The sequence below is a fragment of the Acomys russatus genome, chromosome 30 (assembly GCF_903995435.1).
Source record: "Acomys russatus chromosome 30, mAcoRus1.1, whole genome shotgun sequence".
Lineage (NCBI taxonomy): Eukaryota > Metazoa > Chordata > Mammalia > Rodentia > Muridae > Acomys > Acomys russatus.
The window spans coordinates 31,863,078-32,007,256 of NC_067166.1; the positions used below are offsets into that span (position 1 = coordinate 31,863,078).

At 39.4% G+C, this 144,179-nt stretch overlaps 1 protein-coding gene and 1 pseudogene across 6 annotated transcripts; both read right to left on the reverse strand.

Moving 5' to 3' along the window:
• Positions 1-33,166: 33,166 nt before the first annotated feature.
• On the reverse strand, positions 33,167-114,219 carry Tmem161b (transmembrane protein 161B). 6 transcript variants are annotated; one of them, XM_051172586.1, is made up of 12 exons: positions 114,061-114,219; positions 82,291-82,394; positions 67,726-67,809; positions 65,356-65,453; positions 56,875-57,031; positions 45,234-45,385; positions 44,770-44,830; positions 44,088-44,228; positions 41,337-41,450; positions 36,436-36,610; positions 35,428-35,524; positions 33,170-34,343 (listed from the first exon to the last, which is right to left on the reverse strand). In XM_051172586.1, the coding sequence occupies exons 1-12, from the start codon at positions 114,061-114,063 to the stop codon at positions 34,066-34,068; spliced, it is 1,464 nt and encodes a 487-aa protein (XP_051028543.1). In that variant the 5' UTR covers positions 114,064-114,219; the 3' UTR covers positions 33,170-34,065. The 6 variants fall into 6 exon arrangements, with proteins under 6 accessions (XP_051028544.1, XP_051028549.1, XP_051028545.1 ...); XM_051172587.1 differs by lacking the exon at positions 41,337-41,450 and having other exon boundaries at positions 33,167-34,343; XM_051172590.1 differs by lacking the exon at positions 82,291-82,394 and having other exon boundaries at positions 33,169-34,343; positions 114,061-114,216.
• Positions 114,220-127,145: 12,926 nt separating this feature from the next.
• On the reverse strand, positions 127,146-127,673 carry LOC127212400 (40S ribosomal protein S11-like; annotated as a pseudogene).
• Positions 127,674-144,179: the final 16,506 nt, after the last annotated feature.

Here is a 144,179-nt window from a genome sequence, read left to right on the forward strand (position 1 = left end):
GTTGTCCATCTCTTCCCCTTCAAGAGAGGAGTAGGGGGAACAAGTGCACAAGAAAGGGTCTTCCAAAGACTAGGAATTCTGTCAGTATGTGGTGACCTACCAAGGCCAAGGGCAAGGCTCATGTCTGTTGCTGGGACCAATTTGGGACCACAACACAGAATTTTTTTCCCCTGCCCTAAATCTTCCTGTATGGGTCAAATAAAGCATTCTAAGTGGAGAGCAAAATGCCAAGGTATGTAAGGTATGTAGTGGAGGACCTTTATTGGAGCGTTAGCTTTCAAAGACATCCAAGGTGTATGTCCTTTGTTGATGGGTCCAGCCTGGACACAGAGGAGTGCTGCGAAGCTGGTCCTCCATCTCTCAGGCCGCCTGCGCCCAGCTTTGCAGTCAGCTGCCCAGGAGAGGGATTCCCTTTGATTGACCCACAGACACATCCCCCCACCCCCAGAGGGCTACTGCTTCACCTAAGACTCTCTCCTGTGACACCATTTGAAGTAGCCTGAAGGTGCTTGTCCGTGCCATCGAGGAGAGAAAAGAATTGCAAGAATGCCCCCGTGCCCGTAAAGTTGACACACACGAAGAGATTGACCCTACCTTAAAAATAAAAGCTTCATATATAATCTGTTGCCTGCTTTATTTCAGAGAAGGTGGACAATCAAAGTGTAGTTTGGCCAGACAGTAAGATGAGAGTTTCCACGCCCTTTGCTCGATGGTTGGTGTATACCAGCTTCCAATAACTTCCCAGGTCCCTCAGTCTGCAAGGTGATCCAGCTCGCAACTGGCAGAAGCATCTTACAGACAAACACCTCTCATTGATGCTTGTCCTCAGCAAACTCAAATTGGGATCACACCTGTCAGTGATCCAAGAAACTCTTGGCCCCAGAACCCTCCCCCCTCACAGGCAACTAGCTTGACTTACTGAAAAGCCCCCTTCTGTGTGGCATTGAACTTTGCTCGAGCTAACATGCCCTACACACCCCGGCAACAACAGCTTTCAGGGCTACTGAAGCCTTGAGCAAAGGCATAACGCATATATTTTGAAGTGGTTTACAAAAAAAAAAAAAAAAAAAAGAAAGAAAGAAAGAAAGAAAAGAAAAGAAAAGAAAAGAAAAGAAAACACACACACACACACACACACATTTAAGCTTGCTGAAGAAGATGCAAAGCTGTTTCAGAACCAACCATAACATTAAGTATGTTTCCTTTGTGTGTCTGCCACGTTAGAGGTGGGAGAACACTGCAAGACCATAGGTACAACCTCTAAAATGTGGGGCTTTCCAATACTGTACGATTGATTGTCCACCTACTGCTGAAGGCCCTAAGAAAACCGCCACAGCTACTGGTGTTCTGGTTTCTCCTTATCAGAAAAGATATTCATTTGTACACATTATCTAAATCTGCGTAAGAATGAAGGCTGCTTGTCATGCGCCCTTCGTTTTCAGTAATGTGTGCCACCCAATTAGAAGCAATTTAGGCAATCAAGACCGTAGGAGAGAAGAAGGTGTTAAAAATAGGGTTTCTAAAGCCTCCGAACTCTAATTTGGAGGAAAATCTAAAATTACATACGTAACCTTTCTTTACATAAAATAAAATACATAATCTGGGAGTCTCTTGTTCTTTTTTTTTCCCCCTCAGGGTCGCTCTCTCCTTGCCTGCCTGGTTTTTAGGTATTTTTGTAATAGAAAGGAAGCATAAAGCTCAGATGAAAAAAGTCTGGGGTCTCTAAAAGACCAAAAAGATCTGGGGGCAGGGGTGGGGGACGGTTGATTGGGACAGTTTTTCTCTGGCATCTCCCTCTGGCTGTGTCCCAGACCTTGGTTTCCTTGGTTTCCTGCCTCAGGCTGCCCTGGGAAGGAAAACCCTGCTGAGCAGTGCAGGGAGACCGAGGGAGACCCTTTTTGGATCTGGAGTTTAGAGCCCCAGGCCCCTAGTGGACCAGGGGATACGGGCCAGGGAGGTGTGCTCTAGTTATTGGAGCAGCCAGCACCCGGAACCCTCTGAGGGCCTAGAAGTCCAGAAAAAGGTAAAGGCGCATAGAGAGAGAGAGAGAGAGAGAGAGAGAGAGAGAGAGAGAGAGAGAGAGAGAGATCTCAACAGTTGCAGGTGCACTCGTCCCACACAGAAGGGAGAAAGCAAAAAGAGTAAAAAAAAGAAATTAATCCAAGTGATGTCCTTGATCAAGAGGACCAGAGAAAGTAGAACTTGGATGTGTCACTTGGCACCTATCCACCCCCCACCGATCTCACAATTACGGTGTCCTTTGAACTGAAAGCAGAAACGGAGGGAACTGCGGCCCCCCGCTGGTGGATTTAGGCACCCTCGTCTTCGCACCTAACTTGTGTGCTCAGTACACAGGCAACTTTTATTTTTCCACCGGGGCCTCTCATAAGAGAGCTGGTCCAGAAAACGACTGGAGTGAAGTTGGCAGAACCTCTAGGAAGTGGTTCAGAGGCGGCTCAGCCCGGGGGTGGGGTAATGGTGGTGGGGGTGGTGGTGGTGGTGGGTGGAGGAGGAGGAGGAGGAGGGGGAGGAGTGTGTGTGTGTGTGTGTGTGTGTGTGTGTGTGTGTGTGTGGTGGTGTGTATGTATGTGTGTGTGTGGTGGGGTGCTGTGTGTGTGGTGGGAGGTGGGGTGTTGTGGGGGTGGCGGGGAGTGGGAGTGGGGGGAGGGGAGGCGGGACTACAAAATGTTAATCCCTTTGCCTCAGGATTCTGACCCTCTGGAACTGAGTGAGTAACTCTGGAAAGTTAACCTCCTAGAAGCTGAACCTTGAGGGTTCTGGATGAGCTTGGAGGATATGAAGGAAGTTATACGGAGTAGAACCCTGGGCCCAGAGAGCTAGGCAGCCAGGCAGCCAGGTAGGAAGGCCCCAGCCTTACAGCCCTCCAGCGGGGGCTGACACCTGCTAGAACAAAAATTCTAAGGCTTCCAGAAGCCAGCCATGCAGACAGAATTTAAAGTCAAAGCAACACCTATTCCCTTCTAAGTAGTGAGGGAGGAGTGCAGAAGTGGGGACATTTCTTGCCAGCTCCTTACCTATGCCACTGTCTCAAAACAAGTCTCCAGAGGAAGTAGGCATGTCTCCACAGGACAGGCTAAGGACCCAGTCTTTTCCGAGCAAGTCACAGATGAGCTGCTTCCAAGTACAGGCAGATACCAAGAGCCCCGCACCAGGCAGCTTGCTGCAGAAGTGTCTCAGATGGCAATTTTAAAAACCCTTTCTCGTAGCACCTAGTTTATTAGCCATTTGTTCTGCTTGCTTGTGTCTGACACATGAATCGAAACCACTTGATTGTTAGCAAATTTATAAATACAAAAATATGTCTACTGTCAAAATTTTTTTACCTCAAAATAATAAAATTTCTTCTTGAAAAGTTCTTTTAAAAAGTAAATTGATTGCATTTTTTCACATATTATTTTTTACAAAATTGAATCAGAATTAAGGGTTATTAAATATGTAGATATAATATTATGGTAATGAAGTATTCTGATTCAGCAGAGATAAGCAGTTCTAAGTATAATTTAATCCCCTTTCCTTTGTAATGGCCATGGTGTTGGTGGAAATCAGAATGGATATTACTGTTGAGCTACACAACCTTTAGTCTTCCAGAGACCCCAGTTTTGTTCATTTAAGAGCTTGAACTAAATAAAATTCACACTTTGAAAGTCATGACATTTTAAAAAGTTTACTTCAGTGAATTTCACAAGTGCATAAAATAATAAGGTATTATACTAAAAAGTTAATATTTTCTTATAATTTTATGTAATTAGCACCAATGGTTCTCTATGTGTTAGCTCTCCTCAAGGACTTTCTAACAGCAACCATCACCCCGTCACTCGGAGTCTATGAACACGCAGTATAGATAAGGAAGGCAACCCTAAGTACATCTTCCTGTATATAAAGGGAATGTTTAAGAATCATTCCAGGGTACTCTGGACACCCCTAAACCAAAACTCAGCGGTGGCCACAGCCCTCTTACATTCACTCTTCAGGTACAAGTAATCACTTTTCTAGACTCGTTGGAAAGTACAGGTCACTAAGTTGAACATTAGAAAATTCAAATCCGGAATCCCACATTCCCCTCTAAATATCTAGCGACCCCGAGAGACACCCTATCCCCATGAGCCCTATTCCACAAACTGAATCAGACAAGCTCCACATGGCATCTAGTTCAAACAGTCTGTAGGTTGTGCATTCTGTGAGGAGCCCATAGTTCGGCGGCCATTTAGTTGTTTTCAGAGCCAATTATCAGAAGCCCCTAATTTAGGCAGGAAGTCCATGCTGCAGGCATCACTGCTTTACAGTTGCTGTTGCTCCTCACTGTAGCTTTTCCTTTTGCACAGATAAACAGGTTGGCCCTTAAAGCAATTTAAGGGCACCAAATGCTATGTGAACTTCTCCAAAAGCGCCACTTTTAGTTGGGCGAAAATGAAGATCTCAGGAACGGTGTTATCTTTACGAATTCCGTGTGTCTGAAAAGAGCTTGAATTTTCCCTTCAGCTGTTGAAGTTGGTGAATTGGTCCCTTTGGTAATTTTATAACTTTTCTTTAGGAGACTGCTGGCTCACCTCGACAATTATAAGAATCAAGAATTATATTGAAAATATGCCCTCTGATAATGTCCTTGAGGTTGTCTTTTTTTTTCTCCAGGAACAGAATCTTTTCTCATTTCCTGGTCTCTAGCCATCTCTGTTCCCCAGGCCCAGCCCCCACCAAGGCCCATGCTTGTAGGCCAAGCTTATTTACCTTAAGTAACACATTTAGGAATCCGCAGCAGATTCCAATGAATTCTTTTTTTCCCAGTTCAGTCCCAAGTCTATGAAATTAATTTCCATGTCGATAATCAAAAGGCTTCCCTTGGAAATATCACACAGATCAAGTGTAAGGTAGGTGCTCCGTCAAGTGAATGCAGTCTGCTTATGGTTTCAATAGGAACACGGTCTTAAGTGATTAAACTGTGCCAGCATACAGGGCACTTTTTTCAAGCCTCCATCCCCTGCCCCCTAACACCCCCTCTTTTTTTAATACAAGCAGGCACAAGGACAGGCAATCCCTGGCTCTGAACCTCTCCAAAGAGAACACGGAATGCTGCCGAAAATCACATTTGCAAGGAACATACTGACTCTTCCCATCCCATTACAGAGTAAACGCAGAACAGGAACAGTGGTTTTGAACCTTTACCACCAGCACCATCCCTCCATTTACAAGTGCCTATTTGCTTTCCTTCAGTAAATTGCTAAAGACCCTTTTCCATTTATGGAGGACTTCCGGCTCATTCTGTTATGCCCATCCATGACCTTACTTGTTAAATGTCAGCATGTGACAAGTGACTTAGTCTGCATGGACAGGATTCCAGGCAGGGTCTTACCCCCACCTAGTACTCGCACAAGGTAGAAGCTCCAACAGCAATTTGGGCACCTTGCTTTGCCTGCCTTGGACCAGATACAGTTAGAACAGTAGCCTAGCAATATTTCACTCCTCCCAGCACACTGGACACATGACTGAGGGAAGAAGCTAATTAACAAATGACGGAAAATATGCAGGACACCAATGTCTGTATGTCTGTCTGGCTAATTAAAAGGGGTGGAAGTCGGGGAGGGGCACCAACAACCTTTCCATGATTACTGGCATGGTTCTCTTAGAAGCGGTCTTCAATTTGAAACTATACATTGAATTCAATAAAGCACTAAAGACAGCTAACAAATCTGAACTTAGATTGTTAAGCAGTTTATTATCATAAAGTTCCCTTAATTCTTTCAGTTCACCAATGGGAAGGACCATCAGCTTCTTCCAGGAGAGAGATGCAGCAACATCAAATGAGGTGATGCTGGCACTGAGTACGTTGTGGAGTCCACTGGTTCTTCAGCACCATGGAGAAGGCCAGGGCCCACTTGAAGAGTGGACCCCAAAGTGCCATCATCTCTGCCCCTTTTGCTGATGCCTCCATGCTTATGATGGGTGTGACACATCAGAAGTATGACAAACTCACTCAAAGTCATCAGCAACGTTCTACATTAACCAGCTGCTTAGCCCTCTGGCTAAGGTCATCCATGATAAATTTGGCATCTTGGAAGGATTCATGACCACAGTCCATGCCGTCACTGCCACCTAGAAGATTGTGGATACTTCCTCCAGGAAGCTGTGGCACGATGGATGTTGGGCTGCCCAGAGCATCATCCCTGCATCCACGGTGCTGTCAAGGCTGTAGTCAAGGTCATGCCAGAGCTGCATGGGAAGCTCATGGCCTTCTGTGTTCCTACCCCAAATGTGTCCATCTTGGATCTGACATGCCACCTGAAGAAACCTGCCATGCATGATGACATCAAGAAGGTGGTGAAGCAGGCATCCGAGTGCCCATTAAAGGGCATCCTGGGCTACACTGGACTCTCAATGATAACTTCCGGAAGTTCATTTCCTGGTATGACAAGGAATACAGCTACAGCAACAGGGTTCTCTTCAGAAAAGGGCCAGCCTCCCATGGATGTCAACCAAACATGGCCTATCAAGTTTCAGTAAGACCAGACATCTAGCCAGGTGTGGTGGCGCATGCCTTTAATCCCAGCACTTGGGAGGCAGAGACAGGCAGATTGCTGTGAGTTCGAGGCCAACCTGGTCTACATAGTGAGTCCAGGACAGGCAAGGCTACACAGAACACCTTGTCTCAACAAACAAACAAACAAAAAAGACTAGACACCTTCCCACTTATTAAGTCTGGACAAGGCATCCCAATAGGAGGGTGAAAGGGACCCCCAAAGCTTGCAAAATAGTCAGAGACAGCCCCTGCTCCCACTGTTAGGAGTCCCACAAAAAGAGTAAGATACACAGCTGTAACATATGTGCAGAGGCCCAGGTCAGACCTATGCAGGCTCCCTGGCTGTCAGTTCAGTCTCTGTGAGCCCCTGTGAGGCCAGGTTAGTTGCTTCTGTGGGTTTTCCTGTGGTTTGACAGACTTTCTAACCAAGTCACCTGCTTTGCTGTGGGAGGAGATTTCCCTGTTCATCATGTGTTATACGTTAAACATTTTAATAAAGTAAATACATAGCTTTAAAATATGGAAGAGTGATTTATAATGAAAATATCCTCCTTTCTCTCCTCTCTCTCTCTCTCTCTCTCTCTCTCTCTCTCTCTCTCTCTCTCTCTCTCTCTCTCTCTCTCTTTTCAAGACAAGGTTATTCTGTGTAGCTTTGGCTGTCCTGGACTCTCCTTGAAGACCAGACTGGTCTTGAACTCACAGCAATCTGTCTCTGCGACCCTGAATGCTGAGACTAAAAGCACGTACAGCCAAACCTGGTTTGTTTCTTTCATTTTTTTTTTTTTCTTATGAATTTTTTCCTTGGCCTTTCTCATTCACAATGCACATTTTCCTCAACTTACTAGAAATACTTTGTTTCTTTCTATAATTAAGAAATAATGAAAAAAAAGTTGAAGTGTGGTAGCCCACACCTTTAATCTCAGCACTGACGAGGAAGAGGCAGGTGAATTTCTCTGAGGTCAGCCAGACTACACAATGAGACACTGTTATAATAAAGCAATTAAAAATTTGTAACAACAATAACAATAACAACAATGATAATGATAATCCCCAGTGGTAGCTCACCGATATGAGTGAAAGTATGGTGGAAGCTCACATAGTGAAAGTTGGCTTTGAGCGAACCCCCGCACATGTCATAAGTTGGAAGTGTTTGTTCTGGAGTTGTCACACAGCACAAGTTTCCCTGAACTCCCTTTGCCAACTTACAGAAGACATTCCTGTTTGCCCAGCAGTCTGTCTGGTTGCCCATATCATACACAGCAGGGACCACCAGATCTCATAAAATCAACTCCACAACTCTCACCCTAGTACTTCCTCGTCACTGATCCCCCCGGGCTGTGCACCTTTCAGTGTTCTACAGAGCGAGCGGGTCCCTCCACTCCACAGTGTCTGTGTGTGTTCTAAAGAGCTTCAGCCTTAGCTCATCAGTTGCCACTTTTTCATAGGTTTTAAAAGAAGACTTACGTTTGGTTTGTTTTACTTAGGTGTGTGGGGAGGGTAGTTAGTGAAGGTGCCCTTGGAAGCTAAGAAAGGCTATCAAGATCCCTGGAGCTGGACTGGCAGGTGTTGGTAAGTGGGCTCCTGTGGATGTGAATGCTGGAGCTGAATTCTAGCCCTCAGCAAGTGCACCGCTTAGCTGCTGAGCTCTATCTCAAGCCCCCTTATACGTTTTGCCCCTCATAATTTTTGTTTTTAATTTTGAGAACTTTTCAAAGTCCCTCTCTTGCTTTTATCATTTTCAGTGTTGAGTGTTTTATGAATTTTTATATGGTTTCTGATAATTTATTCATGTTTTAGAAAGGTCATATTGAATCATACTGAAGCAGAAATTTGTTTCAAAGTTTTAAAAATATTAAATATATTTTTCTTTTATTTAATACAATACCTCTAATTGATTTCTATTGGAAATGGTAACCAGTTGTGAGCCTGAGATTAATTTCCTGTGCAATTTGCGTTGTTCATTTTGTTCTAAGATGGTCTTTGATTGTTTTAGTGATCTCACACAACTTTCAAATTTATGCTTTACAACATGAAATAAATGTGAAACATTTTATTTCCTAGGGCTCTCCCCATTTAGTGTTCAAAGCCTAGAGGAAAAAAATTTCAAGTTTATTTTATTTATACCCTGCATCTTTTCAAGAGCAACTTAATGAAGTCCCACCTGTGGCACAACCATTCAGACCAACAGTTGGGATCTAACAGTAGAAGTAAGTTTGCTTACAAGAAAAAAAAAAAAAAAAAGGTGGGGGGGGGATCTTTAATTCTTCCTCAAAAGTATCATCCATGCTACACAGTGCTCAGTGTGTCCTATGTGATACTGAACATGGCATACAATCTATGACTAACTTGTATGTTCACCTGTGGGTCGCCCTCACAGGCCTATCTCTGCTTCTCACAATCACACCTCCAGAATGTGGCAAAACTGCCGTGGGCAGTGGGAAACCGAGGCCTAGTAAATGTTGAATGAATTCACACCCTGGTAAGGTCCTGAGACTGACATATATGAGTTAAAAATTCAGGTGACGTGAGAGAGTTTGTAGCAAATAAGTGTCACATCGGTCGCTTGGCGCAATAATAGGCATTCAAAAGCCGGAAGGGTGCATTGAACCGAAATGACTGAATGCCCAGTAGAAAAATAAGAGATCAAATTTGGATAAGTAGGAAGGAGCAGGGAACGGCTTTACGTGTGCAAAAGACTTAAGTCAAATAGGATCCGGCTTGTGTAGTGTCTGTGTTCATTCCCTGTATGTAAGTCAAAACAACAACAACAACAAAAACAAACAACCGAACAAACAAAAGAAACACGAACCCAAAATAACAAGCTTTAAAGATCACTGACAATTGAGGATCACCCTGCCCCTAGATCTATTATATGTAAAAGTAACTTTAATTCCCCAGGCCCTGTTGTTGTTGTCTGGAAGGCTTACTGTCTGGGAGGCTAGCCTAGGCTTAGTCCTGGAAGCTTCTAGCTTCCGTATAATCTAACCTAGGCCTAGACTTTTTTCAGCCTCTGAGACTTACAACTGAAAAAAGCTCACCCTTACTTGTTCTTTCTGAGCTCTGGGCTGGCTGGGTGGTTCAACTCAGCTGTTCTGGCTCAAAAACTCTTCTCCTAGGTGACTTATTTAATCTGAGTTCTCTCTCAGCACAGAATTGCTCTGCTTGGTCTCAAACTAACTCAGTGATCTGCTCTAATCTTCTGGCTTCTCATTTTCTGGTTCATTCCATATTCACCTGAGTTCTTTCTCTCTGTAACCCATCTCTCTGTTACTGTCCTAGTAAACCTGCTTCTTCTCTCTGAAAAACTGCCTCTTAAGTAGCTATCCTTTCCACTCTCTTTTAGTGAGAGTTGGGTGTATCCTATTCTGTCAAATCTTCCCTGATTTGTCACCTTTTATGCCACTCAATTCGACATCATTTTCAAACATGGGTGCTTCCTTCTACAAACTAACTTTACTTTTGTTTGGGATTAAAGGCATGTTCCACCACACCTGGATCTAAGCTTTTCTTTACCTGATTCTTGTTCTAAATCCAGGTTGCCCTTGAACTCAGATCTGTTTGCCTCTGTCTCCTGGATTACAGGCATGATTGTATGCCAGCTGATCACACAGACCTAGAAGGTCTTTGGATGTGATCTCTTGCCAGAACAGCTGTGCTCTGAATGAACAGTCTTCTAAATTAGGTGAAGATGTACTCACCCTTTCATATAAAACCATCTTCTTATGGCACAGTGGAAGAGTCTCATACTGCAACTGCTTGGTTTGGGTCATAGGTTAAAATATATAATTAAAATATAAAAATTTAAAATTAGCTTAATATGAAAACTCCCTATTTGTGGTTGATTGCTCAGAAAGCAATGGAACATTCAGTTCCCGATTAGTTTGTACAGTTTTCACAATTTCAGCTCATGGCTCTAGACTTTCCTTACTTAAACAAAATACCTAGATATTTTAGAAACATCCAGGTGCTTGCACCTTAATCAAATGAACCAGGTCCATTTGGCAGAGGCAAATGAACCTGGCTGAAACTCAACAACTGAGCTGACTTTGACAGATCGTGAACCTGGGTTTGGCTCCCCCCCCACACACACTTGCAGTGGGACCTCCTCCTGAACAGGGATGGGAGTCACCATCAATTCCAGTGTTCCTGGCAAGGGAAAACAGCATCTCAACAAGCACAGAGACATCCATGACTGAAGAAAAAAAATGTAGCAGGCGAACAAAGGGAGAAAGTTATGATAGAAATAAAGTTCAATTGCCCTCAGTTCTTCACCGGCATTAGTTCATCTGAGAAGACAATAAAAAAATAAAAAAAAAAATAAAAAGGAAGAAGAAGAAGAAGAAGAAGAAGAAGAAGAAGAAGAAGAAGAAGAAGAAGAAGAAGAAGAAGAAGAAGAAGGAAACAGTATTCGGAGGGTTGGAGGTAGTAGTGAATTTATTTTCCTAGAGAGTTGTGTTTTCTTTAAATGACGTATGACCTTCCCTTTGTTGCCTCTGAGGAAGCATGATGAGTGGTGTCTCTACCCTGTCTAGTGTGGCTCTTAAATCTTAGATCTGTGAAACGCCATCCAACTTTACAGTTTAGGATACAGAAAAAGTTATAGAAATGCAACCAACACAACTAAATGGATGAAATGCTTTGCTTTAAACATTTGGCTTGTGGGCACTTGGATTAATTATGTTAATCTTAATGCAAACATTTTCTCCATAATGAATAAAGTCTAGAGTGACATTAGACGTGCAGTCATGACACAAGTCTGGTTTTATTGAGATGCGTCCTGAACTTAGGTGGCTATAAGAGGCATATAATGGTCATACAAAGCACACAGATAAGGGTTGGAACATGAGGATTCCAGTCTCAACTCAGAAAAGAGTTATCGACGAAGTGACTACACACAGCAAAGTTTCCAAGCCACCTGTGTCGTGGCCAAATACTGGAATCTAGCAGACCCCTCCAGATAGTCTTTGTATGTGACCTTCTATGTCTTCAGCTTTGTTCTGATAGAAGGTGTCTCTTTTTCTTAACTAGCTGAGCCCCACAACTGCCATTCCACAGAGTAAAACATACTGTTTACATGCAGTTATTACAGCGATGGGTCACATACCACTCAGGCCATGTCTCAGCTTTGTAAAACCATACAAAGAAGCTAAATGATCACAGCACTAAAGCTGGACTCCACACTACAAGCAAATACTTAAAATCAACCGTTCATTCTGAATGTCAAAGATTAGGTCTGACTTTCCCAGTTTTGTAATAACAGACCTCTTTGTGGCTTAAACGTTTTAATCAAAGGCCAGCAAAGTAATGGTAACTAATGGCAAAGCAGAAAGAAATTGTTAAAGCCTACTTTTTAGAAAGTTCCTCAAAAGCATCAGCTTTTACAATGCAAGCTTCTAACGTATTGCTCACCTAACTACACTCCTTCAGGCACCAGACAGGGCACCGTCAGACAAATCATTCTTTCTTCTGTTCTTAGTAAATCAATTACTACTTCTCTTGAAAAAAAAAATAGAGGGTTACATTGCAGTTTACAGCATTAGCCCAAACTACATCTGTGTGCGAGCGAGAGGGACTCTGAGAGCAGGCACTCCGCCACTGATACTGTTGGGAGTCTTTGTGCATGTCCATTCTTTTTATTTTATTTTATTTTATTTTATTTTATTTTATTTTATTTTATTAATTTACTCAGATTACAACTCAATCCTCCCATTCCTCCCTCCCTCCCACTTTCACCCTATTCCCCTGCCCTGGATAAAGACTGAGTGGGACCTCCTCCCCCACTATATGGCCATAGGCTATCAAGTCTCATCTTGGTAGCCTGCTTATTCTTTCTTTGCGTGCCATCAGGCTTCCCCACCAAGGGGAGGTGGTCAAATATGGGGCACCAGAGTTCATGTCAGAGTCATAACTGTGGAGAATGTCCTGTCCATTGGGTAGATCAGAGTAGGGGTTCGATGTTTACAACTTGTATTGTCCTTGGTTCGTGCAATAGTTTGAGCAGACGCCCCTGGGCCCCGATCTACCCATCAAGATGTTCTTCTTGTAGGTTTCTAGGACCTTCTGGGTCCTTCTATTTCCCCATCTCCTATATTTGGAGATTGGGATAATTGTGAGGACATCCTACTGAGATTCTAGGTAAGAGAAATATAGATGCATGTCCATTCTAAGTCCCCATTTGTAAAGGTAGAGGTGCTTGGGAAGATTATGAGAGCGACTGCAGGTTGTGCATAGACCTAAAAGCTCCGTTGAGTCTTTCTGCTACTGCTCCAGTCTGTCACAAATTGAAGCACTTTATAAAATTTTTGGCTCTTCGATAACTTTGAATCACTTTAAAGTGCTCATCCTCCAAATTATAAACCACTGCAAATGTATAAAAGACATAGCATCAAAATGATAGTAATCGACTTCTTCAATTTTAGGTATGAATTTTTTTCTAGTGTTCTCTCCTGGTTTTTGTTGTTTACCAAGTGAAAAACAAAACAAAACAAAACAAAACAAAACAAAAAACCAAAAGCTGGTCATATATATATATATATATATATATATTCTCAGCAATATTAAGTAATCAAATTACAGAACGTTCTTACATGAACAAATGTATTTCTTCTGAATATCTTAAAGCAAGTTGTATCTCTCTGTCTGTGTCTTTCTGCTTCTCTGTCTCACCCTTCTCTCTGTGCATGTACACACGTGTGCGCATCTGTCAGGGTCCTACATGATCTGAAAGAAGCCATCTAACGGTGTAAAGACTGTTAATGTAAGTCTTTAAGAATATTCTTGAAATAAGAATCCCACTGTCAGAAAGAGTGAAATCAGTGTTAGAGATGGAAGTGGGGCATGCAGTAGGAGGGGTTTCCTTTCCACGTGGTCACAGCTGCAGCACTCCCCGACTGCACCCCCTGGCCCACCCTGTCCCCAGCTCCCAACCCCCTCACCTGCTCCCCCCCCCCTATTTTCCTTTGTCTTTAAGCCATCAGTGGATTCTGCTCAGCTTGGATTCCTTTGGTTAATACATCTTATCACAATCAAGAATTAAGTACATAAAGCCAACAAAAGGATCTTTAGTAAAAGTGTCACAGGCAACTTGTTTGATATCGCCGGGATATTCTAATAAAAGCATTCTGTATCCATTTTGAGCACAATTTAAATATACTATGGAGGGCTGGAGAGATGGCTCAGCATTTAAGAGCACTAGATGCTCCTGCAGGGAGCCCAAGTTTGCTTTCCTGCTCCCAGGTGCTGGCTCACACCTGTCCTTAAAGCCAGTACCCATCTATGTCTTTTTCTGGTCTCCATGGGCACCAGGCATACATGTGATGTGCAGACAAAACACTTATACACATAAATTCTTTTTAAAATTAAATATACTTTAAACGTGTATAAAACATGTCTTTAAATTTTTACAAGAAATTTCTTTATTATGTATACAGTGTTCTGATTGCATATACACCAGAAAAGGGAGCCAGATCTCATTATGGGTGGTTGGGAGCCACCATGTAGTTGCTGGGAATTGAACTCAGAACCTTTGGAAGAGCTAGCAGTGCTCTTAACCTCTGAGCCATCTCTCCAGCCCAACTCTTCAAATTTGAGGCTGTAGGGACACACATCCTCTAGCTCTCAGTGGGTGGCACATCAGTCACGTTGTTCCCCATATTCATGACAAGATGGAAAATGCCATCAGCATTTTAAAAAGTGCAGCAGGGGACACTGAGTGCTGCCAAGGCTTGTTTCATAAAAGAAAATACTGAGTATACAAAGTGTGAAATTTTGCTGTGACATTTGTACACATGCAAATGTGCTGTGACCATAATTACCTTGTTGCCCTTTCTTATCTCCCTTCCCCCATTTCTTTCTTTTTTAAATTAAGATAGTATTTTTGATTGAGAATTTCATGCCTGTATATGTATTGTATTTTGTTAGTGTTCATTACCTACTACCCTAACTCCTCAGACATCTACTTTCTACTTTTTCCTCTCCCAAACTACATATTCCCCCTTTGAAAATTATTTTGTCCTTCCACATTCTTGATAATCCTTTTCAGTCTGCTCTGCCCACATTAGCTTTGGCAATAGCCTGAGTTGTTTGAGGGTTTCCATAGGGCCCCTTTGGCCAACAATGCAAATAAAATAGAACTCATTTCCAGCATTAGAAGTTTCATGTGGTGGCAAAAGATGTTTAGACAGGGCATTGTCTCTCCCACTATTTTAGTTCAGACTCTTAAAACCAGAATTTGGTTTGCTTAGGCAGAGGTAATCTTAAATTTCTATGAAAATACATATAGTAAAAAGGCATGAGAACTCCCATTTCATATATGGCACTAGCATCTCCACCTAAACATGTTCCTTATGGTAGCTTCAGATAATAATGTATCTGCAAGTTTTATGCTTCAATTCTTTCAAGGAACATTTCAGTAGCAGTGAAACTCCATTAAAAAGCAGCACCTGGTTTGGGGCCTCTGAATCCCAAAGAAGAGTATTAGGAAACATTTACCAGGGCAATGGGGGTGTGACATTTCTTTTTTATTTTTTAATGTATTTTAAATATTCATTATAATTTATTCAGATTGCATCCCGATTTTTATCTCATCGCATGTACCTTCCCGTTCCCTTCCTCCCTCTTTTGCCCTATTCCCCTCCCCTAGACCTCTGACAGAAGGGGACCTCCTCCTCCACTATATGACCACAGCCTGTCAGGTCTCATCCTCATAGCCTGCTTCCCTTTCCTCTGTGTGCCTCCAGGCCTCCCCACCAAGGGGGAAGGAATCAAATCCAGAACACGAGAGTTCATGTCAGAGGCAGTCCCTGCTCCCCGCCCCAAATGTGTAGAATGAGCTGTCCATTGGCTAGGTCTGAACAGGTTGTCTAGGTTTACTGCATGCATTGTCCTTTGTTGGCACAACAGTTTATGCAGGGCCCCCACTGGGCCCAGATCTGCAGGTCTTGATGGTCTCCTTGTGGGACTTGTGAACCCTCTGGATCCTTCCATCCCCGCCATTCTTCCATACCACTCTCAGTGCTCCACTTGGAGTCCAGAAGTGAGTCTCAGCATCTGTCTCAATCCTCCCCCCACTCCCAGGTGGAGTTTCTCAGAGACATCTATGTTGGGCTAATATACACTTATTAGTGAGAAATACCATGCCTGTCTTTCTGGGTTTGGGTTACCTCACTCAGGATGACTGTTTCTAGTTCCACTCATTTGCCTAAAAATTCCAAGATTTCCTTGTTTTTAATAGCTTAGTAGTATTCCATTGTACAAATGTGCACACACACACACACACACACACACACACACACACACACACACACACAACACACACACACACACACAAGCATGCATGCATTGTGCAGTGCCAGCTGAGTTCAGAAGAGGGCATCAGATCACCTAGACCTGAAATTGCGGGCAACTTCAAGCCAGACACCCTGCAAAAGCAGTGAATGCTCTTAAGCAGGGAGCCATCTCTTCTGCATATCTTTAAAATATGCACAGGCTGTGCCTGTCAGTGGATAGTGGAAGCAGGAGACACTGCCTCAAGCTGACTTTTTTTTTTAGAGACCTCTCCTCAAGTAAATGTGGGCTCTTGGACTGTTGTGCTAATGGATTTCAGGACAAGTCAGTATTACCCTGCATTAACTTACTTAGTGTTACATTTTTAAAAACAGATTTCTGCACAGGATTAGCAGGAATAGACTCCTGGAAAGGGCAACATGCATTCAAAAGTCACATTTGTGGGCCTTGCAATGCCCACATGTACTATCTGGGTGGCTTCGGGAGTTACATCTTGTAGCACAGGTAGGGGACAGGCCACACTTTCCTGAGGCACCTTCAAGAGGATTACACTCTGATAATGTAACAGCATGGGTCTCAAAGTGTGCACATAGGGTTCAGGCACATCCTCTACTGTAAATGGAGTTTATAGTCTTGCTGACGAAGTTCCTATAAAATTCAAGACTACAGCTGGAGAAAAGAGAAAGGTCATGCTTGGTCCTTTAACTCAGGCCTCACTGTGATTTTACTTTTTAAAAAAAATCTCTAAAAGGAATATTGTCTCTATATGATCAAGTATCTCTAATATAAAAGGAATATTTGCTCTATATAATCAGCCTAAACAGCAAATTTTAATTGTGTAGAATTCTTGACTTTTATATGGCGACTTAACCACTAGTTTTTCAGTTTTTCTTATCCTTAGTCATTTTTTTTTTTCTTGAGCAAGGATTCATCTTACAGAATTCCTCACAAACTATTTTAGTGAGGTCCTGTTGACCACAGACCGCCTTTGCAAAAGCAACTCAAAGTGCTTTCCCTATCTAAACGGCACAAGGTTTTACATCAGCAGTTATTTTCTTTCACCACAGTGAAGGTGTCATTCTAAAATGCAGAGTGCCAGCCACAAGCCAGCAGTGTGTCAAGTCCCAAACCCTTCGTCCCCAAACCACAGATACACCAGGTCATCTGTATACAGCCAACTTGCTTTGTGAGAACCAGAACTCAGTTGCTCTCTTGCCATCCTGGTGAGCAGGGAGACTGCACACTGAAGCCAGGATGGACTTCTGTAACATGCACTTACCAGCCTCTCCATAGCCAGCGGATTGCTTAGGAGGAAACCAGCTCACAGATTCTCCTTGGGGAGACAGAGAACAAAAGGCATACCCCATATGAGACTTTTGGGGTCACAGGCAGCAGTCCCAACCTTGTGTCTTTGCCAAGTACTTGTCTTTTGAGTTATGCTTCACTTATTCAAAAAATAAAATGTGAAATCAAAACACCAAACCTTAGCATTGAAATTGGCATAGGGAGAGCTCATATTCACTTAATTTTAAGTCTCTGAATACACATTGGGTATACTATCATTTTAAGGAACATGTACGAACATGTGGTGGGTGTGTGTGTGTGTGTGTGTGTGTGTGTGTGTGTGTGTGCCATCAGCTTCCTATATATAGGGAACCTAGGACTAGTCCATGCTCTTTGGTTGGTGGTTCAGTCTCTATGAACCATGGGCCCAGGTTAGTTGGCTATGTAGGTCTTCTTGTGGTCTTTTCCATAAGACTCTCTGAGCTCCACCCAATGTTTGGATCTTGGCATCCAGTTCCATTATCTGATAGATGAAGCCTCTCAGAAGACAGTTATGCTAAATTTCTGTCTGAAAGAATAGCAAAGTGTCAGGGGTTGGCTCTCTCCCATGGGATGGGTCTCAAATTGAGCCAGTCATTGGTTGGTCATTCCCTCAATCTCTGTTGCATCTCTCATCCCTGCACATCTTGTAGGCAAGACAAATTTTGGGTTAAGGGTTTTGTGGGTGGGGTTGTGTCCCCGTCCTTCCACTGGAAGTCCTGCCTGGCTACAGGATGTTGTCACTTCCACCTCAGAGTCTCATCTAGAGTCACCCCTATATCTTCCCAAGAGCCTCCCCCAATCCCAGGTCTCCAGCTGGTCCCAGAGATACCCCAACACCAGTTTCCCTTATCTCCCCCAGACCTCTCACTCCCATCCCTGATCTACCCATACTTGATTCTCCCCAGCCCGGTCCCCTCTCCCCCCACCCCCCCACTCAGTTAGTTCCCTCTCTCCTTCCACTTCCAATATCTATTTTATTTCCCCTTGTTAGTGGGATTCAAGCGTCCTTCCCTGAACCCTCCTTGCTATATTACAGAGCTGTTAGTATTCTTGTAAGGAAACAAGTGTGAGTGACGAAGGATGAATTCCGGAGATCAGACATTACTTATTGACTTATGGGGCCTTTTCCTACTCTTTTCTGGGTGGTCTTTCACTGAACTGACCAGTAGAGTCCAGTACTCAAAGTGGTCTCACCTCTAAAAAGAAACAGACTTTTTTTTTTTTTTTTTTTTTTTTTTTTTTTGCCTCTAGGAAACCAAGTGATTACACCAAATACAGTGACCATAGAAAGTGCATCGGGAAAAGAGGCCAAACCCAGCTCCTGAGCCATCACAGTACATCAGGAACATACATGAACCACCTCAGACCCTCCCGGCCAGCTGAATACCACAAAGTAACCTCAGTCTGGGGTATGTTGTGGAGAGGAAGCATTGGATGGCTTCAAACTGACCCACAGATCAGGAAGAGAAAGTAGCTGTTTGAAGCCACAAGTTTGTTGTCATAGTTTTGGAGAAATAGATAACTAGACATCAACAGCAGCCCTTAAGATTCTCTTTGGTCCATCAGATGTCTCAGCTACATCATGAGCTACAGAAGTCCAAACTTTTCCTTTATCTTTACCCAGGCCTTAGAGACCTGATACGACTTTACCTTTCCAACCCAGCTTCCCATAAACCTGCTAAAGTTAGAGCACTGGTATACACTTAAGGTGACCAAATAATGTAATTTTTTAATGTTTTATTTAATTTGATTAATACCATATCATGAAGTGAGTAGCTCGGACATATCAAATACGTGACTGAGAAAAACATTTGTTGCATTTGCATCCATTCTACTAATGGCTGGCTAGAAATTTAATTTAAAAGTATCTGTTTCTAAGAAAAGCATAAAAGCAAATCTATGCCATAATTTATGAGCATTCTATTAACAGTATCTTATAGCAAAAATGTATAAAATAGCATTGCATTGCATAATCACTGAACAAACTGGGGAGAAATGTTCCCTTGGGACAGAAGCTAAAGTTACTTGTTATACCTAACCAGGATATCATAGACTCTTCTCAAAGCTTGGAAACCCCCATTTCTTACTACTGATACCAAGGAATTTACATTTACATTACATTTTTACTTGAAAAAATAATTAACTTAAGACTCTATATTCTAAAAATGCCACGTGGAATGCTTTTCACTTGATCTTTGAAATGTAGCTGGGAAAACAGGAACAAGGCGTTGTTTGCCAAGGACTGGACTGGCTGAGCACCCCCAGAGGACAAACTGCTGAAAACCTTTTCAGCAACACTGGGCCCCAAACTTGTGCTCTATCAAGTGATTATGAAATACAGCACCCTGCTTCCTTCAGATTTACAGATAACATTTGGCTTTTCCCCTGACAATATCCTCCATGAGACTTCAGACTAAATTTTCCTCATGTGCTTTATGTACTAAAATTCCACAAGGTTATGATGTTCAAATAAGTACCATTTTGAAAACTAGAAATTCAGTAAACAGCACTGCTGGTCCTAGTACATACCCAAACTCTTCTCCCATGGTTCAGAGATCACTGAGGAGGAGGGGGTGAAAAGATTCTAAGAGCCAGAGGTGGTGTGAGACTCCAAGGAAACTGGTTCCCAACCACAGCAGAGCAGTTATGAACTAATGGCTACGGGACAGAAAGCACGGGGCCTGCTCACACACAGCAGGAAAGACTGGCATGTCATCCTACTCACAGCCAAGGAGCCACTAATGGCTGATGGAAGGAAGAGTAGGTGGCTTTTACAGGTTTGGCTCCTGAACGGCCACCTATGCTCTAGCAGAAGGATACACGGGCAACACTAACTGGACTTTATGGATTTAACAGAAAAGAGGATACAATGTTACATGGGGTGGGGGTGGAGCTTGAGAAATGAAGGAGGTGGTAAAGGTGATCAAAATACATTGTATAAAATTCTCAAAGAACTAACAAGTTTAAAAAAAGATATTAGAAGAAAACGTTTAAGATTATTATCTAAGCCCTGGATGGTGGCACAGGAGGCAGAGGCAGGCAGATCTCTGTATCTTCGAGACCAGCTTGGCCTACAAAGCTAGTCCAGGACAGCCAGGCCTACACAGAAGACACTGTCTTGAACAACACTCCCACCCCCATGCCCCAAAAAGAATATTACCCAGCTTTATACTGGACAGTACTGATACAATTAAGAGGAGTTTGATCAGTACTAATAAAATGACTTTTAATCATGCAATTCAATCTAAACCACAAGAAAGTCTACTCATGTTCTAAGAATTAGTTTAAAAGTTACAAACTCCAAAGGTCCAAGTAAAACCAAAAGCATGTATAGCATAGCTGTCACATTTATTTACTCTGGAACAGATGCACAGCTCCTCAGTCAGTTTCTTCAATGAAGGAGAAGCAAGGACTCTGTCCTTGCAGAAAGTCTGAGACCCAGACTCTGATTCTGTAGGACTCAAAGTGTCGACCAGTTTGTGGAAGCACTGTGGAGGTTGCGCCGACCAGTTTGTGGAAGCACTGTGGAGGTTGCGCTGACCAGTGTGTGGAAGCTCTGTGGAGGTTGTGCTTGCTCGCTTGTTTCCCACAGTCTCTCTTGAGTGCAGCCTCTCTCTCACCCTCCCTCCGTTTTCTTGGAGACAGGCTTTTCGTAGAGGCAGGGTTGGGCTTGAATTCAGTTTGCAGCTGAGGATGACCTTGAACTCCCAATTCCACCTCCCCAGTGCTGGAACCTCAGGAAAGTGCTAGCATGTCAGTTAGAGATCAAGTTTTCCATGGAATTTTAGCTCAGATCTGTCAGACACTGGACTCAATGAGAGTCACTGAATCCATTTTGTCCGTCTGACTTTTTTTCCCACTCCGTTCTGGAACACATAATTGAGATATGTATGTATGTACATACGTATGTATGCATGTATATATATGTATTTAGCAGCTAGCACAATCCTCAATTTGGGGATTCAAATAATTTAAGAATATGAATAAAGAAAAAGTTAACTGTTCAATTTCCCTTTTCCCTTTCCTCCGGTAACAATGATACTCTTCATATTTTATGACTGAGCTTTTAAAACTAACAATTAAGATTGTAAGATATGCCTTTTTCTGGGTCTGGGTTAACTCACTCTGGATGGCCATTTCCAGTTCCATCCATTTGCCTGCAATTTTCAGGATTTCCTTGTTTTTAATAGCTGAGAGTATTCCATAGTCTAAATATACCACAGTTTCTTTATCCATTCTTCTACTGAGGAACATCTAGGTTGTTTCCAGGTTCTGGCTATTACAAATAAGGCTGTTATGAACATGGTTGAGCATATGTCCTAGTTGTATGGTGGAGTATTTTTTGGGTATATTCCAAAGAGTGGAATAGCTGAGTCTTGAGACAGCCCTATTCACATTTTTCTGAGAAAGCGCCAGATTGATTTCCAAAATGGTTGTACAAGTTTGCACTCCCACCAGCAATGAAAGAGTGCTCCCTTTTCTCCACATCCTCTCCAGGATATGCTGTCACTTGAGTTTTTGATCTTAGCCAATCTGATGGGTGAAAGATGGAATCTCAGGGTCGTTTTGATTTGCATTTCTCTGATGACCAAGGATGCTGAGCATTTCAACTCAGACCCAGAAAGAGCCACATGGCATATACTCACTTACGATTGGACACTAGACCAACAGAGATATCCCATTAAAGTCTTCACTTAGCTGGATGGATAGTGAGACTTCCTATTGGGACTCTAGGTGAGAGAGGCAAGAAAGAATGGGGAAATAGAAGGATCCAGAGGGTCCTAGAAACCTACAAGAAGACCATTAAGGCTGGGAGATCTGGACCCAGGCGGTTCAGCTCAAACTATTGCACCAATCAAGGACAATGCATGCAGTAAACCTAGAACCGCTATCCAGATCTAGCCAATCGGCAGCACACTCTCCACAGTTGTGCGGAGAGTAGGGACTGACTTGGCAATGATCTCCAGTGGCCCCTATTTGACCACTTCCTCTTGGTGGGGAGGCCTGGTGGCCCTCAGAAAAAGAGTAAGCAGGCTACCAGGAAGAGACCTGATAGGCTGTGATCTTGTAGTGGGGGACAAGGTCACCTTCTGTCACAGAACTAGGGGAGGGGAATAGGATGAAAGAGGGAGGGAGAGGGAAGGGGAAGGTACAAGTGAAGGGATAACAAATAAGATGTAATCTGAATAAATTACTTTTAAAAAGATTATAGGATAACTCTATTCTTTTTATACCCTAGCGCTCTGATGTCCAGCCATAATAGAACCTCATCTTTAAGTCACTTATTCAAAATAGGTATAAGGACTGCCTTATCCTAACAATAGAAATTTGAACATTTGGCAAAAATTTTATCTCCTGCTTGAAGAAATTATTAAAAGTAGGAAGAGTAACTACAAACATAGCCATGTAATAGTAATTGTAATAATTTTAGTATCTTTTCACTGCTAATTTGTTGTTTTATATTTTTAATATTAGAAATTACTTCATTGTGCAATTGGAAAATAAAAATTTTATTACAAATAAAAATATGTGCTAACGCTAATTTTGGTAGAAAAAGTTAAAACCAACAGAACATCTTTTTCCTAAAAAAAAAAAAAAATACTGTGTTGGGGCTCCAATTTGCACATGCTTTCAATCAGAGCTATCTACAACCCAAACTTTATAGTACTTAATACAGTCTGTATGCATTATACATTGTTTTGTGTATAAATTAAAATGGTAAAATGTATACATATGTATTTCTTTCGTGGCCTCACGGGAAGCAAAGTCCCAGCAATCAGGTTGTCTGTCCTCTAGTGAATAAGCCGCAGTTGGAGAGTGCTGACAATCTACATTCCTCTATGCACTCCTGTCCTTCACATCCTGAGACCCAATCTCAACTATGCTCTCTGAACTTATACACTTTATCTCCCACTCCACATTGCCCCTTCCATGACTTATCCTCCTGCCCGAAAGTCGCCAGATAGTATTCCTATATAACACACCCTATAAGAGACACACATATGTTTAGTTTCTGCATCCCTCACTAAATTCCGTCCAAGACAATTTATCTGTATTTAATTAGTAGGAATTGAGTGCCCAGTGCATAGGGGGAAAAGGCTAGTAATAGACAGAAATGGAATAAGGTGTTTTTATTATTAGATTAGTATTTCTGCAAAATCATGTTAGTTCATTTAGGAAAATAGACTGTCTTGTGCTAAATAGAAAAGGCATTACATGCAAGAAATGCAAAATGGGAAAAATGGAAAATTAGAGACTATATGCTATATAAAGAATAGGGAGGGGGATTGAGATATGGCTCAGTGGTTAAGAGCACTGCCTGCTCTTCCAAAGGACCTGGGTTCAATTTCCAGCACCCACATGGCAGCTCACAACTGTCTGCAACTCCAAGATCTGACAACCCCACACCAATGCACATAAACTAAAATTAAATAAAATATTAAAACAAAAGAATAGAGAAACAGAAGACAGACATAAAGGGCATGCCTTGTCTTTCTTCTGTAGGAAGAAAATACAAACGGGTGAGGAAATTTACTTCTCTCATGAAGGGAAACATTGGCATCAGCTCTCTAAGCATCCGTCAGTGTCTATGCTGCTTGTAGGATAAACAGCATAATGCATGGTGGGAAGAGTGTGGCTGAGAGACTATTGTGAGCTACAGGTCGTTAAATCTGATTTTTCAAGCTTCTTGAAGTTCTGTGAAGATGCAGAATGAAGCACAGTTAAAAAAAAAAATCACTTCGTTTTATTTTGCTGAATAAAGTCATATACCACAAGAGTATTTTCAATTATGTGATGGCTCAGAAAAAGTGTACAAATTCAGAGAATGTTGAGATCTTATGCTCCACATTACTGAGAATCTAAAGTTTTCATTGAAAAGAAAATCTATCTAGTTATATCACAATTATACATTTTATAATGAATTTGATTCACTGCTTCCTGGACCTAATAGTCCCATCAATACACAATTATGTCTCTTGAGTCATGACTCTAGGAGAAACCACAGCATTTTTGCCAATGATATTTATCTAAACAATAAGACAATGGGCCCATGATCACTCTAAGAACAACTGGAACCTGGAGGAAAGATAATACAACGCATATAAATATTAAAAGAAAATTATATGCTTTCATTTCCAAAATGTGGGAATAGGAAGGAGCACACAGTCATGCATTTTATAGTGCAATGGTTGGAAAAGGCCAAAAAAGACCAAATGAAATTCTACAAATCTCCCAAGAGAGTGATGTAAGGGCTCCTCCTTAATGTGTCAAACACAGATTTATAAAAATTATATTGCATTTGAAGCATATTCTAGCCACTAGAGCCTAATACAAAAGGCACAGAGAACTGTTCTGGTCTAATAGGCGATATGAACACTATTTGGTGGACGGGCATGGTGGTGCATGTCTTTAAATCCAGTACTTGAGAGCTCAACATCACCTCAGTCCACAAAGTGAGTTCCAGGACAGCCAGAGCTATGCTGCAAAACCCTGTGTTGAAACAAACAAACAAACAAACAAAAAAAAAAAACAAAAAACAAAACAAAACAAAAACAAAACAAAAACCCAAAAAGGGAAAAGAAAAATGACTTAAAGTACAAAAAAGTTTCAGTTAAAGCAGATTATTTTTGGCACAACGATGAAGTTGTTAAACATACTAGTTCAAGTAAGACTAAACTGGATAACTTACTGAAAAAGCAAACAAACCAAAAATAGCAACAACAACAACAACAACAGCATCCTGTGCCCTTTGCCTAAGTCCACAGAATACTTAGGGAGAGTTCTATAAATAAATAAATGAATGAGCAAAGTACTAACTACACATCATTCCATACAGGGCCAGAGCCCATGCCTTCCATCTGATATGCCACCGTGCAATCTGTCACACACAAGACAGCAACTTTTACAGCTGCTGTCCTTCAGTAGGGATGATGACAAACATTGGGTGCCATTCTCTCCAAGATTAGCGTCTCAGAACATAAAATCACACTCTGGTGTCATCTTGCTATAGGGTATATGCTTACTTCAGTGGTGCTGGCACAGCTGAAGATGCACTTCAAGGGTTACTTTTAGAAATACACAAGATGTCTCATTACACTATAGTCAAAATTCATTTCTATCAGTTTTATAGACTTAAGGAAGCACCCATTCGTCTTAAAATAGCAACTACTTCCAAAATGTTTAGATTTATAGTAAAGATAAGAATTTCCTGCCCAGAGATTATTCAAATGAATGTGAGCCATAAGCCATGAAGATAACTCTAAAAAGTACTTCAGATTTGCTTTCAATAGTGTTAACTGTTGAAATTTAGATCATAACGTACAGTCTCCCAAGGCAGCTGTACGAACATCTACTTATTAAAAACAACAATAACAAAACAAACAAAACTCAAGCCTAATCATTTCTTATAGTCACTCTCTTTATAAATTTACCCCTTCATTTTGAATTTTACTTCATTTTTAAAAAATCCAGATTATCTCATTTTTAGGCTTATCAAGTAAAATGAATGTTTAAGTTCCAGACACTAGAAATTTGGAAGAAGTACTATTTAACAAAGCTTAAACACTACATGTAAACTTGATCAGAAAAAGATTATGACTTGAGAATGAAAGAAAAATAAGCTTACAAGCCACACCTGCCAGAAAACCAGGCAGGCTGACTGCACATCTTTTCTCCCTGTTCATCCCCAGCTCTGCAGCCTTCCCTGCTCACCCTCATCTCCTGTGCATCCCACAGATCTTCTCCTTCTAACCTCCCTCCTGCCACTCATTGCAGCAGACACCCCTGCTAAGCCAAGAGCCCCTCCAGTTTAGGAAGGCAGCTCCACCCTTTTCTTGTTCCTTCAGATCCAAGCCCCCCCCCCCACCCCGCCCCGTCTCATCCCCAGCTCTGCAGCAGAAAACCTGCTGAGGTCTCACTTTCTTCCCTGAGCCCATCCCAAATGGGTCCCAAAGATCTTCTCCAATCTTCCTTCCCCCAACTCATCCCAGTAGCTCATCCTCTATAAAAAAACTTCTACCAGAGCACACAGCCACCACACTCTCCTACCAGGTATCACCACGCAGACCTAAAGTCGTCCCAATCCCAGATGCCTAGATAGCAGCACAAAACAATTAAGAACAGCTGGGGCAGTATGTCTCCACTAGAGGCCAACAACCCCACCACAGCAGGAACTGAATATAGCAACATAGCTGAAGTGCAAAAAAAAGACCTTAAAACAGCCTATATAAAGATGGAGAGGGCCTGGTTAACTAAGCCTAACTAGCTCCACGACAGGCTTCATTCATTTTCTCACTGAGCTAGCCTAGGCCTCAGTTTGTTTCTCAGAAATAGAGACTTCGGTTACAGGAAAAAAAAAAAAAAAAAAAAAAATCAACCAATCCAAACTGTCCAAGACATCTTAAGCTTGCTCAACTGCTGGTTTAAGTGGCTCCTAACTCATGAATAACTCCTGACTTGGTGCCAGCCAATCCCCAATGCTCTCGGACCTGTGCTTCTTGCTTACACCAATGGAAATAAAGACCTAACTGTATCTGGAATTCTCCAAATTGGCTTTAAAAAGAGCCCAAGAGCTCACCTTGTGGTCACCATTCTTCCTGAGAGGTGATCCCTGCATGCTGGGCTTCTGCAGAAATAAACGTTCTTTGCTGTTTGCATACTATCTGAGTCTGAGGTCTTTCCTTCAGTGAGTTTTAGACTCTAACAAGATTATAGGGACCATTAAAAAGAAAGTGATTAAAACCCTTAAAGAAATATAGAAAAACAATTGAAGAAAATGAACAAAATAGCTCAAGACTAGAAAATGAAAATAGATTCAATAAAGAAAAAACAAACAGAGAATTCTGGAAATGGGAAATTTGGGAATTTAAACAGGAACTATAGAAGCCAGTTTCACTAACAGAATATAAGAGATGGTAGAAAGAACTTCAGGCATTGAATATATGACAGAAAAAATGGACACATCTAAAAATCTCCCAATACAAAACATACCAGAAATCTGGAACAATATGAAAAGACCAAAGCTAAGAATAATAGCAATTTCAACACACACACACACACACACACACACACACACACACACACACACACACATATACACACACACAAACATTTTCCTCTCTCTCTCCTCTCTCTCTCTCTCTCTCTCTCTCTCTCTCTCTCTCTCTCTCTCTCTTTCTCTTTCTCTCACACACACAGCACTACTACCACCACCACTAAAAGGAATAAAAAACCATTGGTCATTTCTTAACATCTTTGCCCCAAACCTAAGGGTAAAAGAAACACCACAGCTTAAATCACTTACTGACCCCCAGACAGTGATAGTGGGAGGCTCCAATACCCCACCAATAATAGACAGGTCCTCTAGACAAAAGCTAAAAAGAGAAATACTGCAGCTAAATGATGTTAACACCAAATGAACCTAACAGACATGTGAGATAACAGAACATTTCACCCAAACACAAAGGAATAAATCTAGACCTCATGAAAAATTTTCAAAAATTGACCACATACTGGGACGCAAAGCAAGTCTCAACAGATACAAGAAAGTTAAAATAAACCCCTGCATCCCATCAGACCACCACGGATTAAAGCTGGATTTCGACAACAACAGAAGCTTACAAACTCATGGGAACTAAAAGACTCTCTACTGAATAAAGACTGGGTCACACAGAAATTAAGAAAATAAAAGCTTTCTAGAATTCAATGAAAATAAATACATAGCATACCCAAACTTACTGGATGCAATAAAAGTGGTTCTAAGAGGCAGGTCCAAAGCACTAAGTGCATACACTAAGAACACAAGAGAGATTTCATACTAGCAACTTAATAGTACACATGAAAGCTCTAGGGGAAAAAAAAAATCACACTCAAAAATAGATGGCAAGAAGTGAACTCAGGGCTAAAATCAATAAATAGAAACAAAGAGAACACTATAAAGAATCAGTGAAACAAAAAATTTGTTCTTTTAGAAAAATCAATAAGAGCAATAAACCCTTATCCAAATTAAGTAAAAGGCAGAGAATATCCAAATTAATAAAATCAGGAATGAAAAGGGGGACACAGCAACAGACACAAGCCGGAGAGTCATAAGAACATAGTTTAAAAACCTGTACTCCACTAAGTTGGAAAATCTAAAAAGAAATTATTTTCTATAGAAACCACTTACCAAAGTTAAATAAAGACCAAATAAGCCTATAACCCCTAGTGAAATAGAAGCAGTGATCAAAAGTCTCCCAATTCAAACAAACAAACAAAAAAGCTCCAGGTCAGATGGCATTAGAAAGGACAGATAGTTTTATCTCAGAATTCTACAAGATTTTCAAAGAACTAAAGCCAATACTCCTCAAATTATTCCACAAAATAGATATAAAAACTAAACAAAGAACATTACAAATCAATTTCCCTTATGAACTGATGCCAAAAAAAAAAAAAAAAAAAAAAAAAAAAAAAAAAAAAAAAACTCAATAAAGTAACTGCAAACAAAATCCAGGAACAGACCAAAAAGATCTTTTACCATGATCAAGTAGGCTTTTTCCAAGAGCTGCAAGGATGGTTCGATAAAAATCAGGTATCCATAGGTGTATGGATTTATGTCTGGGTCTTCTGTTCTATTCAGTTGACCAATGTGTCTATTAATTTTACATACAGATTGCAGTTCCACCCTCCCACCCTCTCACCCTCTTCCCCCATTCCTTCCCCTTCTTCCCAGAGAAGGGAGCCCAGAGGCGTCCCCTGCCCCCATACCACCTCATGTTGAATCAACACTAGGCTTGACCTCTTCCACTAAGGCTAGACAAAGAGAAGGCTGCCCAACTAGAGAAAAGTGATCCAATAGCAGACAACTGTGTCTATGTCAATGACAGCCTCCACTCCAGTTGTTCTTAACCCCCCACATGAAGCCCAAGCTGTCCATCAGTTCCATAAGTGTAGGAGGCCTAGGTACAGTCATGCACCTAGGTTAGTAGTTCAGTTTCTGTGATCCCCCACAGACCTAGTTTAGTTGACTTTGTTGGTCTTCTTGTAGAGTTCTTACTCCCTTCAGCTCTCTCTATCCTTCCTCCGACTCCCTGACATGATTCCCAGATATCCATCTAATGTATGTCTGTGGGTCTAAGCATCTGTTTCAGTCCACCACTGGAGTGGACCTTTCAGGGGTCAGCTAGTTTGGATCATGTCTGCAAGCTTAGCAGAGGTTGGCTCCCCAATCCATTGTATGGGGTCGGTCTCAAGTCGGGCCAGTCATTGGTTGGCCATCTCCACAAACTAGGCTACATGTTTATTCTACCCATCTTGTAGGCAGGGTAAATTTTGGGTCAAAAGTTTTGTGCAAGGTTTGGTATGCCCCTACCTCCATTGGAAGCCCCGCCTGCCATACTGTCTTTATTATTATAGGTTTGTAGTATGACTTGAGATCAGGAATGGTGAGACCTCCCACAGTTTTTTGTTCAGTATTGTTTTAGCTAATCTGGATTAGATTTTTGGTGTTTTTTTTTTTTTTTTTTTTTTTTTTTTTCCCCTTTCAAGATCTGTTAAGAATTGTATGGAAGTTTTGGTGAGGATTGCATTTAATCTGTAGATTGCTTTTGGTACAATGACCATTTTTATTATGTTAAACCTACTGATCCATGAGCATGGGAGTTCTATCTTCTGGTATTTTCTTCCATTCTGTCTTTATAGATTTGAAATTCATGTCATACAGTTATTTCACTGGCTTGCTTAGAGTTACCCCAACATATTTTATATTATTTGAGGCCATTGTGAAAGGTATGGTTTGTTTTCTTTCACAAACAGCCCATTTGTCATTTGTGTATAGTTGGGCTACTAGTTTTTATGGGTTTTGTGTCCAGTTATTTTACTGAAAGTGGTTATCAGCTGTAGGAGTTCCCCAGTGGAATTTATAGGGTCACTTATGTATACTATCTTATCATCTGCAAATAAAGATATATTGACTTCTTGCTTTCCCTCAGCCACCTTATTGTTCTAGCTAAGCTTCCAGTACTATGCTGAATAGGTATAGAGAGGTGGACAACCTTGTCTTGTTCCTTATTTTAGTGGAACTGCTTTGAGTTTCTATTTATTTGATGCTGGCTACAGGTTTGCTATAAATCACCTTTATTATGATTAGGTCTATCCCTTGTATCTCTGATCTCTCCAGAACTTTTATCATGAAAGGTATTGAATTTTGTCAAAGGCTTTTTCTGCATCTAATGAGATGATCATGTGGGCTTTTTTCTTATACTTTTATATGATGGATTACATTGACTTTTGGTAAAGAAGCCAGAAACACACACAGATTAAAAGATAACATCTTCAACAAATGGTGGTGTAAACTGGGTATTTCTACATATAAAAATGCAAATTGATCCATACTTGTCACCCTCAACACTCAAATGGGACCTCATGAACTGAAAAGCTTCTTTAAGGAAAGGTTGGTGTGTGTGTATGTATATATGTATATATATATATATATATATATAAAATCTTTTTACTAACTCCACATTTGACAGTGGGCTAATAAGCAAAATATATAAAGACCTCAAGAAACATGATATCAAGACCCAGCTATCCTACTTCTGGGTATATACCCAAAAGATGCTCCACCATACAACAAGGGCATCTGCTCAACTATGTTCATAGCAGCTTTATTCATAATAGCCTGAATCTGGAAACAACCTAGATGTCCCTCAACTGAAGAATGGATAAAGAAATCGTGGTACATTTACACTATGGAATACTACTCAGCTATTAAAAACTAGGAAATCTTGAAATTGGAAGGCAAATGGATGGAACTAGAAATGATCACCCTGAGTGAGTTAACTCAGACTCAGAAAAACACACATGGTATATACTCACTTATAAGCAGATATTAGCTACATAATCCAGGATAACCACACTTCAATATACAGACATAAAGAAGCTAAATAACAAGGAGGACCCTATGAACACCACTTAATTCTTATTCAGAAGGAGAAATAGAATAGACCCCGGAAGGAGCTGAAGAGAGGGAACAAGACAGGGACTACCACAGAGGTCTTTGAAAGACTGCACCCAGCAGAGGATTGCAGCAGATGCTGAGACTCACAGCCAAACTTTGGAGTGGCACACAGGGAGATTTATGGAAGAGTTGGGGGATAGAAGGTTCTGGAGGGGACAGGAGCTCCACAAGGAGACCAACAGAGCCAACAAACATGGGCAAGGGAAGGGAGAATGGGATTGGAAGCAGATAAGGGAGTGGGCTACATTTTGGATGTAAAGTGAACAAAGTAAAATTAAAAAATAAAGAAACATGAAAAAAAAAAAAAAACCCAAATAACCTAAATTCAAAGATGGGGTATAAATCTAAACAAAGAATTCTCAATAGAGGAAACTCAAAAGGCTGAGAAACACTTAAGAGGAATGTTCAACATCCTTAGCCAGCAGCATAATGCAAAGAAAACTACTTTGGCTTCAAGGACTGAAAATGAAAATAAAAGGAATAAAACACAAACTGAGGGAATTCTGGACATGGAGAATCTAGGTAAGGGAACAGGAACTACAGATACAAACATCAGCAACAGAATACAAGAGCTGGAAGAGAGAATCACAGGTACTGAAGATATGATAGAAATAGATATACCAGTCAAAGAAAATGTTAAATCTAAAAACTCACTGACATAAAACATCCAGAAAATATGAGATACTATAAAAAAGACCAAATGTAAGTGTAATAGGAATAGAAGAATCCCAGCTCAAAAATATTTTCAACAAAATCATAGAAAACATTTTCCTAATCTATTGAGATGCCTATACAAGAAGCATACAGAACAAAAAACAAAGTTCCCTTGTAATCTTATCAAAACACTAAGCATAAAGAAGAAAGAAAGACCATTAAAAGCTTCAAGGGAAAAAGAGCAAGTAACATATAAGGGCAGACTGAACTACACCAGACTTCTCAATGGGTACTATAAAAGCTAAACAAAACAAAACAAAACCCACAAAAAAACAAAACAAAAAAACCTGGGCAGATGCAGGTTCTTGCAGACTCTAAGAGGCCACAGATGCCAGCCCAGACTACTATACCTGCAAAACTTTCAATCACCATGGATGGAGAAAACAGACATTCTATGATAAGGCCAAATTTAGCAAATTATCTATCTACAAATCTAGCCCTAGGAAGTACTAGAAAGAAAACCCCACACAAGGAAGTTAACTATACCCATGAAAACACAGGAAATCATCGCACACCAGCAAAATCAAAAGGGGAACACACACACACACACACACACACACACACACACACACACACACACCCTTGGAATACACAGCCCTAAATGGACCATCTCCATCAAATTTCTTCACTCAAGAGCTCACGTAACTCTGTTGAAATGGAAGCAGAAGGTGTCAGGGGGACAAAGGTAATTGGAAGAGAAAACAAGGCCCACTGAAACATCTGAACAAAGCTCTTATGAACTCAGAGACTGAAGCTGTAGTCACGTGGCCTACACACGTCTCCGTCTCCACCAGGTCCTCTGAACATACCACAGCTTTCAGTTAAGCACTTTTATGGGACTCCTGAATATATGAAGGAGTGGATCTCTGATTCTTGTGCCTATTCTTGGCATTCTTATTTTTCTGTTAACTTGGTTGTCCAACTTTGATATGATGGTTTTGTTTTATCTTAATATATTTTATTTTGTTATGTTTTGTTGTTATCTCTTAGAAGCCTGCTCTTTTCTAATGAGAGACAGAAAGGGAGGGGATCTAGATGTGAAAAGAGGTGTGAAGGAACTTGAAGAAATAGAGAGGGGAAATTGTATTTACATTATATTGTATGAGAAGAATTTATGTTTAATAAAGTGCAAAAACTGAAAAAAATTAAATTTTGGAGAAATCATCTAATCAGTCATAAAATGTTAAATACTATTATCTCATATATACAAGTAAATTGCACTCTATTGAGTTTTTAGAAATGTATTTTAATCTCATTCCAAACAAAAATTTCTAAATACAAATACATCTCATTCAAATATTGTTTAACATACATTCTGCAACTTAAAATATTATAAGGATTCAATATTTTCATCTTTTATAACCTCAATATATTATATATTTAATATATAATATATACATAATACATACACATAGTCAGCAGGATTACAAAGTAATTCTCAAATTTGATCAGTATAGATAAATATTTTTAGATTAAACATAACTATTTAGGATCAAAGAATAAAATAAAATACAGCAGGCCCAAAAGTAACAGTGAGGCTGCAAATGTTCTTATGGCCAATCATCTGAAAAGAACGTTCAAGCTGGTGGCATACACTTTAAAATAAGACTCTTGCTACTCTCAAGTAGCAGTCCTTGTAGACATTAGGCCTTTATATCTCCATTCAATTTAAAATGACTATGCAGCTTTTCTTACTGTAATATACAGTAGCTTTCTCTTCCTTCCTGTTGGATTTTTTTTTTTTTTTTTTTGAAGACCAACAGAAGTGACTTTAATTCCTTTCCTTTCCCTAGAGCATGGCTCAGTTTGAAGATTGTTTTATAGGCAGCAACTACGAATAATAACAGTACCACAACACCATGAAGAACAATCAGTCACGGGAGTCCTAGGAGAAGTCTAAAGACTGTTGGAGGTTTGCACTGTAAACCAAGGCAATCAGAATGATCACCCCTGCGGATAGCCCTCTAACATTAGGTATCACAATGAGTTACAGTTCCAATGCCACAGTGTAACAGTGTAACAACCGATCCTGGGATCTTTAAATATTACAACATTAATTCACCCTGAGAGTACAGAGGAAGCATTCAAAACAAGACACTCCAATATAATATGTTTTTTCTCCTTTGTATTTGCATTCTTCTTTTGTCAACCTTTCAAGGGCACAGATACTTGAATTTAAAGTGTGACTTGGAGATCCGTTTTTGACTGAAATTCATGCCACTGTCAGATATTGATGATAGAAAAGTCCAAAAAGGCTTGTAGAAAAGAGGCAAGCAGCAATCCACCATGTCAAAAATGACAGAAGTCCTCGAAAAAGGAGAGGCGTGAAAATGTTTTTCAAGCTGCTCAGTGCCACCGTGATCTGCGTAACAGTCACCTTCATCTTCCCATCTGGGGATGGTAGCTCGGGGTAAACAGTGTTGGAAGGGAGATTCTTATCCAGTGGCCAGGGAGAGACAGCTTCAGGATAAATCCCCCAGGAGTGATTACCTACAATAGTCAAGACACAAAACTTGGTAGGTAAAGGATTTTAAAGACAAAACAAACAAATAAACAACAAAAGCCAGAAGATCACCTTAAATCCCATTCATATTAGAAATTAAAAACTTTAGTGATACAGTAAATCATTTTATGTTGAAATAAAAGTAATAATTTTGCTGTTAAAAGTCTACAATTAATAGAACCATATGATAGAATGATTTTTAAGTAAAGGTATTTTTAAGAACCAAGTCTGACAGGCTCTTAATTCAGTGCAGTCAAGTCTGGCAATGTGTAAGCTATGAATTGGCTGCCTTCACTGGGAGAGCAGATTCAGTTCCTGGAATCCCTTTCTACCTCTACAGCACCATAGCAAATGTCTTTCTGAGAAACTACTATGAATGACGTCAATTGAGAAACTGATAAAGGCTTTCAGAACTGGTTTCACCGTAAGCTTTTCTACCTTGCACAGGATGTGAGTCAGATACTGTAACTGAGCTACTTGCCCCTTATGGTACACAGGTTTGAAGGCACACGGCACCCTGTATGAGTGAGCCTAGTCAGATCATACTGAGAGTTTCTTGGGACTTCTAAACCTATAGGCTGTGGCAGGCTGTCCAATCTAATAAAACAGGGCAACCATGGATAGTCCTGGACACTACCACACAAGATCTTACAGTCCAGACACCTATCCCCTGAAAATCCTTTACCCTTTCAACATAAGTCAAACTCTCTATAGAATCCTGCAGTTTAGCCAAGTTTGTAAAGACTTGGTAATTATCTAAGTGTTAGGAACTAGCAAACCTTTAATTCATCTGCTTATACACTCATGCTTAACACCAGCGCTTACCCACATTACTTGAGAACTCTGGAATTAACCTTAAATGAAAACCCTTATAATCATAAGATAATAAAACCATATCCACCTGGGCTTCTAAAGTCAAGACTAGTCAACTTCTACAGTAGAGACTTTCCCCACTCCCTCCGAAAGCTACAACAGGCAGCAGCAATGTCATGAGGTGCACATCCACACTAGCCACAGAAGGAGATTAACTACAGGGAAAAGGCAGAAGGCGCTTCCCGATGCCATGCCTACCTAGTGTCTTCAAAAGCAGGGTTGTGTGAAGCAGCATCACCAGAGGGGCCACATACTGCAGGGCAATTACACACAGGTAATAAAAGACTCGGGCCACCTGCAACCAACAACAGTCTTACATATCTATTACAGCTGACACCTTATGAGTGAATTAAACTTTCATAAGACTATCTAACTGAAATGCTCATGATATAAGCAATGCTTTATGAGAATAAAGCTAACTATTATTAACTTTACATTTCACTATACATGTACCCCAACTTCAGAAAGGCTTAACCTAAAGATAAAGATTCTGGAATCTGAAAGTACTACAAAACATAAAAAACAAGCAAACAAAACCCACACACACATTTCAAAGATAAAACAAAGTAATAACATCTCTATGGAGAGCTATTTAAGCATCAAAGTAAATAACTAAAGCAGGCAGACATGGATGAACATGAACTCCTTATAAAGAAAAAGAGTAAGTCTTCATTCTATATGAATATATTTAAGGCTATGTTTTAAATAACATGAAACTTAGACAAAAAGCAGGGGCCCAACCGTATAGTAAACCTAAAAAGGAAGATCAGACCATAGGCCCACAATAATGGCAAAATATTACTTAGATTTTTCTTCTCTAAAATTTCCTCTAAAAACTTACAATTCACACAAAAGCACACGAGGAAGTGACAGGGAATAATCCGAGGCACTGAATTTGCCACCCTCCTAGTCATAAGGTGTGGACAACATACTGTGATGCTTTCAGAACGTTAGCTGGCTCCCCGCTCAGCAACAGGGGCATGCCACAGCTCTGCAGCACCGACAGCACTGACACTTAAAGCACCAAAGGCAGGATGACAGGCCCAGACCATTCCTCAGTCTCTGACAAATAGCAGCCTAAGACCACCCCACTTGTTTACAGAAAGATATTAGGAAATGGCAGGTTTTCAACTAGAGGTCCAAGTTATTCTCCTCAAAACGGCTTCTGCCGTATAATGTTTCAGTTCTGACCGTTATAAAACTTACCATTTTCTGTAGCTCGACTGTACTTATTCGGCCTGCTTCTTTCTTCATTTGATCCACGCATTTCTGAGCCAAGTTTAAGTATGCTTGCAGGTGACTTCTCATCATGGCCAACCGCAATGCACACAGCAGGATTATTAACCAGAGTCGCAGAGTATCAAACGTGGCTTCTGTCATTCTATAGATCAAAGAGTTGATATGATGCTTTCAGGGATCCCAATGCATGAGCCTAGTTGTGTCATGCACTGTTCACCATGTAGGACATAGGTAATCTATACTCACCTAGAGCGAACTGGGACACCCAGAACAAAAGAGTCCCACTTTGCCAATAATGTATCTAATGGCTTCACTTGTACAAATAGTTAAGCAGACAGTTCAGCCAAATCAATGAACCTCAATGACACTTTGTCCCAGAAACTAATAGACTGTGATCTAGGAGAGAAACCTGATGTTTACACTGGCCCTCCATATGCGTGCACATGAGTACACACACACACACACACACACACACACACACACACACGTATATACACATATGCACATTGCCTCACTCACTGTGGTGGTTTGAATAGGAATGGCCCCCATACACTCATGTGTCTGAATGCTTGGCCCATAGGGAGTGGCCCTACTAAGAGGTGTGGCCTTGTTGGAGAAAGTGTGTCACTGTGGGGCCAGGCTTTGAATTCTCCTATGCTCAAGCTATAACCAATGTGGCATGTAGTCAACTTCTGCTGCCTGTGCATCAAGACAGTACTCTTGGCTCCTCCCGCACCATGTCTGCCTATATGCTCGCTCCATGATGACAGTGGACTGAACCTCTCAAACTGTAAGCTAGCTGCAACTAAATGGTTTTTAAATAAGAGTTGACTTGGTAGGCAGGTTGATATCCATGGGAGGTCTCACCTTCTCTGAGAAGAAGGGGGGTTATAAGGAGAAGGGTGGGTGAAAGGCTAATGCCCCCTCACATCTGTTTGTGGATTTTCGCTTTACATGAGACCTTCCCCCTTCAAGGTCGCAGTGTCAGCTCCCCAAAGAAGTTGCTTCTGGACTTCTGACTTTGGTGGTCTTGTTTTCATTTGAGTAATCCCAAACCCCAACAGAGGGGAGGGAAGAGGAGGGACAGGGAGGCAAGGAGGGAGGGAGAATTCTGATAGAGATGTAAAGTAAATTAATTAATTAATAAATGAAAAAAAAAATAGAGTTGCCATGATCATGTTGTCTCTTCGCAACAACAACATCCCCTCCATCTTCCCCCCACCCCCCAATTCCATTCTACCATTTACTTCAGGGAGCATCTCCTTAGTTCAAGCTCTTACTTGGGAAATCAGTGTGTGCATTTCAACAGTCATGGGAAGCACCTTGGCGCACGTGTTATAGACCAGGTCAGCACCACGCATCAGCCAGTTACTACGCCAAATTACTCATATGGTAGTCCTTTTCAAGCAAAAATCACAGTTCTTACAACAACAACAATACGTCTGTAAAAGCCTTAAAAGTCCACAACAATGTCTACCTTCAATAATAAAACACGTAAAGCGTTTCCTAGCCGCCCAGTTTCTGAAAAGATGCCATAAGAGTATATGTGTTGTCATGCCTGGCTTTTTATGCAAGTTCTGAGGACTTGAACTTAGGTCTTTGTGTTTGTACAGCTGCCAATTTTACCAACTGAACGAGCCATCTCCCCAACCTAAAACGATTTAAAAAATTAACAAACAAGCAAACAAACAAACCCACCTAAAACTCTTCACAGTGGTTCTTCCCTAAACATGTTCTATTACTACATCGTCCATCTGTTCAGCAGCAAGTGCCTAGGACGTGAGCTGAAGCTCAGCATGCCGCTACGGAAGGGACATCATGCTATTGGACAGGTAAGGCAGAGAAGACATCAGAGTGTGATTTTTAAAAAAAGTGTTTTCTGAACTCAAGGTCAGAAATGGGATTGAGGCAATAATTTTGTAATCTACAGTGTTTTGTTTCCTTTTTCAACATTATGAATGCACACAGCTATAAAAGTCCAACGCAAAGGCACTGCTGGCTAGAAACACACACACACAATATTTTAACAACACATTTCCACTCCAATAAGAAGAGACAAATGAGCCAGTCACAGGAGACTAAGAGTAGACAGGATGTAAGGGTATCTGCAGCCTGATGCTTCCTTTTCAGAAACCTGCTCCCTGTAGGGTGCAACAAGGAATGACTGGCAGCACAAGCATTGCACAGCCATCAGGGAGGACAGTCAAAGTCACCAGGATAGACTAGAAAAGGACTGACTCATTCCAAGTTCAAGATTTGGTACAACAGCTACTAAGTATCTTCTAACACATACCACGTTAATACAAATATCTGATAATGTGATCAGATGGAGTCTTAGGAAGGAATCTTAGCTGGGGTAGAACTCTAGGTAAAGAACAGGCAGAAGCCATGGTGCTAGTCCACATCTGACACAGCAGTTTCAGGCAAGAGGAGCTAGTCTGAGACTTGGTACTAAAAAGTGAAAAAGAAGCCCAGGTACACCCATGTGGGGAAGCGGAGTCAGGTGATCACTGTGAGGTCAAAGTGAGCTGGGGCTGCAGTTAGACCTGCTCTCAATCAATCGACCAATCAATCAATCAATCAGCCAGAAAGAATGGGGATAAGGAATTCTTCCCAGGTTAAGGTAATAAGGGTCTTTACTATACCTCTCAGTTTTCCTTTCAGGCTAGAAACACATAAAGGCTTCATTTAGGCACATTTTACTCTGTCAATATTCTATGAGAATATATGCATGAGTTCAAGCACATTTCCAAACAGAGCAGTGGCATATCCACTCTGCTTCTGACAGTCACTCTTCCATATACTAACTGACGTGGCAGAAAAACCCATTGTTTTCTTTTTGACCAACACAGTCATTATTTCATCATCTACTACATTGGTGCTGGGCTTTTTTTTTTTTTTCTCCGTTCTTTCTTTTTTAGTTTTTTGTTTGTGTGTTTGTTTGTTTTAAGACACAGTTTCTCCGCGTATCTTGGCTATCCTGGAACTTGTTCTATAGACTACGCTAGCCTTGAACTCATGAGATATACTTACCTCTGCCTCTGGAGTACTGGAATTAAAGGCATGTGTCACCACTGTCCAGTATAAATAGAAATCTTAAACTAAATTATTAACTTACACACAGAAAAACCAAAACAGATGGAGCATATTTAGGTTTTGACTGACTTTATGAAATAGGGCAGAAGCAAAGATGGGACAAAGGAGGAAAAAGTTTCAAGAAAAGCCCAGGCTGTGGTATATAAACAAAGTGAAAACTGACATTTGGTATTGCTACATTTGGGGGAGGCTGGAGCAGGGAGAGATGAGAATCTCACTAGGCAGCCCAGCATGGCCCTAAGCAGCATCTTCCAGCCTATGCACCCATGACTGGGATTATTAAGTGTGCAGTGCCGTGTCTGTCTCCCCCAAAATAGCTGAACAATGATTAGCCAAACTAACTTTTGAGTCTGCTATCTCATCTAATTGGTAAGAACAGTAACTACAGACAATTACTATGCAAAAATAAAAAGCTGAGAATTACTGACACACAGCACAATTGATTTATGACAATTAGTTTCCTTGTTTTTCCCAATTTTACTTGTAATCTGTCAAGGTTTAGTTATATGTAGGGTGCACAATATGTCTTTAGTGAACACTTGCCTAGTTCAAGAGGATTAAGTAAAAAACATTGTCATGTGCATCACTGGCTCTACTTGGATATGTACAGACAATAGTGAAAAGAGCATTCCTAAGCACTTTGCAAATGACTGCTTTCCAAGTGTTCTTTCACTTGATGCCAGCAAGAGCCCTGTGAGGTAGACACCACTTCATTTCCCAGGTGAGGGAAACAGTTAAATAATCAGCCCTAAGTGACAGGTTCAATGAGGAGCAAAGTTTGGACCAGCTATCTAAGCCTTTCCAGATCTGTGATGGAACTCTACAATACTACAGCTAGCATTCAAAGTAGTTGTTAATGTCTTTCAATAAACTCTGTATTTCCTTGACATCTTATTCTGCTAAAACACAGTTGTCTAACTGGGGATATATGAACAAATAATAATGATAATGATGATGATGACGACGATGATGATAATAATAATAATTTTAAGACATTTAAAATTTTCCTAAGTATGTTGTTGAAAAAAAGCCTTGTCATTTGCTAGAGATAGAAATTACAGTATTAGACAATAATAAAAAATATGGCTCTAATTTATTTGAAAAACAGTTCATTTAAAAAACTATGCACCAAGCGAAAGGAAATGTTAAAACTTACATGGATAAACAAATAAATACCACTTATATTTTCATTGGCATTACTTTTCCTTCATAAGTTTCATAATAGAACAGTAGTAAAAGTACCATAGAAGGATCTAAATAGGCAAAATGACAAGAAAAATGTCAGATGACAACTGGGCCTTAGGAGATAGATATCAAGGTATGTACAGGCTAATATCAGTGTATGGTAATAATCATTAGCATTTGTTTCAAAGAAAAATAAAAAATAGGTTACATGATGACCCGCAGCTTCCAATTCAAAACTTATCTCCAGCATTTCCACTTATATTAAAGAATAAAATACCCTAGTTTATCACAAAACAAAACAAAACAAAACAAAACAAAAAACCCCAACAACCCTTTAGATAGAAGCCAAGTACGGTGGTGGCATATCTTTAATTTTAGCATTCAGAGAAAGCAGAGGCAGTTGAATCTTTGTGAGTTCAAGACCAGACTGGTCTACATAGTGAATTCGAAGATAGCCAAGCCTACACAATGAGACCAGGTCTCAAAAAAGCAAACCAACCAACCTACCTAAAATTTACACAAGTAACAATTAGAGAAGCAGTGTTGATGTAGGAGACAAAGCTCAGTACTCAGGTACCCATACTTACAAAGGGACACTTTCTTTACCCAGTGGTGGGTTCATGATGTAGTCTTTGGTGATTGGTTTCACCCAGAGCAGAACCATAAATAAAGGTGCCAAGAAGTTGATATGAAGTAATGTTCTGAAAGTATACAAGGAACACACATAAAAACCCAGAAATGGAACATACTAGCAAAGTGTAGCCTGGATACTACATTTCTAATCGTTTACTGCCAAGTGTAGTCCTGAAGAGGATGGTGTCATCTTAGTGTCTCAGATAGGAACGTGCACACCTAGACAGTTAAATGGCTCTGTCATGGCCACTGAACACATTAGAGAGCTCTGAGGCTAAAACTGAGACTTGTTCACTTCTACTCTAGACGTATTTGGTAATCTCTTAAATCCATGATTCAATAAAAAGGTTATTTTAATGATTCTCTAATTTCAGTGATTCCAATGGGATATGCACAGGAGTCATCTGATGACTTTCAACACAGCTAAACAAAACACGTGCTCATTATTCAAAATAAATGACAGTGATTAGCAAAGTCATAATACTAGGAGGCATATGGCAAACGAAACACAACTTACAACTGAGGAACCTTGCAATATGTAATGATCATTTATAATGTTAAAATTATATTAGCAACATTACAAATGACTTAAATTTGTTGTTTCTTCTTGTACTGTTACAAACACAGCTGAAATTAATTTCTTTACCACATGAAAATAAAGACAACTTACTTTTTGTTTCTATTTTTAGTTTTGTGGGCCACATCTTGATACGCAGCTTAGCCTGGCCTCCACCATGTTCCTCTCAGCCTCATAAGGGCTGGAGCTACACACCCGAGCCACCACACCCAGTCTTAGTTTATTCCTGACAAGGCTAAAATCCTAATGCAACAAAAGGATTTCAGGACTGAGGTACAACTTCATCCTTAACTAGTGTCTAAACTTGTGTCCCACAGATACACATAGCTGCCAAAACTTTTGTTTTAGAGACAAAAGGCAAACTTGCCAGACAGTTTTATCACAACATACTGCTTTCATAAGCAATCACAGAGGGGGCTTAACTACAGTTTAACGTACACACAAACACAACATTTAAAAAAATTACTACACAGACAAATGGTAGAGACAGGGATGGAGATATGGAGCTGAGTCAGGGACTGTAAGTACCTGACGAGGAGGGATGGTTACAACCCAACTACTACACAAGTCACAGCGCCTTGCCACGGGAGTGGGGACAATGCTGCTCCTTTGCCACTCAAGTTACCCACAACAGAACTAGCTTGCCCACACTGTTACAGTCCGACAGAGTGCTGTACTACAACACAAGGCTGTAATAAACTGGAAATAAAACAAAACCCAAATCCCCACAGGGAAAACCCTTAAAACGAAGCCCCATTTTACTAAAGATAGATGTGCCAGCACTCTCTCTAACATCACTAAGCGCTTTATGTTTTATGAAGTGACTCTTTCATTGCACAGGCTTGCTAAACCATCGAGGGCAGGAAGAAAGAGCAGCGTTAGGTATGCAGTGTTGCTAGGGAACACTCCAGTATCAAGGAGCAGCCCACAGCGGTTTCAGTAGCTTGTGAAGGGCTCCCCTCCACCCACCCTTTTCAGCTTATTTAAATCATAACACTGGGGTGAGTGGACTGCAGTGTGTGTGTAGAGGGGGGGGGGTACTAGGTTTTGTCTTAAAAGAAGCCTTCAGAGACATGGGTGGTGGGAAAAAGGCAGGACATAGCAAAGAGCATGCTGAGTAAAAGAAAAAAAGGGGGGGGGGTGAAGTAGGGTATAATGGATGGTGGGGTTAAGAATAACTAAACACATACCAAGCATGTAGAAAATGGAATCAAGGAGAAAAAGTAAAAGCTAAAGAATATAGGTAAGAGATTAGAATGCAAAGATAAAGGAATTAACTTCATTACATACAGTGTTTTAAAGAACAGTAATTTTAGAAAATATGATCGCCAAGAGAAGCTTAATATATATATACATATGTATGTATAAATGGAGTATTCTCAAATAGGGCTGGCACTGCAGCTAAGGCAAGAACCTGGATATAAGCGAAAGCATATAAAGGCCACATTTCTGCTAAGATGTCTCTATCTATAAACAAACAACAAACAAACCCAATGAGTCAAATATACAAACAAGCCCCTGGAACAATTACAAAGAAAACAGCAATGAGCTTGGAACCATAGGCAGAGGGTTAAGATGTTCTCTACATTTCACCATCAAAATAGAACTTGGTGGTTAAAACTAACTTGCTATAGGATGCTGCACAGTATTTACAATCTCAAAATAAAACACTGAATTATTTAAGTTTAATATACAGATCAACAACTTAAGGAAAACATTGCTTACAAATATAACTTTTAGGTTTAGAAATACTTAATTATCTTAAATAAAAATATCAAAATATTTGAATAAACATAAAATTTAGTATCTCATGATAAAAAGTTAAAAAGAAAATTTCTAGAGATCAGTGCAAGTGCAGAGAATGAAAGATCATAAATCTCTGAAGAAGAATTAACGTAAACCTTGGAGTTTTCATTTTAACAGGTAGAAACAAGTTTAACAACAAATGTATTTTTAACATTGGCTTGAAATTTTAAAGAGAAACTACTTATAGCTGAGAGGAAGTGGTGTGACATAAAATATTAATAATAATTTTAATAAAGTAATTTATTTTATCACAATAATATACCTTAATTAGGATGGAAAACATATATTTATCTGCATGTGCTTATGTACATTTTCCGCTTACTGTGTAATTTTTTCTGTTGCCAAATTCAGGGCATCCAGATGCATTTGAGCCAGCCGTAATCCAGGAAATGTCAAAAAAGCCCCAATGAGTGAACAGAAAACAGCCAGGAAAAATTTGAAAGTAAGTTTTGAAACAGGACCCCTAAAAATAAAGTTTTAAAAAAAGCTGATAAATTTTTTTGTTAACTTACTAAGAACCATTTCTTTTCCCATTCAGGTAATTTCAAATCACAATTATGTCAGTACACTAAGGTATGTATCTAGAAAAATCCTGGTCTTATTCATAACAGATCTTGGCATCTCTCTTTAATGACAGCCAGCAATGCAAACTGCACATTAATGACATATGGCTCGGGTATAAGTTTTCATCTTTGGAGACTGTGGGATTATAAGAGCAATAGCTAAGAATTTGGTGGAGGGTTCTAACTTTAGACAACTGTACAGAGTATGAATAAGCTGCTCCTACAAGTGATGGCTGTAGGCTGGAGATGAAGCTTAGGATGAGCCCTTGCTTGCCTGCATGTGCCTCTGGCCTTAATGCCAACACTGCAATGAGAGAAGTGAGAGTCCTGGTGTAAGGAGTTATTTTTACTGATTAAAATCAACATTATTTATAGCCAAAACTTTTATTTAAGAATGGAAAACGTTAAATTTAGATAATGCTTAACTTTTCTAAAACTTACTGAGATTCTAAACCTTGCTTTTCAAGAAACTGCATCGCACTGTCTGAAAAATTTGTAAACCCTGTAGGAGAAAAAGAGAGAATTCCCATCATGGGGTGAAATGCAGACTCCCCTAGAAAACACAGCATCTTATACTTTAGTGATGAGGTACACTCTTTTGCATGTTAATTAGCATCAATAATGTAATTAACATTGCTTTGATATTTGTACAGTCCATGAGTACATGAAATTTGAATTAATCTTTTACCATTACAGAAATGGATTTAACTTAAAGAAAAAACTGAGGGTGCAGTATTATGGAGAAAATGTTAATAAAAACTTTGAAAAACAACAATAATAAAGATCTCATTGAAGATTAATAAATGTTAGTTAGCACATAAACCAACTTCAATTTTAAATATTTATCAGATTAAAATTTACTTAAATACTGAAATAAAAATTTTACAGTTGTACACAGCTTTTACCTGTTTCAAGTCCAAACTCCAGGTAATTCTCTGTTACGATCAAAACTGCCATTGCTTTAACGAAGAAAAAAAATCCAAAGGTGACACAAACTGACCTTTCACCACCATCTTCTACTTTAAAATAGTGTGTAGTTAATGAAAATAGAACTTTGCTGCAGAAGGAAAAGTTCAGGAAAAACCACAAATAACTTGTGGGAGCTATGCACAGCCATCTTTACATGATGCAAATGCCAAAAGAAGTAAACAGTATTCTACTGGTTTGTCTCTCAGATGTTCTTTGGAAGTGAAAACTAATGAAAATCTTAATGGAAATGGAATAGAAACAAGAAGAAAATCTAATATGAGTTTATATTAAATTAAGGAAAAGTATATTAAAATTAAGTTGTAATTACATAATGTATTTCTTATGGATATGAGTCAAATTTAATGAGGGTGGCCACAGAATTCTATGCCAATAGGTTCATGACAATAACAGCATAAAAAGGAGAGGGAAAGATTTTAGCCAGCTACTCTTATTGAGCATATTTACCAAGCATTTATGTTTATTACTTATGTTGATAATTAAATACCTAATGCAATACCGCAGGATCATTTATAATTTTAACAATTTAAAAACTGAAAATTACTAGTAGCTGCTAGTAAGCTGTTACAGGAACGCTGTTTAAGATGTCATTCATAAAAGGGTTAGACAAACACAAGTTGCAACTGAGTGTTCCAAACTAGTCCAAGTTTCACCATGTTCACCTTGAACACCAAACTAAAGGACCATGTTTCCTGAACCCCACATAACACATACCCCCTCAACTGAACTGGGATCAAGTCAAATATGAACCAAGACTACAAACCATGCCTTCGTGTCTACAAACCATGTTCCTTGAGTGGACAGGCCAAGCGCATGTGCGCATAGTGCGGCAGCAACCAAACAGAGACCCAAGCAGCTCTCATGAGTGTCACGCTAAGCACTGGAACAGTGAGCTGCGTCTTAGTATTAATCTAAAGAAACCTGTGCCAGGGGTTAAGCAAAAACCTGAAAGCTATGCTCTGACATTAGATTTAAACCTAGGCAGTCATGACGCAGAGCCTGAGACTTAGCACTCTACACAACAGCACTTAATAGTTATGGGTGGCAGCTCAGAGGTAAAAGATGGAATCTTCTCAACTAGTTAAGCATTCTTGTTATATTTTTCAAAGGTAGCAAGCTCTATGCTAATGTGGAAGCTAATTTTTGCATTTTATTTTAATGATTCCATCAATTAAAGAATGAAAGGAGTTAGGGTCCCAGCCTAGGGCCTTATGCTTTCTAGGCAGGTGCTCAACCACTAAGACATATGCACAGCCTTCTACATTATTTCTATAGCAAAGAATAAATCTTCAAGTCTTCTGAATCTGGAAAGCTGACAATCTCTTCAAAGTACAGAGGAATTTACAGAGCAGTACTGACACTTGCATCTTGCAGTGCAGGGCTTTGTGCTGCATCCATGCCTCATTCCTCCTAAAATCCCTACTATGACTATATAAATCTTACCTGAACCAGTAGTCAATTTTTTCCCTATTCTGACTAACACCTACTCAATCATTTATAAGCAGCTAAGAGTATAGTGTGCACTGCTGAACTTGGCATGAATCTATGCTATCAACCTTAAGCAAATTATCAAATTTATATGATGCTAATTTCAATTCAAATGATTCATAGGCATTTGTCAAAAGCATAATTTCCATGTTATTTTAAGCTTTCCATGAATTTTTAGCTTCTTTTCCATGAAACCATTATATATAACACAATATTATTCTTCTCAACTTTTATACATAAAGGGATTTTGCCTATTATGCTATCATCTATAGTTTCAGAAAAGACTCTTCAATACCAATTATTGGATAATGCCTTGAGGAAACATATTTTATATTTATCTTAAAATTATCTCTCTCTCCTCTCTCTCTCTCTCTCTCTCTCTCTCTCTCTCTCTCTCTCTCTCTCTCTCTCACACACACACACACACACACACACACACACACACACCTTAAAGTATGTTATAATTCTTGAATTGATTCCCCCAAGAACCAGAGACTAAGAGAAACCTCAATACCAGGGATGAAAAACCTGTTCTGAGTTGTTGCACAGGGTTGCCCAAGTGGCCCCCAGAACAACATAGGGCACTGCTATTATTCTTGGTTTGTCTTAGAGGTTGAAGGTAAGACACAGAACACTTAAGGGGTATGACCTGGATGATTTGTCTGACATAAAAAACTGCTCTAGCTTCCATAGGAATACCAGACAGCACTATGCAAGCTGCCCAGGGAGAGAAGAAATCAATAGCTCTGTCTAGCGGTGATGCTTATGAACCACAATGATCAACATGGTAAGATGCAATAGTGGCACTCATATTTTGGTAGCAACCAAATAGTAGCATTCACATTGTGGTAGTAACCAACCCTAAAGGTGCAATAGCGGCAATCATATTTTGGTAGTAACCAGCAGCGGTCTAATTGGACATATTCATATATGAACAGTGGTATTCCTGTTTTGGTAGTAGCCGACATCAGGGAAATCATACCTGATACTTGGAACCTAGCAACTGCCTGGGACTGGTGAAGTCATGGATCTCAGAAGAGAATCTACCATCTTCTACTTTATTAGATGAGCATAATTCCTAACTACATTCTACAACTTTTTTTCTTTTAACTTTTTCGAAACAGAATTTCTCTGTATATAGATAGTCCTGGCTGTCCTTGAACTCAGAGATCCACCTGCCTTGGCTTCCTGAATGCTGGGATTAATGGTATGGACCATCACTGTCCAGCTAAAACTTATTCTTATAACTTACAGGTACTGTAATCTCAAAGCTGCAGAGGTAACAGACCCTATGATAAACCTTGATGATACTATTATTATTATTATTATTATTATTATTATTATTATTATTATTATTATTATTATTGTTATAAAAATGGTCATATTGTCAAATTGCCGCCTAAATACATTTATACCTATAGATTCTCATTATTTCAACCATGGTCAGAGAAGCTGCTTTTTAGAAGGGGAAGCAGAAACTTGTAACTGGTCAAAGTGCTAAGAACGGTTGACTGACTGCTCATCCTCAAATGACACATCAATTTGGATGAATACATTTAACCTTTTTTACTTTTCTTCCTAACACACAGCTAGTTACACGCAATGAAAATTTTTTTAGATTTGTATTTAAATTTTGCAGTGCTAGGAACTGAGCCCAGAGCCTCTCACATGCTACCCAAACTCTATTACTGAGCTGTAAGGATGCCTTTGCAGAAATGGCAGGGTGGGTACTACCTACAGTGCCACTGGCTAAGCACTCTCCTCCCTCCCTCCCTCCCTCCAGAATTTCATACATGTGTACACTGGAATATGATCATATCCTCCCAGCTCCCCCCTGAAACTCCTCCTTGCCCTCCCCAACTTGTTCCTCTATATCCTTCACTCTCTCTTTTAATCAACACATAAAATTGCTGCCCATATGTACACAGGCATGGAGCCATACATAAGAGCATGGACACAAGAGGCTATTTCCTCAAAGTAGAATAATTCTTCCTCCTCCAGAAGCTATGACCTGCCAGTAGCCTCTCAGTAAGGAGTGGAGCTTTAAAAAGGATGCTTCCTAGTGTGTGCTAGAATTCTGCCTGGCTGGATCTGGTGCACTTTGTGTGCATGTAAACACAGCTACTGGGACTTCATGGCGGTGACAGTGACGCCACATTCAGAAGTTGTTCACAGCACTTCTCCTCTTCCTCCCATTCTTTCCTTCCAAGACACAGCTGTGCCATCTTTCAATGCCTCAGGGCGCTGACCCCTGGTTAGGGAAATACTGTTTCATGTTACTGAAAACTGGAACTAGAATTTCCACAGAAGCAATTTCCAACTCCTTCACTGACATAGAAACAAACAAACAAACAGTCTTTGGACAAAGTGATGTCACGTGGCCAGAATGACTTTTCCAAAGACTCCATCTACCGCTAAATTATAGAATTAAATACTATCAATACTAAAAGCAAACAATACTAAAGATAACATGACTCAGACATTAAGTGTGACCTTGCTCTCTTAATAGAATCCTGTAACACAGATGCCTAAAACACAATTACCCTTGACTCAATTTATACTGCATATTAGATAAACTGTAAAACAAAGAATCTATTTATTTATTTATACATACCTGATCAGAATAAAGCCTCCTCATAACTCACTAAAACATAAAACATAAGAAAATTCTGCAACGAAGTGTGATGATGTGGCCAATTCACATCTTCAAGCTTTCTTTCAATAAGCCCCAAAGGCCCTCTTGAATTAGAACAGTAAAACTACCATCATCTGTTTGTAATCCACACTATGACATCATCTATAATGTGGACAGTCCTCTTCCCTCCCATCTACCTAATCAAAGACTGCAGTGAAAGGTCAACATCCTTCAGATGACTTCTCCAACCAAGACTATTCTCTTCTTCTGAATTTACGACAGCACTAAGTTCTACGATGCACACACTGTGCACCCATATGCTGCAAGGACTGCTGTGTGACCAAGCTGTAAAGAGCATTCCACTGCTCTACAGCGTCTAGCTGAATCTTGGTTCTACTCTTACTACGTGAGTTTTCACATCAACTTCTTTGTTTTTGTCTCTTCACCTGTGAAATGCAGCCACTATATTCAAAACCATGGAGGTCTAGTTTGAAAATCAGAGTCTAGTCTCAGCAATACATCAATGTTTTCTAGATAATTGAATTCAGTTAATTAACAACTGAACTCTGATAACATGAAGGAAAAGGGAATGCACACATGGACTGACATCAAAATGATACAACCTTTTAACCTTTTCCATGAAATTTTAGGAGGTAAGATTCCATACGGTATAGCAGTCATGCTGTGAGCTTAAAATAGAGGTTAGCTGACCTCTATATGGAGAGCGGTTCAGACTCCACTGCTATTCCCTTCTGTGCAAGCAGGGAACCAACCCCATTTTGACTCTAATACAAAAATTGCCTCTGAAGAAAATAACCTGGAGGCAAACAGAGTTTAAATTAAGTCATTAAACAGAATGATTAAATAATATTCGAAGACACCAATGATGCTCAACTTCAGGGAGAGGTACACACTGACAAACCCATGATAAGCTGAGACAGTCGAACCAACAAATGCACGGACTAACCCTAACCTACTCAACACTGCAGCTAAGAAACACTGTACTGTGAAGAACACAAAGCCTAGCAGCTCCAACTGCTCAGCACCCTGAGGGTATTGTACCACATGTTACTAAGCCCAGCAAAGACCAAACTTCCAAGTATGATTTACATAAACTGTGTTATTTTCTCACTGCCTTGAAAAGAAAGGAAAGGAACGGGAGACTTGGGGGACTTACTGAAGGTCCCCTGGAAACAGCTTGTAGACAGGCACATAGGAGACTGAGAAGTACACGAACTAACTTACTCCAAAAGACCAAAAGTCAATGACATTATGGCTTTTTTTTTACAAGATGAGCTTCAACACTACCAAATTATTCCTCAGTGCAATGAGCAAATACTGCTTACATACAGAACTTCCATTTTCCCCCTTCAAGTTTAGTAAGTAAAAAAGATCTTAATCAATGTATAAAGTGACTAGCTTAGAGCAATGACGTAACCAGATAATCACTGCTTCCTGAGAAGTGGGGGAGAGCAGAATAAACCATACGTATATGACGACGAGAATGTTGTTCTTAATAGCTTCTTTGAAAGGGATGGACAGTGGAATTATGTCTGCAACACTAAAGAGATAGTGAAAATCTGGAATTCTATACCCAATCTGATGACAGTATAAAAATAAGGCCCCTTCAAAATCGCAAAGTCCAAAACCAGTTATTGTACATACTATGGCTGAAAGTTCCATCAACCCATTTGAACAAACCAAGGAAAACAATGACTCCTGAAAACGGGACAACTGGGGGGCAGGGCGGGGGGAGGAACAGGGAACTCTTACAACGACCACAAAAGTAAGTCCCAAGATAACTGTCACACAGCCGGACTGAAAGGCAAAACAGTCCCAATAAAGCCAAGGCAAAAGAAAATTTTGTAATTACTTTATAATACAGTTGCAAGTATTGGTAGGCCAGTACTGAATGGAATTACTAAGAAACACACACACACACACACAAAAAAATTGTAAGGTTTTGCAAAAAGTAGTGATTTATTTTTAAAAAATCACAAATGAACCCATAGGGCCTTCCAATGCTCACACATGAATACTTAGGCACCAAGTACGCTAGGTATATAAAAAAAGGAGAGGGAACAGTATAGTTTGAGAAAGAGAAACTCTCTCTAGTGATAACAGCACATGCTTGAGGCTGACACATAAAAAAAAATTTGAGTTATAAGACAGCTTGGGGCAGATCTGTCTTAAAAGAGCAACAAACCAAAATACAAAACTACACTCATTGGTTTGGAGAAGAAAAGAAAGCCTTCACCGGCCACAATAGATAACTTATTTAGAAATATGAAGTTTTATTTATGATTGTATGTATGATACGTACGGGGAGGGGTGGTAAGCAATTTCATGGAGCTGGTTCTCTCCCTCCACCTTTGCATGGGTTTTTAAGGGTTGAATACAGGATGTTAGCCTTGAACAGCAAGTACTTTTACCTGCTAAGCTACCTCACTGGCTTCTAAAATATGGAAAAATTTAAAAGTCAGAAAAAACAGCAAAAATGGAAAATAAAATAGGAAACAGAAGAGTCCACATTGAAAGTATGCATGGAAATGTGTCAAGTTACAGGAGAACTATGTCATCTGGAATCCAAGCACCCTGAGGGTACTGTTAGGACTGAGCTCAGTTGACTGTCTTCAAGATCGTATTCTCTGAGCTGAAGAGATGGCTCAGTGGTTAAAGAGTGCTTGCTGCTCTTGTAGAGGACCTGGGTTCAGTTCCCAGCAACCAGATCAAGTAGTTCACAATCATTTAGAACTCCAGCTCCAAGGCCACCTACTTCTGAACCTACACCTTCATGGCATACAGAAACAACTATACATTTTAAAAAGTCTCATATTAAGAAAACTTGGTTTCTGTTATAATGTACTGAAATAAACCAAATATTATCTTATAACTTTTTTTTTAATGGCAGAAGCAGCATACTATGACTGTGATTATCAAATAATTCTTCTGGTGGCACATGTAGCGATACCTAATTCATCAAAAAATAACAAAGGAGACTATACTTAGACCATATTAGTCAATATCTAAACATAAAATATTGTCTATTACTTTTCACAAATTTGTGGCTATTTTAAAAAACATGATCATGTTTCTACTTAAGGGATTTTCATATGAAGTAAAATTTTTTCAACTATGGGAATAGAGATTATATAATTATTTTGTGACTATTATAAAAATGCTGATATTTCCCCCCCTATTCAAATGGGGGAAACTATCCACATCTATTTTTATTGGTAGAAAAGCAACTAAAACACATTACACTTTTCATTCTACACTACAAAACAAAGAGACAAACAAAACCCTAAAAACAGTACCAAAACTCTACTTATACCCTATCTACTAAAATCCTTTTCAAGATAATCATTCCAACTCAATGGCACAAAAAGTTTGTAACATTACCTTAAAATTTATTCATAGTTTCTTAGTGTGCAGGCTTAATTATTACTTAGAGGGAAAAAAGGACAAAATTCTTCCAGCAGTTAGGAAAAATATCATGCACGTTGTAAACTACATCACAAAATAAGCTTACAATGAGCCAGGCTCAATCTGACCAGATTATAGGGAAAAACACCTACCAGGGATATTTAAAAGCATACACATGAGCTTTATTTTAAAAACAAAAATGAGCATGGTTGCAGATTAAAACAAAACAACGAAGGCCACCCTCGAAATTTTAGTTTCAGGAAAAAAAAAATTCACTCCCCAGGTAAAAGGCGCAAGTCAAACTGATTATAAATTAGTAGACAGAAAGTAGACACCATTATTCAGCTTCCTTCTTTCATCCCAGGGTTCTGACCAGAAATCTTAGTACTCTGAAAGGACTGACACCACAAAAGGCCTGTACAAGTTTAAGAAAGAAGCCTGGGGCTGGCAAACTGGCTCGTCTCTTTAGGCCTTTGTGGCCAAGCTTGACAACCTTAAACTTGATCCCCAAGAACCGACGTGGATTGTGGACCTCATGTTGTGACTTGACCTTCACACATGTGAGTGTGTACACAGAAGACAAGCTTCGACATGTTTGTTATACGGAGCTCTCAAGTTCAAGGTAGTACCTTGGCTAAGAGTCTGCTCCTTTCTCACTGGACTTGACATCTAAAGCAATCTACTTCAGAGTTCCAACTTTCATATTAATTTAAACAGAACAGTTGCACAAAGGAAGAGTATAGTAACTTGCAGCCTTTAAGGGCAAGTAGTGACTGAGCTGTGCTACTTTGCTATAGCTGTCTATTTCCCACAACAAATAACTTACAAAACTCTGCATGTCTATAGATAAAACTGCTTCAACTAGAAAACCTTAGGACTTATTTTCATTTAAACTATTTACACTTCTGGTTTTATAAAAATTTTCATATCCACTCATGGCAAATTAAAAACTTAACTAGGTATAAAACCATGCACAATGCCTTTTGAACCTTACACCTTTGACCCCCACTGTAGAAATGTGACTAATGACTGAGCTCTTCAGCCGAGCACATAGGTCTAACCGAGAAGCCGTAGAATGCTTGGCAGCAGAGCTTTCTTCTTGAAAGTCATGTAACTGGCACGTCACTCTGTGCTTAACACTATTCTCAAAGAAAGTTTATTTAAAAGCCAACCTGTATTTTGTGATCTACTTTAACATTTAAATGTTTTAGTTCTATCACAGATCACTGGCTTTCGCTACGATGATTCTACCTTTTTCCTTTTCATTTGTTCATAAATGAGAATGCTGCATGATCCCAAGATCAATAGACTTTTTCCTGTAATTCTAAGACGTCAACACAAAGCAAAGAGGACCACTACAGCTGCTTCCGTGTCCTGCAAGGTCTTGTCATCTTCCTTATATTACACCACATGACATAAATGAGACTGAAACATAAGGACTGGTCACCGATGGTGCACGGAGCTACAAACCAAAGAGGAAGGAAGCTAAGAGTGAGTGTGGGTGTAAGAGGGCCTTGATGACAGGAGGCGCACACTTCCAGGTTCCAACACTTAACTTTGGTATCATGCATTCAAAATGTCCTTTTCCTTCTCTTAGGACTCTTGAGACTATAAAAATCATTTCTGCTGTCTGATTAAGCACATCAATATAAATGAAGAAAGAAATAAAAAAACAACCAACATGATTATGGATATAAAACAATTGGCTTATGACTATTCACTGACCTGATTGAGTTACATGTGTATAATTTGAGAACTACTTTAACCACGGGCATTTCATTATCAAAATCTGCAGAGAATTTGTGAATCAATTAACGTATATGTGCTTGGAGTTCGGCAGAGCTACTGTCCCATGTAGTCAATGGAGACCCGTGTTTGATTCATAAGCAGGGACATACAGTAATGAAATGAAGAAATCCCAGACAGAAGTCACTTCTAGGAAGGAGGATGGAGTTCGTAGAGTTAAAGATAACAGTTACAGCTAGGACAAGCGTGGGCTGTGAGTACACTCTTCTTTGGTGTCAATATAGGTATCTGGCATTTAATTTTGGTCTCTTGAATGTGCATAACTGCAGTAGCTCATACACACATGCTCAGTGTGCAACTCTACTTCCTTTCTGTTCGCTCACCTCTTCAGGACAAGTCAAAGCTTAAAGAAAATGGCCTGCACTGCAAATCCAGCACTCTCCATACAACTAGGAGCACACGGTGAACCCAGTATCCCTGCGCGGAGATGCTGCTGTTTCAAAACTTTCCTGAGAACAGCACTTAAGTGGAGCAGAGCTAGTTCACTGTGGAAGACCGAAGGATGCTGCCATCACATGACGCAATGTGAAATAAAATAAAAAATGACAGAAAATATGAGAGTAGCTATTACAGGTGTGTTTCTGGTAGTAACATACTAGTAGCTACACCACAAAAAATAATCTGCATAGGAAGCATATATATTCCCATATATGTATAAACTGTAACTAAAGTGGAGAAAGAAGCATTCCATAAGGAATATTTATCATTAGTATCTTAAACACAAAATAATGTAATCACAAAACAATAAGTTTCATACAAGGGATAAAAAAATGAAGAGCTCATGAACATTTTAAATGGAAGTAGTCCAAACAATAAACACAGTCGTGAGTGGCAAAGAAAATCTTCTAGAAAACTTACACTTACATTAACCACACATATGAAACACAAATACAATTCCAGATGCTACTGTAAGAGACTCTACTTCCTCAGCAGTAAGTATCCCAAAAATGTTGCAACGATGAGAAACTCACCAGATAGATAACCACAAAAAGCTCTTTAGTTCATCTAAAGGGTAAACAAACAGGACTTAACAGTAAAATTTCAGAATACTAAAAAAGTTCCAAGAGACTCAAATACTTAGGTAGGGAGGAGATACAACATGGGTGTCAATAGAGCACCCAGTTCTTCAACAATTCAGAATTATGAAGAAAAATTGGTTTTGAATTTTCACCTGAGCCAAATTATCATTCAATAAAGACAGCTTGAGGCACACAAAACTTCCAAACCACTTTTCTAAAGACACTGCAGGAGAGTTCTTACTTTCAAATAGAGTAAGCCAAGAAAGAGATCAAGACACTAAAAAAGGGAAACGGGGAATTCTTCCTAGAAAGAGACCAAAGAAAAATATTCCAGGACAAGAACTGTGTCAAAGCTTATGAAGACCAAACAGGAGATGGCTGAGCAGGTGAGCATGCCAAGATGGTAAGCTTGGGGACCTGAGTTCAGCTTGAGACCATGGAGGAGAAAACTGACTCCTCAAACTGTCCTGCTCGCTCCCCACATGTACACATGCATAAAGTAATGCATTAAACATAATTGCATTAAGTTTATAAATAAACAAAGGCTCCATAGTTATCATTCTATGGAAAACAAAATGGTGTACTAATCTGCTGATAAACCATAGCATTGGGAAAACTTCGTTTCCATGAAATGAAAATAAATTATTCAATGAAGGCAATAAAATCTGTTTTACTACAAACAATATTTTCATGGATGGATAAAAATGGAATGAGGTGGCATCTTTCTTTATGTTTTACTTTTTTTGTGTTGTTGTTGCTTTGGTTTTTTGGTTTTGTTTTGTTTTTGAGACAGGTTTCTCTGTGTAGCCTTGGCTGTCCTGGACTTGCTTTGTAGACCAGGCTGGCCTCAAACTCACAGAGAGCCAACTGCCTCTGCCTCTCCGAGTCCTGGGACTACAGTCATGAGCCACCACACCCAGATCTACATTTTACTTTTTAAACTACCATACTATTTTGAAATTTTAAGAAGGTACATAAAGAATTTTGACTGAATATGACCAAGTTGTACTGTATACATAAGAAACTGTCAAATAATAAATTTAACATATCCTAAAAACTCTGTCAAGAATTCAACAAAAGAAACCTCTCTAACAATCAATGAATATTTTAAAAATTAAACATGTCTAATAGTATTAAGTTAAAAACCAATTAAGTTTGCACTGTTAATGATGGTTTGAAGGATACATTGCAAAAGACAGAACCAGGAGGCACCAGACTAGGCTGATGTTCATTTCCTGTGTAGGCTTCATGAGACTGTAATAGACTTCAGTTACTAAATACACGATGGTAGCAGCCACCGTGAAATCCACCAGCCACTGGTATTCAGGAAAGTAATGCAATGCTGAAAAATAAAAGTCCAAGAAAAGTTCAGGTTAAAATTTAAGCTTATGAGGATATATCCATATAATTTAAAGTGTGTCAGATTTAGTCTATTTGGAGACTTGAACTGTAAAATGTATAAACATTAAAAATGCAGCAAACAGTCAAATTTTTGGCATTTAAAACTAAATTTTGATAGGTCATAAATTAAGTAATGAAAATAATCCTGAACTGATTACTGCAAATTATTTAAATTGCTGTTAATGCATGAATGCAAATATATTGTTTTCTTAACAGCTTATTTTTACGAAAATTACATGAATAATTTTCCTTTGGTGTATCTAGCTATGTTTACATTAACATTACTGAATACAACTTGCTTTAAAATCCAAAAGTTTTACACTGATTTCAGAGTTAAACTTTGCTCTTAACCACTGATACAGGACTAGTCTGTAAGTTACTTGCACACACAGTAAGTGAACAAACATGCTTCTTACTCTCTTTAAAAAAAAAAATAAAGATACAATAATGGATTTACGTAAAACCACTGCCCTTCAACAATGATTCCATAATTCCACGCCTACATTAAAAAAAAGTCTCTGACAGGACATGTAGTTCCACTGCTCTATGTATTTCATCTAAACTTTTTATAAAGCATAGTACGGTTTATTTCCTCCTGAGTGTAATAGTTACTGACTATGTACACAGCCAACCAAAGTAAAGCAGATATCCTTGGCCATATATTAACCCATACGCCGCCTTTTTATGTCTATTTAATAATATAACAACATATGTCTCTTCAATAGGCCACCAGGGGTCAAAAGGAGTTCCCAGAGGGCAGACAGCTCAGCTGTAAAGAGCTTGCTTGTATGAGGCACTTGGTTCAATATGGAGCGCCACATAGCGGGAGACGTTCAGACAAAGCCCCCTGCATCGCCGTGCACACATGGCATGCATTCACAACAGCACATAAACATCAAGGCCCACTTCACTGCAACTCTGGTTAACAGGAGTGTTCCTGATATTAAGTAGCCAGTTTTTGAACTAGTACCATTTGCAAGTAGTTCTCAAAGTGTTTACATGGAATCATATGTTTAAGAAACTACATGCTACGGAATGGACCTAGGCCCTCTGCACACATGCAACAGCTGTGCAGCTGGTCTTCATGTGGGAGTCCTGAAGCAGGAGCAGGGGCTGCTTCTGCCCATATCCCCTGCCTGTGGGTCCCTTTCTTCTAACTGAGCTGCCTTGCCTAGCCTCAATACAAAAAGATCCAACTAGCCTTACTGTAACTTGATATGCCAAGGTGGGTTGAAATCCATAGAAGGTCTCCCTTTTTCTGAGGAGAAGAGAAGGGGTGGTGAGAAGGAGGGACCGGGAAGAGGGAGGGGAAGCTGTGACTAGGCTGTAAACAAATAATAGATGATGATAATAAAAATAAACTACATGCTAAGCCATATTACCAAAGTGCATTGTTTAAGTTAAAATAGCCAAGTTCTCACTGGTTTGTTTTGTAATATCCAAAATAAAACTGTGCCCAGTTATTCTTTTTTAATAAATTAGAAAAAAGTCTACAGAATGATTCCTAGTGATTTTCTGCTACACTAACCGATTGGTGCCTAGTCCAATCGTCATCAGAGAGGCATCACCCAGCAACTGATGAGAACAGATGCAGAGGCCCACAGCCAAACATTAGGCAGAGCTCAGGGAACCCCACAGAAGAGAGGGAAGACGGATTGTAAGAACCAAAGGGTCAAGGACAGCAGGAGAATCAACAAAGCATGGCTCATAGGAGATCAGAGACTGAAGCAGCAACCATAGATCCTACACAGGGTCTGTGCAGGCCCTCCGCATACATGCTGTGGCTAAAGCTTCGGGACTTTGTTGGACAGCTAACAGTGGGAGTGGGGGTGTTTCTGACTCTTTTGCCTGCTAGCAGTACCTTTTCCCTCTTACTAGGTGGCCTTGTCCAGCCTTGATATGAGGGTTTATGCCTGGTCTTATTGTAACCTGTTATGCTGTACTCAGTTATTAACACAGGGAGGCTTGCTCTTTTCTGAAGGGAAACAAGAGCATTGGATCTGGGTCGGGGGCGGGATTGGAGGAGGAGAGGCTGTGCTTGAGATGTATAAGAGAAGAAGAAAGAAATAGAAAAAGAAAAAAAAGAGATTGGTACTGATACCTACCCCAAGACCTCTGAGTATAACATGATTGGCAAAGTAGCTGGTAATTTTTTCAATAAATATTAGCTGTTAATAAAAATAGCAACAATATACAGAAACTAATGAGCACTTTTGCACAAGTAAACACATATACAGAACTAAGAAAAACAAATGTGATAACTAGTAATCAAAATAACAAGGTGTTTGTAAGAGTGCATGAAAAAGTAAAAAGAAAAAGAGGATGGCCATCAATCTTAGCTCATGAGACTGATTTACGAAACTTGTGACTGGCATCTGTGGGCTTTAGGTTGCTGCTCTAGATAGTTAAAAAGTTTTATATAACTAATAATGCCCACTGATAAAGATTCTGATGCTAATCTATATCATAAAATTATTTTACATAAGATGGTAAATAAATATTATGGTTTTGTTGAAATTGGTATGGCATAGTACTAGGAAAGATCAAATTACAGAACAATACTTTATGCATTATCTGAAGTATTGTTTAAGCTGATGCATCGCCATTTCAATATAAGACAAAACAGACCTAAAATCCAAAGTAATCCGAGTAGGTAAAAAACGAGACTACAAAATCATCAAAGGCAAATCCACCAAAAGGACGTTGAAATTTTTAAGATCTAAGTTCATAAAAGAAAAACTACTACAACTAAAATTATAATCTGACCCTCAAACCGCGATAGTGAGTGACTTCAACACCACACTCTCTCAAATCAGCAGGTCATCCAGACAAAAGCTAAACAGAGAAATGCTGTAGCTATCAGATGTTATAAACCAATGGACCTAGAGGATACTTACAGAACATTTTACTGAAACACAAAAGTATACACCTTCTTCTCTGCATCTCACAGAACCTTTTCAAACTCTGACCACATTCTCATACATAAAGCAGGTCTCAACAGATACAAAGAAATTGACATAACTTTCTGCATCCTATCAGACCACCTTAGATTAAAGCTGGATTTCAACAACAGAAAGCTTACAAACTCATGGAGACTGAACAACTCTCTACTGAAGGAAAAATGGGTCAAAACAGAAATAAAGAAAATAAAAAGTTTAGAATTCAATGAAAGTGAACACACAGCATACCCAAACTTATTGGATACATTGAAAGTGGATCTAAAAGGCAAGCACATAGCACTAGTGCCTATATTGAAGAAATAAAACAAACAACAACAAAAAGCAAAAAAAGAGAGCAGCTTAATAGCACACTTGAGAATTATAGAATGAGAGAGAATGGGGGGGGGGCAGATATCAAACTCAGGGACGAAATCAACAAAATAGAAAAAAGCCACAAAGAATGAATTAAATGAGGAGTTGGTTCTTTGAGAAAAATCAACACAATTGATAAACCCTTAGCCAAATTAACTAAGAGATGAAAAGAAAAGATCCAAATTAATAAAATTGGAGACGAAAAAATGGAACATCACAACAGACACCTAGGAAATCCAAAAAATCTTAAGGATAGTCTTCAAAAATACGTACTTCACCAAACTAGAAAATGTAAAAGAAATGGCTAACCATCTAACAGTTAAATCAAGATCAGATAAACAATTTAAATAACCATAAACACCCAGTGAAATAAAAGCAGTAATTAAAGGTCTACCAACCAATAAAAGCCCAAGGTAAGATTAATTCAACACAGAATTCTAATAAACCTTCAAAAAAGAATTAATACCACCACTTCTCAAATTATTCTGAAGGAACATTGTTTAATTCTTTTTAAGAGGCCACAATTACCCTAGTACGTAAACCTCACAAAGACCCACCGAAAAAAAACATTAACAACCAATATCTTGGATAAATATAGATGTAAGAATTTACAATAAAATATTTGCAAACTGAATCCAAGAACAAAGTAGACTTCATCCCAGACATAGATAAATGTAGTCCACCAAATAAACATATTTAAGTAAAAAAAAAAAAAATTACATGATCATCTTACTAGATGCCTTTGACAAAATAAAGCACTTCTTCATGATAAAAGCCCTAGAGAGACTAGGGCTACAAAGGACATATCTAAATATAATAAATGTAATTTGCAGCAAATCCACAGCCACTGTTGACATAGAGAAACTCAAGAATTTCCAGTAAAACCAAGAAAAAGACAAAGGTGCCCACTCTCTTCTTACCTGTTCAATACATGGTACTTGAAGTAAGACCGAGAGTACTATGACAACTAAAGAAGATCAATGAGATACACAGAGAAAAGGAAGTCAGCGCATCTTTATGATTTTATACATAAATGACCCTAAAAAAATTCCACCAGAACTTCTACAGCTGGTAAAAACTTTAAGCAAAGTAGCTGGATACAAGCAAAAATCTATATACAAATGATAAACTGATTGAGGAATCAGGGAAACAATACCTGTCACAAACACTTGGGATACCTCTAATAATGTAAGTGAAATATTTATAGAATAAAAATTTTAAGACATTGAAGAATGAAACAGATGATATCTGAAAAGGAAAGATGTCCCATGCTCATCATTTGGTAGGACTAATACACAATGATACCTGGCCATCCCACCAAAAGTAATCTACAGATTCAATGCAATCCCCATCGAAAGTTCAGCACAAATCTTCACAGAAATTCAAAATACAATCACTGTGCAGCTTCATATGAAAAAACAAGCCAGGATAGCTTACACATTTTGAATTGTAAAGGACCTGCTAGAGGTATCACTATACCCTAGGTCAAGGTGTACTACAGCATGGTTCTAACTTATTATAAACAGACATAATGATGAGTAGACTCAAACTGAAGGCCCACACATAAGTCCACACACTTACGAACTCCTGATTTTTGAAAAAGAAGATAGAAATATACAATGGAAAAAAGACATCATCTTCTTCAAATGATACTGATCAAGCTGGATGGCTGGGAACATAGATCCCACCTAGTACCAAAACACTACTTTAAATGGATCATAAGGCCAGATACGCTGAATCTGGCAAAAGAGAAAGTGGGGAATAGTTTTGAACTCCTTGGCAAAGGGCATGATTTTCTGAACAGAACACTGTTAACAGACACAAAGACCAATTATCAATGGAACTTCGTGAAACTGAAAAGCTCCTGTATGGCATGGGGTACCATCATTCGGACAAAGTCACAGGTTACAGAACGAGACAGATTTTTACTAACCACATATCCAATAGAGGGCTAATACTCAAAATATATAAAGAAAAACACTGGACATCAAGAAATGAATAGCCAAGAAGTAGTGGTGGTGCAATGCCTTTAATCCTAGCCCTTGAGAGGCAGAGGCAGGTGGATCTCTGTAAGTTTGAGGCCAGCCTGGTCTAAAAGAGCGAGTCCTAGGACAGGCCAGGCTACACAGAGGAACACTCATCCATAGCTAGTGAGAGTGCAAACTTGTACAGTTGCTATTGAAATCAGTGTGGAAGGTCCTCAGGAAGCTGAGAATCGATTTATCTCAAGATCCTGCCTGTGTGGCATGCTGCTGCAATACTCGCACAAATATACCCAAGGATTCTATATCCTACTACAGATACGCCTGCTCAACCATGGCTCACTGAGACTCTATTTGTAATAGTAAGAACCAAGAAACAACCTAGATGCCCATCGACTGATGAATGAATAACGAAAATGTGGTACATGTCACAATGAAATATTACTCAGCTGTTAAATGTGAGATAACCCAGAAAGACAAATATGGGATGTATCTGCTTATATGTGGATATTAGCTTTTAAGCCATCAATTGGCATACTATAATCTATATAAGCACAAGGATTAGGTATAAAACAATGGACCAGGGGGGTGAGGATGATCTCCCACGGAAGCTAAAATGAAATATGTAAGTACGGGGGGACACGGGGAGACTGAAGCTGGAGGAATAAACAGGACGGTGGGTACGGAGGGGCATGTCAGCAGGAGCAGCTAACACTAAGGGTCAGTTGAGGAGTCACACTAAAGCCTACTCTAGAAGCTTCCTAACATGTATACATTATATGCACAAAATATAACTGGAGTCCCCAATAACAATGCCCCATCTAGACACCTGTCATCACCAAGTGAAAACTTCAGTGCTAGGAATGGGTTACATCTAATTGCAATCCTGGCCAAAGGGGTCCCATGGAAACCCCCAACAACTCAGGCTAGTGGTTGCTTTCTATAAATTCATGGTAAGGCCCTATTGCTGAAGACAGCACATACAATTTCAGTGACCACAAAGAAGCCGAGCTGGTGCCTAACTAGAGCCTTCCCCCCTACTGACTAGTGTTCATAGTACTGGAAGGAACTCTGCATGCTACCAGAGGAGAAAGATAACCACTAACTCACCTCCAAACCCTGTGATCTACAATGATGGCCTGCCTGCATGATATGCTGTTGCAATGTTTGCACAAATGCTGTGGGAACAACCATGCACTCTTTGGATTTAAGTCACACTCCAGCCACGGAACCTACGCCTGACACGGCTCAGGTGGCCAAGAATCTGACACTGGATAGGCCACGAGCCTAGGGGAAAATTAAATACTACTGTTCTGCTATAGGAACATAATAATAAGTGATTCTTAATAACATTTTGCTATAGGTGACTCATCGTCTTTCTTGCTTGGCCATCATCAGAGTTCCTCTTGCAATCATGGGAACTAACAACTGAACAATGAGCAGAGAGTGAGGGACCTTGGAAGAGTCAGGCCCAAATGGGATACCTTGATCAAACCCCTCCCTACAGAGTTCAGGAAGCTATGTGATAGAGGAGAAAGAAAGACTGTAAGAGGCAGAGATGATGGATGACTCCAAGGAAATAGTGTCTTCCAAATACAACAAGCTGATGTACACATGAACTCAGAGGCAGTGGTGGCATGCACAGGACGTGCAAAACTTTAAGCCAGGTGGGGTCCCAATGCTGAGAAATGGTAGGTGGACATGGGGATCCATCCCTAACAAAGAAGCCATCTCCAACTGACACTGGAAATTAGTTTTCTCCAAGAGAGTCTTACTGGGTATCCTGACTACACTTAAGGGTAGGCCCCATACCAAGTAATCGATGACCAGCACAAAGCGAATTCACTGCTATTTTTTGTAAACTTTCTGCCTCATAATGTTTCAGCCTTTTTTGTCTTACTGATCTTTTCCTTGGTTATTATGGTTTCTGATTTTGTGTGTGTGTGTGTGTGTATGTGTGTTTAATGGCTTTTGGTGATAGTGGTGGTGGTGGTGGTGGTGTGTGACTTTTCTTTTTTTTAATTCTGGTTTGTTTGGGGGTTTTGTTATGCTGTATTGTTTTCTAAAGAAGGAGGGGGCATTGAGTTGGGAGGGTGGAGTACTGGAGAGAATCCAGGAGTTAGGAGAAAGAAAACCCTGGTTAGAATATAAAGTATGAAACTTCTTCTTAAAAAAAGTATTGATTAATGTGTTAGTTGCCCATTTTTCATGTAACCCAGAGGTTCCCACATTTGATTAAAAATCAATACCAGCTGTTGCAGTTTTGGAGTTAAATTCCCAGATCCTATTCTAAAGTCAATGAATTTTTAAAGATTAGAATAAAGAATCTTTATTTTTAAAGATCTCTTCAGGTAGTATGAATGTATTAAGGCCTGAAAGCCACTGTTAGGGACAGCATCACTTCAGCCATTCCCTACCCCCTCTAGGATTCAGTCAGCTTCATATAAAATTCATTAAAACTTAAAATAATTAAGGTTATATTATTACAGAAACTGAGTGGGTAAAGTAAATTTTTATTTTGATGTATTTACTGGATAAAAATGAATTGTGAACAAAATTTTTTCAACTTCTTAATACTTAACACTATTGCAATAGTCGAATTACTAAAATTTAGATAATTTAACATGCAAATGTAGTTTAAAGTGCATTGTGAAAGGAAGTAAGAATTTTGGAAATTACAGCCTAATAAGCAGATGGTGTAACAAGGCTGGGTAAATGGGCTGCTTTACAGAACTGGGAAAATAATACCATATGAACAGAGAAGAAATGTTTCGTTTGTATAAAGACTTTGGAGCTTTTAAGGTCATTTGAGAAAGATAGTTGTTAGATTCCATACTCTGTGTAATGAACTCATTATTAGAAAATATACAAAATGTACCCCATAGGCAGACAAACCCATGGCCACAACTAATAAGAGCATTTTCATTGCCACAGACTGCTCTCTACAGAGCACTTCACAAGATCCACCTTACCCAGAGTATCCACTTCTGTAACGGACTTGGTTTCTAGATGAAGGTCAATGTCTTTTGGAATGGTGAGTGGCTTATTTTCAATGTGACCATTATATTTTCTGCAAAAATTAGACAAGTGACACACACACACACAAACTAAATTAGTTACCCATGCACTTATGTCATAGTAAAAACAAAAGAGGTTTTAAGTTTCATTCTAATGTCACCCTAGAGGAGGTCAGATACGCAAAACAGTTTTCCAAAGGAGACTACAAAAATGCTGAGGTAAATTATGTGACAGTGCAGATACCCAGAGGAAGAACTGCCTAAACTAGCAAGAGCAACAAAATTTTGCTTGCTAATATAGTGTTTCACACCCATTTTTCCTACTATCTTTTGAAAATTTAAAAGCAACCTTTTGTAGGTACAAGATTAAAGGAAAAAAGAAAAATAATTCTCTTTAAATGTCTGTATGTACACACACACACACACACACACAAATATAGCTGTAGTGCAGGGCAGAGGTGAACGGATATATTAAAAGTAGTGTTTGTAGGCACCTCAGAAACATGAAAGGCAGCCATAGAGGAGCCTACAAAGGCTAACAGGTGGGGAAAACCAGCAAAGTTCTTTCAGAGTACTTGTGCCACTCCCAAACAATGAAATGGATATAAAAAGTAACGAGCCCAGTTTTAGTAACATTATTTTCACCATTGTATTTACTCTTAATAAATAAAAATGGGGGCACTCTGGTGCCAGTATTTCATGTGGGGAAGCAAGCCTGCACTGCTGCTGTGAGTAAGTAGAGCGCAGCAGCAGTGCATGTCTCTGTAATCATGACTCAGGAGAAATTCCTGTATGGGCAACCTGGGCATGCGGTTCCACTGGAGACCGCCTGCCTGGCTTGCCTGTGATCCTGGGCTTGCTCTATGGTGGTGACACAGGGCTGCTAATGGGAACTGGAGGCAGGAGGGCCAAAAGTTACCCATTACCAGCTTGGGCTACATGAGAACATGGTTTAAAAAAAAAAAAAAAAAAAAAAAGGCAAAATGATAGATTATAAGGCATGCAAAAAAGAATCCAGGTAGTTTCAAAATGAATAATACACTGTATAGCTGAATCTCACAGCCGTTTAACGTGGTAAGAATGGCCATCAGCAGAGTTAGTGGTTGAAAACACAAAAGCAACTAAAAACAAACCTGGAGTGAAATACTGGTCCTTCCATATATAAAATTGGAAAATTTATTTGACATTAAAAAAAATTTTTTTTTTTAATGATTTTTGTATGTATGGGTGTTTCTGGCAGAATCTGTGTACCACATGCATCCGGTGTTCGCAGAGACCAGAAAGGGGCATCATAGCCAACAGAACTGGAGCTACACAGTTTGTGAGCTGCAGAGTGGGTGCCAGGGATTGAACCCTGGACTTCTGGAGCAACAGCCACTGCTCTTAGCCACTGTGCTATCACTCCAGCCACTCATTCACTTTTCATCAACAGCTTTTCGGTGAAATATAAATTAAATTATTTAGGGAGGCTGCCTATACTAAGTTGCAGCTGTACATAAAATATTTTGGAAACTGTAACACTGGTTAAGAATACTGTATAAAAAAAAAAAAAAAACAACTGAAAATTAAAAGTGGAAGGGCTTCTGACTAATAATCCGATAAACTTCAAGATATACTGTACCAAGTGTACTAAGGATAGCCTCAGCTGATTTCCAGCTGAGGGAGCTGAAGTTATAACATGGAGGGGACATAAACACGGACTTGCTCTGAGAAGAGCGAGCAGGTAGAAGAGCCCTACGTGACGATGCCCAGTCTTTCCAGTTCACAGACGTGACTGACTCGGTGAGGCTTGTTGGCAGAGTTCAAGCATTAAACACATAAAATCTGAAGAGCTGGGGCAAGGACTAAAGCTCAGTAGCACGTGAGGAAAAACAATACACTGACTGAATGAAACCTATGTCTACTAAAAAGTAGCTCCACACCCCCAGAGTCCAAAAAGAAATCTCAGAAAGACCTGTAGATATCACTGTAGCTCTTCTCTTAACCCACGCAAACACCTATAAAATGGTTTTCCTAACTTAAATCAGAAAAAGTTTTCTGAGTAAAACAGCAATTGTCTTGAGCTTACACACTGTTTTCACTGAAACTTATATGGATCCTAATGCCAAATATATTAACTACTCAAGAATAAAGTTAATCTTTGAGTAAAGCAATTATTATTTTGTGCTTATATTCTAATTTCTATTTTACTGGAATTTGCATGGGTCCTGATCTGCAATTTATCAACTACTTACAACATAATTAATAAGCATTCAAAGCCTAAAATATATCTGCATAAATTATGTTAACTATATTGTAAGTTAGAAGCTCATCCACGTAACTCACCTGTCTCTTTTACTTTTTCCTTTCTGCTGCTTCCCTGCAAGGATTCTTAATTCTTCTTCTGAAGGATGTTGATACCATCTCAAACTAAGGGAGGGAAAAAAAAGCCCTTTTAAATAAATCACTTAAAATGACCAAGTTATTCATTTATTCTACAGATACTCGTACTGAGTTTCCAATTTGTGAAGACACTGCAGGAAAATAATCAGGCGACAACTGTAATGCAAAAGGCTTAGGTTCATACCCAGCCAGCACTTGGTAAGCACTTACTAGATGCCAGGCCCTGCTGTGCTGTGCCTATTTCTAGCATCCTACAGTTTCCTAAGCAAAAATGACACCAGCTCTGCAGGCCATTGGGCACATTAATTCTCCACCTATCCTTCATTTGAACAAAGTGATAGTTCCCTTTAAAAGAATGCTCACGGGATGCTCTCTCACACTTACACATCATCTTCTCTTCTCTCCTTTCTACCGCATAAAATATCCACGTCCTTTATTCTTCCCAGACACCAACCATTGCACTGTGATTTTCCTCCTTTGCTGAGGCCTCACTATTCACCAAGGACTTACATTTAATAATCTCATCTTTCCCTTAGTGTATGCATGTTACCATCACGTCTGTGCTTTAAACTGTCCCCAGGCTACTGCAAACACTTTCTTCAGACTTTGCGCTCTACTTAGTTCTCTGTAGCCATGACCTTTCTGCCTTCCTTCCCTTGGACATCCTTCTCATCCACCCATGCTGAGCCCACTCTCAGTTCTTTTTCCATATAGAGATCTTGTCTTAGTACAGTAGGCCATTTAAACCCTTCCCAAGGCTATGCAAGGCAGTGCACTGAGCAGGCTATGCAAGGACTCCCATCAAGAGCCTTACCATTGTACTCTGACAAAGGATGCATACACACCTTGTATTGCTATACTATTTTTTTAAACCACAAACCTCTAGACTATGAAATGTCTAAACTTAAAGAAATAATTACAACTAGCTTGCTGTTTTAAAAAAAATGCTACAAAATTGACAATCTGAGTAATATAGAGTTGATAAAAACTTTGAGATGACATTGGGTGTGTGTTCATTTTTAAGTTTACATAATTTAGAAAGATACTGAAACATTTATGGCTGAAAGTAATACAATGTTGGGGTGAGGGTAGATGAAGCCAAGAAGAGATGAAACAGTCTGGGCACTAGCTACTGCCATGGCTACACAGAAATTTATGGTATTAAACTGTACCTGAACATTTCCACTAAGACAGGTTCCAAGGCCTTAAACATGTACAGAACTTGTGACTTGCTGCTCTCGTAGCCTTGCTTGATGAGCCATGAGCTCAATTCTCCTGACTCCTTTTCAATCATTTCCTCCTTCAAAAGGATACTCTACCTTGACTAAATGACATTTGATTTGTCATAAATTCTTTTATCTTTTGTTGCTTTTGCATATATTCTTCTCTCTGGCTATGAACACCTATGCTGCAGCTTATTTCTTCTTTCACAAGGCAGTATTCCAGAGATATAATATAAAATGCATCATGTGTTCTTTGCTCATTCTGGATGATGCTTCAACAGTCCAATCTGACAGGTGGTTGGTTATGCTAATGAGGCAACACTAGTAGAATCTGGTCACCTTTGGAAACCCATGATTAAAGGGTTTGAACTTTCCATCACTTAACCTCCAGTTATGGGAAAGAGATTAGAGTTTAAGTTCAATTGTTTAAATCAACGATATAAAATCTATTACATAAACTTCGACTTTTGGATGGACCTCCCTAAAAACTCTGGATGTCAAAGCTTGCTGTAACCTGGTTGGCTAACAAATGGATGGGCCCAGAAGGGAAAACTTTCAACGTGTCCTTGTGTTGGCAGCAGAGGGCTGGCCACAAAGGTCAATGTATGTTTACACAGCATGGCATTGCTATGGATAATATGGATATCCAGCATGGCTAATGCTAGATATCCAGGGGCTCACGGGAATCCTCAAGTGAATAGTGATATCCTCTGTGTATGACTATTGTTGGCAAAACACAGCTTTCACACTGGTCTTGTGTAAATGTTGTCCTAAGGACAGGCTTTTGGCAATGTGTCTGTCCACAGGTGTCTGTACCAGTCTGCATGTGACTATGCCCTCTTGTGTGTGGCTTGTGAGTATCTTGTGGCTTTTGCCTGCACTGAATAAACTGTCTTGTCTGCCTGTGACTATTCACATCTTCTTAAGCTTCCAGGCGTCCTATGACCCGCCTTCTTTCCCGGCATGAGACTCACAGCTCAGCTCTGCCCAAGAACACCAGGCAGGAGTTATATTTTCCTGTCTGTCTCCTGCAAACCAGTCTTGCTCCACACAAAGGCAGGAAACTAAAACTACATTGGTCCCTCTGGTGAGCAGCTTTGGGACTAGACGTCTACATTTTTAGCATAGTGTATGTTACATATTTCCTTCCATTTCAACCCATCTCCTAAATGACTGCAGGTTACCGCTTTGGAGGCGAGCATTAAGGTGGCAGGAAAGGTCCTTTACCTTCCAGCCACAGAAGCGAAATCTATGTCAGGCAGAGACAAACTGTTAAGAAGAGGGGAAGAATACTGACTCTTTTAAGGTAACACTCGGAGATGAAGCTTATAAGTTCTGGTTCTTAATTAGCAAGTAATTTCAGGCTCCAAGTGAGTACAAAAACATGCAAAGCCAATCCCTACGGGTTAGCTATATAAAAACTGGATACCTGACCTATAGCAAGAACAGCAGACAGTCAGGCCAACTCTCAGTACTAAGGACAATGAAAGGGACTTCCATCAAACCTCAAGAGAGCTCTACGTTCAGAATAATAACCTTTCAAAACTGAATAACCCAGAAAGTGACTTGCTCCAAAAATAAGTGTTTTAAGACTTAAAAAAAAAAAAAAAAATACTGACTCTTTTAATGAGATAATAGATCTTTCCTTTCGAGAATTCCCACCCTCTGTACAGCTGCTCACATAGCACCAGACCTCTTTTCTCAAATGCTCAGAAAATTGTAATTTTCCTTTTTCTTTTTTCTCTCTCTTTTAAAAACATAACGTACCTGATGCACTGGGTTTCCTTGTTCATCTACCCCCCCACTCCCCCCCCGGGAGTGGCTTTCTGCTCTGACCCTTGATGCCTGATTTTAAGAGGCATTTTCATTTCTCCATCCTGCTTTTCCAGGCAACTGCCAACATATACAGGTTGCCTACCCTTAAGTTTTTCTTTTTAAGACTCAACAAAATTTCCCTAAAGATTTCTTCTTAGTCTGTTCTTAAACTCCCTTATTAATGTAACGAAGAACCCAAGAGGGGCCTGCATGTGAGGATTTTTTCTAGTGGTCCTTAAAATTTCCTCAAACTATTCCAACTCCACATGCAAAGGACACAGAAACTGTGTGCCTTTCCCCAGATCTTATCATATATGCATCTTTTATAAAATTATAAGTACAGAAGTTTTTTGAAGTTTATGAATCACTCTATGTGAATTACTGAGCTGGAGCATAGCCAGCTGCCAGTCAGATGAAAACCATGTAAACCTCTAATTCTCCTAAAGTTGACCATTTACAATTTTTTTGTATACTGCAAAGCTACTATAGTTGCTGGCATATAGTGAGTGTGCAAAAAGGATCTCTGAACCAAAATATTTCAGCTTTCCTCCTAGTATATTGGATATACATACATACATACACACACACATACATATTTATATGTGCATCTACATACACACAAACACACAGACACACACACATACAGACACACACACGCGCACGCACGCACGCATACCTCAGAAAGTCTCTAGTTACAATTACAAGGTGAGGAGGAACTTCCTGCCATTTCTATTCAAGGCCAGAACTTTAACTTACAGTTGACTCGTTATTTGCGGTAGTTATGTTCTATGAGTCGCCGCGAAACACTGAACCATTGCTCCTAGGGGAAATACAGGGTCAGGTTCCTGAGAGTCTCTGGTTGGTCACAACATCCTTCATTAAATGATCAAGACATAATAACCATGTTATATGTGTTTCTGTTTTAAAATGCTTTATATAAGATTGCTGATTTGTTAACATTGAATTCACAGCAAGTCACACTACCTCATGACTGAAAATAGCCTTTTTAATTTCTACAATCATAAGTATGGCATTTCCCCATGTTCTGTGAATCATTCCAACATAATTTGCAAGAGATAAATCCCTGATTTTGTTTGCTTACAAATATTAGATAATGACTTCACCTTATGTTTAGAGGCCATTTTATTTTATATCTAATTTTATTTGGTCTTTTGCTATAGGATCTCTCTATCCATCCTGGCTGTCCTAGAACTTAATCTGTGGATTAGGCTAGTCTCAGAATCATAGAGATAAACCTGTCTCTGCTTCCTGAATGCTGGGATTAAAGGCATGCATCATTGTGCCTGGTCTGGAAGTCATTTTAAAATGCAAAACTATCAATAAAAAGTCAAAGTAAAATAAAAATAGCCGTAACGGGACAAAAAGGATGTCTACTTGTGAAAGCTAAAATAATCAAGCAGAATTTCCTTGTAGGCCCCAACTGGGAACATATGTATAGGTCTGTCTACACAAACTTTTTACTATTTGCAGAATTCCATGGCTGCTTAGTAAAGCTCTACTCACGTATTGACTCTGGTGTTACAAATATTTTATAAGTAGAAAAATCTCAAATGTAGAATCCCCAAATCATGTCGAATGCATGGCATTCAGAAAAACACCTAAGCAATAATGCATTTAAAGGACTACATTGAGTTGTTTGGCTCTGAAAAATAATACAACATGAGCATAAAGTACAGTACTGATGAAATATCTTCAAAGAACTGTTTCAAGATGGCCACAGCTTCCTCATGTGGGGTGTGGGTGTGCACGTGTGCATATGCTCACACACACACACTTGGACTAGAGGAGAACGGTGCGTCAGCTGCCTCCTCTATCGCTCTTCTGCCTTCCTCCTTTGAAGCCAGAGTCTCTCCTGGAACATGGATGGAGCTCACAAGTTGTGTGGTTATTTCTTTATTTGTTTGTTTTCTGCCAGGCAGATCCTCCTATCTCTGTTGAGTACAGTGCTAGAGTGACAGGCACATAGAGAATCCACATTTGCTTTGTTCCATGAGGGCTTAGGATGCAAATTCAGGTCCTCATTGCATTGGTTGTGCGGCAGTGTTTCAGTCATGAGCTATCTCTCTCGCTCCTAACTTATTTTTATTTTTTATTAAATATTTTTATGTATACATTTATATTATTACACATATATACAATAAACTACCTACAGCAAGAAGAAACCACGAAATCAGGAATTACATAAATGTTACATTCATAGTGTTTTGGCTATTTGTATTTGGCAGCCTTGAGGAAAACATCTTTCCTATCTTGGTGCCTCTAAAATTCTGAATGTAAATCAATATCTATCATATCTCATCATTATCAACTTAAAACATCTATCTATATCTAAAACATTTTAACCCCTACAACAGAGCTTAATTGTAAAACTAAACTATTTGGTCTTCAACCCCTTAAGAGATTTGAAAAGGAATAAAATTAGTTACCTGAGTATATAGGGAGTGCAGGTCAGCAGCTTCCCAAATGAGAAGATGACAGAGACAGTTTACTGCCTGAACAGTCACCTAAAATTCTCTATAACATTGGAGCATCATCTTCAGCCTTCTGGCCCAATATATCTGACAGACATATTTGTGAGGCAGGAACTATTGAGGACTTGCTTACCCTGTCTTGGCAGTTTGGCCGTCGACTCTGCCTGCATCCACACTTGCCCATTTTTAGGCAGTATTCTGTCTGTGGCAGAAATGAGGACATTTTGCCTGGTGGCTAGATTGCCACATTTGAAGCCATCTCCATAAGGAGGTTCTTTGATGCTCATCGTCCTCTTTCAGGTAGGCGGGGTGTTGCCAGGAGTTAACCTGTCTCATTGTAAATCTATCTTTGAAATAATAAAAACATCTTTAGATGCGATATTCTATATGTCTCTGAGGTTTTGGAAGACCTTATCTAATTATTTTACCTTACCTTTCTATAGAATCATATCTATCTATTATACCTAGGATGTAACTAATATAACCGTGTTTGATCAACTAACAATTAACTTATATAACCTACTTATTCTAAACATCCTGCAGTAGCACGTTCAAAGCATTGGAAGTCAACCTTGTATTATAATTAAATCGTATGGGTACATTCTGCATATTAGAGTAGAAATATATATAATGTGTATGAAGAATGACCTTAAATTTGAATTCTACACCAATGTATTTAAAATCAAACTTATTTTGCATCTACATACAAAATTCTAATATCAGTAAATTAAAAATAACCTTGTGAGTAACAATTAAGGCATTAAGTTGGGGAGTAGATTCACTAATCTACTTTTTGTCCTATCTTCCCTATATATTTCTATATTCCCCCTTCTTTCTTTTCAACCCAGATCTCCAAACCTAAGAAGGAAAGATAAAGGAATGGGGAGCCATCCCTGGGTAAGCTGTTTTGTAACAATTTCCTGGTGAGGCTCCAAATGGGAACATTATGCGGAGACACACAACCAACATTTTTATTTTTGTGCCACTCCACGGCTGGCTAGTAAAGCTCTACCCGCGCACTAACAAATGAATGGTGAAAATTACGTGTTTTCACTTATTAGATATGTGAAAACCACAAAAAACAAAAAAACTCCCCTGGAACAATATTTAAGCAGCATCTTGATGGGTAAGAAATGGAAAGGACGACACTTCCAACGAGAAACAGCATGGCCAAAAGCACAAAAGCCTGAAGAAACACGTAACACTGAAGTAACTAAAGAGCCACTGAGCGGACTTCAACAAAGAACGCAAGTGCCAAACTCAAGAGCAAGAAAGGGCCTGAGCATGCCAAGCCGCACAGGTGACAGAATGGAGTATAAACTGTATGCTACAATAACAGTCTCAATTTACATTTTAAGATTTATTTTGTTGCTCTGTAAATCAGTGGGAGGCCAAAACAAAACAAAACAAAAGACAGGAAGATATATTCTGGACAGCAAATCATCAGGCTAACTTCGGATGGATGCTCACCTGATTTCCTTTAATAACAGTACTTTGCACCATTTGATCTGATATCGCATGGATCCCACTTTCTGTACTTTTTCTCAGGAACATGACTGTATGTGCAGGGTGTCCTTTCCTAACATGGCTATAGGAAATGCACTTTGAGGAAAACTGCTCACTATGTTAAGCAAAAAGCATAGTATAAGCCTGTACATATATTATGGTATACCTAACAGAGGAGATTAAGTCGAAAAGATTAGGAAGAAGTACAGCAAAGCTTACATTATGATTAGCTCATGGGCCTACCTAGGTCATCTACTACCTTTTCATATATTTCTATCAACTTGTCACCTGTATGTTTCACATTGTAGGTATAAGCTACTTTTGAATTGGGGAAAAAAGGGTTTTCATTAACACCAAACCTCTTACATTTAAATGTATTATTTCCAATGTATTTGCTAGCAGGTAATTTGGTTGGCTATGCTGTGCTTTTTTCACTTATGTTGAGTTTACATTAGTAGCAATATTTCAGATGAAAATGTTAACCTGCTGTCATACTTTACTAAATTACTGAATCAAGCTTACAGTGATCATTCTCATATAGGCCACTTGCAGAAAAATATCTGACCACTATAACAATTCAACAACACTGAAAAACAAGTAGAAGAAACTAAAGAATTATCGGTCTGAACTTTATCATAAAAAATTTAACTGGCAGTGTCATTTACATCAAATCTCCAGAAATTGTAAACGGAAATCTGAAGATGAACAAGCGTACAAAAGCTATAAAGGCTTCACCATAGAACTGTGTAAAATTTTATTTCAGGGTGTATCTCACGGGCCACTGCTCTAAACAGAATGTTCTCCAACTCTTCTGCTCTAGGAAACTAACGTGACAGAACCTGGATACGGGACTTGCAGGCACAAATTAGTTCATGAACATGAAGCCTTAATAAATGGAATCTGTGCTCCTTTAAAACAGAAAGTTGACTTACTCTTTCTGCCATGTGATACAAAGAGAAGGTGGCAGTGTGCAAACTGGTGAAGATTCAGCAGAAGCAGGCCATGTTAGCATCCTGGTCTCATGAAGCCCAGGCTGCAGAATATGAGGCAGGCTCTGGATTTTCATAAGCCACTCTGTCCACGATCCTTTGTTAGAGCAGCCCCAGCAGACAAAGGCAGTAACTAATCACAATTTTGGTTTTTATTCTAAATGCCGATAATCCTTACAGCTGGGGAGAAATAAGCCTCTGCTATCTGCTGAAACCTGTCAAGGAATATCATGAACATTGTGGACCTGGAAGATAGTTAAGGCAAAGACTCAAGCACTCCATAAAGGCAGCAACAGGATTTAAATCTTCCCCTTAGTTATTACGTCCCTGAGTCTTGTTGACTTGGGAAATACACAACCAGCAACAAGCAAAAAGAATGCCAACAACTGAATATTAAGTAAGGTGTTATAACACCCTGATTACTCAATGTGGAATGAGACAATATTAGAGTATATTTGATCAAATAATAAATTATTTAATTTTAAACTACGAATGTGCTGTGATGAGAGAAAGAGAATACAAGAACACGCATGCCAGGGCACAAATGTGGAAAGTCGGTTTTCTCCTTCTACCATGGGTCTAGTGGCTGAACTCACTGAGCCATCTCCCAAACCCCAAAACCACAAGTCTGCTTAGAAACGTAAGATGGAAGGTAACAGACCAAAGTGGGGGATTAGAAAAATGAAAGTGTTGAGAGAAGAGCATGCATGAGGCTTAAGCTGAGCAATAAAGAAAGTGAAAAGCAAGGTGGCAAAGAAGCCATCCTGAGAGCCAGCATCACCCTGTGTTCATGCAAACCCACTACTCAAAGGTACAGAGATTGTCACCTATCACTTACTTCTGCAAAAAAGGGGCCAAGCAAACTTCAAAACAAAGTAATTTTAATTCAATAGAAAATAGAGGTTTTTGGTTTATTACTTTATTTGTCCCAAATTAGTGGCTAGAGAAAGCTGTCTGCTCTCTATAGAAAGACAGCAGCTTCTCGGGATGTCTTTCTTGTTGAGGTAGGAGACTGAAAGTCTAAAGGCAGCAGGCTCTTCAAAGTTATTTTGAAAGGTCAGCAGTAGATTTCATGGGCTTCTGGCCTAAGAAATGCTACTTACTACACAGCTTCTTGTTAAAGTAGAAATCCCTTCAACAAAGTCTGGTGATCTTAAAAAAGCAAAGCTAACATTTCATATCATAGATGGAGGCCGTGTAACCCGTAACCAAATGCTTAGGGCCAGATGGGCTTCAGGGTTTAGGTTCTGGAATATTTGCATACACATGGTATCCTGGGGTTGGGATTCAGATCTAATTATGACATTTGTTTGTTTTAATATACACACAGCCTGGGACACTTTTAAACAATGTTTTCAATGTAGATACACTTTCACTATTACCTGGGAGACAAGGTTCCCAACTGCCTACTTGCAGATATTACATCAAAAAGTTATAAACTTTAGATCATTTTAGATGGAAATTTTAGATTCTGAATGACATGTATTTTCTTATTAATGATTATAAGAATGAAATAGAAAACACAGTAAGTTTAATTTCAACGGATACAGTAAGGAATAGAGTGGGCAATAAGACAGTAGTTAAGCTCTACTTTATAGTTAGTATGCTTCAGTAATCGAAACCAGTGTTAATGAGCTTTCTGATTTAGAATAAAAGATGGCTAGGCACTAAGAACACAGTAAGTGAAGAGAAATTATACACTAGCTGCAAGTGCCTATGTGTGCACATGTATGTGAGTATATACTACACATGCACCACCTTCTAGAAGGCAAAGCACTGCACACAAAAAGGAGAGAGAAGACACTCCTAAATTCCTCCACTGCCAACAGAAGGCACAGTCCCACTTCTGGGTGGAGAGCACAGTTACTGCTCTGTTCATATATGACAGTTCCAGGACAAGAAGTCGAGTATCTGAGAAGCCATCAATCAAGCAAATAGAGGAGTTTACCTTACTCAGTGGTATGTACCAAAGACCCGTAGTGGGTATTTGAAACTGCAGACAATATCAAACCTTATACATGCTGGTTTTTCTTATGCATATATACTTATTGATGCAGCTTAATTTACGAATTAGGTACAGTAGGAAAGAAACAATGAGTAACAAATAGAAAAATTATAGCAAGATATTGTAATAAAAGCTGTTACTACTGCCTCTCCTAAGTTCACTGTCCTATACTGACCTTCTCGTGGTGCAGAGAGGCCATCCAGTGCCAGCGTGATGAAGTGAGGGTAAGTGACGTATGTCACCTGATCTGTGAGGTAAGGACTACTTGAATACCACAATGTAACCCTCAGCCCTTGACTACCAGCAGAGTGCACGTAGTGTGGTCAGTCAGGAGCAGAGCAGCCTTACTGTGCTGCTCAGAATGCTGTGCCACTTAAAAGATAATCTGCTCACTTCTAAAGCTTCTCCATTTCATGTTTCGGAATGTAGTGGGAAGTAAAACCACAGGTTTAGGGGTCTGCACAGCCTACCACCCTGTCTTAGGCCTCCAGCTTGCCACAGATGTGCCCCCATCCCTCTCCTGTAGGCCCTCTGTCCTCCTGGCTCCACTGGCCCCAGGTCTGATCTCCACCTTCATTTCTCTCAGCGCTCCCTCTCCTACCTTGTTCCCTGCCTTCAAACATTTCCCCTTTCTATTCTGTTTCCCCTCCTGAGAGAGATTTAAGCATCCTCCCTTGGGTTCTCCTTATTGCTAATCTTCTTTGGGTCTGTGAAACCAGACACACTAAATCTGTTAGAAGAGAAAGTGGGGAAGAGCCTTGAACTCATTGGCACAGGAGACAACTTCCTGAACTAACAGCACAGGCTCTAAGATCAACAATTAATAAATTAGACCTCTTGAAACTGAGAAGCTTCTGTGAGGAAAAGGACACCATCAACAGAATGAAATGGCAGTCTATAGACTGGGAAAAGATCTTCACCAACACTATATCTGGCAAACAGCTAATATACAAAATATATAAAAAGCTCAAGAAATTAAACACCAATACACCAAATAATCCAATTTAAAAATGGGGTACAGGGCTAAACAGAGAATTTGCAACAGAGGACTCAAGCACTTAAAGAAATACTCAATGTCCTTTAGTCATCAGAGAAATGCAAATCAAAATGACTCTGAGATTCCACCTTACACCCATCAGAATGGCTAAGATCCAAAACTCAAGTGACAGCACTTGCTGGCGAGGATGTGGAGAAAGGGGAACAGTCCTTCATTGCTGGTGGGAGTGCAAACTTGTATAATCACTTTGGAAATCAACCTGGCATTTTCTCCAAAATTTGGGAATAGCTATGAGCCAGCTATGCCACTCCTGGGCATATACCAGAAAGATGCTCCACCATACAAAAGACATTTGCTCAACTATGTTCATTGCAGTTTTAGTTATAATAGCCAAAATCTGGAAATAACCTATATGTCCTTCAACCAAAGAATGGATGAAGAAACTGTGGTAGATTTACACAATGGAATACTATCCAGCAATTAAAAACAAGGAAATCATGCAATTTGCAGGCAAAAGGATGGAACTAGAAAAGATCATCCTGAGTGAGGTAACTCAGACTCAGAAAGACACACATGGTATGTACTCACTTATACGTGGATTTTAGCCATATACACAGTACAGAATAAACAAGACTTAGGCTTCTGAAGGAAGGTCTAGAGCTGTTCCTTTCTCGTTGTACACACCTGAGTAAATTACTTGCAATGTGTTTCCTATGTATAAGAATAAAACTAATATACCTATTCCAAAAAAGAAATAGGTATTCAGCAATCTTGTTTGGATTTCCAAGGTACAATGAAAACATTTCAGTTTCCCCGTGACCTTCGGCTAGCACTAGTCAAAAGGCCCCAGCTTAGACAATGAATGAGTCTAAGTCTATTTCTAAGCTTGATGCCTCAGACTGTCTTGATCCATAATCCACTCTCTTTTCATTTTTCCAAATAGCACAGCATTTAAAGGTAGATGCTAATGTCACAGGGAGAAAAATCCAAGACAACTAGACTTCCTATCTTTCACTACTTAAAAAATAACTAAATTCCTTAATTGCCATTCTGTGAAGAGTCTACTGGAAGAACTGCCCAATGCTACTGATTTCCCATTTGAGCCCATTGCTATCTGGCATAAGTGAAACCTACATTAATCTATGTACTTGGGATTTTGGAGGTTACATGTCTCAGCGTATCTCTTTTCCTGCTTTACGTAGAATATCCAAATGATGTACTAGATTTTTAAAACATGTGTCAGTATGCTCTACATAAACACAAAGAGAGCAACAGTGGAAGTAAACCAGATTAAAGATTCCACACATGTTTTTTTCTTTTTTGAAACAAACAAAAAACTACTGTTTAAAAATTACAGCAATGTTAGTGAGAACTAGAAAAATAATAAGCTTTCTATATTATAAGGCTTGTTAATTTTTAAAAACTTCTTATTTTATTAGGTATAGTTGCTTCACTCAGTATGGCTTTATATCACTGAAGATTGAAAAAAAAAAAGTAATTATCCTAAGTGCTATAAGTCAATAAGCTGAGCTAGTTAACACTGCGGAAGAGTTGGCATTTGTGACTTCAAAATGTCAGCAGTAAACATTACAAAGGTAGATAACATTAAAACACAAGACAAAACAGTTAGGACATGAAACAACTTCCAGTTTCATTTTAAAGACAGAGCTTTGTTCAAAAATCTTTACACAGTCTTAGGGCGTATTCGTGTAAAAGACCAAACTTCGAATGACAGGATGCAGCTCAGTGAGAGCCCTTAGTTAGCATGTCCAGTACCCAGGGTTCAATTCGCAGAACAACAACAAAAAAGCTTACAGCATATTATTCCAGTACTAACAAGTTTATTTGATATATTTTACGGTTTTAATGTTTAATTCTAAGTCATTGACTTAGAAGTAATGATAATTTTCCCAGTGATATTTTATTCTTTCATAAGTTACATGATGAAAAGTAAGTAATCTAGATTATGGGGGACATATATTAACTGACACAACAAAAATCCTAGTCACCAATGATACATTTGTACACAGGTTTCTCAAATATACATATCACTCTTTAGTCATTTAACATACATTTTAAAAGTTTATTTCAATACAAAATCAGTATGCACAGATAAGCAGCATTAAAAACTTTTAAGTTTGAATATTTCTCTATATTTGACTATCACAAAGAAAAAAGTAAAAAACATAGCAGACATGAATAAAATGGAAAAATTAAATAAAGGAAACTTAATACTGTAAAGGGATAGCCTTCTAAATTAAAGGCTTATTTGTCTTGCTGAATAAGAAATTACACGAGAGCTACCCATTGTGTTCAAATGTCAAAAGGTCCAAACAGAAGAAAATGGTCAGCATTTGATCGGCTACTGAAGTAGTTATGGTACCAGATTAACCACTGACCTTTTGTAACTGCACAGGAAATGCATACAGTTTGTATTTCTGTGTACAGATTTTTCTATAGAATTATTACCTAAATTATTTTCTTTTGATTTTATTATATTATACAAATTCTATCATGTCAATCTAGATCTTTTTCGGAAGCAGTGGAGATAAACAGTATTATGTTTACAGTACAACAGATTAAATAATACAACATAACTCCACTCCTTCCTTACTGAGTTGGGAAGATTAAAATTTATCTGCAATAGCTGGGCACGGTGGTGCACGCCTTTAAACCTAGAGCTCAGAGAGGCAGAGGTAGGTGGATTGCTGTGAGTTTGAGGCCAGCCTGGTCTACAAAGCGTGTCTAGGTCAGCCAAGGCTACACAGAGAAACTGTCTCGAGAAAAGAAAAGAAAAGAAAAAAAAAGAGTCTGCAATAAAACAAAGAACATCTAACTTCTATACTAACTTTTAAATTACATCACCAAAACCAGGAAAGCTTTTCTAATTCTAACACTTAAGCCCTTGGATTTCTGTCTTTTCATCCTCATGCTGACCCGCTTCTAAAGGTAAGCAGAAGATACTTTCTGTTGTCAGTGGCCTGAGTGTAGATGGAAGAAGGAAAAGGAAGAACAGACCTGGGAACTGAATTCTCGTCCCTTGCCCCATTGCCTTTGCACTGAATGCATAAACTACCATGTCGAGAGAAAGCGAAATTTCCTCACATTCACTGTTGTGATTTTAGTTTAGAAACAGATTTGAACTAGTACTTGGAGAAAGTTACTCAGCCTTGTAGTGGAGGCTGCAGATGGTACTGGATACTGGGATTGGAGGCATGTGCCACCGCACCTGACAACTAGGAGTCCTTTTAATGATATGCTCTTTTAATAGAACAGTAGTATTTGGTTTTCCCAAATATCCAGTATCTAAGTGAGGAGGTGGATGCTTATAACCCTAGTACTTGAGAGGCAAAAAGGTAAAAATAGGAGCTGAAGGTACCTTAAATGCATAGTGAATTCTAGACCAGCCTTGGCTACATGAAACTTTGTTTCAAAACAAACACAACAGGTGCCCATTATAATCAGCCTATCCCTTCCTTACCTGCCATTACAGAGTAGCCATCGAGCAAGAGAATAGTGAGGTATAATCTTCTGCATGATACTGGCCATCACCATGGTAACAACCAGCTGTATACCTATCACACCCTGTGTAAAAAAAGAAACAAATTAACAATAAGTTATTAATGTTTGGGGACCCTGGTAGAAAACTATCCATGTTGATGACTCTATTTTTTAAGAAAACTGGCATTAACATTAAAGTGTGTTGTTCTTGTAGCCGTTAAGTATTCAAGGACATCTCCCTGAATACATACCGTACTTACGGCTGCCACTTCCACAAATCTCTTCAAATTACCGAAGTATCACATGCATGTGAACACAAGTAAAACAGACTAAACATTCAACATTTATTCCCAAGACATACTCTATAGAAATTAAGGGTATCTGGTCAATTTTGGTGAAAGTTCTATGAAGTTTTGAGAAAATGGTATGTAGGGGGTTGGTCTGATGTATTTTGATGCTAATTAATAAAAAGCCATCACACCTGCACAGGGCAAATGAGATAGACACGGCTAAGGTTTCCTAGGACTTGGGGAGACATAGAGAATCTTGGGAAGAAGACAGACCTGAGGAAAAGAGAGGAGAAGGTTGTGCCATCATGGGTTAGGTGGAATAGAAGCTCATGGCCGACGTGGACAGAGATTGGGCCCAGATGAAGAACATTAGCAAGTATATGGGATTATGGATGGGAGGTAGCTTGATAGAAGTTATTAGAAGCAGATGGCATGGGATTGGCGCAGGTATGTGATACCTGCCCCACTATGGGAAGTAGTTTACAGGCTTGATATTTGCCCCAGGTTAACTAAGGCTATTTTCTTTTTCTTTTTTTCTTTTTTTTTTTTTAACTAAAGCTATCTTAAAATATAACAGGTGCCTGGTTATACTGATGTAACAATAATTATAGGCCTGGTAATAAACTATTATTAGGCTATACTGGTAAATCAACAACAAGTGGTGCCCAATGTGGTAGGCTTAATAATAATGATAATTTAGCTGCAACAATGGTATATTCTTTTGTTGGGGTAAAATGTTCTCTAAGTATCTGCTAGGTTCCTCTGCTTTTTAACGTCAGTTAGCTCCAGCATTTCTGTTTAGTGCTCGTCTGGATAAGTGCTTTACTGGTGAGAGTGAGGTAGTGAAATCTCCCACAATCAGTGAGTGAGAGTCAGTACACTAACTTGAGCATCCTTGCATTTGGTCGTAGGTGCTAAGGACTTAAATGCCATCTTGGTTTGTTTTGAGTATGTAGTGTCCTCCTCTACATCTTCTGATTGGTTTCAGTTTGAAGTCCATTAATTTTGTCAGATATTAAAAACGCTACAGCAGCTTCCACTTGCTTCGAAGGTCTTCTCTATCCTTCTGTCCCGAGACAGTGTCTATCCTTGATGTGTGGTGTGGTTCCTGGATGTGGTAAAAGGAACTGTTCTGCATTCATTCTGTCAGTCTGCGTCTTTTCACTGGGGAACTGAAACCACTAATGCTGAGAGATAAGTGAATGGTGATTGTTGATTCCTTCCCCCTCGTGTGTGTGCGTGTGTGTGTGTGTGTGTGTGTGTGTGTGTGCGTGTGTGTGTGTTGGTGTCTGTGTGTTTGTGTGGTCTGGGATTATTATTTCTTGTGTTTTGTTGGGTGGGCATAACCTCTTTAGGTTGGAATTTTCCTTCTGTTAGGCTAGATGTACACACAGATACTGCTTAAACTTGGTTTTATTGTGGAATGCCTTATCTTCTCCATCTATTGGGATTGAAAACAAGCCAGGCTGATGTCGAGACAACTGATGACAAGGCCCTATCACTAAACATGGAGAAATCAAGGCGCTGCCTACGGAGAGCCTTCTACATGTTAGCATGTTTGGAAACAGAAGGCACTCTGTATGCTACCAAAGAAGAAATTAAAGCACCAAGCCAGCTACACACCCTTTGCTCTGCAATGCTGCTCTGCCTACAAGGTATGCTAGTATAGTGGGAACACAAAGCTTCTGGGAGCAACCCACCAACACCTGATTCGATTTAAGGCCCACTCTATGAGATGTCACTGCTTGGGTGACCAAGTATCTGAGACTAGATAGCCCAGAGACCTACAGGAAAACCAAATACTACTGTTGTATTAAAAGAACATAGCATTAAAATAACTCCTAATAGCCGGGTGTGGTGGCACACACCTGGAATCCTAGCACTCTGGGAGGCAAAGGCAGGGTGGATCTCTGTGAGTTCAAGGCCAGCCTGGTGTACAAAGGGAGTCCAGGACAGCCAGAGGTACACAGAGAAACCCTGTCTCAGAAAAACACCACACCAAACCAAAAAAAAAAAAAAAAGACTCCTAATGACATTGTGTTATACTCTTCAATCAGTGCCTTGCTCAGCAATCTCTAGAAGGCTTCCTCCTGCAGCAGATGGAAACAAATACAGAGACCCACAGACCCACAGCCAGACATTACACAGAGAGTGAGAGACCTTGGAACATTCAGTTCTTAAATGGGAGGTCTCCATAAAACACCTCCCCTCAGGGTTCAGAAAACCTTGCAGAAAAGGAAAAAGAAAGAATTTAAGAGCTGGAAGGGATGGAAGACACCAAGGAAATAGGGCCCTTACATCACCGGATTGAAGCTCACATAAACTCACAGAGACCGAAGGAGCATGCACATGGCCTGCACAGGTCTGCACTAGATGGCGTCCTAGACCTGAAAGGAGAAGTGGTCACATGTCCCATCCTTAACCCAGAAGCAATTTCTAAGAGATAATTTGCAAATGAGTATTTAGTTTTCTCTAAGGAAGTCTCACTGGGGAAACAAACTACTCTGAAGGGTCGGCTGTATGCACAGCAGTAGATGGCCAACACGAAATGAACTCAGGGGCATCTCTGGAGGTTCCCTGTCCCAAAATGTTGTGTCAGGGCTCCTTTCCTAACTTGTATCTTATTATACAATTATACACATATGTATATATGTACATCTGCTTTCTATCTTTACCTACAGGTCCTTTGTGTATATATTTATTACCACTACGGTTTATTATTATTACTTTTAATGTGATCCCTAAATTAAAAGCAGGTCTCCATGTTGGCATCTGTTTCCTGTGACTTTCCCTAGGCTCTTTTCCTTCTCTCTGTCTCCTCCCATTCCAATGTGTGAGGTTTTGTTTTATCTTATTATACTTTAGTATTACCCCTTAGAGGCTTGTTTGTGTTCCAATTAGAGACAGAAAGAGAGCGGATCTGGACAGGAGGGGATGTGGACGAAGAACTGGGGGAAGTAGAGGGAAGGGACAGAATATATTATGTGAGAGAAAAAAAAAAAGCTATTTTCAATAAAAGGAAAAACAATAAATTAAAGGTATGAAATATGGTGAAAGTATTGACTTCAGCTTTCTCTAATTCACCTAACAATGAAAACACTGAACTTTAAGACCAGCAGGCTAGGCATGGTGGCACATACCTTTACTTCCAGAACGCAGGAGGCGGAGGCAAAAGGCTACATACTGAGTGCCTGCCTCAAAAGATGTAAAAAGAGTAGGAGGTGCAAAGCCAGGGGTGGCGGTGAGTGATGAAGGAAGCTGAAGAAGGAAGGCTGAGTCAGAAGCCAAGCTGAGCTACCCCCATCTCTTAAAAAAAAAATGAAGAAGAAGAAGAAGAAGAAGAAGAAGAAGAAGAGGAGGAGGAGGAGGAGGAGGAGGAGGAGAAGGAGGAGGAGGAGGAGGAGGAGGAGGAGGAAGAGGAGGAGGAGGAGAGAAAAGCAAAACAAAACAAACAAATCAGCTCTCTAGCTCATGGCTGACTGATCAAAGTTAAAGTACAGCAGAGCATTAACTGAAGGGAATGAGAAGCAGACTTTGATTTTTCTCATCAACTCCTGGTCTCCTAGCTGTGTGGCTTCAGCACACCACTTAAACACTCTGTCCCCTTGTTTCCTCACCCATAAAACAAAGACCAGAATTGACTCGACCTCACCACACTTGCTTCAGAGTAAGAGGTAAGTTATTACCACCATTAGAAGACAGTTTCTCAAAGCAGTTGAGAGGTGGTTCTTAAACAGGTCTATTTTAAAAGGCCCATGAAGTCTGTTTCAGCTCTGCTTTCTTCGTAGATGTTTCAATGCCTTAAACTCCAGCAACTGGCTTACAGGAAGGGCAGCTGTCCCTTCACTTCACATCCAAGGTTACACTATCACACTTCGCATGGGTCGCTCTTTGTCCTATAGTTTGCAAGTCTCTATACCCTGAATATAATCACCACAAAACTCTGCAACAGTACGCCTGGCTGATTTATTTGCAATTATAGATGTAAAAGGCAAAGAAGTTTTGAGCTAGTAAAGTGCTTTAGACAAAGCAAGGCCACTCAACCTGGCCTTGAAAACAGCGATAGCAGCCCTGAGTCGTCAAGGTCAGCAGCACAGCCACTCACAGACACGGTAACAATTTCAACACTACAGTCATTCTTGTCCTCAATAGTAAAACTGGATTTAGTCACACTTAATAAAAGTAATGTTATGAAATGCTATTGCAGGAGGGTGTATATGACAGACGGTGACAAAGTGGAGAAAGATATCGCTCCTCTTCCTTCCAATCACAAACTGCAGTGAGATACTGCTAACAGCATCACTGTTAAAGAAGCAAACCATGGCAGGTACAAATAAGCCAACAAAAATCAGAGAGACAGACTTAAGGACCCAGATTCCAAAATATTGATGCTGTACCTTTGGTACCTGGAGGAGAAAAGCATTCTAGAGACGATGTTAAAAACTCAGAAACTGTCAAATATGGAGCCAAAGAGAGAATGAATGAGACTCACCTTGAGAAAGGCAAATGCTAGAGGAAACTTGGTAGGTATACTCTGAGCACTTGAACTGCACAAAATGTTCAATGCAAAACCATTACTCTCATCTGTTCAATTTACTATGTCCCTTTCCTCTTCAGAAATAAGTTGTATATGATAGACTGTGATAGAAATCCTCATCTACATGCTGACATGTGCTAAACACATTATTACGTATAAGGAATCTTTCAGCTTTCTAAGAGAAATCAGTAAGACTTTCCTAGAATGTGTCTCTGTTAGATGACTACATATGGGACACTAAAAGATCAAGTTACTTTTACTCTAAAGCAGGAATCTACATACAGAGGCCATTTTTAAATTGGGTGAAAAAATATGTGACCATAGTTACTTCTTTTCACACACATACAGCAAGAGGTATACTACCAAAATTGTAATTTCTGGAGAACTGTCTCATTAACTTACTATTTACTAATACTTTAGCCAAGTTTTAAGGCATGAGCAATTATAGTATGCCCAATTTTTAGTCTCTTACATGTCCTGAATATTTTTCATTATTTTTAGAAACTATTTAAATAAGTTTAACTATGGAGTTAAACAAATTTTCCAACACAAAACTTTTAAACTGATGCAGTGAAGCTAACAAAGACCATCACAGGTGAATCTCAGACTTACCACCATGTAATGTATCCTTAATGGTGTTATTAACTCCTCAAAACAGTGATGTGGCCAAACAGATAGCTTCTATCTGCATTCACTGCCTCTAGGCTCAGATTCTCTTGACAACTGGAACTGGGAACATTAGCTTATGAAACAGTTTAGGGACCCAGGACGGGTGAAGCCTAGATAACTTTGGGTGACCTTTTCCAAGTCAACGTGGGGCCTTGGAAAGCAAGGAAACGTTATGTTTTTAATATCTAGAAGAATTTAGTATCTAGAAGAATGATCATTTCAAGTTTTGTCAGTAATAGTTTCTGAGTAGGTTAAAAAAAAAAATCTTAACAATGAAAATTACATAGTTCTCCAAGAAATAAAATATACCAAATATCAATAGTTTCTTTTGCTTGTCAATAGTAGAAACAAAACTTCAATAGCGACATACAAACATGCTACAATTCTTAATTTCAAACCTAGAAAATTATGTCACCCTGAGTGGAGCTGACTTGTTATGTTTCATTAAAGTAGCTCTCCTGCTGACAAACAAATTGAAAGGAAACATACACTGTTTACTATTAGAAGGCATATTTGCATGTAAACTTGGGACTCACATCACCCCCAAATGGTTTCAATTATCATCTCCCTGAGTCAGTTAGGCAACAGAAAGGAAAAAGGCTATTACCCATCAACCTTCCCCCCCCCCACTTTTTTTTCTCAACTGTTTAAAACATTTTAGTGACTGATAGCAAGACATACTAAGGCAGATTTCTTAAAACTTGAGAAAATTGTTTTTTACTCCAAAAGAACTGGAAACTTGTCAACCTAGATTAAAAAAAAAAAAAACTTTAAAAATCACACTTTAAGCATTTAAACAAATCTCTAGACAATTAGCAAAGGAGAGCAGAATGTAAATGTCCAAAATCATGTAACTACCTGGTTGTAGACTTAACTAGAACCCAGGTCTCTAATTTCAAATTTAATGATTCTTCTAATCAAGTCTATTGAGTTCAGGTGACTACCATGGGTTTCGGGAAAAGCCGTTGCACGGGGCTTTAGCACACTAGCATCGGGGATGTCTGTGCTCTTGACCTTGATGAGCACTTAGCACATACCTTAGATGGAAACTGATATTCTACTCAAAAGTGATAAGAAGATAGGAAGTCTATAACACACAAGAGGGGAGAGAAGTTGAGAACAAAACTATCATAGGTCACTTTGGAAGGTCAAGTATTATTCAAGAGGCAATAGCTTGGTCAATAAAAAATAACTGCTTTATGGGAAAGATGAGAGGCCAAAACCAGATATTGAAAGGTGAGACTATCAAATTTAAAATTTAACCTTAAGGCTATAATACCCATGAAAAGTGGTATGCTGAGCAGTTAAGGAACGTTTCTCTGGATACTAAGAAGAGATGAGGTAGAGCCCAGCTGCAGAGAGACAACTGGCTCAAATGTGAGCAGCCTAAAGTTCAGGAGGAAGCAGGGCAGCAGCATTTATTACTTTAGGGAAGAGGGCTATGTCTGTGTCTATGTATCTATACTGCCACACAGATAATTTAGTTATTTCAAACAATAACAAAGCACTATAAACCAAAATATATGACCATGAAACTGAGTATAAATCTAGAAAGGATAAATACACTGTCTTGCTGGTTATAGTGACACAAGCAAGTGTGAGGCTTGGCATGGCTACAGAAAGTTGTATTTTCCCTGGGCTACACGGAGAAACCTGTTTCAACAGAAAACTCCAAAAAAAAAAAAAAAAAAATCTCTCTAATATATAAGTGATATCTTGCTGGCTGTGAACAGAGTCTTAGCACAAAAATCTGTGTTTTTCCTGACAGTTACACCCCGCCACGGAGAGCAGTATAATTTAAGATAGATCACATAATAAGTACAGCATGTAATAGCTAAATGGATGGATCACTGTAAAGAATCAATGTTGTTAAAGTTTACAATCCAAAACGGACATATACGAGAGCAACAAATAAGATAACATTTGGGCACAAGACTTTTACAGTATGAGGAAGTGCTCTAGAAATTAAAAAAAAACTAGATATGAAAGTTTAATAGAAATGGGGAAATCTTGATAGGTGGTAGTGGCGCTGGGAGGCAGAGTCAGGCGGACCTCGGTGAGTTTGAGGCCAGCTGGTCTACAAAGTTAGTTCCAGGATAGCCAAAGCTACATAGAGAAATCTTGTCTCAAACAAATAAACAAACAAAAGAGAAATGGGGAAACCTAAAATGTAAACTAAAATCTCACAGACAAGTAAAAGGAAGGAAATTCCAGGCTAAATGACAAGTGTGTGTGTGTGTGTGTGTGTGTGTGTGTGTGTGTGTGTTGCTGTGTGTCTGTGAGATCGCCAAGACCTTTAAAACATGGCAGTTCTAAGTTGAACATAAAATGTTCCCTCAAAAGGATTCATCTCCAGGTAGAAGTTGATCAACTCATTGAGTGATAACTGGATAATAAAGGCTCAACCTTGTTCAGTGGACAATCCCCTGATGAAGGCATTACCTCAAGGTGGTAGGAAGTAAGAGGTGGGTGGGCACTGATAAGAGGAAGTCCCTCCAGGCTATCTTTAAAAGGTATTTTTTCCTAGCCCTTCCTATGTGTCTTTATGTCTTCTTTCTCCAGTGAAATGTGCTCTCCTGCCTCACCACACTGTCAGAAACAAGGGAGCAGCTGGCATGGCCTTACACCTCAAACACTGGAAACCAAAATAAATCTTCCTTCCTTTAAAATGTTTTTGTATTTAGTCATGTCAGGTACTTTGTAATGGCAACAAAGCTTCTAACAAGGGAAATATTTAACTTGCATTTCCTGGTGGATAAAAATATCACTTTGAAAGTCTAAGTAGTCAGAAATAGGGCAATGAACATTACCCAGACAGAATTAAGATGCACTAGTAAACTGCTTAATGAAAGAAAAGAAAATCTGAGACAAAGGCAGCCAAAACTAGGAGGTATGCACATTCCAAAAGAAATTCAAACTGAGTATGACTGAGTATAAAGGACAACAACAGAGAATATGCCTGAGGAGGGCTCATGGCATGTCAAGATGTTCCCCTTTTCGGGGCTGGTAGAATACAAGAAAGCGGTAGGCTGAGAGAAGCAGCTGGCAAGCTTCAGAGAGGCTTCCCAAGAACACTTGGCTTTTCAGAAAATACGTATATAATGGTGTCATAAGGATAGTCAATCTGCTTGAGACAGACTGACAAAACTCACGTTTGTAAGAGTGTTATGCCTTAATTTACAGGCAAATGGAAGCTAGCAAGCAGATCAGACACTACATTTTCTAAGGACCCTTTCAATTACTGTCTTAACGTATGAGTTGCGTGAGTAGCCAAAAGGATACTTGCTTGAATATAGCAAAGAAAACAGCAAGTGCCAGGGAAAAACAATTCATTCAGGCAATGCTTAAGACTGAAGAAAAATCGCATACGCAGTAGACCTTTGTAGTGTGAAATACATTCAACCCTAAATATGCTTTACTTGAATATTAAACTGTTTTTTTCTTTAGACTTCCAACTGATAACACAAATCTGCTATTTAGATATATAACTAATGAATCACTACTCCTTTTGACATGTAAATATAAGTGATATGGCGACACTCAGGCCAAAGAAACAAACCATATCTAAGTTCATGTAAAAGGACATAATATTTCTTTCACTGTATGCTGATTTCATGTAGCTTTGGAAAGGCTAGCCCCCCCTCACCACCACCCACAAATAAAAGGTGGTAAATAAACAGTAAGATAAGCATCACTGTCCAGTGTTGCAACAACCTTCTACGTTTAGAAAATAACTAAGTCTACCAAGACGGTCTGGGAAAGCATGGTCCAAGGAATGACACTTGACCCACTCAAGGGCTGCTTCATTCTCGGCAACAAGCTGACAGCAGATCAAGCCACTCTTTCTTCTCCCCCAAGCTCCAATCCCCCAGTCTCATCCCCAGCTCTGTAGCAGAAAACCTGCTGAGGTCTCACTTTACTCTCTGACCTCATTCCCATTGGGTCCCAAAGATCTTCTCCAACCTTCCTTCCCCCAACTCATCCCAGTATCCCAGCCGCCAACACCAGCTGGTACCACACTGATAACACAAGAGCTGAGTATGGCCAGGTAAAAAGGTAAGCCAACTGAGGCTCTTCGTCACTTCCTCTTCCCCTCTAAATCCAATCCCATGCCCAGCTCTGCAGCAGAACATGAGCGGCAACCCTTGCTGTCCCACGCTTCCACTGCTCACACATCCCCCCTTCTAAGCTCCCTGGCCTCACTCATCACTGCAGCCCAGCCCCCACCTACCGCAGGTGACCCTTGCTAACCCACAGGCCACACACACCAGAAAGCAGATCCTCTCTTCTCTCTTTGCTCCAGAGAGCCACTACACTAGCCCCATCCCCAGCTCTGCAACAGAACACCTACAACAGCCTTCTTTCCCTCTGCCTCTATCTCCTGTGCAACCCACAGACCTTCCTCTTCTGACTTCCCTCTCTTCACTTGTTGCTTTATGCCAGCCCCAAAGTCTAAGCAGGCATCTTCCCTTCTTCCTCTAGATCCAATCCACTCCCCCAACCCCCTCCCCCACGGCCTCATGCCCAGCAATATAGCCCATCTAGGGCGGCCTCTCTTCACTTCCTGCCCTGCCCTTATTCCAAGGAGACAGAATAAGCATATCCTTGTTGAACATTCTCCTCTCTCCTGTGGCTCCTCTCAGACCCCCTAGCCTATCCCCATTCCTACACGTCAGCCCTCAATACCCAGAAACACATTTTACTCCTCTCAGACCCCCTAGCCTATCCCCATTCCTACACGTCAGCCCTCAATACCCAGAAACACATTTTACTTGGAACTCCAGTGGTCAAAACTATCACAACCACAGAAAATTTCCCACCAGGCAACACAGAGGCATCATTCACACTTACAAAGGCAAATCCAGAAATCAGCACCTAGACCTATAATCAACCTAATTCCAGAAGCCCAGATGGCAGCATGAAAACACAGTAACAACCAGGACAGTATGTCTCCACTAGAGCCCAGCTATCCTGCCACAGCACAACCTGAATAATCCAACATAGTGGAAGCACAAGAAAAGGAACTTAAAACCAACTGCATGAAGACGACATAGGTACAAAACCAAAAACAGTCTGCGGCTCTGAATAAAACTGTTCAAGACCTGAAAATGGAAATAGAATCAAAAAAGAAAACACAAACTGAAGGAATTCTGGACATAAAAAATATAGGAATTCAAACAGCAACAACAAAGACAAACTTCAAAAAAAGAATACAAGAGATGGAAGAGACAGGATCAGGCGCCTTCATTGTAGTGTGGTCACAGACCCCTCTTCTGGCCTGCTGGCTCACAGACAGAAAGAATACTGTATAAATAATAAATAAATAAATCGAGAGAGAGAGAGAGAGAGAGAGAGAGAGAGAGAGAGAGAGAGAGAGAGAGAATATATATTTCAGGTATTGAAGATATGACAGAAGAAATGGATATGTCCAATAAAGAAAATGTTAAGTCCAAAAAAATTCCTGACCCAAAAAAAAAACAAAAAAAAACAAAACACAAAAAAACCCAAACCAAAACAAACAACAACAACAACAAAATGGAAACCTGGGACACTATGAAAAGACCAAACAATCACAGGAGAAAATTTTTCTAAGCTAAAGGAAAAGCCTATAAAGGTACAAGAAGCATAGAAAACCAAATAGATTGAACCAGAAAAGTCACCTTGGCACATAAGAATAAAAACATCAAATACACAAAACACACAAAGAATATTTAAATTGCAAGGAAACAAGACCAAGTAACATATAATGGTAGACCAGTTAGAAAAGGAAACTCTAAGAGCCAGAAGGTCTGGGACATATGTTGCTGATTCTAAGGGACCACAGATGACAGCCCAGACTACTACACTCAGAAAGTTTTTAAATCACTAAAGATTGAGAAAATAAGATACCCCATGATAAAGCCAAATTTAAACAATATCTACCTATAAACCCAGCCCTACAAAGTGCTAGAAGGAAAACTCCAGCCTAAGGTTAACTACACCCATGAAAACACAGGGAATAAATAATCTCACACCAGCAAAAGCAAAAGAAGGGAAACACACACACAGACACCCACCACCACCAAGAAAATAATAGGAATCAAGAACCAACGGTCATTGATATCTTTCAGCATCAATGACCTCAATTCCCCAATAGAAAGACACACACTAAAAAGAATGGAAGTGAAAACAGGATCCATCTTTCTGCTGCATCCAAGAAACACACCTCAAGGTCAAAGATAGATACGACCTCAGGGTAAAGAGCTAGAAGGGTTAGAAAAAATATTCTAGCAAATGGACCTAAGAAGCAAGCTGGAGTGTTCATTTGAATATCTAATAAAAGAGATTTCAAACCAAAATCAACCAGAAGATATAGGAAAGAACACTACATACTCACTAAAGGAAAAATCGACCAAGATGGCATCTAAACTCTTAACATCTATGCCCCAAACACAAGGGCACCGAGTTTGTAAAAGAAACAATACTACAACTCAAATCACATATTGATGCTCACATACTGATAGTAGGAAGCTTTAATACCCCATTCTCACCAATAAATAGGTCATCTAGACAACTAAACAGAAATAATGGCGCTAATAAACATTATGAATAAAATTGACCTAACAGATACTGCAGAACATTTCACCTAAACACAGAAGAATAAACCTTCCTAGAACCTTGGGAACATTCTCCAAAATTGACCACATTCTCAGACAGAAAGCAAGTCTCAACAGATACAAGAAAACTGACATAACTCTCTGCATTCTATCAGACCACCATAGATTAAAGTTGGGTTTCAACAGCATCAGAAACAACATTAAATTTATAGACTCAGGGAAACTGAACAACTCTCTAATAAATGAAAAAAGGATCAAGACAGAACTTTAAAAAGTAAAAAATTTCTAGAAATCAATGAAAATGAATACACAGCATAGCCAAACTTATTGGAGACAATGAAAGTCATTCTAAGAGGTAAGTACATATAGCATTAAGCACCCACATTAAAAAAAAAAAAAAAAAAAAAAAAAAAAAAAAAAACTGGAGAAATCGCATACTAGCATCTTAATAGCACGCCTGAAAGCTCTAGAATAAAAATAAGAAATCACATCAAAAAGGAGTAGATGGCAAGAAATAATCTGAGGGCTGAAATCAATAAAATAAAAACAAAGAAAACAGTACAAAGATTCAACAAAACAAAAAGTTAATTCTTTGAGAAAAATCAATAAGATCCATAAACCATTATCCAAATTAACTAACAATCAGAGTAAATATCCATATTAACAAAATTTGGAAATGAAAAGGGGGACATAAAAAGAGGAACAGACACCAAGGAAATCCAGAGAATCATAAAGATATACTTTAAAAACCTGTACTCCAAACTAACTGGAGAATCAAAAAGAAATAGACAATTTTCTAGATAGATGCCACCTACCAAACTTAAATCAAGATAAGACAAAGAATTTGAACAGACCTATAATCCTTAGTGAAATAAAAGCAGTCATTAAACATCTCCCAAGCCCAGGGCCAGATGGTTTAAACATAGAATTCTACCAGACTTTCAAAGAAGAGTTAATGCCAATACTCAAATTATTACATAAAATAGAAACAGAAGAAGCACTGTCCATTCACTTTATGAGGCCAGTCACACTGATACCTAAACCACATAAAGACAGAGATTTACAGAACAATTTCCCGTATGAACATCGATGCAGAAATACTCAAGAAAATACTTGAAAACTAAATCCAAGACACATCAAAATGATCATCCACCATGAAGTAGGTTTCATCCCAGTGATGCAGAGATGTTTTAATATGTGAAAATCAATAAATGTAATCTGCCACATAAACAAACTGAAAAGAAAAAATTCACATGACCATCTGATTACATGCAGAAAAAAAAAGTCCTTAACAACATTCCTTCATTACAAATATCTTGAGATTAGGGATATAAAGTACATACCTAAACATAATAAAGGCAGTATACAGCAAGCCCATAGCCAACATCAAATTAAATGGAGAGAAATTCAAAGCAATTATACTAAAATAAGGAACAAAACAAGCCTGCCCACAGTCACCAGAACTAATCAACATAGTATTTGAAGCCTTAGCTAGAGCAATAATAAGACAACTGAAGGGGATGTAAGTTGGAAAGGAAGAGGTCAAAAGTATCTTTAATTGAAGGTAATATGACAGTCTACATAAATGACTCCAAAAACTCCACTAGGGAACTCTTCCAGTTGATAAACACCTTCAGCAAAGTAACAGAATACAAGATTAACTCAAGTCAGTAACCCTCCTATATGCAAATGACAAAGGAATCAGGGAAAAAACCGTTCAGGATAGCCAGACAATATAAACCCTAATTAAGCAAATAGAAGGCTTGCATGACAAAACTTCAAGTCTTTGAAGAAATTATTGAAGAATATATCAGAAGATGGAAAGATCTTCCATGATGATGAATCAGTAGGACTAACAGTAAAAATGGTCATCCTATCCAAAGCAATCAATGATATCCCCACAGAATTCCAATACAATTCTTCACAGAACTAAAAGGACAAATTTCATTTTCATATGGGAACACACACACCACCACCACCAACAACAACCTAGGATAGGCTAAAAAAAAAAAAAAAAAAAAAAAAAGAAACAATAAAAGAATTACTAGAGGTCTCACCATTCCTGATTCCATGTTGTACTATATAGCTACAGTAATAAAACTGACACATTTTTGGACAGAATCAAATTGAGGAACCAGACATAAATCCACACACCTACAGACACTCAGTTTTTGATAAAGAAGCTAGAAAAACATAATGAAAAAAAAAGCATCTTCAAACTGGATATCTCCAAGTAAAAGAATACAGATAGATCCATACTTACCATTCTGCACAAAACAACTGCAGATGGATCAAAGACCTTAGCATAATATCAGATACATTGAACCTATTAGAAGAAATAGTGGGGAATAGCCTTGAACACATTGGCCTGAACACCAATAGGGCAGGCACTAAGATCTACAATTAATAAATGAAATCTCATGAAACTGAAAACCATTTGTAAGGCAAAGGGCACAGTCAATCAGACAAAGTGGCTTCCTACAGAGTAAGAAAATGTTTTTACCAACTACAAATTTGATAGAGGGATAATATCCAAAATAAATGAAGAACTAAAGAAACTAGATATCAAAAACCAAACAAAACAAAAGAAATAACAATTTAAAAAATAGGGTATGAATCTAAACAGAATTCTCAAAAGAGGAAAACCAAATGGCTGAGAAAAAAATAACGTTCAAAATCCTTAGCCAGCAGGGAAATGCAAATCAAAATTACTTTGAGACTCCATCTTAAACCTGTCAGAATGCCTAAGATCAAAACCACAAATGACAGCTCAGGCTGGAGAGGATGTGGTACAAGGGGAACACTCCTCCATTGATGGTGGGAGTGTGAACTTGTGCAGCCACTATGGAAATCAATACGGCATTTTCTCAGAAAGTTAGTAATCGATCTACCTCAAGACCCAGCTACAGTCTTGGGCATATACTCAAAGGATGCTTCATCCTACCACAAGGACATTTGCTAAACCATGTTCATTGCTACACTACTCATATTAGCTAGAAATTGGAATCAACATAGTTATCCCTCAACTGAAGAATGGATAAAGAAAATGTGGTAGATACATTTACATAATGGAATGCTACTCACCTATTAAAAAGGACATCATGAAACTTGCAGGCAAATAGACGGAACTAGAAAAAAGTCATTCTGAGTGAGGCAACCCAGACTCAGAAAAATAAAGCGTGTATTCACTTCTCATTAGCCATTACATAAATGATAACGACAGTATATAGACTCAGAGAGGTTAGGCATAGAGGAAAGCACTAGGGTGGACACATGGATCTCCCTGGGAGGGGAAAATAGATTTTATGGGCAGGAGGACAAGGCAGGAAGCAAATGGCAGGATAAGGTGAGGAGAGGGAAGGGAAATAGAGTTAAGGATGGGAATGCAGAGAGAGGCAGCTACAATTGAGAGGTATTTGAGGTATGGTATGGAAACTTAGTGCAGGGAAAACTCATTATATGACAGCAGTCCTAATGAGGTCTCCTAATAATTGAGGTGATGGAGTATCAACTGGCCATCTCTTGTCACCAAACTTGCATTCAAATGAGTTGTCAGCCAAGGGATTCTCATAGAAATCCTCAAATAATCCAACCTGTTGGTAACATAATGGCTTCCTCTCTGCAAGCTGATCGCAAAAGGTAGGGTAGGCTGAAGATAACCCCCATATAACTCAATAAATATGGAGAAGTCAAGCTGGAGCCTAATGGCTCCTTCATCCCCATGTTCTAGTGTCTTTGATTTGGGAAGGTACTCTGCAAATTCCCAAAAAAAAAATGTAAACACCAACTCAGCCACAAAACCTTTTACCTATAATGTCTGCAAGATAATGTTAGGACAATGGTAGCACAGACCTTGCAGGAGTAGCCAACCAATCTGATTTGACTTAAGGTCACTTTTATAAGACGGGACCCAAACTCAAAACTGTTTGGATGACCAAGTATCAGAGACTAGAGATCTCAGGTAAACCAAATCCTGCTGGTCTAAAGAAAAAAAAAAAGTAACAATAAAATGACTCTTAATGATATCCCTCTATGCTCATGGAATGGTGCCTTACCCAACCATCATCAGAGAGGCTTTCTTCTGCGGCAGAAACAAATACGGAGACCAACAGCCAGACAACACACACAGGGACTTGGAACACACAGCTGTAAATAGGATGTCTGCATCAAATCCTTCCTCTCAGGGCTCTCCAGAGAAGAGGAGGTGGAAAGAGTTGAAGAGCCATGGGGGATGGAAAAGGCCTTCTGAATCAACTGAGCAAGGCTCACATGAACGCACAGAGACTAAAACAGCAAGAATACAGCCTACACCAGGTCCTCTGTGTGCATACTATAGCTTTCAGTTTAGTATTTTCATGGGACTCCTAAGTGTGTGAAGGAGTTTATCTCTGATTCTGTGCCTGCTTTGGGGGCTCTTTGTATTTTGTCCTGTTTGGCTGTTATCTCCTAGAAGCCTGTTCTTTTCTAGTAAGAGAAAGGAAAGGAGCGGGTCTGAGGGGCGGGCAAGCAGAAAAGGAATAGAAGGTGAGGAAGCTAATCAAGATATAGTGTATAAGAAAATAGTCTATTTTCAATAAATAAAAAATTTTTTAAATGGTTCAAATAGTCAGACCAAAAAAACCTATACATACATAAATCCATAATGTATGATATACATATATATATAGCAGAGAGACACACACACACATATATATATATATATATAATACACATACACGTGTACGTGTGTGTATGTGTGTGTCTTTTGTGTATGTATGCACAGCGAAAGAGACAAATTCAATGTCACCACTTATGGGTCAGATTAGACCTAATGCATAAGAGCAAAATGTAGCTTTAGGTCTTTATCCTACTGAATGGAAACATAAATAAGTATGGACTTATTAAATATGAAAACTGGCCTGTGGCCATCACAGGTAATATGAACTTGCTCAGGATAAATTAAGTAAATGGTGTGAAGATCCTGGATACTTGATGGTACCATGTAGTTATGTTAGAAAACTTCTCAGATTTGCTTAGGTACAATATCAGAAAAGTTAATAATCAGAATTTAGAACCTTTAAATGTTATGAGAATATTTTTTTAAAAAGTCAAGATGAAATGGCTTATCAATTGCCAAATAAAGCACCAGACGGCACTGAAGATGTCCTTGAAGAACAGCCACAGCAGGCTCTCTGCAGGGGAAAAGCGGAGTGATGAAAGCCAGGGTTATCATCAGGATCAATGTCATTACAGGAGCGTTAGAGACCTAAAGGGACAACTGATAAAAATCACGCAGGTGAATGACTGATAACCCTAAGCAGAAGCTTTGAAGATGGTTGCTTTAAGAGGTCAATGCCTTATAATAGTTGCTTTAATAGGTCAAGGGATTAACAACAGTTTAGACTTAATCCAAGAGAGAAATCCGCTATTTAATCCAACACTGGTAAAAGCAACAAAGACAACCATAAACAGTAAGCCGCTTTCTTATGGCCATCTCCAGCACCACAGAATGGTTATATGAGCTAGTGCTACCTTGAGTCAGGCATTAGTAGCATAGGAAACAGGACTGAAAGTTTGAAACTGAAAGTTACAAAACAAGGTCTTTATAGTAAACGAAAATAATAGAACTCTGCAGAAAAGAAGCAAAGGAAGGCTGGCAACATGGCTCCATGGATAATGGTGCTTGTAGCCAAGTCAATCCCTGAAACTCACATGGGGAAGGACAGACCCCTCACCAACTGTCCTCTGTCCTTAGCAGCACACATGTTTCCCCCAAATAAATGCTTTAATGATAAAAAGAAAAGCAGCTAAAGAGTAAGTCACCAATTGATATTTACAATTAATTTACCAATTTACATAAAACAGAGGATATTTAAGCATTTTCAGCTCTAAAATAACCGTGCCATACTGTTCAATTTATTCTTACAAATAGAAACATATATATCAACTATAAGTTTAGCTCAAAAGATAAAGTTTTAAAATGAATTGTTTATAGAATTGTTTAGTTTGCCAGTATCAGTTTCATTGATAAAAATTAATGTTCTTTAGTTTCTTTAAAATAAAAAGTACATATATAATTTGCTGCTTTTTTCTAACTAAGAAGACATTAACACATTTTAAACTGAAGTGCTGGGCTGGAGAGATGGCTCAATCACTAAGAGCACTTACTAAGGGTCCATGCCTTTAATCCCACCGCCCAGGAGGCAGAGGCAGATGTATCTTTGAGCTCAAGGCCAGCCTGCTCTACATAGTAAGCTCCAGAACAGCCAAGGCTACATAACAAAACAGAATGAAACCAAAAACCAGAGTGCGTGCTGCCTTGTGGACAAGCTCTGTTCTGTTCCAGGACCCTTTCCAAGGAGCCCACAACCAGCCTGTAACTCTAAAGGTGTCCAGCACTTCGGACCTCTTTAGGAGGCTGAACTCATATACACAAACACATACACACATTAATGTACTTTTAAAATAGTAACAAAATATTTCCTAAATTATTGAAACTGATGTTTAAAAGTATAAATTCTCAAAAAAATGCTTAAATATAAGGTAAGTTCCTTAGGAATTAAACCTACAATGCCATAGAATACATGCAATTGACAACTTGTATTCAAACTAGCAGCTTCATAGTTTTTGGTACAGATAATAATAAAGACATCTATGATAATTGATTAAATTAAGAAAAAACTGAAGACATTTTCTTCAATTTAAGTAGAAAAAGCAAACAAGAGACTAAGAAAATAGAGCAAAGATAAAGATACAGTTTACAATGGCGGGCATGTTAATTAAATGCATCTCATAAACCATTCTAACACACTTGTGTTAAAATGAATAGTTTTTTATTTTAAAAGATAATTTTCCAGTTACAGTGGTTGAATAAATTATGCAACACCTCGTATAAAGCAACACTATAGTCATTAAAACACTAACGATGAATCAAGTATCTCAGAAGACATTACTTAGTCACTTCATCTCTAGCTAAGACATGAATAAATGTTTCACCATGTACTGAAAGGTAACATCAAAAACGCTCAGTCTGAGAAGGTATTTAAATGTCCCCACTTTTCTTGACTGTAAAAATGTTTTCTGACATTGCAGAAAATAGGTCTATATTCAATGAAGTTATTTGCTGAACTCAGGAGACATTTATTTTTATAAATTAACTTGATCAAAATAATCCCAGCCCAGTCATTAACATTCATTTCCTCCCTGAAACCTTGTATAACTTTCCATTTTCTACCTAAAACTAGGAAGTATACCACTGCTGTGCTCATCTCTGACCACGGACTGAAGGATCTCCCCCATGATGGCTGGACGCATCTCTTCCACTTCACTCCAAGCCCTGCTTCCGGAAGTTATCATGGCAGTTTAATACCACAAAATAAACATTTCCTTCTTGATGAAATAAAAGGATGAAAGATAAATTTTAAATTTGCTCTGTTGTTTTGCTATAGTCACTGCATGAAGCACTGAACTATAGCAAGAGTATTCCTCTTACTAGCAAAAAAAAAAAAAAAAAAAAAAAAAACACCACATCATGCTTTCTATGTCTAAGACAAGGTATGTGAGAAGCTTCTCCATTTAATGTAATGGGTATTTGTGTCACAAATACTTTCATCCACCAAACTACATATTACAACCATGTTAAGTGAACTAGTAATGGTTCATAAAGCAAATATGAAATAAAAATTCAGTTATACGTTTAAGGTTATAAAAACAAAATCCAAGGAACTTTAAACGTATGTTCCTAAAGTTAGCTATTGGTTAAATGCACTCATGGTGAATATTTTAACGCATTAAATAATTAAACACACTGCAGTACAGTGTACTTTCATCGCTAGCTACACAACAATTAGAAAAGCTCTCTCCCAGACTCATTTCTTATCTCTAAAACAACTAGCAAATAATCTCTCAAATTCCAAGCAGATCTGTTTATGAATGCCACATTTTAACCAAACACACATCTAGCATTTGAAAATTTAACGTTTTTATAAAACCAACAAAGTCTCTGACATGAAGTTTTCAGCTAGTGATAATAATGATCCCTTATTTAAAAGGACTGAATGAGCTACAATTTATAAGAAGCTTGAAGGAAAACTAAGAGTTGCAAATTAATGAAGAGTAGTAGCTTAGCCCACTATTCAACAGTCTCACCTCAACTAGTGCTTTAAAATGAATTAAGTATTTTTTTTTAAAAGATTTCCAGGGTCACTGACATGCTTGGTGAATTAAGGCCTTTACTGCCAAGTCTGAGGACTAAGTTGGATCCCCTGAACCCACACAGTAGAAATATGACTCCAAGCATACACAGGCAAGTGCACCTGTTGACACACACACACACAAATAAGCACAGATATTCATTATTTAAAAAAAAAATCCTAATGCTCTCCAGAGACTTATGACTTATTGAAGCCTACAGACTTGTTTTGGTTTTTAACTCTACTGCAGAAACTTAGTAAATTTTCCCTTCAAATGACTTGAGGCTTTTATTTTGTTTTTTAAATGGTACAATATTTTTCCTAATCATGGGGTACTAAGAGAAAGGAGTTGGGGATACCACTTAGCACTGGGAAACTTATGAAACAAAACTGCTTGAAGGTATTATTCACGTATCAGTAATCTCTGCACTTGGGAAATTTTATCAGGAAAGTGGGATGACAGCCAGCCTGACCTACACAGTTTTAAGTTCCAGGGTGACCTAAGGTCCATAGTGGAGGAAAAGCGAAAAAGGACAAAAGAATTATGATGACCGCAAACACTTCTAGTAAAACTGATTGAGGAAGAAACAAAACAAAACAAAACAAAAAAAAGGAAGAAAGAAGAAAGAAAAAATGCAAGCAGGCAATAAACAGCAGTTGAAATTATAATTTAAATCTTAAAAAAAACCCAAGTGTTTCAAGGTCATAATATACAATATAATGAATGTTTCAGGGTTTTTTCTGTTTCTAATAATCAGAAAAATATGTTAACAACTATTTCCAAAATCCAGTTGCCAAGTCTTCTACTTCTCTTGTCTTAAAGAGTATAAGTCAATTTTTAAGCACAATAAATACAAAACTTAGCTGAGCACGGTTGAAAACAACTATAATCCCAGCTCCTGGAAACTGTGGCAGAGGGATCAGAAGTCTGAGGTAGCAGAAAAAAAAAAAAAAAAAAAAGGACAAAGTGAGTTCCACACTAGCCTGGGCTAATGAGCAAGAAACTGGCAAAAGCCACAAGGCAACACTTATGGGATAAGAAATGATTGTCTCCCTTCTGAACAAAGCTGAACACAAAGGAATGGTTCAGTGACAGAATAAACACAATTACAGACATCCCCACAACCTCAAGACCATGAACCATTTTAGTCACTTATAATCACTATAAATATGGTTGACGTCTTCTGGAATTATAAAAATATTTAAATATGACAAACTAATGGAGTTTTGTCTTTGGTGGAAAAATATCTTCCAGCATGACTTTCCTTCAGTAGAAGGTGACACTGCTTTTCCAAAGTAGATCATGGCTGTAGGGCAAACAGTAGCAATCAGCAAATAAAGATAACAAACACTAGCTGAACTCAGCATGGTGTGAAGGACAAACAGATAATTTGGATAACTGAGATTATTATTTTTAAAGGTTCCTATTTATCTCAGAGATAAAAATTGTAATGTTTACCTTAAAAAGTAAACACGGGTTGTAACTCAGTCAAAGACTTCCCTCAACACTGCAAACTAAAGTGGAACTAAAACCTTATTGTACTAAGTCTTCACAGCAGGCAGAGGCTGTTGGCAACGTACTTCAGGCTAACTATGAATGTGACCCAACATAAAATTGTAAATTTATTTCAAATATGATTTTTTAAAATGTGATTTCTTTTGTAACTCAACTGTATGGTTGTTGAGCATGAACTTGAGATGACAAGACCTTATCAAAAGTACTATTTTTCCTCTTTAAAAAAAACATTCAGTGCTAATTAACTGTTAGAAGTAACGTCTGCTGGCCATATGGAAAGGAAGGCAGCTTCTCTACGAGATTATAGATTTTGTAACTCCTATGGAAACAAAGTTTCAGTAGTTAGCAATAGTCATTACAAGTACAAGGGGCGGGAGAGAGCCCATGGCTAGAGCCCTGGGGAGAGGAGATGCAGCTCAGGTACCATACAGCAGGCTTACAGTAATTACGGAGCTCCAATTCACAGCTTCTCATCTCCACCTCCTGCCCACTCACCAGCATCACCTACCGTCAGTGCCTAGCCTTTAATGATTAAAGCTCTGGTGGGAAGGAATGGCTTCACAGGAGAAGTCTACACTGCGACTCTGCGCCAGTGAAAGAAGCTAGGCACTTGACTTAGAAATGCCAACCATATTATGTTTACAGTAATGTCATTATTTGTTACATTCAGTATCAACTAGGCTTGAGATGGTTTTGCAATTATATAACAGTCATAATGATTACTATTGGGTTTTTGTTTTTGTTTTTGTTTTTTTTAGTGATTCTTAGGACTGAATTCAGGATCTCATACATGCTGTGCTAGACCAGTGCTCTAACAGTGAGTTAGATGTTATCAGCCACGTTTTGCTGACGTGGAGACAGGGTCTGAGTACACTGTCCATGCTGGCCTTAAACTCGAAAGCTCAGGTTAACATGAACCCAGGATCCACCTGCCTCTCAGCCTTTAGAGTAGCTAGGCATAGGTAGTATGAACTACCAAAACTAACAAAAATAATCTAATTATTTCTTATTATACTATTTTCTTTACAAGAAAGTGGTGCTTAATTTTTAACACTGCATTAAACTTTTGAAATCAAATTCTTTTACAAGTTGAAAGTGATCAAACTAAACAATAATCAGCCTAGCCAAGCAGCACAGTGGCCCAGGAAGACAAGCTTAGAAGTCACGTTCTATCACCACTGTATTTCTCTGGACACATTACTCCACTTTTGTTGTGCCTCCACTGGTAAAACTACACTTCAAACAAAACTCCAGAACTTCACCACTTCATAAGGATTGAAACGAAGTTCACTTTTAGAATATCTGATAAATTACAACTGCTAAAAATACACTTAGCTATTAGTTACTGATGAAAAGTAAAATTCAATTTTTATCCATCTGCAGTTGCTTTAAGAGTCTCTAACTTCAAGGACTCTCTTACTTACTTTTATTCTTGCTGCTGTGATAATCCTGACAAAAGCAACTGAGGATAGTCAGCTGATGTGGCTTGTAGTTCTAGGGGCAGGAACTTGGAGCAGTCAGTCCCACCACAGTCAAGATCAGCAGTGAGCAGTGAACAAACACAGTAACGCTAGTGATCAGCTTGTTTTCTCTCCTCACACAGCACGGTACCTCCTTCCAATGGAACACTTTACCTACAGAGAAGGTGGGCCTTCCTACCGCAATGAAAATTCATTTTCTTCCAAAGCTTTAAAATAGTTCCTTTTTTCCCTAAACCTTACATTTTATGACAAACATACAAAAGATAGTCCATCTACTTTAATAATAGAATTACTCTTTCTGTGGTATTTAAGTATTATGAAGGTACAACTGGGATTTTGTGTGTGTGTGTCTTACGTCTATTTTCTCAGAACTCTGATGAGGCAGTGCACTAACGCGGCACACGATGGACACAAAAGTGATTATAGCAAGGTTGCCCAATACAACCTAATACACAAAACTCAGTGACTTCATACCATCCTAGAGCAAGACCTGCCTTTAATCCTGGGCTTATTCTTCATTATCAAACAAAACAACAATGGCGTGTTCACATCAGCACCCAAAATATAGTGAAGTATGTAGATAGGAGTCTAAGAAGATATAGCTAGTCATGGTGACACGCGCCAATGCCAGCATTTGAGAGAAAGTGGGAAAAGGATCATCACAAACTGGGCATCAACTAGTCTCCATAAGAAGTGTCAAGCCAGCCAGGACTATAGTGTAAGATCCTCCCTGTCTTAAAAACTGAGAGAGGAAATATGAGTAGATCTGGTAATAGAAAACTAGAAGATTCTGATGACTGAAAGTAGAGACAAAAATAAACAGGAGACACTCCATGTTCATGAATAGGCAAGACTCAATATTGTCATGACATGGATCCTTTTCAGCACAATTTACACCAATTTAATACCAATCAAAATCATGGGAAGAAGGCTTGCTGCCTCTGCGGTTAAGAGTATGTATTGTGCTTGTAGAAGACCAAAGTCTGGTTCCTAGCATCCACTTCAGGCAGACCATAAGCCTGTAACTATAGCTATGAGGGAATTTAATACCTCTAATTCAAGTGCACATACTCACAGAGACACATAATTGAAAACAATAAATCTCCAAAAATCATAGAAAATTACTCTATAATTTAAAAAAAAAATGATCCCAAAATATAAACACAGGTAAAAGAGCTTGGACAGAGAAGAAAATATTGAGGAAAACAAAGCTAGAAGACTGACATGAATAGATTTCAAGATTTATTAAAAAGCTACAGTAATCTAAGCAGTGCAGTACTGACGATAGGACAGACATAATTAATACAAAGAAAGAGAGGCTGGATATAGACCCACAAAAATACAGTTAGTTAAACCTTGACAGACAATAATATCAAGAGAAAAAAGAGAAAAAGTCACTCTTTTCAAAAAAAAAGTTGGAATAATTGAATATTCACAATAAAAGGATGAACTTAGACACATGCTTAGACTTATAAAACTTTACTTAAATCATAGGCTTAAATGTAAACACAAAACTTATCAGAGTCCCTATAAGATAACATGAGACAACTTGATGACTTTAGGTATGGTACTGACTATAAACTTGTCAATAAGACAAAGTCAACTCATTAAAAAAATTAGTTGAGGGGGCTGAAAAGATGGCTCAGTAGTTAAGAGCACTGGCTGCTCCTCCAGCTGACCAAGGTTTCATTCCCAGCGCCCACCCACAGCAGTTCACAACTGTGTGTAACTCCAGTCCTAGGAATCTGAGGCCTTCTTCTGACCTTCATGGGCACCAGGCCTACACGTGGTGTGTGTACGTACGTACACACACACACACACACACACACACACACACACACTTTAATTAAGTCTATCTGAGCATGGTGGTCTACCCTACTGGGTAATATAGTTTCCTTAGAGATTGAAGGAGTCCATCTAAAGAGGAAAGCTTTTTTGTTTGTTTGTTTTCAAGAGGGTTTCTCTATGTTATTTTGGCCATCCTGGTAGACCAGGCTGGCTCGAACTTCCAGTGATTCACCTGCCTCTGCCTCCGGAGTGCTGGGATTAAAGGCCTGCGCCACCACCCCCAGTTGAGGAAGGGTTTTTAAACAGGAAAGTAAACAAGTCAAAATACCTTCCCTGAAACTAAGCAGGTTCACTAGGCCCTCCCCTCCAGAGGAAGCAACAAAAGCTGAATGGTCCCCTCACACAGAAGGCAGCCAGGTGGGAAGAAGACTCAGACAAGCTAAGCTGCAAAGAAGACTTGAGACTACCAAAGCTGCCTGGAAGAAGCAGAAACCAGCCAAGCTGCCTGGGAGAGGTTTAGACCAACTGAGGTAGGTGGGAAGGGCATTCTCCAACCGTTGAGCTGCCTGCACGCTGTGCAGTGCGCTCCAGGTTCCCAGCTTTGTGAGTTGTCACCTGTGCTAGGTGGGTGTGTTGGGGGAGAGGGGCTTTGTGATGTAGGTGTCTGAGTCATTTCCACTACTGTAAGTAATCCCGCACCCATATATTTCTGTAAGTTACCCTACAGAACTCACGCTGGACTTAGGGCTCTCATGGGTTCCTATCCAGGATGAGTAGACACGTATGCTGCGTCTTGCCAGGAAAAGTTTTGTCTCACAACGCTCCCCTACAATCCAAGTACCATGATAGCAGAGTGCTTAAGTGGCAAGTCCAGGTCCTAGATCTGTCTTAGAATAAAGGTGGGGAGGGTAGTAGGAAAGGAAAAAGAAAACTATAAAACATGAGGGAGCTGTAAATATTACAAAGTAAAATAAGCCAATCTGCAAGGGCTATAACACTGCATGGTTCCAATCATACAACATTCCAGAAAGCCCTGATTATAGTGAAAAAGATCAGTGATTGCCGGAGGAAAGGAGAAGGGAAGTATGAATTCAGGAGAGTGAAAATACTCCTTTTGTTTGTTTGTTTTTCAAGACAAGGTCTCTCTGTGTTAGCCTTGGCTGTCCTGAACTCGCTTTGTAGACCAGGTTGGCCTTGACCTCACAATGATCCACCTGCCTCTTCCTCCCGAGTGCTGGGATTAAAGGTGTGCACCATCACGCCTGGCAAAAATATTTTTATACTGTAATGATGGGTATATAGAATAATCTATTCATCCAACCCACAAAAAGTACGGTCAAAACACATTGTATGAATGAATATGTTATTTAAAAAAAATGAGACACCATTCTGGGGAAGTTTACAGACAATGGAGAGGACATGTAGAATAACAGAAACCTGTGCACATACACCTAAAGCTCCTCTTTAAAAAATACCTTAAGGGGCTGGAGAGATGGCTCAGCAGTTACGAGCAGTGCCTATTTTTCCAGAGGACCCTGGTTCATTTCTCAGCACCTATATCACTGCTAACAAACAAGTCCCAGGAAGTCTGAACCTTTCCTGTAGCCTCTTCAGGCACTGCACACATACATGAAGGCAACCACCAAGATACATAATTAAAAAGTGGGTTAAGAGTGGAGAGTGAAATCTGACTCTCACACGAACTCTGGTGCCCCTTTTCTGACCACGTCCCCTGGATGGGAGGCCTGGTGGCACTCAGAGGAAGGATAGCAAGTTACCAAGAAGAGACTCGATATTCTAAGAGCATATATAGGGGGAGGAGGTCTCCCTTAATCACAGACATAGGGGAGGGGAGAAGGGGAGAAGTGGGAGGGAGGGAAGAATGGGAGGAAACAGGGGAAGGGCTAACAATCGAGATGTAATATGAATAAATTAATATAAAAAAGTAAAAAAAAATTTTTTTTAAGTGGGTTAAGGAAAAAAAAAATTCAAGGAGCTGGAAAGATGGCTCAGCAGTTAGGAGCACTTGCTGCTCTTGCAGGTGATGGGGGTTCAATTCTCAGCACCTACATAAATGGCTCATAACTATCTGTTACAACAGACCCAGGGAATCGATATCATCTTCTGGCCTCTGTAGCAGTCATACAAATGATACCTGTACACACACCCACACATACAGACACACACACACAGACACATACACGGCAAGCACTCATACACACAAAATAAAATATAAATCTTTAAACAATAAAAGCCTTCTTTTTTTTCACTAAGTGATGTTAAACTGCAGTCTATGAAATAAACACCATTATCTACATGCTTAAAAATAACTATAATCATCCTGTTCACTGAAAACCTGTAAAACCTGTAATAATTCTACTGGCTGTCTTACACAGCTAAAACAAGCTAGATTTGTGCCTTTTTTAAAAAGATGTATTACAACTGTTTAAAATGCAGTTGGCAAATTTGTACCCATATGTATCAGTCAAATTAGTTACATTTCCTCCTCTCTACAGTAGAGCCACCAGCATCATTTTCTACTCCTGTCTGCTTTCTTTGTTTCATTTGCCACAGCCAACAGGCTGACTGCTTCACTATAGGAGCAGCCATCAGCCTCTCCTAATAGAACAAGCTCCCAAAAGGCAGAGGTATCTGTTTTATTAACAGTTACATCCTTGGCCTATCAGTGTTGAAAAACAGCGAAGGAGTGACTGGACAAGTATTCTTTGAAATAAGAATAGGACTTTCTTAACAGTTGTCTGGTAAAATAAAGGGTATATTCATTTCAGCTACACCAAGAGAATATTCACTTTATAAGGACTTGAAGTTGGTGTTTGTTTGTTTGACATAGTTACAGAGCAGAGGTAAAGGATGGTTTGTCCTCTCCAAGCATTAAGAGGGTGAAAACTTGGCCTAACTCAGGTTTCAGGGTACTGCCATTGGGATGTGATTAGAATTAGACATCACAGCAGAGTTCCTGTAATTAAAGCAAGAAAAGAAAGAAATGACAGGACGCACACATTAAACACACGCACACCCCAACTCTTGCCATATGACTTTCTGAAACACTTGACCACTGCCAGCAAAGCCATCACAAGATAAGGTCCCTCTACCTTGGACCAGACTGAACCACAAAATCACTTCTCACAATTTACAGTCTGTGGCACTATGATATTAGCAATGGGAAATAGACTCATACATGTGGTACATACGGAGTAATAAGATAGTTTACACTTGTTTTTTTCTACAAAGGTGTCAGGGATGACTGGCTGAATTAACCAAATACTAACTGGAGAAACAGGAAGTCTCTAACAGAGCATTGGCCAGGCCTCTTGATGGAAAAAGGAGCAAAGAAGAATCTCAGGGAAGGAAATCAGAGAACCTCAGAAGACATTCAAACTTCTGCCCTACATGCTCAGTGCAGAACCTAGGTAGAGTGCGTGCTTCAAACTGCATGCCTGACTTTAATTCCAATGCAAAGGAACTTCTAATAAATACGCCCACTTTTCTTAGCCTCCCAACTTTCTAAGGATGGTTTGAAGACCACTTGTTTCAGACTTAACTACAGAATTTATTAGAAATAAAATTCAGAGTTGAGAGTGATGGCTTATGCATTAATCCCAGCACTTGGGAGGCTGAAGCAAGGCAGCAGGGAGTTCAAGGCCAGCTCGACCTAATGAGTAAGAACCTGTTTCAAAACAAAAAGACCATATAATTGCACCACTAAATAATGGAGTCCAACTCTATATTTTTATCAAGAATCATATGTAATTTTTTTTGAGGCTGAATAGCATGGAATTCACTGTATATTAGGCTAGCCTCAAACTCACAGACCCTACGCTGGGACTAAAGGTATGCACCACCAAGCCCTAGCATTCTTAAGTAAGCTCAAGTACACCAACACCCTTTCCAGGTTAATTAGATGTCACCTATTCCGTGACTCCCCCAGTGTAGCCTCAATCCACTGCGCTGTGCTCTCCAAGCATACTGCATGTACTTCTCTCAGAGCACGTATCACATTCTCTCTTTCCAGCTCTACTCCTCGCCACTCTGACTATGGCAATGCTGTCCACCTCCCCACAGCGATGAAGTGCTCCATTGACTAAACAAGACATTAGGCACCAGCTCTAATGGGTTACTGCTTTCCCACAAAGTAATATGAATGCAAGATTTCCATCACAATAGAAAGCAAAACAAATCAGTATACATTTAGTAAATTGTTTATCGAATACTTTCACAAACTGAAAAAAAATGTAGTCTATAGACAAGCCTACTGTCATTTGTTCATAATACAAGAAACTGACATACACAGACCATCTTTCAAGGTTGGGACTACATACCATATCAGAGGATGAGAGAGCAGAATAAATTTATAACCAATTAAACAACAATAAAACCATAATGTCCACTGTAGGGTAACATTTATAAGACAGTAGTGAAATACTTGGCCTAACATAAGGACAAAGATTCTAAGATGACACATGATGTGTGTGTATCTGTGTGTGTGTGTGTGTGTATACACACATATATATGTGTGTGTGTGTATATATATATATAATTTATTTTTTAAAAAGGAAATAAAAGGGCAAGGAAACTGGATTACATCTTAATCAGCAACACGTATATATCATGAATCAAAGTTCTAAGTTACTGAGCATAAAGAATTGGAAGATGACTAACAACCAATTCTACATCTTTTGTCAGGAATCTAGAACTCCTTATAGAGTTGAGTAACCTCACTAAATTCATGTGACTAATGGGCAGAATCTGGGCCTAAAGAGCTCATGTGTAATGCTCTTCCCACGTATGGTTGCAACTGAAAAGAAGCTGTAGTCTAAAGTCAGCCCATCCCCACTTTATTCAACTCAGACTTTTTTCTAAAATAAAGATTGCAAACACTGACTGCAATTATAAACACAAACATGATCAATTTCATAGCTGCGAACAATCAGTCAAATAACCAAAAACAAGATAGATCAATGTCACAATGGAGACAGCTAACTACCAGGCCTCCCATAGTAAAAAGTCACCATGAGACTAGCTGAAAACATGCCTACTTCTTTGGTGCTTCCAGAATGGTCTGTGGAACTCGGAGTATAGAGAACAGATTCTAACTCAGCTTCTTGTTGACTACCCCAAACTTAAGAATTCTATGTGGACACAATCATCAACCTCCCAGACTAAATAAAAAATGTCCACATAAGAAACTGAGACCAAGTTCATCAGCTATTTCAAGTGTATCATTGCCTGTGTCTGAACACCACCTTCTTCCTTGTGTAAAATTCGAAGGGATGGGGAGATTGACTAGATTTTGATTACTTCCAGTTCTAATGTTCCCTCTCTAATTTCTTTCTGCCATATGAAAACAGAGCTCTCTTAAGGAATGTAAGACATATTATTCTGAGATTTAAAACATTAAAAAAAAAAAAAAAGCACTGCTGAAAGAAACAGAAGTCACCTGGTAGAGTGCAACTGGAAACAGAGGAGTTTTAATCATCACACACAACAGCTAAAACTGGCAATATGTGAACCTGAAAAAAAAAAAAGGGCATGGCCAAACTGGGAGTAGAGGCAAGTGTCTTTGATCCCAGCACTTGGGAAACAGAGGCAGGCAGGACAGGCTGGTGTATACAAAACAAAAGCATCGTGGTCAACTGAAGCTAGAATCCAAGGCAGAAGCCCCTACAGATGAGGGCATCTTTCAGATGGCTGATGGCCTGTTCAACTTTACCGGAATCCTGTGATCTTAGAAACAGCAAGTCTGTTTTTTAAATCCTTTTATGTCCCAGAAAAAGCTACCACACCTACAGAACCACGTACCCTCCTCCCATTTTCCTGCAATAAAGCCAAACCTAGACTTTTCAAAATCATAGTGTTCATTTCCTAAGTTAACTTCTGAATAGTGTGATCAATCAACACCCACCAATGAAAAGGCAGCTTCTTATCCAGAGTTGATAAGATTTTTTTCTACAAGTCGCTGAACTTTGTCCTTCAGCCTAAAACAGCATAAGGACTCTCAGAATGACTGACCTCACAGTACAATACCCTTTTTTTTTTACTCCTTTCTGTCCTACCTTCCCATACCAAATTCTTTCCATTTTCACCTAACCTGTAAGGCACTACTTAGAAATATTATGACTGAGGCTATTCTCCCTAGGACAACAAATATTCACAATAGAAAATTGCAAATTTTCCTTTCGAGTTAAATCTGTTGGTACTTAACTTGGACATTTTTTTTTTTTTAAGAGTGACATTATTTCCAGTTCTGAAATAGTTGAGTTTTAAAGAGAAGTCAGTTTAAGTGCCTGGCGTTGCTTGCCTCCAAGAAGACAGGTACTTTCTATGTCCTTAAATTCTTGGCCACAAGCCTGCAGCCGGGAAAGGTGGTTGGGATAAGGTGATGAGTTGAGCAAGGTCATCCGTGGGCTACCTGGTGCCACAGGCCGTACACGATGGCAGGCTACTCAGTGTGTGTCCTCCGGCAGACCTGCCCCTCCCGGGACCCCTCAGGTCCCTAGGCAGCCTAGTAACCCTGCGACGGCCGCGAGTACGTTGGGCAGGTGAGGGGTCCTGTCAGCAGTTGATCGCAACGCTCCAGTAGGTTCCATTCTGAGCAGGGAGCATCCACCGGCTCCCTTCCACAGACTGACCTCCCCGCCCTTTCTTCCTGAAGGTTGCCCCTCTGGTCCTCACAGGACTCACCATAACGCCCAGAACAGGTCGTGGGGCAGACACTCTAGAGTCGCCGGGACAGTCCGGAATCTCCCCTCCAGGTTCTGCAACACAGACCTCTGGAAACCGCGAGGGAAAAGGTCTTCCGGCTCTGCCGGAAGTCCTGCCCGCGCGGGACAGGAAGTTCCTCCTTCTCCTGACCGCCGGCGACCCCACGCCACGCAGAGAGGAGGAGACGCAAGGCGTCCTCTAAAGCTACTTCCGCGTGTGCGGGGCTTGGGCGGGGGGGGCGGGGCTGACCTTGAGAGCGAGGGGGCGCAGGCGCACAGGTAGGTGGGCGTGGCGCTAGGTAGGTTTGGTGCTTTCCGCAGGAGCCGGTGGTCCTGTCGGTGTTGGAGCAGGTGTCCGCTGGGTGGGTGTAGACCTCCTACCTGTCGGTTTAGCGAAGATAAAGAGCATCCTAGGCTGTATTCGTGCTGAGACAGCTCAGAAATTGTCTAGCTCAGCCAGCGCCCTTTCTGTCTTTCAGTTTCCCTTATGCAGTACCTTGGAGTCTCGGTAAAACCCCACGTCCTGCCTAAGCACCATCCTCTCTTAGGTCAATGGAGTGTGACCTTTAGAAGTTCTTCGCTCTCCACGGATGCCAGCTGAAACCAGAAGATACCTATCAAGAACAGAAGACCTAAGAAGAAATTTCAGTATGGCCACTTACTACTTACTTAATCCCAATATGAACAGAAAAAGCGTCACATGAAGTGAAATTCTCATATACATAAGCATATATGTGCTATGTGACCCTCCCCCACCCTCCAAAACTGTTCCGGTGAACTCTGCCTTTTTTTTTTTTTTTTTTTTTTTTGCGATGTGAGTTAATCCTGCAGATGTTTGAAATAACTACACAGAGCATCTTTGATCCAGAAACTTACCACACAGTTTGAGAAGCCATACAGAAATTTTCCTTAACTCACCCTTCTCCATGAGATAGCTTTTTATCATCATGTGGTTTCCTTATGGGTTCGGAACTGGGGATGGAGAAAATTGATCTTCAGCAGGCAAGGTTGGGCAGATGAGTACCAGGAAGTAATGCCATTCAACCTCTAAATGGCCCAAAGACCCTAGGAGTCCGTTTCAAGCCACCCAAAGAAGTTTAAATGGGGCTATTTGAAAAGGGTATGGAGAAAAAGTTTATGCCTTATGTTAGTTTTTAATTGGGGGCGGAGTAAATAGGGTGACAGGTGATAAAGAAATTATAAGAAATGACAGAAGCTGCTGCAAGTCCAATGGCCTCGAGGAATGGTTTTTGAAACAGAGTCTGCAGCTGATCAATCCAGAACGTCCCCAAGGGTTCGGCTCCTGCTTTATAAAAACAAGGCTGTAAAAAGCCAGGCCCCAGGGCATCTGCAGTGAGTTGAGTTTGGTAAAGAGAGATTTGGGGTTGCCTGCTGCTGTATCTAGGGGAAGCGATTGCTATTCTTGAGGAAGAAAAAGGCGGAGAAGGAGAGTGGCTACCAGCCTGTCAGTGACATCACTGTGAAGTCTTTCATTCATGACACGGTAGGTCTTCTATGTGTCCTAAACCTGGCAGCCTCGCTGAAGATCACAGTACATCTCATCCTATGTGACAGTAAGATCGGAATTACTAGCAGGGTAGAATTCATTCCTGCCAGCAGAAAAAAAAGGAAAAAAGGAAAAAAAAATGTTTTTGCTATCTTTTCACTTTTAATAGACTGTCAGTATCTATATTGTTTATTTTGTGTATGGCACATTGATTAACAATCCTTGGTTTAAAAAGTCTTTAATTTCACACCATTATCTCCCATAGAATACTTTAAAAAGCCATTATACATGTAGTATTTTTAATTATTAGAATGTGTGTGTTTACATTTGCAGTTGTGTCAAGTCTTTATCCTATAAAAAAAAAAACCCTGAATATTTTCTATTGATTACCTGTTTAGATTTGTTTTTTAACTTACCCCTATTTTTTAAATGGTTAGAAGTCTTTGACAAAGGTTCAAGAAAGAGAGAGAAAGAGAGAGAGAGCACGCAAATTATGGAATGGAGAAAGGGGAGATGCGATGATAGAGATTAAAAGATTTTTGTCAGATTAGATATGAGCACAATCTTTGAGAAAAGTCTTAGCTGCTTTGTTGGCCTTCCTGCTCAGATGGGTGTCTTGCGACTCTGGAGCCCAAGAACCACACAGCCCTGAGAGGAGAAGGTATCCATCCCAATGGAAGATCATCCTGAGACACACAGCCCTGAGAGGAAGCCTCCTCAGCACAGCAGTTGCAGCTCCCAGGGGAGGCTCTACCCCTCTGAGCACAGGATCCTCAGCCCTGCTAAACTTTTTTGATTCTTTTCATCTCTTCATTGCCGCTTGGCTTCTTCCAATGAGAGTCACACCAGGCAGCAAATCTCATAAAAGAGATTTATTGGGAGGGTCCAGAGTGTGGAGGGATGAATTCAAGAGTGGCTGTCCCTGCTCCCAGGAAAGGACAGCAGGGAACTGAGCAGACATAGCCTTTATATAGGGTTTCTTAGTGGGTGGAGCTTTCTAGGGCAGATATTTCCAGGGTGAGGACTGGTGGGACTTCAAGTCCTGAGCTTGGGAGAGCTCAGGGATTTGTGGGGTTTCCTGCTCAGGGTTTGATAGTTTTTTGTTCAGACTTTTTGCCTAAAATTAGCATAATCTGGGAAGGGTCCTATTGAGTGCTGGAGATGACCTTTGTGACAGTTACAGAGGGTGGAAAAGCCGTTATGGCAGTTAGAAGTGGTTTAGGGGAGGGTCCTGGCTGTTGGAGCTCTTGAGTCAGGGGCCTGGCCACTTTGCTGCCTTGACGGTTTACAAAGTATACAAAGTTATTAAGGGAGTCAGAGTCAGCATGAACAGCCAACATGTTCACCATTTGGGATTTGTGATAACTTAGAATGTTCTCTCAGAACTGATCTCAAATATGAATAAATCTCAAGAGAAAGCTATATTATATGAGCACCTACTCCAATTATTAAAATCCTTTACTTTTTAAAGTCCAATCCCTGTCTTCTACAAAATGTGTTGATTAGTTCTCCCTCTAAAAAAGTTTCATTGCTAACTATGATTGTATGTTTTATTCTGTGATTTATATTGTTTTCCTATTAGTCTGTAGCTATGAGGAAAATGGGGCTCTTGTTTTTTTGGGGTTTTGTTTCCTTTGATAAATTATGCTTAAAACTCTTTATTGGCAATAGTAAAAACAGTCGCATTCCAATAACAATAATTTATTGGTCATATTCTGCCACAAAGCCACTAGTTGCTATAGTGGAAAATAGTTGCCTTTTAAGTTAGAAGATGTGGTCTCTCACTGACCTGGAATTTGCTAGGTGCATTAGGCTGCCTTGTGGTGCATGTGAATGAGTGTGTGTGTGTGTGTGTGTGTGTGTGTGTGTGTGTGTGTATGTGTGTGAGTGTGTATGTGGTGTGTGTTGTTGTTGTTGTTTTAAGCATAAGTTCTAAGTTTTAAACTGCCCACACACTTGAGCAGCAAGCATTGAACTGTCTGAGATATCTTCCCATAATGGGATTTGGAGGCCATTTGAAGTTTTTTCATCCCCTCCCCAGGTCCTCCCTGATCCTCCCCATCTCCCTCCCCACCCATCCTAATGTTCTTTCTCTCTTCCTTCAAACAAAAACCAAGAAAACAAAGCAAAAACTAAAAAGACAAACAAACAAACCAGGGCATGGTGTTGCATGCCTTTAATCCCAGCACTCCGGAAGCAGAGGCAGGAGGAGCTCTGTGAGTTCGAGGCCAGCCTGGTCAACAAAAATGAGTCCAGGACAGCCAAGGCTACACAGAGAAACTCTGTCTCAAAAAACAAAACAATAACAAGCCACCAAACCATAACAATAGGGAAAAAAGCCCAACTAAAACAACAGGACCTCATAAAACTAAAAAGCTTCTGTGTAGCAAAGGATACTGTCAAAGTGGCAGCCTATAGAATAAAAAAATTATTACCAATTATACATTTGACACAGCCATAATATGTAGAATAATAATTTTAAAAAACTAAAATAACATCAAGAACAGAACCCAATCAAAACCTAAATTCTAGAACTAAAGGAGTTCTCAAAAGACGGAACACAAATTACTGGAAAACACTTTAAAAATACTCAAGTTTTTTTTATATATATCCCAGATTTATGGGTCCAGAAATAGCACAGTCTGCAGTGGGCTAGCCCCCACCTCACATCAACTGTCCTTTAAGAAAATGTCCCAAAGGCTAGTCTGGTGACTTACCTGAAATTCATGTGACAACTGAAGCAAACTATGACACCAATTGAGTCATTTCTCTATTCCTACAAATGTCATCTTCAAACACTACCTATACTGAGTCCCAGGAAAGCACAGATAACACAACGCAGCACAATGTACCTGCTTTACCCACAACCATCTGGAAGGGGCTCTTTAACATCTAAACTGGCTTTATTCTATCATTAAACATTTATTGTCATTTTTGTGACAGCTATTGTTATATGCTGAAGAAACGGGGTGGGGTGGGGGGCGGGCTGTGTTTCCTATGATCAGAAGTTACCATTTTAGTAGAAATGGCACACGAGTGAATAAACAAATGAAATATAAGGAATAATACTAAAAGTGTGTGGTGTAAGCCATTTGAGTGAAAAGAGAACCCAGCTTTGCAAAAAAAAAATTGGGAAACCTTTATTAGCAGAATGGGCAACAGTACAAAACCTACAACCACAACCTAGCTTGAAATGTTTGACATAATTCTCTTTACAACACTACAACCAAGCATTGATAGATAGGAAACTCAAATTTCAGACCCTCTACATAAGTAACAAGGGTAAACTGGTAGTATCCAAGGGGCATTTATGCATTTCTAGTAGGAGCTGATGCTGATAGCAATTCAGGAACCAAACTTGACATTTCTAATAAAATTGGAGTTGAGCAATATCTCTGGTCTAGGAAAAATGTACCTCAAGCTGAACAAAAAACCTTTACAACAACACAGAGACCAGCTAAAATCGGGACTGTAGTTCAAGAGGGAAGTAGGTGACCTGCTGAGAATTCACATACAGTAGAATATAGCATCAGGAAAAAGCTAATTACAAGTATATAGACATGGATTGGCCTCATTAGTAAAATTAGTAAAAAAAATTTTTTCACAAAGTATTACAGACTCAATTAGTAAAAAAATTTTTTTTTCACAAAAGTATTACAGACTCCTACATACAATTTAACAGAAAATTAAAAAAAAAAAAAAAAGAGGATAACAGATTGTATGGATTTTTTTCTTCATGTGTGTTGTATGCACATATGTGGATGTAGTCACAACCATGCGTCAGAAGAACAGAGCAGAACACTGACTATCTTTCTCAATGACTCTCTATCTTTGAGACAAGTTCTCTCACTGAACCCAAAGCTCTCTATCAGATGGACTAGGCTAGCTGGACATTGAACTGCCTGGATTTGCCTGTCTTCTCTTCCATCATCAAACCCCCAGTGATGAGGTTACATGCACAAGCTGCCAAGCTTGGCTACTTATGTGGGTACTTGTTCTCTTGTTTTCACAGCCTGCACTCTTAGCCACTGAGCTGTCTCCCCTATCCCTAGTTATCTTAAAGTAATATTTTCTCTCCTAAAATTAGACTGTATATAGCTGTTCATTGAATGATTCTTCTGAGTATCTAACTAACATATAACTCATTTGAAACTAGCCAATGAAGTAATTCTAGATCATAGCCAGTAATAAAACAGTCTTGAAACATCTGTGTGTATAATAAATGTAAACAAAATTTTCACCATCTATGTAGATGTCATAAATAACATGTGTGTGGCATTGTGCTAACACTTTTTATAGAAACTGCATCATCTTTATGGAAAGATCTTTAAGTAGTTGGTATATCTTACAGGTGAGGAATCTGAGTCCTAAGAATATCCATAACTTTGCCAAAATTATAACATATGTAGCAAAGCAGAGTTTAAATTCAAGCAATGTGATATCAGACTATATGTTCTCAACCACAGTAACAAAAACTATAGTATACACTCTTAGCCTTTTGTGCGTTCCATCTATATCACTGATATGATAAAGTCTATAGAGCCTCTCTTTAGAATGATGCTTTAAGTACATAAAATATAATACATCATATGTGATGCAGCAATAAAAATTTTAAGTATGTTTATGTGCATTTAAATCACTGCATTAATTATGGACAGTCTAATTGTAAAATTTTGGAATAATCACTACCAATTGTATCTTGAGACACATAGTTATGATTATGTGATGGGAAAATATTTGTCAATGTTATAGGCAAAAAGTCACCAATACACTAGTAACATTGCTCTATTGCCTGTGTTGACTAGAAATTAGATTCTACTTCCAAGTCAGCAGACATAGCACTGCAAGTATGGGTCATTGAGAGAGCACTCGGTTAGCATTGATGAGATCCTGTGTGTGATTCTCAACATAAATAAAACAGTTAGCAGACATGAGACTGCAGCTGTATGTCACCCAAAGAGCTGTTGGTCAGCATGTTTGAGACCTGGTGTTTGGTCCCCAGCATAAACGGCAGACATGGCACTGCAGGTATGGGTCAGTGTGACAGCACGTGGTTAGTGTGTAGCAGATCCTGTGTTTAATCCCTGGCATAAATAAAGAAGCAGGTGTAAAGCAAATGAATGAATGAATAAATAAACTTAAAGAATTTATTGAACCAAAAATAAAAGTGAAAAAGGTAAAGAGCAGAAGGTAATATTTTTCTCAGTGTAATTAAAGCCTGCTTCATGATCTCAATTTGTAGACTTGCTGACCTATATTTTACTTAAAGCGATCATCCTCACAAAACCTATTACTTTCTGGCTGGAGATTATAATCAAAAGTGGTATGCAAATACATACTGTTTATTAGGAAAAATAGTTTCTCGAGTGCACTCGTGGCTTGAGAAATGGGTCTTAGAATAACCAAGGTGCACACACAGGCAAAAGGAAGCTTGGGGCTCGTACAGGAGATTTTATGCATAAGACTTGAAATTGGTTCCAGACATTTACTGCTGCACGCTGTTCTTCATAAAATAATTTATTGTTGATTCAGTACCACACAGCACATGCAAAATTGTAATACTTGAACCCATGCCATACACAGAGAAGAAAATTCCAATAACTGGACACCTTTAAAAGTTTCCTTGAGCTAAAATTTTAAGAAGAAAGTGAAGTTTTGTACTTGCTATTCTTATGATTTAGCATACTGGCACAGCACCCGGGGAACCTGACTCTGACCAACAAGGAGGAATTGCTTGGCTAATTGGAAGTGACAGAAACCTTGGGAGAAAGCAATAGCACACCAAGGATAATTATAAAAAGTAACATGAGCACTAAAGAATAGTGTTAAGAACCTAAAGCTCCCAAATGAGGTTAGACTTATAAAAAAAAATCCAAGAGAGGACAAATAATGGACCTTTTAAAATTCTGCTCAGAACCAGGAGATAATCAGGGGAAAGTCCTGTGCAGCTTCTCACACAGGCTTTGCCCTAACAGAGAAAGCAGACCTCCCTGTCTTCCTCCATTTGAAACAAAGGAAGCAAATGCTAACATAGTGAAAGAGCCTGTGTTTGTGGTGGCAAGCACCTGGGTTTAATTTCTGTTCACTATTAAAATGTAGTGAGGCCATTGTTTTGAACTGAGCTTCCCAACAAACCAGACAAATATAGAGACCTCTTGCTAAATCTGGATGACACCAAACTGAGAGCATCCAAATCCCCAAGTGAGCTAGTTTTAGCTCACATGATAAGGAACATGCTGCTATAAGCCTGTTAGGAAGTGTCTTTGAAGTGTCCAGTTAGCTCTGTATTATTTGTATTTTAGACTTGTTTCTGCCTATCGAGCCCACCTTCTCATCCAAGCTCATTGGATCACCTATATTACAAAATGAGTAACTACTCAATTTTAGAATCAGCTATAAAAGCCAGCCAAGTTTTTAAAGATAAATGTGTTGTGATTTTGACATTGGGCAACACTTAGTTTTATTATTCTGTGTAGGTGTATCTTCTATCTATAAGATGGACATAATATCTCATAGGAATTACACACACACACACACACACACACACACACACCTCAGTGTTAAATATTGTGGAACTGGACTTAAAGGCAGTTATGAGCTGCCTAATGTGGGTGCTTGGAATCAAACTCAGGTTCTCTGCTAGAACAATATGTACTTTAACTTCCAAACCATCTTTCTACCCCCAAGAAATTGAAATTAAACTCTGAATTATAATCATGTGCCACAGAATAATGATATTTTGGTTGTCAACAGGTCAAACGTATGATTATGGTCACATCTGCAGGCAAAAGCTTATTGTTTAATTCAAATGTTGGTTTCTGTACCCCTGCCCCCCATATCTGGTTGCAATCCTTGTTCTGAGAATTTCCCATCTCAATGCTGTGTAAACACTGCTCCCCGAATGTCCCCTGAGATGCAGCTTACAGCCTGTCATTAAGCAAAGGAGTGAATAGGGCTGAACTTCCTGCCAGCCAGGGGAAGAGCAGTTAGAGAAGGAGGTAGAGGATTGAGCCACTGGAGTGTTCCATCAGGTATCAGGAATAAGCTGGAACAGGAAAGGCTACAAAGTCCAAGTATTTCTGGTATGTACTCTGAGAGGAAACCAAATTAGTTTAGAGGGTTAGGAATAGAGTAATAACTGCTCAGTTCTTGTGTTGTATAGCTTATTATTAAACAAATATAAAAGAGCCTCTATTATTTGATAGCAGGATTAAGAGAGAACTTGAGAAACAAAAACAGTTTTATAAAAATGGCCTTAAGACTCATCAGATTATTATATGGAGAAAAATTTCCTATGCCCTTGTGTTGCCAGCCATCATAAAATTGTAGCTCAACACATTACATGTTTGTGGCAGTTTGGGGTTATAGAATGTACTGTACTGTTGGTTGTACAAAAATATAGTCCACACTTGATAACAACTATATTACTGATTTATGTTTTTACTTTGTGTTTCAGTTACTTTCAAAGAAAAAAATACCTGACAAATGCTACTGAGGTAACAATTGATTTCAGCTTATAATTCTGTGGATTTGAGTTTGCCATGGAAGGGAATTCTGGGGACAGGAACAAGAGGTGGGTGGTCACATTGCCTCCATGGTCAGGAAGGAGAGAGTGATGAATGTTCTGTTTGCTTTCTTCTTTTTATTCAGTCCAGGACCCTAGATGTAGGAATGGTGTAGCCCAAGATTAAGATGGGTCTTCCCACTTCTATTAACCAAAACGGGATCATTTCTCACAGATAGGCCCAGAGGCTTGACTCATGGGTGATTCTAGGGCCTGTCAAGTTGATAATGCCAATTATTACAATGTGCTTTTATTGTTTACTGAAAAAACTTACTGGATTAACAACATTGCTCAGTGGGTAATGGTACTTGCTATAAACCTGATGACCCGAATTCAGACTCTACCACCCACATGATGGGAGGAAGTACCAACTTCCACAAGTTGTCCTCTGACCACACACATGCTGTGGCAATCGCCATATACCCCACATACAAATATAAATAAATGTAACATAATTTTCAAAAATGTACTGTAAAATAATGTACGTTGTTGAGCCAGAAGTACTCCTGCCATGTGTTTTTCACATCTCTTGATTGCTTCAAGAGGACAAGGTGAATGACTGGCCTATCTCTTTGTGTCAGTACAGTCTGTGATGAATGTTTGCAGAGGGACCTCAGAACGCATTCCCATGTTCTTTAGGTGACATAGGCTTATTTTGCCTTTTCTAGTGAGCTCCATACCCAATGGTATCATGTTCATTTACCTGAGGGAGACAGATTTCCAAATAAAGCAGCAGAAACAAAAGAAGAAATGTTGCTGAATAAATGCTTTAGTGGCAAGGTAAGGCTTAGAAACTAAAGCCATGTGGAAAGAAAAGGTTTCTTGAATTTCATTAAAGCATTAAGAGGCAGTTATAAAAGGTAAAAAAGCATGTGTCCTTATATAGGAAGTAGTGGCTGATTGTGATCCCTCTAAAGAGAAAGCCACATCCTAGTCTTATGATCTGTGAGCCTTACTTTATCGGAAAGAGATGTGACTAGGAATCTAGATGAGACTTTCTTGGGTTTTTTGGTGAGCTGTAAATACAGTAACATATTTTTATATGACAAACAGAAGAGGCAGTGTAAACATAGAAGCAGATGGTGGGGTAATGTGGCCACAGATCAGAGAATGCCGATGCTTGCTAAAAAGTGGAGAAAACGAAGAACACATTATCCCCTGACCTCTCAAGAGAAAATCCAAGCCTGCTAAGGCCAAAATTTTGAACTCTTGCCTTAGGACTCTAGAAAAGACAATCTTCCTGGTTTTAAGTGGGGAGAGATGGAGGGAAGGAAAAACAAATCGAAAGATGAAGGAAAGGAAGTAAAGGGAACAAACAAAATTCAATAAACAAAAATACCTAGAACTTATCACAACCTGATAAAGATATTTCTAATGAAAGTAACAAAACATTGAAGAAATGAATTTTAAAAGGAGAGTGTGTGTGTGTTTAGTTGGAACATTTTGGTTTTGTAACTTTTTGAAATGTGATTGTTTTCATCTTTATGATATGTTATAAAAAAGAAAGTAAAGGGAAGGAGAAAGGAGGGGGAAAATGAATTAAAATGTAAACATAACTTGAAGAATCTCTGGGCAAGCAAAACCGGTCAGGCTTCATAAAGTAATCTTGCTTGATTCGTAAATGTGTAAAATAATGGGCTAATTCTTTTTTTTTTCTTTAAGAATTTATTTTATGTTTATGAGTGCTATATTTACATGTACATTGGCCTGCCAGAAGAGGGCATCAGATTACATTATAGGTGGTTGTGAGCCACTATGTGGTTGCTGGGTATTGAACTCAGGACCCCTGGACGAGCAGGCAGTGCTCTTAACCTCTAAGCCATCTCTCCAGCCCAAAAGGCTAATTCTTATAAATGCATATTATTACACACACACACACACACACACACACACACACACACACACACACACATCTATATACATTATATATGTGTGTGCCTTAGCTTATGTTTTTAAGATGGGTAACAGGAAAGTATAATGATTGCCTCATATGGTTATGGTCCAAGATCTCTTGTCACCAGGCTGAAGAACCAATAAAGCAAGATCATTGAAGGCCTGAAAAGTCAATGATGCCATTTCCATTCCAATGTATGAGGATGGGGTTATAAGCCCAGATGTCCAGAACCAGCCATGATGTCTACCAGACTAAAGACCATTGAGGTTTTAAAAGAAAGTGTTCTTTACAAATCTCTTTGGGGAGTTCTGTGATGCCTACTGCCACTGGTGAGGGCAAATCTTAGTTCAATACTGCAAAGAGTAATATTTTACATACATACAAACACTCAAATATTTTACCAGCTATCTTTGGAGGCAAAGACAAGCAGATCTCTGAGTTCTAGGCCAGCTGGTCTAATGAATGAGCCCAGAACAGCCAGGGCTACACAGAGAAAACGTGTCTCCAAAACAAAAACAAAAGACAGTAAAGTAGTGAATCTGATCCTGAGAAGCAATTGGTATGTTGTTTTTAAATATCAGTCCTGCCTAATAATTGTTTATTATCTGTATCATCGGTACTTCAGTACACCTGGCTAAAAATGGATTAAGACACAGACACTTGTTATATGTAAAAATAGCCTTAGTTAACCTGGGGCAGGGCAGATATCAATCCTCTAAGCTACCTCCCACAGTGGGGCAGGTATGGGATCCCTGCCCCAATCCCATGCCATCTGGCTCTAATAATTTCTATCAAGATACCTCCCATCCATAATCCCAAATACCTGCTAATATTCTTCATCTGGGCCCGTTTCTCCATCCACGCCAGCCATGTGCTTCTCCTCCATCTAACCCATGGCAGCCTTCCTCTTTTCTCCTCAGGGTCTCCCTCTGGTTTTTTTCCCCAGATTTTCTTCTCTGTCTCTCTGTCTCTGTCTGTCTCTGTCTGTCTGTCTGTCTGTCTGTCTGTCTGTCTGTCTGTCTCTCTCTCTCTCTCTCTCTCTCTCTCTCTCTCTCTCTCTCTCTCTCTCCCCCCAACCTTAGCCACACCTATCTCTTCTGCCCTGCCCAGGTGGGAGGGCTTTTACTAATTAGCATCAAAATACATCAGACCCTGCCCCTAGCACTGTTAAGTATCATTTCTCCAGGATCTCTGCTTCAGTTCCTGCTTCTGGTTCCTGCTTTAAGTTTTTAAATTGACTTTCCTCAATGATAGACTGTGGTCAGAATGTGTAAGCCAAATAAACAGTCCCCTCCCCAACTTGCCTTTGACCGTGGCATTTTATCACAGCAATAGAAAGCAAGATAGAATAGGGTTTGTTTCGCAATTAAAATTATCTTAGAAAACACCATGCTTGTGGCTAGCATTACAAATGTTCACCTGTATTTTTATTCCTTCTTCCCTTTAGTACATGCAGAAGCTACATTGTTTTCTAGATCTCCTGGTCAAACACCACCAAGGGACTAGTTCTACCAATGTCCAGCGATCTAAATTGGCACCTATTGCTTCCAGGCATTTAATAGTCACTGCACAATTTACACACTGTCTTTCCTTGTACAAAGTGCAGTGTTGAGATGAAGTGACCAGTAAACAAAAGAAGCCTCAGTCACCACAAGGAAAGACCTGCAAAATCCCCTGGATTCTCAGCAGATTTGCCTAAGATCCTGTCATGTGATAGTGTTCCCAAGTCATGCTATGACATTTTTTTTTGCTATATGTATCTGTATGTATGTATGTATGTATGTATGTATGTTTCTAATGCATTTGATAAACAGAATTTGCATACTAACCTGAGTTAAAAGCTTTTGTGGGTTTTTGTGCTCCCATAGGTCAGATGAACATGCTTCAGTTATATGTAAATCATCCCTTTTCAAAAGTATTTAATATGCAAAACAGTTCAGTCAATAATTTGTGTCATTAGTCTCTAGTATTACATTTTCTAATCAAAATTAACAATGTCTTAGATATTTTTATTTATATATACTTTTTCAAACTTCAGCCTTGGTATAATGATTACCAATCAATAAAAAGACCCATTGGTCTAAGCAGTTTTCTAATTTCCTAGTAACAATGACATCTTAGCCTGTTTCCTGGGAAACAGAGTATGAGGTTGAAATGCACACACAGGAAGACTTTTGAGATCATGTTCTTGGTGCCAACTGTCTTGGTGACCTTGAACACATTGAATCGAAGGGTCCTGCTTAGGGTCCTGCACTCTCCCGCGGTGACAATGTCGCCGATCCTTATATCCCTGAAACAGGGGGACAGGTGCACAGACGTGTTCTTGTTGCACTTCTCAAAGCGATTGTACTTCCAGATGTAATGCAGACAGTTCTGGCGGATAACGATGGTCCTCTGCATCTTCATCTGTGTCATGACACCTGCCATGATCCGACCGCCGATGAAGATTTTACCAGTGAAGGGGCATTTCTTGTCTACATAGGTGCCCTCCATAGCCTCCTTGGACGTCTTGAAGCCAAGACTGATATTTTTTCCTTGCAGGTTTCTCCCAGCAAAACATGCTTCTTGTTTTAAAAGATTGTATGTAGGCTGCTTTTGGTAAGTACGCTCCATCTGAATGTCCACCATCTTCCCAGCAGGCTGAGAAAAATAAAGTAGAAATAATATTCTTAGTCATGATTAACTGATAAGTAGTGAAAAAGCCACCTCGCTGGCCAGTTTTTTGGTCAACTTTCATGGTCTTCTCCCTCAATGAAATGTTGGTGGCAGAATCATGGGAAGGTCTTCTTGCAGATGGCTACAGCTGCACTGAGGTCATGAGTACAACAGCTCTTTTATGTCCTAAAGAGACCTTTTTTTTTCCTGATCATCTCCTATCTTCTGCCTCTTACATTCTTTCCTCCCAAATGAGAGAGAATTGGAGGGGGGGGGGCTTATATAAATGTTTGAAACTATCAATCAATAAACACCTAAACCTAATAAATGACAAAAAAAAAAAAAAAATAGAGGCCCAAATCTGAGCTTTCTTTCCAACTGTTGATTCAAATGTATGCTGCTTCCCTAAATCCTCCCTCAAAGTACTGCAGCTGCAGCATTAAAATGACCGTGCCTATGTGTGAAGGCCAGCCTTCAAATTGGCCCTAGTGACTGTCTTGTATTGCTTCCTGTTACTGTAATAGAATACCGGATACCAAATATGGTGTTAACAGAACATAGAGGTTTAATTCACTTATGATTCTGCATGGTAGGAAATCCAAAAAGATGGCCCCAGCTTCTGATGAGGGCCTTCTTGCTGCATTGTGAGAAGGCAGAAAGCATCACATGGAAAGAAGCCTTATAGACAGAGATCAGTGTTGTTGTTTTTTTTTTTTTTAATCAAAACTACTCTCATAATAATTTAACTGAGTTCTCCATTAATTCTCAAACAATACATTTGTAACCCAAATTGAGTCCTCATAACCCAATTACTTCCTAAAAGATCCATGTTTCCATACAGGGGCCTTTAAGGGACATTCTTTGTGAACTAACACTGGTAAGCCTTAGTGTGTGTGCCTCTGCATAGAACTTCCTCAGATCAAGTAGAGCAGACCTATGAATCAGTAAGACATTGGCATAAAGTTTTGTTACTTTAGCCTAAGTCTTAAAAGGCACCACAGATGCCACATTATGTAGATCATCCATCCTGGAAGGAAACAGCCACATGTTGTGAAGCTGTGGAAGTTGTGAGCAAATCAACACGGGTAGGAGATAAAGCTAAAACCAAGGTCAAAGCCAAGATGAAAGTAGCTTCCCATGCCATCTGGTAAATCATGAGGGACCCCTAAAACAAATCTAAGAAGCCAATCTTATTTTCAAATTCCTGAAATACAGAAACCGTGATGAGCTAGACTTAATGTTGTTTCACATCAGTAAGTTTTAGGGTAATTTGTGACAGGGAAATAGATAAATATTACATTACCACACATAAAAGAACAGAGTTCTGGGATTTAAATTAGCTTATAGAAGAGATTATATGAACTATTATATGCTTCGTTGTTAATAAGTATTTAATGTAAAATGGCTTGCATAGCTCAGTGTAATAGTGTATGCCTATAACTCTAATACTCAAGAGGCTGAGGCAGGAGGATCAAGGGTTCAAGATTATCCTGGACCACATGGTAAAACCTTGTCAGAAGCAAAACCAAGTAAGACAAAGACAGGGCACATTTTGTCCACAGGATTTGGAAAACTCAACCTAGTACTGACATGAAAGTCTCCTCCCTGAAAGCCAGCTCTCATAATGTATGAAGGGGCAATGCAAGCTCTTGAGGGAGAAATGTTATCAGTAGTCTCACCCAGCTGCAAATCCTGTGAACTACAGTGATGACCAGGCCAATAAGACATCTTATTAGTAGACTAGTGTCACTAATATCTTGGAGGTAACCAACCCTTATCTGATTGGACTCAGGCTCCACTCAGTAGGAGAAAACCCATACCTGGTACTGTGAACCTAGCCAAGCACCTATACACAGAGCTGTTATAGAAGCTATAGTTTCCAACTGCCATCTATATATTTACCTTTGTATCCATATATAAGTGCATATTTTGCCCCTTGTCAAGCAGTTTCTTTTTACACCTGACAGAGGCTATTATTGAGAACAAGTGAGTGGTCAGCCACAAATGGGACATCTACGACACAACCACTACACCTAAGGCTCAGGGATTATTGTGGAAGAGGAAGAGTGTAAGGGCCAGAGGACTGTGTGAGGTATCATCATCTGGATACTATAGGGCTGTCTCACTCATGAGTTCTCAAGTGTATTGTTGCCTGCATATGACCACAGCAGTTGACTTACCAACATGGGTAGGAGAAGGTTCACAAAGTCCACCCCTAGTCAGAGAATTCTAGGCAGTGTATGGCTGCTAAGGGAAGGAGAATCAGCTTTCTTCAGGAATGAGTCTCCTGGTATGTTACTCAAGTTTAAGTGGTTAGTCCCAAGTCATGTATCTGTAAGCAATGCTAACCAGACATATGTATATATTACGGGAGAAGAGGTCACAAGTTTGAAAGTGGACATGGGAGAATTTGGAGACGAGAAAGGGAAAGATGATGGTAATACAGTGTACTCGTGTATGGAAGTCTCAAACTATAAAAATAGAACATTACCAATGTCATTCTATAATGAGTTTGTTTTCCTTGTAACATAACAGATATCACATATCTGGAAACTATTGTCATGTATCTGAAAAAGTGAAATAGTTGCATCTGACCAAATTGTTTTCCTATCATTTTGAGGTTCATATTGATTTTTCTGCTTATAATAGTTTGAGTCTATGCACTTGTCTTTATTACTATCATCACTCTAATGTGCTCATCTCTCACATGGACTATTACAATAAACTCTAATTAATTTATATCTATTGGCTTTTTTCCATCTCATAATAACCATTAAAGCTATAATGATCCTTTAAAAACACATACCTATATAATACCATGACTAGTCTTCTCCCACTTAAAATCTTTAAATGCTTGGAAGAGTTCATTAAGTAAAAGTTATAAAAAAAAAGCATGTCCTATATAACCTCTGCTGAGTCTGCGCCTAGCAGTCTTTCTAGCCTTGCCTTCCACTCTTCCTCATCTCGCTCTGTGGTTCTACCCCACAGTAACCTTTCTCCAGTGATTAGCTTTCATCTTCTCTGACCACCAAGGATGATTTGTTTCTGAGACATGGTCTCTCCATGTTTCCCTGGCTGGTATAACACTCTTCCTACCTCAGCCTCTGGAGTAGTTGGAACTACATCCACACACCACTATATCCAGCCAACCAATGATGATTGTGTATGATATTTCCTCTGTTTTGAAATCCCTTCCTTTTCTTCTTTGTCTACTCTAGGCTCTGCACCCTTTATATTTAATGGATATGTCATATTATTACCAATATTTTGGCCAATATTTCTTTTTGATTTCCATAGCATCATATATTTGTCCTTTGTACAATAGTTAATTTGAAAATTTACATTTGTTTGTGACATTATTTGATTAAAAGTAAGGTTCCCATATCTTCTATCAGAGAAGACACCATATCTATTAGCATTCACTTATATATTCCCTAGAGCGGCCACAATACTTGGATAATAATGCATGTTTCATTAAAAAAATGAATATCTGATTGCCTGATTTAATGAGCTCATGTGACGATGAATGTTTCCTTAGAACCAGACTACTGAGGTTCAAATTCTGTCACTTCCTAACTCTGTAATATTAAAGGTGATTTTAATGCATTGTTCCATAAAGTTGATCTCTGTGAATTGAAAATAGTTACCTTGTTGAGTTTTAAAGTTCTTAAATAAGTTAATATACATTGAAGTCTTAAAATAATTCCTAGGAAAGTAGATACTGTCTTTGGTTGCTGCAATCATTAGCATTAATAACACACCTAGTCAATCTAACATGCAGATTCCTTAGGTCATAATAATCAGTTCTTTAAAATAACTTCATTCTAAATATATAATTCTAAATATAGTTTCTATAGATACAGAATTTTAAGTGTCTATATAAACAAGAAACTTTGTCAAAAGCAAATAGCTAAAGCAGTGGCTGATAAATGTTTTCTGAGCTGTTCAGTTTAGATTCAGGGATAAGTATACTCCTGTTAACACCATGTCATCAGTATTTGTTTAGTATTTTGCTATTTATGTAAAGCATTCAGGGTAGCAGGGGGTCAGGAACTTAAGAACATCTTGACTTTATAGATTTATTTTAGGGGCCCTTCATTGAGGACATCTCAAAAAGTTCCATACTTTTAAAAAAATAATAACTGCCAGCAATAGTTGAGTCCACTTTCTCTGCAGTTTTTTTCTGGTTGGCTACTTAATTCTGAGGCTCCCTCATTAATCTTGATTTAAGCCTCAATAATGGTAACCTATTAAAATCATATAAAATGCTATTGGTCTCTTCTGATTGTATTTCCACACTCAGATACTGACATGAAACCGTTCAAGCAGCAGTTTCCTTCTTATTGAACAATGGGAACTTTTTAGTTCATTGATAGAAACCAATCCTTGTTACAAAGTTGTAAGTGCTGGCATTTGGTCATATTCTGTTCTCTCTTGTAGATATGTCCATCATGGACTGCTGTTGACTTAAGAAGCAGCTACTAGAGTGTGGGGTATTGGATCTGCTACTACTGCTACAATCTCCTCCTCATCTATCCTCCCTCTTAATCAAGAAAAATAACCTTATGCTTTCCAGAGACACTGAGATTATCCAGCCCTTGAAACCTAGGTCTTTTCCCTTTAGGTAAAAGAGAAGAAAGCTTTTTAAACTTTCTGCCAGATCTTGGCTTTCTGAGGAAGAGACCTCTCTGGGAGAAAATAGATGAAAGTTACCTGGGACTAAGGACAGATCAGACAGCTGTGCTTTGTAGTCACTGAAAACAGAACTATCTTTACTGGAAAAGATTCATGTGACATAACTCTAAGGGGAAGAGCAAAGGTTACAGGGAAGAAAACTAACCTAAAAATCCAAGGACCATCCTACCAGTTTGTCCAACATTAAAATTCTATTAGAAATTCATTTAAAAATGAAATTCAAGAGATTTTTAACAGATAATTCCCATTTTAAAATCAGGCTCTGTATCAAATCAACCTCTTGAAAGTGAATTTTGGAAACTTTCCCTTCTGAAAGTTCTGACCTGAGGCTAGATGTGCCGTGGAAGGACAGGTTGGAGGAACAGACTATGTGTGATGAGTGAGTGGGTCTCTGGCTGTGGAGACAAGTTTGCTATGTGTGATGACTATGAGGAGAAAAAGGGAAAGTGGATTTTAAATTCTCTTACTTGAGATTTTTTAAAATTTATTTTTAACTTAAATATTTACTTTAAATAATCTCCATTGTAACCTCCTCCCTCTTCTCCTCAGAAAAGGGAAGCCACGTCCCACCTCACCCCAGCACATCAAGTTGCATCAGGACTGAACTCATCCTCATCCACTGAAGCCAGGCTAGGCAGCCCTGCCAATCCACCTACCAAACCATCCATCCAAAATGTACCTTGCCTATAAGATATGCAGGGATAAAGATAGAGCAGAGACTGAGGGAGTGTTCAACCAATGCCTTACCTGAGACCCACCCAAGGAAGAGAGCCAACCCTTGACACCACTATGTTTACAGGCAGGAGCCTAGCATATCCACCCTCTGAGAGGCCCCACCCAGCAGCTGACCAAATCAGATGCTGAGACTCACAGCTGTTAGGCCAAGCTTGGGGAGTCCTGTAGAAGAGTGGTGGTATAGTGGTGAGGAGGGAACATAGAAGGACCCAGAGGAGACAAGAACACCGCAAGAAGGCCAACAGAGTCAATTGACCTAGGCCCATGGGGGCTTACAGAGACAGAAGCATCAAGCAAAGGGCATGCATGGACTGGATCTAGGTCCTCTACACATATGTAACCACTAGGCAGCTTGATCTTGATGTGGGTCCCCTAGTAAGATGAGTGGGTGCTGTCTATGACATGGACTTTGTTGCCAACTTATTTGATATTTATAATAGAAAATATAATGCAATACCATAGGATAAGAGGGACACCATGTTTCTTTCAGAAGCACATATACAAAGAGGGACACAGATAAAATTGCACCATCATTTCTTTGTCAAGACTATCCTGTTAGAGAAACTTCACTTTCCTAAATATCTGAGGGATCAGCTTTTTTCTGATGATGTTATAATCAGTCAAATGCCTGGGAGTCTTCACAGTACTCAGATTCGGCAAGGAGGAGTTTATTCAAATGTCTTGTAACTCTGAGTGCCAAAGGCCTGTGAACTGGGCTGATACACCCAGTGGGGGTATATCTCTAAGTCCGGAAAACTTGAGGCTTATGGCTGTAAGCTCAGGTTAGATGCTTAGTGCTGTGGGCATTTAGCGTCAGTTCCCCGGCACTCAGCAGCTGAAGTTATCCCTGATTTTCAGCAGCTAGCACTAACAGAAGTTGTCCCCAGCTAGTGGTACAGCCCTTGGGTGTTGGTTGTTGGGCTCTCATAACAGCAACCAGTATCACAGATGCATCCATCCCAGCTGCGTAACACCTCCAATCAGTGGGGACTTCAGCTTTTTCCGGGGCTGTTCACACAGCTCTTTAGCTTGGTATCAGCACCTTTAACCCTCATGACTTCTGAAGTCCCTGGAACTGTTCTACAGACCAGGACCCATAGATCCTGATCATCAGCTCTTTATAGCTTTCCACCTTCCGTTTCTCAGTTCCCTGTCTTCCTTCATTTCTTCTCTTCTTCCTCCATCTTTTGTCGTCTCTACTGCCTCTGTATCTCACTGTCTATAGACGCAGATGTTCTCTGGAACTCTTCAGCTGCCCTCTTGCGACTGCTGCCTCTGCCGCTACCACCACTTGTTGCTAGTGCTATGGCCACTGCCAATACAGCAGCTGCTATCTGTTTGTCATCAGGATGCTTCTACTGCCACTACTGCCACTTCTGTCACCATTTCTGCTTTAGTTTACTAGCTCAACTGACTCTACCCGTGATCAAGGTAACAATTTGACAAGAGAAGACTATTTTTTTTAAAAAAAGATTTACATTTATTTATTATGTATACAGCATTTTGACTGTGTGTGTGCTTGCAAGCCAGAAGAGGCTAGACCTCAGTATAGATAGTTGTGAGCTACTGTGTGGTTGCTGGGAATCGAACTCAGGACCTTTGGAAGAACAGACAGTGCTCTTAACCTCTGAGTCATTTCTCCAGCCTGAGAAGACTATTTTTGAGAAGCTTTAATAATACCACATTATGGGACCTTCCAGAGAGTGTCTCCCAACTAGCTCAAAAAGTGAAACAGAGTCTAGTGTGCTGGTTAGTTTTATGCCAACCGACACAAGGGAGTCATCTGAAAGGAGGCACCACCAACTGAGAAAATGCCTCCATATGATCTGGCTCTAGGGCATTTTATTAATTAGTCATTGATGGAGGAAGGCTCAGCACATTTTGTATGGTGCTATTCCTGAGATAGTGGTCCTGGGTTCTATAAGGAAGTAGGCTGAGCAAGCCATGAGAGCAAGTCAGAAAGCAGCATCTGTCCATGGCCTCTGTATCAGCTCCTGTCTCCTGCTTCCTGCCCTGTTTGAGTTCCTGTCCAGACTTAAATGATCAACAGTGATTTGGAAACATAAGACAAATAAAGCTTTTCCTCCCCAAGATGCTTTGATTATGACGACTCATGAGAGCAGTAGAAACCCTAAGTAGGACACCTAATTACGTGACCAGAGTAGTAAGTGATATGTCATAGTGCATATGTGTAACATGCAGAGTTATTTTGTAATTTTCATCAATTATAAGTGCATTTTCTACTTCCTCCAATTAGCCACCTCACCACGCAACCAATCGTTGGCCTTCTAACTCTGAGCCACCAATGAAGTGTTCCTCACCTTGTGCTTAAGAAAGAACAGCTGCAGAGTAAGCAGTGGTCACGTAGAGTTGATTTAAGCTCTCCTTGGAGTGTTGTCTTCTAAGGCCAATACAGATTTTCCTATAGATGTCTATAGGAATGTGAACAGAGAAAGGCCTTTGGGTTGGGAGATGTAGGTTCAGCTGGAGAAAAGTTTCTTTGGAGTATTAGTGAAAGGTTTAAAATGGTGGAACTATACCCTGGTTTGTATTCAGACTATAGAAATCTTTTGCCTTTTGAAATAGCTGGACTATCTGGGAGGCAGAACCACTGTCTGCTAAAGGGATGCTTAGCTAGCAGCTCTGTCCCTTGAGGCAGCAAGCAGGACGTGAGAATGAATCTGACAGGTACTCAAGCCATTGATTGCCTTGGGAATGACAAGTCAAATAATTTGAAAAGTGAAAAACATCAAGCAATATAATCATATTATATATAATAATTTTATAATGTAACATAAACATATACAGATTTATATATTTATAAATGTATGTTTATATGTGTGTGTATTTCACACACATGCAAACACACACACGCACACACACACACATATATATGCATATATACATTATTATGAAATTAGTATTAACACAGTCCTGGGGCAAAGACCCTAAAAACCATTCACTTGACAATATCAGAGTCTGAATTTGAGAGTTTATTAAGTGGGTAGAGACTGACTGGAGAGAAACCATTCTTACAAAGGAGCCCAGACGGCTTTTTGCAGGGAGTTTTTGAAGGCAAAACCTATATATAGCCTAATGGCAATTGTAGGGTAAGTAAAGCAAGCAAGCAGCTTAACAGAAGCAAGAAGGCTAGTTAGCTGGGGGAATCTTGACCTCAAGTCCCTGGGTCAGGCTTGTGTAATTTTCACGGAAGGGGATGTAAGCAGGAGGTCAACTCTTAGACAAAAGATGGAGGAACCTTGGGCCCCATCACAACACTATTTAAGAGAGTTTTATTCTTATAAAGAACTCTGTTAACTAAGCCTAACTCCTGCCAAGTGACTAAGGATGGTCAGGTGCCTGTTTCCACGATCACATTAATTTGATTTCATGTTTATATAATGATATACAATGCCCCAAAGAGTAGTAAATGTTTTGTTTTCTGTCTTTTGACTAAATCTTTACATGTGCTCTCTTTTAGTAACTCATTCACCAATACAATATTTGAGACTCTTTCCATGGATGGTTGAGAATGCACTGTCTTACAATGAAGAGCCAAATAAAGACGAATAGACAAAGAAAGAAGTTGGGTATAGGTTTAGGTTTTCACTTGGCACTATATACTTGATATTTGTCAGTTGCATTAGAAAGGGATTTTATTTATATATATATATAAGAGAGAGAGAGAGAGAGAGAGATGGTAAGGTGGCTCAGTGGGTAGAGGCACTTGCCACTAAGACTGATGACCTGAAGTCACTATCCAGGCTCCACATAGTGGAAGCATAGAACTGACTGCTAAAAGCTGCTTCCTTACCTATATGCATGTCCTGTGACATGTGCACAAGTACACAAAGATACCCACACCCATACACACACATATTCACATGTATGCACATTAATAAACAAATGCAAACTGAAAATTTCAAAACATGAATAAAAATAAAAGCAATTGCCTGAAAAGAGGTTTTGTGGCAGGCTTAGAATATGCTAGTGTGTGAAGGGAAGATGGACGTGGTAGGAACATAGAGTGTGTCAATTAACATATTACTAGCAATTGTCTCTTGCTTTGTTTGGCTTGGTTCGTTACAGGAGTGAAGCCTCATGCAAAGTGTAAATGTGTGCGTTTTTTGTTGTTGTTGTTTTGGAGACAAAATATCACATTCTAATGAAGGCAGGCAGAGAACCCATCATACAAACCACAGTTTGTATTTAAGAGATCATTATTTCTTTTAGGTCATGAAAATAGTCTTCTGTTTTTCTTCTAGAAGGTTCTTTGTTTGGTCTTCACATTTAAAACTTTGACATATTTTCAACTAATTTTATATATAATGAAAGGAATGAGGCATAGTTTGTTTGTTTGTTCCCATATTAATAGTTAATACAAACCATTTGTTCAAAAGCTTATCCACCCTATCTCCACTGAATTGTATATTGGTTATAAATCTTTTAAAAAATATTTTATTAATTTATTCATATTACACCTCAATTGTTAGCCCATCCCTTGTATCCTCCCATTCCTCCCTCCTTCCTGCTTTCCCCCTACTCTCTTCCCCTATGTCTGTGACTGAGGGGGACCTCCTCACCCTGTATATGCTCATAGGGTATCAAGTCTCTTCTTGGTAACCTGCTATCCTTCCTCTGAGTGCCACCAGGCCTCCCCATCAAGGGGACATGGTCAAAAACGGGGCACCAGAGTTCTCATAAAAGTAAGACCCCATTCTCCAGTCAGTGGTGGAGAATGTCCTGTCCATTGGCTAGATGTGGGTAGGGGTTCGAAGTTTACTGCCTATATTGTCCTTGGGTGGTGCCATAGTTTGAACAGGACCCCTGGACCCAGATCCACACGTCATAATGTTCTTCTTGTAGGTTTCTAGGACCCTCTAGATCCTTCTATTATCCCATTCTCTCATGCTTCTCTCACCTAAAGTGGGTCCTCCCCTCTGACCCACCTTCCTGGTATGTGAAGACTTTCATGGGACATGCCCCTTGGGCTAGTGTCTTGATATAAGTGAATATATACCATTTGACTCTTTCTGCTTCTGGGATAACTCACTCATTATGATCATTTCTAGTTCAATTCCTTTGTCCACAAATTTCGGGAATTTCTTGCCTTTAATAGCTGAGTAGTATTCCATAGTGTAAATGTACTACAGTTTCTTTATCCATTCTTCTACTGAGGGACACTTAGACTGTTTTAATTTTCTGCCTATTATGAATAAAGCAGCTATGAACATGGTAAAGCATATGTCCCTGTTGTGTGGTAGTGCATCTTCTGGGTATATTCCAAGAAGTGGAATAGCTGGGTCTTGAGGAAGCCCCATTCCCATTTTTCTGAGAAAGTGTCAGATAGATTTCCAAAGGGGTTGTACTAGTTTGCATTCCCACCAGCAATGAAGGAGTGTTCCTCTCTCTCCACATTCTCATCAGCATGTGGTGTCACTTGAATTTTTGATCTTAGCTATCCTGATGGGTATAAGATGGAATCTCAGTGTTGTTTTGATTTGCATTTCTCTGATGACTAAGGAGCTTAAGCGTTTCTTTAAGTGTTTCTCAGCCATTTGATATTCCTCTGGTGAGAATTCTCTGTTTAGCCCCATCTCTCAATTGGATTATTTGATTTGGTGGTGTTTAATTTCTTGAGTTCTTTATATATTTTGGATATTAGACCTTTGTCAGATGTAGGGTTGGTGAAGATCTTTTCCCAGTCTGTAGGCTGTCGCTTTGTTCTGTTGACAGTGTCTCCTGCCTTACAGAAGCTTCTAAGCCTCATGAGGTCCCATTTATTCATTTTTGACCTTAAGGCCTGGGCTGTTGGTGTTCTGTTCAGGAAGTTGTCTCCAGTACCAATGTGTTCCAGGTTCTTCCCCACTTTTTCCCCTAACCAATTTGATGTCTCTGGTTTTATGTTGAGGTCTTTAATCCACTTGGACTTGAGTTTTGTACATGGTGACAAAGATGGGTCTAATTGCATTTTTCTACATGTAGACCTCCAGTTAGACCAGCACCATTTGTTGAAGATGTTATCCTTTTTCCTTTGAATAGATTTGCCTTCTTTGTCAAAAATAAAGTGACCAGATATGTGTGGTTTCATCTCTGGGTCTTTAATTCGATTCCATTGATCCACCAGGCTATTGCTGTGCCAGTACCATGCTGTTTTAATTACTGTTGCTCTATAGTACAGCTTGAGATCGGGTATGGAGATTCCTTTGGAGGATCTTTTATTGTATAGGATTGTTTTTTCCTATTCTGGGCTTTTTGTTTTTCCATATGAAAGTTGAGAATTGATATTTCAATATCTTCAAAATGTTTTGTAGGTATTTTGGTAGGGATTGCATTGAATCTGTAATTGCTTTTGGTAAGATGGCCATTTTTACTATGTTACTTCTCCCGATCCACAAACAAGGTAGATCCCTCCATCTTCTGATGTCATCTTCAATCTCTTTGTTCAGAGATTTAAAGTTTTTTTCAAATAAGTCCTCCACTTGCTTGGTTAGAGTTACTCCTAGATATTTTATATTGCTTGTGGCTATCATGAAGGGTGTAATTTTCCTAATTTCTTCCTCTGCATGTTTGTCACTTGTATATAGGAAAGCTACTGACTTTTTTGAGTTAATTTTGTATCCAGTCAATTTGCTGAAGGTGTTTATCAGCTGTAGCAGTTCTCTGGTGGAATTTTTGGTGTCACCTATATACTATCATATCATCTGCAAATAGAGATAATTTGACTTCTTCCTTTCCCATTTGGATGCCCTTGATCTCATTTTGATGTCTTATTGCTCTGGCTAGAACTTCAAGAACTATATTGAAGAGGTATGGAGAAACTGGGCAGCCTTGTCTGGTCCTCAATTTTAGAGGAATTTCCTTGAGTATCTCTACATTTAATTTAATGTTGGCTATTGGCTTATATAGCCTTTATTATATTTAGGTATGTGCCTTGTATTTCCGGTCTCTCCAAAACTTTAAACATGAATGGGTGTTGGATTTTGTCAAATGCTTTTTCTGCATCTAAGGAGATGATCATGTGGTTTTTCTCTTTCAGTTTGTTTATATGGTGGATTACATTGATAGATTTCCGTATGTTAAACCATCCCTGCATGTCTGGAATGAAGCCTATCTAGTCATGGTGAATTATGTCTTTGATATGTTCTTGTATTCATTTTGAAAGTATTTTATTGAGTATTTTTGCATCAATGTTCATAAGAGAAATTGGTCTGAAATTTTTTTTTTTGTTGGATCTTTGTGAGGGTTAGGTATCAACGTGACTATGGCCTCATATAAAGAATTTGGTAATGTTCCATCCATTTCTATCTTTTGGAGTAGCTTGAAGAGTATCAGCATTAGCTCCTCTTTGAAGGTCTGGTAGAATTCTGTGCTGAAGCCATCTGGCTCTGGGCTTTTTTTTTTTTGGTTGGAGACTATCAATTATTGCTTCTATTTCTATAGGTGAAATAGGGCTATTTAATTTGTTTATCTGATCTTGATTCAATTTTGGCAAATGGAATCAGTCGAAAAAACTGTCCATTTCCCTTAGATTTTCAAATTTTGTGGCATAAGTGCCTTTAAAGGGCGTTCTTATGATTCTTTGTATTTCTTCGGTGTCTGTTGTTATGTCTTCCTTTTCATTTCTGATTTTGTTGATTTGGATAGTGTTTCTCTGTCTTTTAGTTAGTTTGGCTAATGGTTTGTCTATTGGTTACAAATCTTAATTATTTAAATGTGATCACCTCTTCCAAATGCTCTCTGGAACACACTAATGACTTGAGTGAAAGACCTATTCAATAGATTGACCATTCAGAAACACCTGAGTTAATAAACTAAGTACAATGGGCATAAACTCATATTGTAAAGAGTCCAAGTCAATTAGACTCTGCTGTACTCTATAGCTTTTGTCTCTTTGTAGCTTGGTTTAATTTTAAACACCAGGAAAAGAAAACTCTTTATCCCATAGCCTATATTCCTTGATTTTAACAAAATGTCCTTTAAGGTAACTTTGCTGATGAATTTCTTGTGGTTCTGATACTGTGTTCCAGCATAATTTTAAAAGTCTATTTCCTCTCCCTTTTCAAAAAGCATATGGCAGGATTTTTGTTTGCTTGAGACAGAGTCTCAATATATAGTGTAGGTTAATCTGGAACTCCCTATGTAGCCCAGGCTGGCCTCTGGTACTCCTTATGTAGCCCAGGCTAGCTCTGGCCTCACAGAGCCTCCGTAGTGCCCAGCCTAGCTATGTATGTACATTGTTGTTTTTGAGATGTTCTTGAACTGTAGTGAAGGTTGACATAGAACACATGATGTAAATCATGCTGGCCTGGAACTCAGGGCAGTCCTCCCGTCTCAGCTTCCTGGGTGCTGGGATTAGAGCTACCATGCTATTTGAAGACAAAGGCTTCATTTTATTAGCAGAGTTTAATTTACTTATATGGATTGTGATGTGATTTCTTCTTGATACTTTACCCTGTTACTCATTAGTTTCTGCGTTCTTGATTAAATCAATCAAGTTGCTTTCTTCCTTTATTATTTATTTCTTTAATTTATTAGGTTGATATTTTATATCTTGTTTTATTCTGCACATAGACGTTTGTTTTGTCGCCCATTTTACATATGTTCTCTTTCAAAGCCTAGCATTAGTATCTCCCATAGCTCGCCTTTGCCGAAGTTACCTCCTCTGTGCCTGTTCCCTTGCAGCATTCCTGCTCATAAGCCCGAATATCATCTTCTAGTTGTCAGTTTTATTTCACGCCTATTTCCTCTCATTATAAACCAAATGAATGAAAAAAATGTGTTGTTCTAAAGGTGAAGGCCACACAAGGAAACTTCTAGAAAAAAAACATAATAATATTTTCATGATTTCTTAAACCATTTATTTTAAATTCAAGTAATTATTAGTTACCTTGATATAGTAACGGGTTTTTTGGGGGGGGGCTTGGTTGTTTTTGTTTTGTTTTTCTACACAGGCCCCATGGCCACTCCTCTCTGGGAATATGCCTGGCACTCCAACTTCCTACTTTCATCTGTTCCCTCTGTCCTTCCTCGCCCATATTCTCTATTTGCCGCATAAAAGCAGGAGTAATCCTTTTAAGCAGTAGATCAAGTCATACCAAAACACCCCTGTGTCAACGCATCACATTTATGGCAAAACTCAAATCCTTACCGCAGCCCTCCTGAGAGACTTTAACCAACCTGTCCTGTGCCTGCACCACTAACCTCAGCTGCCACAACCGCATGTTGCTGATGTTATTGTAGCCACTGATTTCTCAGTGTCCTCACGTCATCATGCACGTGAAGTCTCAGGGGCTTTACTCTCTGTTTATGATTATCTCAAATGTTTTCCTCAAGGTGGCATAATAGCATACTTCCTTCGGTGTCTCTTTAAATGTTACCTCATCAAAGAGCCTTTCTGTGACCATTACATGGAACATACTGCAGTCCCACCCCCACGCCACCCTCCCTCACCCTCCAACACACACACACACACACACACACACACACACACACACACACACACACACACAATCTCATAATAAAAATATGGAAAACAAGATATATTCTATGTAGGCATATTGAGGATAGAGACCAAGAGACACAGTCCATCCTCCCCTCAAGTTCATCTTCAAGTTCCTGATATCAGAGCAGGTTTAAAGACAAAGCAAGAACTATGTGTAACTAAGCAGTCCCGAGGAAACACAGGGACTAGCCAATCTCCTGAGAGGCAAGCCACTGGAGAACCCCAGGCAGATGAATTTGTTTTTTTCTCCAACTTACAAAAAGCTGTCAGGCTTCTGTGTTCTTCTCCTCACAGAAGATTTTGAGCCTTCTTCCTCTCCCCACCTCAGTCCCTATGGCAGCCAAAACCACCCAGCCTGGCAGGAGGAGAAGCCTAGGCCCCACAGAAAGGAATGCACTCTGGCTCCAAATCTCCTCTCAGCAGAGTCTGCTGTTTGTTATCTGTGTGTGTACTTTCACTTTCCATAAAACTCAGCTGTGTGCTGTGACAATAACATTTTTTTGCTTTTTAATTCTTTAGTAATGAAAACCCACCCTGTCTATGAACCCCTACAAGGTGTGGTCCCCTACTCACCTGTTGTCTCAGCTCCCAGTCTCTCCTGCAAGGATGCCACTGACTAGTAAATCTTTCTCCAGGGCCAGGCTCCTCCTCTGGCTGACCCAGGACTTGAGCCATTCCTTCTCGCAGCAGGAGATTCTTGAGGAGGCACTGATTTCTTGGGGTCTTTTCTTTCAATGGTCTTTCGGTCAGGGAGAGCATAAGTATCTCTCGAGAATACTCATTCTGCCAGGCTGACTGGTGACATTCCCTCACTTTATTTAACAACCCAATCTTGAAGCGAAATATGCCTGGGTCTGAGCCAAATATCATAAACAGACAAAAAGTAGGGGGCAAAGCTGGCATGCAATCAGCTCGCATCAGGCTTTCATGCGCAGGAAGTGTTTCTCTTGGTTTTTAGTTACTTTTAGAAAGACTGGCACAACCAACTCCATCTTGATGATCTGAGACAGAGACAACTTCTGTGTTTGTCTCTTGAGCCGGGTAAAGATGTAATACCCCAAATTTCCCCAGAGATCATAATATTAGATACCACTGTCTCCTCTCAATGCAGTTATCCACAGATCTTTATTGTTAGGCTTGCCTGCCTTTTCTGAACCCCAACTTAAAAACAAACAAACAACAAAATCCATTAAAAAAAATCTGATAGAAATAAAGAATACAAGGAAAGAAACATCTTGGTGTTGCACAAAAGGAACACAAGAAAAGGGAAGTTAGCTCACCAAGGCAATTACCTTTTGCAAATAGGTTGTGTCGGAACCCAGACTCTGCTAGGAAGCACTCTGGGCAGGATGTTCCTGTGCGGAATTTTTTTCTAACACAGTGATGAGGGTGTCTTTTCCTCATTGGCTGGAGTCTGGCCTCACAGTCTTTCTTGGTTGTCCAGTTTCAAAAGAACTGGTGCAAAAGAAATGAAGGAAAGAGGCCTACGCCTCCAGGATAGTGAGTTCTGAAATGTAGGAGGGCCTTTGTGTAAACAAAAGATT

Bases quoted from the DNA above. Each gene is read 5' to 3' on its own strand.
- Tmem161b (XM_051172586.1), bottom strand. The intron at 67,810-82,290 runs GTAAGGAAGGGA...TCCCTCCCTTAG, and splicing joins TGGCTACTCTGTAATGGCAG to TTTGAGATGGTATCAACATC. The intron at 44,229-44,769 runs GTAAGTTTTAGA...CTTTATTTTTAG, and splicing joins AAGCAAGGTTTAGAATCTCA to GGGTCCTGTTTCAAAACTTA.